Consider the following 144179-nt stretch of genomic DNA (forward strand, 5'->3'; position numbering starts at 1 on the left):
TGTAAGGGGTCCTGTGACTAGACTGGGACCACCTAGATAATCTGAGAAATTTCCCTATCTTAAGGTCTATAATCTTGGTTACATTTGTAAAGTCCCTTTGCCATGTAACATATTTGCAGTTTCCAGCAACTAGGGCATGGACATCTTTGGAGGGTCATTCTCCCTCCCACATATTACTTGTCATCTTAAACAAGAAAGTGTGAGGGCATCTCACAGAAAATTTTGGAATGAAGAAAACATAATTACATGCTATTTATAATGTAGAAGATGCCTTTTTAGACATGGTGCCCTGATACACTTCTCAGCCATAGACAGCAGCTCTTACCTATAGGTAATACAACAATGTCTTGGATACATATTTGAAGCTAGAGGTTTTGGGTGTCTGATCAAGTCCAGGTTTATAAAATTATCATCCACACTGGTGCCATTTCCCAACATTTATTGCCAAATTAGACAACTGAAATGGCAGAGCCAATATTCATACCCAGATAGCTCTCTTTCCACTACATCAAACCGTCTTATTCTTCCTCTGACATTGATACTGTTTCTCCCTTTCTTTTCAATGAAATACTGGTGAATACTGGAGTAATGAGTTTGACTTTCCAAGTGCTCTTTGTACAAAATTTAGTATTTACAGATATAGAATAGATAAAATGATACTTCGTGAAATTTCCATCGGGAAATTAAGGCAGTAAGATCATTTGTCCAGAGCTTATCAGTTGATGATTTTAGTCTTCATAGAATAACATGTTTGGGTTCCACAATGAAGCATTTAATGTAGAATACTAAACCATTAGGTAAGCAACTACAACAAAATGAGATAATCATAAAATTGGAATGCATAGATACATTCAGGATGGCACAAACTCATTAGCACAGATACATTCATGCCAACCCACAAATTTATTTATTTCATGCTTTCACAATATACAAATTATAGGCCCTTTATTCTTCACTACAATCAAGTTGTCCTTACAATCTGTGTAAGTTCTGATTGCTGGGTAAGAGGAATTCTAATTTCCTTTTATGCATATTCAGAACTGCACTTCCAAGGAAGCCATCAATTTTTCCTTTTTATGTAGACAAAGTCTCAACAAATGAAAGAATATGAGAACGGATGTTGTCTATTTCTCCACTTATAACTGGAATATGTCCTTCCCTCGAGGTGAGAAGAAAATGAAATAAAAACATGGTAAACTATAATCACCAGTGAGCAATTAATAATTTTATGTTTCCCTTTTCCACATAGCTACAACAAACTGCTCATTTGTGCCAGGTAGTAACCCCCAATTGAACTCTTTAGAATATTCTACTATTAATTGTACCATATTAATTCAAAATATGAGGGAAATAATTTAACAAACTACTGATCCATCATTGCTTCTTTCATTGGGAAATTATTCTTTTGAGAATGCCTATGGTACATTTACATTTTAGGAGACCTAGATTAATATAATAGATGTGTATTAACCTCTTAAAATCCAGATAAAATGCCACAATCTCCATAGAGTCTTCTTTGAACACCTGCCTTCTCCCACTCCTATATTACCCCACACATAAAATAACTCTTATACTTCTGAATGCCATAATCTTATATATACTGTTCTGAAGACATGTTAAATAAAATAGATGGGGAGAGAATACTTGAGATATAGAAAGAAGGAAGAAAGAAAGAGGGAGAAAAAGAGGAGAAAATCTGTGTATCCCCTCCCATTAGATTGGAAATCATTTTTTCCTGACCCTATTTCACAACTTGACTCCTTAGTACAAAGCCTAACACACAGCAGGAGGTAACTAGGCTCAATAAGGACATGAATGAATATTCGAGTGCTTTCGCCTATTTTTACAGTGAGAAGCAAATGTCTTGACTGTAGTAACTCTTAAGAAAAATGCTTCGAGTGGATCAACATCATCCTCATTCACCCTTTAGACTCATGGCTGACTATAGTGGATAAAGAATCAGCATTCTTCTAAATTATAGATGAACATATTGAGACAAAATTGACTCAAGAGTATTCTTTATGACTTCCTAAATTCACCCAATTAGGAATAGTGTTCAACCAGAATTCAAGTCTTCAGGTATTAATTAGTTTTTCAACAATACCATCCTGCCTTTCAGTAAAACTAGAATATACACATGTCTATATTTATATATAAATATATTTTCAAAAAGAAAATAACTGTAGCCAAAAGACGAGCTAAGACCTTCCAGTAATTTTAATTTACTTATAATATTTTTCTAATTTTTTTCTTAAAATTAGCATCTGTATAGACCCTGGAGACAAGAGAAACTCTAGCGTGATAGCTCCAGGAAACACCATCCTGAAACATCTCAGTTGTAGCTTCATCTGTTAGTGCATATGTTTCTAAAAGTTGATGTGGGGTTTCATCAATTCTACAATGCTCTAAGGGTCTGAGAGCATGAGAAACGGGAAACTCAGAGATGTTTCACATTGTCATATGTTGGTTGTCAACTTTTTCAAATCATAAACACCTTTTAAAACTTTGGAGGAGAAACATAGGCACCTTGGGTGTCATAAAAATCAAGTCGATTTGTATTCTTACTGCAAGGATCTTTCTTTAGGGCCCTGGGGTACTGAAAATCACAGCATAACTATGTGTTCCTGTGGCTCCGTTAAGAATAAATTCTGCCATCGATTAGTTTCATCATCACAAGATATTTCAAATTCAGTTTTTGCTGTTCAAATAGCACTCTTAGAAAAAGTGTCTCTTTATTAACTATCATTTTTAAAAAGTGAATCTGTTTTAAAAAGTATCATTAAAATGTGATATGTTTTTGATGTATTAATTAACAATACCATGGAACATTATTTATTAGTGAATATTTGGGAGAATACTACATTAAACAAACTCTAGAGTCTTGATTATATAATGAGTAAGTCAAGAATTTGCAGGTTGAGAACTCAAAAATTTCATGAAGATTGGTGTTTGAGATATATTTCTGCAGTTTCAAAGTTATTTTGTATTTTATAATTAAAAGTATTCTCACTATTTAATACACTTAACAAATATTTAATGAATTTCTTTTATATCCTTGCCATTTGAAGTGTTAGAAATAGCATGATAAGAAAGACACAATCTTTCAGAAAGTTTATATTGTATGTAGTGGAAAGAGACAGTAAGCAAGCAAATAAATGGAAAAATATTGAAATATTAGGAAGGAAGCAAATAAGGTGAAATTATATAGAACATCTGGGAGAAAAGGTGACTTACGGTACCTCAGATAGGATTACCCAGGTAGACTTTTGTTTGAGAAGGTGACATTTGATATAGGAAATAAAGAATAAGAAAAAACCAGTAATAAAGGGAACTTGAGAAAAAAAAAGTATCTTAATCAGATAAAAAAGGAACAGAGGATAAATTATAAACATAAATTATTTTTCCAGTGAGAATGTTCTATGATGTTTTCTAAAGTCTACATACACACCACCATAATCAGGGATACTATCAAAGAAGCTTAGAAAATACAGTGAAATTCATGTGCTTCAGCATATTAAAAGAAGTCTAAGAAATTTTGAAGGACAAAAATCTGATTATTTTTGCTAATGTTTTCAAAATTTCTTTAACCCTTATCCTCCTTAACAGTTTTTTTTTAAGATTTTATTTATTTATTCATGATAGTCACACACAGAGAGAGAGAGAGGCAGAGACATAGGCAGAGGGAGAAGCAGGCTCCATGCAGGGAGCCCGACGTGGGATTCGATCCCGAGTCTCCAGGATCGTGCCCTGGGCCAAAGGCAGGCGCTAAACCGCTGCGCCACCCAGGGATCCCGTCCTTAACAGTTTTGATAGTTATTATATTGTCAGTATTCATGAAACTAGAAAAGAAATCTGGTATAAGTAAATCATCACCACCATTATCATTGTTCTCTTCATGCCAGGGATTTAGAAGTACATACTTCTGGTGGATTTCAGACAGGGGGGGATTTTAATAAAAGAATGTATATAGTCCATCTCTATAAAGTTATTCAAGTGCCATTAATTCATCAAGACATGCAGATTTTCTCTCCAAACCTTTTAACATGTATTTCTCCACCAGTTAAATCCTAGTTTATTCATTTCTCTTATTTTTCTTAGAGTTCTTCAGCAGTCTCCTAAATGGAATGCTTACTTCCACTATTCTCAAATGTATCATCTATAATTTTCTAGACTTAGCTCTTTAAAGAGGTTATTCTGACTCTCTCTCTCTCCTTTCCCCTCCTCTCTCTCTCCTCTCTCTCTCTCTCTCTCTCTCTCTCTCTCTCTCTATATATATATATATATATATATATATATATATATATTTATATACATAGTAACTAATTTCTTTTCTTTAAAACACCTATGAATCACAGTAAATCTCAACTCCTTAACAATTTATGTAAGAATTTGCATGAACCCATGCGATATACCTTTCCCCCACCATTCTACACTCCAGGGACCCTAGACACATCTCATTTTTATATAAATGCCTCTGCTCCTATCCGCCTCTGCTATTATTCTCCTTTCTGCTAGGAAAGCACTTTACTATCACTGTCCCCATCCTGTTTCTTTGAACTAGCTAATCCCTACTAATCCAACATCATCATCATCATCATCATCATCATCACCACTACCACCAATAATATATACCTTAGTTATGTGACAGGTTCTAAAGATGAAGTGAACGGAATGAATCCAGTAAAATACAGGCTCTAGATAGAGACTCTCTTTTGTTCAAATAGTAAGTCTACCATACATAAGTTGCCTTTCTCTCTTCTTTCTTAGTATGTATTTTAAATTTAATGCCAATTTCTTGTAAATTTACAATTTCGATGTAGCTTTAGTTTCACAGCAAAAATTGTCACGCACTCCAAAGATTTGCCATATACACCCCTGCCTTCACACATGTATGGCCTCCCCCATTGTCAACATCCCTCACTAGAGTGGTATAATTACTACAACTTAGAAACGTACAGTGACACATCATAATCACCCAATGTTTACCATAGGCGAACCTTGAGTTAATAGCCATAGTTTACCTTAGGACTCACTCTTTGTGTTGTACATACTATGAGTTCAGAAAACCAATATAATGACGTATCCATCATTATAATATTATACAAAGTATATTCACTGTGTTAAGAATCCTCTGTAAAAAAAAAAATCCTCTGTGCTTCACCCCATCATCCCCTCCCAAACCCCTGAGAAGCACCTTTTCCTATCCCCATAGTTTTTGTTCTTTGTTTTGCCTTTTGCAGAAGTCATATACTTGTAAACATTCAGTATGTATTCTCTACAAATTACTTCTTTTACTTAGTAACATGCATTTAAGTTTCCTTCATATATTTTCTTGGCTTTGTACCTCATATCTTTTTAGCACTGAATAATATTTCATTGTCTGGATGTGCCACAGTTTATCCATTTACCTACTGAAAGGCATCTTGGTTGCTTCCAAGTTTTGGCAATATGAATTATGCCAATTATGAATAAAGCTGCTATCAATATATTTTTGCAGGTTTTTTATGAAAATAAGTTTTCTACCCCTGTGGGTAAATATCGAGGAGCATAATGGCTCATACAGTAAGAGTATGTTTAGTTTTATAAGACAGTGCAAAAGAATCCTCCAAATTGGCTATATCATTTTGTATTCTCAAAAGTAATGAATAAGATTTCTTGTTGCTTTGAATCCTTGCCAGCATTTGATGTTGTCAGTATTCCAGATTTTGGCTATTTTACTAGGTGAGTAGTGATATTTCATTGTTGTTTTAATTTGCACTCCTCTGATGATTATTTTGTGGAGTATATTTTTATATGCCTATTTGCCATCTGAATATCTTCCTTGGTACTTCTATTTCTTGATTTGTAATATGGGACTAATCATACTTCCTATTTTTAGATGTGTTGAATGAATTATATAAATTAACCATGTAACAAGCTTAGAAATGTGCTAGGCCCATCTTAAATAGCTACTAATTTTGTTAAGTAAGTCCTTCATACGCTTTATCATTTTGATCCTTACTATAGACATGTGATCTATCAACTCTTGCAGAAGAGGAAACCAAGGTTTAGCATTTTGCAGAAGGTATTAGAGGGACTAAATGGTAGAGTTGGATTATGAACTCAGATCTGTCTAACATCAAAACCTGTACCTTATGTTATAAGGTACGGTGACAGATGGTAGCTAGACTCGTGGGAAGCATAGCATAATTGACAGAGTTGTTGAATTACTATGTTTTTTTTTTAATTTTTTAAAGATATATTTATTTTATTCAGAGAGAGAGAGAGACTGAGAGGCAAAGACACAAGTAGAGGGAGAAGCAGGCTCCATGCAGGGAGCCCGACATGGGACTCGATCCCGGGTCCCCAGGATCACACCCCAGGATCACACCCCAGGCTGTGGGCGGCGCCAAACCGTGGCGCCACGGGGCTGCCCTGAATTACTATGTTGTAAGCCAAAAGTAATGTAACACTATGTGTTACACATACATATAATGTAACATTATATTTCAATTAAAACAAAATGCAAACCAAAAAAACCCCCACAAAAACTTGTACTTTTAACCTCTCTACTAGCCCTCTAGCTAATACTCAGCTTTAGGATATTGCTTTTTGAAAACACTTTCTAACATGTCATATTCTTGAATTCTGAAACCTTTATCCATAACCTTATTATTGGACTGCATCATTAGAACTGAACTATAATTATCTGATTATGAACTATATTTTTGAATGATATTTTGGAGTCTTGAGAGTAAGAGAAACATGTATTTCCCCTCTTTGTACTCTTAGCACATAACTGAGCGACTTTCATATAGTAAATAGCCTATTTTTTAAATTAGTCTGTGACTAGCTGGATGAAGCTAATAGAAATACCTTTCTGTGACAAAATGCTATTTTTCAAGTTGTCATGAAATGTTCACTATTATAGAATCCATTATTTGTTTCTCTAGTTTGTATTTAACTTCATTACAACTATAAAGAAATTTCCCCTTCCATTTGCTAGAGGTGCACCTTGGATAACTATTTTCCATTATGGCAAATGATAGTTTCCTGAACACTCACTTGTTTTATGAAAAGAAGACTAATTAAGCATCTTTTTTTCAAAGCTATTTCAGGTGATCCAAATAATAATCTTTTATAAACTTGAAAAAACTGTAAATGTTAATAAGTCTAAGGAAGATACAGGGGAAAGGAAACCTTAATTCAATAATGGGAAGCCTAATGTTTTTTAAATAAGAAATAGTTTTTAGCACGGCTCTTCTAATTAGCTCAGTACTTCCTATGAATTGAGATGCTCCAGAATACCAAGTTACACATCATAAGCTTGGTTGCACTGTATTTTTGCCTGTGGACACTGTTATTAATAGTTCCTTTTCTTTACTATGCCTAGTTGTATACGCACAAAATGCTCATCCCTCCCCACCATGAGTGCACATTGCTTATTAGGAATCTTAACTTCTTAAATTCCATCTGGAGTAAAAACGAAAGTGAAATAATTCAATGTCAGTTCACTTCCTTTATTTCTGACCTTCATAATACAGCAAGGAAGGCATAATTTCCCAGATTGGTCAGTTGTAGATGAATTTGTGCTGCTTAATTAATACCATCATTCAGAAATAGCATAGAGCAATGCAAGTCCACAGAAATATCACATTAATTTACTTACTAAAGAAGTAAAACATCTTTTCTAATCAATATTTCATGTAAGGTGAGGAGTATCTGGCATAGATGTAACATCCTAAGTGAACTGTCAAGGGCTTCAGATAAATCTGAGACTTCCCTAATTAGTGTAAATAAGTTATGGCATGTGCTCTGATTTTCTGCAGATATTGCTTCCCATGCTAATAACACTGTGATATTAATCAGAACAATAATATCGGAGAATTGTTGCCTAACCTAATACAAAAAGTATTTTTAGATTAATGTACAAGAAATGTATTATTTACACTTTTGTAGATAATACAAAGACACATGAGTGAGTTAATTTTACTGAAAAATACATTATGATTTTTCATTGAGCAAATCAATATGCCAGTTATAACACTCCATTTATCTTTGTTTATCATGCAAATTGTTACTAAAAATACATACTAAAATGTTTAAAATGTTTATATAGACAAAAGCTGGAAGTAAGAAAATATCTTTCAACAGTACAGTAATGGAAATTAATGATTTAGCATTAACACAGCAACACAGATCCATCTCAAACAATAAGCAAGAAAATCCAGGCACAATCATTAAAAGCTGCATGATTCTATTTATATAAATTTTACCAACAGACAAACCTAATTTTTAGTGCTAGAAGTAAGCATAGTATCCACCTTTCACTGGGTAGTGACTTTAATGCAGTCGGAGGCATTACAGATCACTTGAATAGTGTTTTCCTTGACCTGAATACTAGTTACATGGGTGTGTTCACTTTGCAAAAGCTTATACAACTGTATATTTCTGACCTCTAAACATCTAAGCACATATGCTATATTTTAGAAATGTATTCCAAAGCATATAGTTAACACTAAGTGGAAGCTTTTAAAATTTCAAAAATAAATAATAAATAAAATAAAAATAAATAAATAAAATTTCAATAACATTGACAGGATACAGAAAAAAGCATTACAAGTTGAGAGAAGTGCATATTTATCTAATCATTAAGCTCCTACATCTTTTGCCTTTTAGAAACTTGGGTTTATTAAAAAACAAATATAAGAAATAACACTAAAAAAAGTAACACTAATTTCACACTATTATTTAACTCAGGAAAAAAGATCACTTATTATTAATATAAGATACAATTATCTGATTATATATATTGAATCAAATCAGTAGAAATTAAGAACTATAAGTATTTTGTTTCATCGATTCTTAATGGGAAAACAAAAATTATTTGTTTTTGTATAAATGTGTGTTGAACTACAGAGTTATGTTTTTTTCATGTTTCAGACAACTGACTGTGGGAGAGTAATTGACCTAATTTTAAATAAAAAACAAAGATTTTCATGGTGTATTGATTTTAATATTTTGTGAATTTGTCTATTATTTATAATTCATTATTAATAACCTCACTGGCCGTCTTTTTCTTTTCTTTTTTTTTTTTTGGCCTTCTTTTTCTTGATGTGATGTATGTTTTATTATTTTAATGAGTAGTATTTTTTATAGAGTATAATTTCTAAAAAGTTGTATTTATTGAGTTTACTGTGCAAGGTTTCTGTAAGCATTCTTGAATTTTATGGAAATAATCCTTTCTTGGGTATCTTATAGGTTTTTTGTTAAATTTATTTTACATTTAAACATTGAGTTCAATAATAAGTAGACATACTAAAACCTCTGCTCCTATAGAATGAAGAAAATATACATAAAATACAAACACATGGGGTGCCTGGCTGGCTTAGTGAATTAAACATCTGCTTTTGGCTCCGGTCATGATCCCAGGTCTTGAGATGGAGCCCCGCATCGAGTCCCCGCTCAGGGGACTGCCTTTGGCTTCTCCCTCTGCCTCTGTCCCTCCTCCCTGCTTGTGTTCTTTCTCTCTCTCCCCACTTCAAAGAAATAAATAAAATATTTTTAAAAATACAAACATGTATATGTATACATTTTATAGACACATATCTTTTGTATTAAGTATACAACATACACAGTGATAAACCATATAATAAAGAAAAGTATCAGGATAGTGTCATCAAAAATGTGATGTCTGTGGGTCAAATTCCAGAATGCTATGGATTTCCAAATATCTATCCTTGCAGGAATTTGTGGGGATAGTGCAGTCTCCAAACATCACTCTCCACTTTAAGTAGTCAGTCGAGTTAATGTTGGTGAAAACGTTTTTTCCAAATTCTGTTGTTTTCATTGTTTTAAAAGGAATTGTTTCATTTAATTAGTCATAATGAGCTGTGCATTCTCCATCCATTCTTTTTATTCTGTATCCACCTTATTGTTTACAGTATGATCTATTATTCAGAATATATGGACTGGTAATAGATCATTCACCAAAACTTGGTTAAAGATGAGAATCATGAAAAATATGGAGAATTCAAATATTTTAACTAAGAACATTTATCTATGCATTTAATCAACAAAATGGCAGCATTTTATGCAATATAAGGGCGTTTTCTTGGTAATATTAATGCTGATGGGGGTTCTGACTCATCTTTCCAACATAAACCACCCATACTTCATCATTTGCAGTTTCCAGTTCAGGGTTCTTTAAAGTGTTGTATGTGCACATTATTATGCTTTCATATTTGTACAGCAAACTAGTTGAACAACTTTATATTCAGTGCCATGACTTATCAAGAATTCCAAAGGGCTCAGTATTTTTTATAGAAACACTCATTCTCTTTCTTTTTATTTGGTTCATGTAAGATTTAATTAAGTTATATAATTGCAATAACAAGAACAGCAGGCATTAACCACTTTGAGAATAAATGTGACTAACTTTCAATAAACACACAGCTCAACTGGTAAGAGCAGAGGCCACCAACACATTAGAGAGTGGTCCATGAGCTGTGAGAACACAGCCTGCCAAGAGCATCATTCCATATGCTTCACAGAAGAAATGGAGTGCATAGGTTGATCAAGGGAATTAGTTAAGTTGAGGTCAGTTAGCACAAGTTTCAGTGTACATGACACTCATTTTCATTAAAACCAGATCATACATATTCTATTCTTTTTGTTCACAAAATGTGACTGTTTCACCTAAAATATATCTCAAAGCCCTAAAAGGATAACTAAGCCGATGTAACATCTGTCAAGCCTTGCATATTGACCATGGAAAGTTTAGAATCACGGTGAGATCCAAAGGGTAAGTCATCTGAAGGTTTGGTTGATTCTATCTTCATACTAAGCAGCAGGAACACCATGGCAATGCCAGGAAAGCTCTAAGTAGGCAACACAATGGGGTGAACATGATCTCAAACATGCACTTCTTGGGAAGGAAACCTCTGTGTCCTCTGTCCTTTATCCTTCTGCAGATAATAATTTAGAAGAAATCTATCCATAAATGCAGAGAGTTCTTATGAGAGAGGAAAAGCATTACAGCAGTCAGTACTGTCTGCTAATTTAAAAAACATCAAAACAAATAAACAACACAACACAAAATACTCTTGCCAATATCTGAATCCTAGAGACCTCATTTGCCTGAGATCAGAGGGATTGAAATAAGTGATGATACAGATGCATAGTGATTGTCTAGAGATACAACCTTATTAGACCTTACATAGTAGAGCCAGTTTAAAGCAGAGAAGCAAAATACCATTATTCTTTTAATTCTGCAGTAAATTCAAAGGCTCTTCTCTTTCACCACCTAGAAAGCAACTACTTGAGACCGGAAATTCTGTCCTTTCCTTTGTGTTTCAAGTATCTAGTTTTATATATAATTATAATAGATGCTGGTTTTTAGAATAAATGAACAAATGCATGCATATTTTTCAAACAATCTCTGTAAACAGAGACTACAGAATACTGCTCAAAAGCTAGAAATTTTGTCTTGAATACCTAAGGATGAACTAAAAACATAACTGTCTGTAGATAATGGATTGGCAGTAAATTGTAATATTCTAGAACTCTCTTAAAATATGAAAACTTGATAGAAACTTCATTGCCAATAAAAAAAAAGAAACTTCATTGCCAAATTGAAAAAAAATTTAATTATAATGTTATTTAAAATATTCATATATAAAAGCAGCATTAGATATTCATGGTTTCAATTCTTATGCCATTATAAAACCAAAGTATTTTAAAAATAAATATAACTAAAACTACAAATCAATTAAATGTATTAATTTAATTCATATAATACTAAAATCATGATTTCAATGAAGTTATTATTTAAATTATTTAATAAAATTAATTGGTTTAATAAATCAATTGGTTTTAATTTAAACATTCACTTAATAAAACCATTCAAGACATTAATTCAATTAAACACTGATTTAATGTAGTCATTGTTTTACTGTAATTAAATCACAAATAGCTAGCTGCATTTTACATATATGCATTTAAATTTTTTAATTTCACTTGCTTTTGACTTTTCAGCATGAGGTTTATATGAACACTATAACACAGCCATTGTATTTTTTACAGTGTCATGTTTAACCACTAAGCCATTTATTAATTTAATAGTGGTTCCCAAAATATAACACCAGAAAATATGTTTTGATTAAAACCCTCATTTCAGATTTATTAATAATTTTAGGGAAGTAAAATGGCATATATAAATGAATCAGGAAACTAGTGAGCATAGATGTCACATTTTGTATTCATACATATCTTGAGAAAGGAGGCATTACCCTGTCCATTTTACAGATGAAAAACTAGATCTCAAGAAAGTAATTTAACTACAATAACAAAACCAAATTCTTTGACTCAAGAGCAGATATCTGGGGACACCTGATTGGTTCAGCGGTTGAGCACCTGCCTTTGGCTCAGGGCGTGGTCCCAGATTCTCGGGTTCGAGTCCCAACATCAGGCTCCTTGCATGGAGCCTGCTTCTCCGTCTGCCTGTATTTCTGCCTTTATCTCTCTCTCCGTGTCTCTCATGAATAAACAAATAAAATCTTTTTTTGAAAAATCAGATATCTAAACTGTGTAAATACCTGAACATGAACTGAACTTTCCAATATCACGTTGCCAATTAAAAGTAAAGTTAAACAAGAAACTTTCTCTAAACTTTGATATCAAAACATTTTATCATATATCATCTTCTGATCTAATTCATTTTATTGTGCTTTTATAGCAGTTGAGTTATGATTATGTCCTTTTTATTTGGTCTACTTGTTCTCATAGAACAGGAATTGTTTGCTAACTTTATCTAAAATGACATTTGCAAACAGAATACTTCAGATAGTGCTAAAAGAATAAAAATCTGCTTTGGGTGGTAATGAAAAATATATTTAAATTACAGAATATCTTTCATTATGAAATGTTAAAGTAAAATATCACAGCACACCAAAAAATCTTGGTGTTTGATTTAGTACTACTGTCATTGGTGGTAGGCATGACTTATTAAAGTACTAAAATAAATGTGTCAAACTCGCTATGAGACATCATGTAGCATTTATTATGCTAAGCCTGTTCCTATAATGGAAACCATTATAGACACACAGTCAAATAGTAGTAGAGATTATAAATATTGGATAATTATTACTGTTTTATTAAAGGAAATTAAAATTCACAAAAGAAAAACACTTTTGAAGAGAAAACCCATTTCTGAATGAGGTCAAAACATTATAGTTAAGTTTATGTAGATGGATGAATCAGGTAAACTTGCAGTGGGAGTTTAAGGATAAATAAATTCTAAGTACCATTTCTATACAATATTCCAAAGAAGAAAAAAATTAAGAGTTATTTTTAGCTCTTATTGCAAAAGAATTCCCAAGAGGAAAATAAGAAAGTGAGACAAGTATGAAGCAGAAAGTGATATTAAAAGGAACAACCAAGTATCCAAAACACGACATAAGATGCTTTGTTTACATTATATTACCTAACGGACATAATTAATCATAGAGATTTGGATTTTTGCTCTGCAAACTTACCTCACTAAAGACATCTGCTAGTGGCTTCTGAGGGAGTTTTTAGTTTATAAAGTATTTTCATGTGCCTTTTTCATTTAATTAGTATAAAAGTCTTAAGAGGTACTGGTACAGCCTATTTTGTGAATAGACACCAGTCATTCATGAGTCCAGTGGAGACCAGGTTTCAGAAGCCAGATTTTATCTCTAAAAGAACCATGTGACAAGGCAAATCCTGCTCACTAGAGCACCTTAGATGCTGGCAGGACAGTAAGACTGAGGATGAGAACTAAATCAGACACAGCTAAAACAAGAAAAAGAAAACCCAGAAAGTAAAGCAGGGACAATAGGTAACCATGGATCTAACAATAAAGCTAACTTCATTTAATAATTTTATTATTTTTATAATAATATTTATTTTGTTTTATGATTTACATAATTTTAAATTTTATTTAATAAATCATGCAACAACTATCCATTGAATATTCACTGTGCCCCAGACCTTTCCTAGGCTCTGGGCATGCAGCCTAGAAAAAAATAGACACAATCACTGCTGTGATGGTGTCTACTTTATTGTGAAGATAAATAACCATAAAAAAAGAAAATATGTAACATAGTGTCAAATAGTGGTAGTGTAATGAAGAAAAATTCAGTTAGTAAGGGGATATAGACTAATAGACATGTGCTATTTTAGATAAGATGGCGAAGGAAGACCCTTCTGAAGTTATAATTCTAATACAATAGAGTAAAAGGTGTATAGTCATGATAATTTCTATGCAAAGGATGTTATCTACAGGTGAAGGAGGCACTGAGTGCTGGGATGGGATAGGAACTCCTCCCACTCAAATAAAGGCAAGGAGAAATAAGATGAAGAAATATACTGGGTGAGGCAGCCAGAGGTCAGGGTTCATAAAGTCTCATAGATCATGGTAAGAACTTGAATTTTATTTTAGATTAAAAGAAAATTTGGAGGGGTGCCTGGGTGGTGCAGTCTGTTGAATTGTCTGACTCATGGTTTCAGCTCAGGTCCTGGTCTTAGGGTCATGAGACAGAGCCCCGTGTTGGTTCTGTGCTCAGCATGGAGTCTGCTTAAGACTCTCTCCTCCTCTGCCCCTCCCCCCAATAAATAAATAAGTCTTTAAAAAAAGAAGAAGAAGAAATTTTGGAGAACGTTGATAACAGTAGTATAAAGAAGTTATTTGTGTTTTTACCGAATCACACTGACTATCCATGGGGAAGAGCCTACTGCGGAATAAGTGTGTAAACAGGGAAATCAGTTAGGAGATTGCCTAGATAAAAGTATTTGTCTATTAAGGATGTATTTGTGGATTCAGCCAGCATTGTAGCAGTGAAAGAAGTGAGAGGTGGTTCTATGCAGAAGATATTTTCAAGGTTGAGCCAATAGAATGTGTAATGCACTGGATATTGGTTACTAGAAAAGAAGAGTCAAGGATGTCATTTAGTTATGTAATCTGAGCAAAGGAGTGCATGATGATGCTATTCATTGAGATCAGAAGCCTAGGTGAGGTTCAATTAAGAAAGGAAATTCACAGATTTGGTTTGGGATGTTACTTTTGTGATTTTGATCTGAATTAAAAAAAAAAGAATTGATAGGGGAGTCAAGACTGTAGTAAAAGAAACTCAGACATTTAAAGCTTAGAAGAAGGAAAGTGGCCAGTAAAGAAAACTTTAAAAGAGCGGGCAGTGTGACAGGTGGAAAAGATGGGGAAGTATGAAAGGGAGCATTGTATAAACCAAGGTGGGGGGGATGTCTTTTCAGGAGAGAATGATAAACTGTAAAATGCTCCTAGAAATTGGGTAAAATGCTGAGGCTTGACCTTTGACTTTGGAAAATAGGAAATACAGAACAAGAGGCAATCTGTGACATGGTGGAGATAGAAGCCACCACGCAGTTTGCATAAGACAGATGCTAAGGGAGCAAAAAGTGTGAGTATGAATGAGTATTAGGAGGAGGTTTTCTGTAAGTGAAACGGGACAGAGGGCAGGGGAAATGTTAAGTGCAGGTATTGTAAGATTGTAGAGCCAGGGAAGTGAAGATGGTTTATTTTGTTGTTGTGTTTTGTTTCATTAAAGATAAACTGTAGGGCTTTTAATGTTTTCCATGATTAGGATCAAGATTCATAATGAATCTGAGTAGATTGAGTTTATTAATTTTGGACTAGACGTAGAACCAGAGAAAGGTAGTGGCATGCAGTCAGGTGTGGGTAAAATATATGGCGTGTGGAAATAATTGCTGGAAAAGAGATGGTTCATAAATTTTAAGGATAAAAAGAAATTTGAACTAGAGAGGTTAAAAAAAAAACATAATGCCTGTTGTGAAAATTAAATTATAAATTACAGACAGTGTTTAGTAGAATACTTGGAACATAATAAATGTTGAAAATTATAGGTATTAATTATGTGATGGTTTTAAGATCTATCCATAGTTCTTTAATGTACCATCCTCTAGAAGGTTTAATTTCCCTTCCTGGAATGAAGGTTGAACTCGCTTCTCATAAGCAGAGTATGGAAAGTAAAAAAACTAACTGGACAGCTGGATGCTACCTTAACCCAGTAGTCATGGTTAACTGGCCTTATGAGAAGCCTAGTTGGTCGCATGACCTGTTAGTATGACATCATGAGAAATGCATTTCAACCTATGTGGCACTTCCCCCCCTAAATCCACAATCTTATTTTAATTATGACCATAACATCAGAAAATCCAAATTAAGGGACATTCTATAAAAGCTAACCATACTCTTCAAAATGTCAAAGTCATGAAAGAAGTAAAAGTGAGAAACTGCCATCAATTGGAAGAGACTAAAGAGGCATAACAATTAAATGGCTAGATTGGATCCTGAAACAGAAAAATGTATATTAGTGGAATAATTGGTAAACGTGAATAAAGTTTATATTGTAGTTTAGTTAATGTTTTTGTGCCAAACTTAATTCATAATTTTGATAAGCGTGTCGTGAAGATACAAGGTATTAACATTATAGAAATCTCTGTCAAGGATCTACAGTAGCTCTCTATACTATCTTTGCAACTTCCATAAAATCTAAAAATATGTTTTAAATAAAATAAATACATAGATGGATAGATAAATAAATAAACTTCCCCATGATTTCAGAAGATGGCCAGGGTTGAGATTCACTGCATTAAGATGAAGTGTAAGCAATTAGATTTAAGCAATACGAGCACCCTTAATATATTTTTCTTATTAAATACATTATTTTATTGTAATTATTATCACCATCATCATCCTCATCACCGTTACTGTCCTGACTATAGCATTGGCTGAACCATCTAATACAGACCATTCTTACTGAATTATCACATACACTCTGTTTAATATTTATAAGCTGCTTGGAAGACTGCTCAGCACGTATTAAGTATCGATCTACATATATTAACTATTGAAAATGCCTGTAAGAAGTTTCCTTAAATGTGTTAGCAGTAACTGTGGGATTTATTTACATATGTGTACCATTCTTGTTACTACATCAAAGTAAATCCTGCCATGAATAACAATGTTTGTAACTACCCGGATCTTCCTAGAGTGAAACTGAAAGCAAATATGCATGAGGACTCTTATTCCCTATTCCTCTTATCACAGTCCATGTTCTTGACTTCCTTAGGGCATTTGCAATGGAGACAGAGGTCCTAAACTGTAGAGGAGACTTCCCATACAAACCAGTCAAGTCAAAGGAGAATGTATCTTCTTGGTCTGTAAAACCACCAATTCTATTCAGCTTTCAACGCCCTTGGAAAGGTTTGAAACTGTTTCTTGTTTTTTGTGTTATACATGCAGCCCTTTATTATGACAGACTATTCTGTTTTCTAAATGTTTTATAGGACTCCTCTTTATTCAGAAACTAGAAAGTAAAGGGGGATCTTACATCATACTAGTTTACGTAATAGTTTGCTTTGAGTGATATGATAAAAGCAGGATTAAGTAGTTTTAACTGAATGTGCCACTTGGTATGCTGGATTAGGCATCATGGTCCAATATGAGAGCTGTCAAATATGACTAATGTTTTCCTTTTAAGGGAAGCAAAACAGAGTTGTAGTAAGGGTGCTAACACTGAAGGCAAGAAACTCAGACTCAAACTCTGACCTAACATCTTGCTTGCCAACACAGTGAATATTTTAAATGAAGAATGGCATTTATAAACATAACAGAATTAATCACAGTGCTGAGACAAGTATATCATAGAACTGAAATATAGGTGTCACAGCAAAAACAATGGGAGAAAGTGAATTTGATATTTTACAGAAACAGATGTGTTTAGTGATGCGTGATAAATTTAGGTTCAATATTTATTTCTATGTGAAAGAACAGCTTCTCCCTTTGACTTCACTCCTTAGTCCCAGTATTTCCATGACTAAACTCAATCAAGAAATCAGAGACCAGAAAGTAAAGCCGCCTCTCTAGGAAAGAGCCCAGATATGGGCTATGTAAAAGGCTTGATTTTTTCTAGTTCCATCATTCAAATATTTGTTTTCCATCTTATTCAAATTCATAATCATAAGTTAATATAGTTTTATATAATAGCATCTGCCACATATCTTTTTGTTTTCTATTTCATGTTTGGAATCCTCCCAAGTAGATATCAGTGATACATAATTTTCAAGATGATGTCATATCCAGTTGATACTGTTATGGAATGGAAGGTCTCACTTAACGTAAAAGAATGTACTTTATTCGTGAAAAATATGGAGAAAGCTGAACTTTGTGTCCTATATAAATGTTATCAATAACTCTGTTAATTTAGGTAGTTATAATTAAGAGTTTATCTTGTCATTGAAGAGATATTTTGGGGATACCAACTAATTACTACACTCTTCTATAAAAGATATAAATTCAGTTAAGACCCAATGTCTTTAAAAGAGGCTACAGATAGGCATCTGGGGCCCCTCAGGTGGTTAAGGGTCTGGCTCTTGATTTCAGCTCAAGTCATGATCTCAGGGTGTTGATATTGAGCCCCCCATCCAGCTCCACACATAGTAGGGAGTCTGCTTGAGATTCTCTCTCTCCCTCTCCATCTGCCTCTTCACACACTTGCTCTCTCTCAATCTCTCTCTAAAATAAATTTTTAGGGATCCCAGGGTGGCGCAGCGGTTTGGCGCCTGCCTTTGGCCCAGGGCGCGATCCTGGAGACCCGGGATCGAATCCCACGTTGGGCTCCCGGTGCATGGAGCCTGCTTCTCCCTCTGCCTATGTCTCTACCTCTCTCTCTCATTCTGTGTGACTATCATAAATAAATAAAAATTAAAAAATTAAATAAAATAAAATAAATTTTTAAAAATAAATAAAAGGGGCTACAGAAATTATTGAAAATGTGTTTTCAAAAATCAAAATGGAATCTCTATGACTTCTATCTCTACTATCTTATTTTTTTTAAATCATTTCATTTTTTTTAATTTTTTTTATTTATTTACGATAGTCACAGAGAGACACAGAGAGAGAGAGAGAGAGAGAGAGAGAGAGAGAGGCAGAGGGAGAAGCAGACTCCATGCACCGGGAGCCCGACGTGGGATTCGATCCTGGGTCTCCAGGATCGCGCCCTGGGCCAAAGGCAGGCGCTAAACCACGGTGCCACCCAGGGATCCCTATCTCTACTATCTTAAAATCATAAATGACTTGATCATCTCCATGTTCTGATAATTCAGTTCATAAAGGATGACAGATTTGCAGACATTACAGATTTGTAGTTATAGACTTTGGAGACTAAGGCAGGTGATTACAGCTGGACTTTGGCTTTGTGGCTCAGAAGTAAAAAGCGAGGGCAAATTAGTCATCTTATAGTTGTTTCTTGCTAAAACCTCGTAGAATAAAAATATTTACATCCTAGCCCCTATAGCCTTTCTATGAAATAAGCAGATGATAATACTTTTCAATGCAGATTTTTGGCAAACTGCTGCCAGGAGAAAGCCAAGAAGCAGAGTTTTTAATTCATTTCATGTCAATTCAACCTTGTTCTTCTTTTGTGGAGAAGTTAATTTTACCCCATTGTTATGTAAATCTGTCTTTAAAAGACTCTCTTGGACTGATATATTGCTCATTTTATGCCTGAAAATAGAAATGAATCTAAGCTTATTATTGATAATTTAGGAAAAGAAATAATGTATTTTGTAATTAGTGGCTTTATGCCACAATAATAAATCAAAAACATTGCTGCTGTTATTGTTTTTGCTATTGTTTTATTATTCAACCCATCTAAAATATACTCCAAGTACAATGAAGGAAAGTACATGTTATCAGAGAAAACAAATTTGATGCTATTGTCTGCAAGGCTTTCCTTGTATATGGGTAGGTAGATAGATAGGTGGATAGACAGAGAAGTAGGTAGGTAAGATCAGTATTATTTAATATTAATAATTAATAATATTAATAATTGTTGTTTGGGTTATCATCTGTATTTACCTGCAATAGGCAAGAAAATACCATCACCGAGGTCTCTTTGCACTGATATAATTTGTACTCAAATATCACAATATATACTAATTGTAATTCCCCTTTAACTTTCCAAACAAATGTGATTCTTTTTCTTTTTTCTTTTTTTGATTCTTTTTCTTTGACTTGTACTTTGCATATACATTGTCACTTCATGAGAAGAACCCCATTGATTCATAACAGTTATTTTTAAATAATACAAGGTCTCAGTCTCAGAGACTTAGACAAAAAAAAAACTAAAAATATAGATAGTAAAACAATTGAAAAAAAAAGAGATGAGAAACATCTAACTAAAATGACAATGTTTTCACTACAATATGCAACTCAACAAATCAGAATTTAACTGATTGAAGATGAAAAAAAGTCAAGAGATATGAATTCTAACTAGAAATTATTTCTAATTTTGCTTCTTTTATCATCTTGTAACTAAGATCTACTTGTTAAGAATACTGTGACAAACATGACTTTGAATTGAGAAACATAATTGATTGTAAAGCATATAGAGTTTTGCTAATTAGTGAAATTCAAAAGGAAATCTTTTGTGATTGGTCCTCCAATTATTTAATTTTCTTCCTATCTAATCTTCAAACAATTTCAGCATTCATCAAATCAGCAAATAGCATAATTAATAAGCAAAATAAACCATGGCAGATTATTGCTATGGAATACAAAGCAAAAATGACAAGAAATATGTTAATATGAGGCTACATCAGGGTTTAATAGTGACATGTAACATAATGTTGTTATTTAATCATTTTTAGCTACATTAAATATTCCAATTATACTCAAGCCATAATGACCTATCTAGGTGTTGGACGGTAGCCAAATGCATCAAATCTGCAAAGCCCAGGAACACCATGTTATCAGGGTTAAGCTGGAGATCAGAACATTTGTACAGGAAGTCATTCTTCTTGGAAGTACAGAAGGGCATTAATCCATTAAATTAGAATGTATATTAATGACCTCCGATGTGCAAATTTAGAAACTCTTGGAGAATAACCACTGGTTTATGTCATTCTTGCATTTAGAAAACAAGGCTATGCACTTCCCAAGCACTGTGATTGTTCTCTATATAGTTTCAACCTATAGTACAGGGTGTATCATAAAGTATTGGTTAGTAAATGTTTGTGAAATCAATCTAGACACTGATAGGAGAAAGAAGGTGATTCAAGACTAGGAAATTGGTATGGGGGGGAGGAATAGGAGAAAAATGATAGGGAACAATGACCTGATTCCTAAACAGAGAGGTAACTGGCACAAGGTACTCAGATTCAGAAGGAAGGGAAACAGAACATCAAACAGACCAGAAGCCATGCATACAAGATTGTAGCCTCTGGCTGGCTGTTTTCTAAATGCCCAACTTCAAGGAAAAAAATTACTATTAAAACTTACCCATCCAATAGAATTTGCATCTATGGACATGACCAGATTAGGTACTTTTAGACAGAATACAGAAACAAAGTTGCTGTCACTTGTTAGGAGTACATGTCATAATAATAGTAATGCGAAGGGTTTGGCATTCAGCCACCATCAGAGCTGTGGGTGCTTTGGGTGTCTTCTCCATGAATGATGCAGAAATGTTATTGTTCTTTTTTCTTTGAACTCTCACTGGATGACCTATATTTATAAGGTAGCTTGTCAGTATTGTTGGACTGACCTGGAGCCATGCAGTGGAGCAGAGCTAACTCTCCAGGTGGGCTCTGCTAGCTGACTTCACAGTTGAGAACAAAACAGATGAGCTCATTTGGTGAGTAGGGTCTTCTGTAAGCATGAAACCCCAAAAGACCCTGTTTTATTCAGCAAAAATACCTCCTTGGTTAACGCTAAGAAAGTTCCATGGGGCCTTTTGTTTAAAATGCTAAAAACCATAAGGAGATCTAGAATTCAAGATTTCAGAAATCCATGAATGTTAAGACCCGTGAACAGAGAGCATCATGTTTTTTTTTACCCATAGGAGAATTCAAAATGTCCATCCTATGCAAAGGAGTGTCTCTCTATAACAGCAGGATAGCTAAAAGTATCCATAAGCCAATTAGTTCCCTTCATTGTAGATTTGCTCTGCATTGCTATTTCAACAGCTCATTACTACATTAATGAGTATGGCTTCAGAAGCAGTCTTGTACAATTGGTGATGGTTCGACCTCTCCAAAAGTGAGCACCTAATTACTTCTTCATGTGGGGTACTAATTTAAAGGCTCTTTCTCTAAGTTGATGTAAAACTTCTATTGATTCACCTGGATTTGGAATAACAATGGGGATTGTCAGTGCTTAATGACTGGAATCTTTTGTTGTCAAAATATATAATATTAAATCCTGACCAGAATGCCTGGGTGGCTCAGTGGTTAAGCAGCTGCCTTCAGCTCAAGGTGTGATCCTGGAGTTCCAGGATCCAGTCCCACATCAGGCTCTCTCTGTGTGTCTCTCATGAATAAACAAATTAAATCTTTAAAAATAAATAAATAAATCCTGACTGATCTCTCAATAGCAATATTTTATAAACACAAAATCTAATATTTGATCATTTGGCTTCAGACGTTAAAATCTAATTTTTAGTGTCTGATGCCTAAAAGTCATGAAATAAATATTTTTTTTTTTTTAGTGAAATGGTGAAACCTAAGTTAAAGGCAGAAAAAAAAAAGCAAGCAATAGAGTTATTAGAAAACGTGCTTTAAAATGTTAGAGGTGTCCATAAATAAAAAAGTGAAAAATTAAATGGATAATTAATTGTTTTGATATTTCCATCACTTAGATTTTTCAAGCTCAAAATGTTTCTTTCATAAATATTTTTTGTTGTTGCTTTATCTTTCGCTCATTTCATTTTGAATTTTGTTGGTTCTTTAATCTTGGCTTAAGTTGTCTCTAAACCCAAGCCCATGACAACATAAACAGGTTTTTTTTTTCTGCCATTGTTCATAGAAACAATAAAGAATTCAGTGAAGGAAACTACTTACTAGGATTGAATACAGTGATGAGCACTGGGTGTTATACACAACTAATAAATTATTGAACACTACATCTGAAACTAATGATGTACTATATGTTGGTTAATTGAATTTAAATTTTTAAAAAAGAAAAAAAGATTGAATACAATGTCCTTCTTAGAAATGCTCTGTAATAAACTCTTCAACAATAATGAATCAGTATCTCTAAGATATATCTGCACTCCTGTATATTCATTGTAGCATTTTTTCACTATAGCCAAGGTATGGAAATAATCCAGCTGTCCTTAGATAGATGAATGGATAAAAAAGAGATATGGTATTCAATCTAACATTATACGCAATAGAATATTATTCAGTCATGAGAAGGAAGGAAGTCTTGTCATTTGTGATAACATGGGCGAACCCAGAGGACATTCTGCTAGGTGACATAAGCCAGATAGAAAAAGATAAATACTGTATAATTTCACTTATCTGCAGAATCTAAAAGAAAAAAAAAAGCCAAACTTATGGAAACAGAAAACAGTAAGTTCACAGAGGAGGAGGGAATAAGAAGATATTGGCCAATGAGTACAAACTGGCAGTTATGTAGGATGAATAAGCCTAGAGATCTAATGTATAGGCATGATGACTACTGCTAATGATACTGTACTGAATATAGGAAATATACTTAAAGAATAGATTTTAAATGTACTCTTCACAAAAAGAAATGGTAACTATGTAAGGAGATGATATATTAATTAGCTTAACTGTAGTCATCATTTCACTCTGTGTAGATCATATAATATTTTATGCCTTAAATATATACCATTTTTATTAAAAGTACATATAAAAGGCTACTAGAGTATCTGAAAGTTTGGGCAATGTTCAAGGAATTTGTTGATTTTATGTAAGTTGCCAAATTTATCAATATAAAGGTATTTGAAAAAAATGAATAAAGCCCAAATGCTTTCATTAAATGAAATTTCATTTTTTCATTATTGGGATTATTGGAATCATTAATAACCTAAAAGTACTTTCTAAATCAATATTCCATCTTCTTAACTTGATTTTTTTGGTGTTTCAAATGATCCGTGCAGAAGAGGACTACTCGCTGACCCTTGGTTTACCCCAAAGCCAGAGACTTTAAAAGGAATCAAGTCAGATTGCAGATTCCGAGTCAGTGGCCTTGAAACAGCCATAGCTACGGCTTCTCGCCTGACACATCCATCAGGCACTACGTGTGATTGATTGCACTGTTTCTGAGGCTTGGAACTGATCACCAGAGTGAAGGATTTTTCCGTCTGCATTAAAGCACAAAGTCATTTTAAAGACCGATTTTAGGAAGGTAAGCAGTAACTGTCATCAACAACGAAAATTTCACAACCACGTGAAAAGTGGCACGGGAGCCTAAAGTATGAAAAGAATAACAGGCCTCAGGCCTGACACCTTTCCCTTACTGGGAGTTCATGGTGCATTTATTAATATGCTTTAAATTAAATTGTCTTTTGATAATGACAGCTTTTCTTTTTTGTTGAGTTTTGCTGTATTTCCTGTTTCCCTGTGGAAGTATTGTATAGTCTCTTTAGTAAGAAAACTTTTAGCAAGCATGAGCTTTGCACCGGCGTGCAGGATTTAATATGTTCTTTCTTCTATCATTGTCCTCAAAAGTCAGAGCTCTCCATCTGTCCCTTTCAAGCAAGACTAGGAGGTTTGCACAGTAGTTTTAACCCGGCGCAGAGCGTTCGGACTTGCAGATCCTTCTCAGGAAAGTAGCAATAAGATTGAAGCAGAATAGTGTTCAGCCCCCTGCTTCTGAATCCTTCTGCAAGAACTTCCTGTAAACAAATACTGCTGCTTTAACTTTTCTCTTTGCCTTGATGTGTTTTCACTATTTTTATTGTCTTGTATTTGTTTTTCTCTATTTCCATTCATAACCATTCATTCTGAACCTCATTTATATCTCTCATCTTTTTGTCCACCAAAGCAAAGAGAATATTCCTAATCTGGAGAATGTTTCAAGTTTTAAGAAATTGTACAGTGTTTACAGAAATAAAGAAGTAACCACTTCACCATAAAAGTGTAAAAAAATAAAGAACAGAAGGCGATAGACTCCCCACACTGAAACTTCAAGTGTCAGCATATAAAATAACTTAAATGTATGGAAGTGATCCATTGGTCAAATAGACATGGGCTTGGATTGTAGGTCACATCACTCATTTTGACACCTCAAAGCAAGTTAGTTTACTTATCTAATTCTCAGACTTGCCTCCTTAGAATGTGGAAGTAAAGCTGACTTAAGATAGCTGTGAAGATTAAATGGCATAATATATGTGAAATATCTGGTTAAGGGGATTGGACCACAGTAGGTGTTAAGTGACTGCTTCAATTTTAATTCCTCCTCTAAGTGTCTGATCAAAAGAAATTTTGTTCCGATTCATTCTCTAACACCAAGCCAATCTGTTTCATAGGACCTATTTATAGTATAATATCATAAAAATATTTTAGATAGGTAAAAATAGTGATAAATTACTATAAATGTATCATACTCATTTTTATATCTCGGACAGGCTATTTCATGCAGGCTAAGGTAGGCGCCTATGAAAATCTCCCACCCATCGTTCTCTCTCTCACACACACATACACACATGCTCCTTAAAAGTAACTGAGATATAGATATCAGAAAAAAAAAGTATACATATTTATTCAGGGGCTGTCATAAGGTAACATTTAAATTTGTGTCCCAATTCAATGCAGCCTCTGGAAAGAAATAGTCAGTGGGGGAAATATATGTTTATACAATGAAAACTGAAACAGAAAGATAATAATATGAACTCTGAAAGTAGGCTTCACAATTCCTCACTTTCAGTAGTTTAAATACAACTTTGGGCAACATACTAGCTATCAATATGGTACATATGCTGAAATGGTCAGAAGCTCCTGATGGACTCAGAACTGGAAAAGCAATGCAATTATCATGTCTCTGATTTTAAACAAATGGGCAGCATGATCTTAACTCTCTACTGAAATACTCACCTAAAGCATTTGATATTCTCTACATGCCACAGACAATATTTGAAGTGAAAATTCTTCCTTGTTCCTATATTTATACAGAAAAGAAACGTAAAAATAAAGCTACCACAGAAATAGTCTGTCTTACATTATTGAATCATTATACAAAATCGTAAATATAGACTAGTCCATTTTAAAAGACTGTCTGACTTTAAATTGACTCTTCCCTCTCATAGGTGTTTATTTGGAAACTTGCACAAACATATAGCTTAAAAAATTGCTATATATATATATATATCTTGCGAAGTCAATATTTTAGGTATAACGTAAGGAGAGTCTGTACTGTTGCACCAGAATCAGACACTTCTGTTAAGATCGGGTTGCATCTCCTGTGGTGTTTTCCATTTGAATTAAAAGTTGCAGACAGGGATAATCTAATTCAAAGAGCCTGAAGGGGACTAAAGTATTCAATTGAGGTTGTTCATTTACTTCTGACAGGATTCAAATGCAGTTCCAGAATTGAAAAGATACTATAATCATGTATGAAAACTATTCAAGAAAAAAATAACCAGTCTTTGCATGTTATCATGCATTTAAAAAGAAATATATTTCAGATATGGGAGTATCAAATTCAGTACAAATAAATAAGTCCACACAAACAGAACATAATGATTCTCCTTTAAATAATAATTTATAATCCCCCCAGAAATTGTAGAAAATAATAATTTAATGTCATACACTAAAGAAAGACAATTACATACATAAAAACCTGAAGTTCACAGCACAGCTGAGCGGACCAGTCAGTTAAGCGTCTGCCTTCAGCTCGGGTCTTGATCTTCACGTACTGGGATCAAGTCCTGAGTCAGGCTTTCTGTTCTGCAGAGTCTGCTTCTCTCTCTCTCTCTCTCTCTCTCTCTCCCTCTCCCTCTGCCCCTGCCCACTGCTTGTTCTTTTTCTCTCTCTCTCCCTCTCTCTCTTTCTCTCAAATAAATAAAATATTTAAAAAACAAAAAAGTAAAGTTCAGCAAAACAGGGTGGGTTGGAGCTCAGGGCACTGAATTGCAAATCAAACTGAACAGAGTACAGGAAACCAGTCCATGTTTTACACCTTCACTTTATATATCTATAAGAGACAGTAACAAACAATACAATAACAAAATGATTAGAGTCCATTTCAATCTTGTAATGATGACATGACTAAGTTATAAAGTTCAGTAATGCAATAATGAGATGAAAGTGATGTTTTCTACTCATTGACCTATCAAATATCAAACCATGCAAAACTCACAATTCTATTCGTAAGTTCTTGAATATAAATTTAGTACTTTCTTACAAGTTTTAAAAGTTATTGATTGATACCTTTCTTAAATAAAGGCATTTTGCTCCATCATTCTCATAGCTACTAGAAAAGTAAAATTTGAGGTGTTCTTACATCAGCTAGATGAAATTTACATCATTCTTCCTTTATTTTGGTCCAGGGAGTCCAACTCTTCCCTGAGAAAGATGAGTTTACTTATCTAATTCTCAATCCTGCCTCCTTAAAATGTGGAAGTAGAGCTGACTTAAGATAGCTGTGAAGATTAAATGGCATACTATATGTGAAGTATATGGTTAAGTGGATTGGACCACAGTAGGTGTTTATTATAAAAACTTACCAAAGCAGTATTCAGATAAATTTGATTTTGAAGCCCGTGTTATTTCCATTTCCTGTAATGTTTCCAATTTCTAAATTCAACGGGACTTCATGGCTATCTAGAAATTCTTAGAACGTCAACTTGATCTCTCATCCTATCTTGCTTTTTTTAAAAAGACTCTTTAAAAATTTACTCATTAGAGAAAGAGAAAGAGCACAAGTAGGAGGAGAGGCAGAGGGAGAGAGAGAGAGAGAGAGAGAGAGAGAGAGAGAGAGAGAGAAGCAGACTCCTCGCTGAGCAGATAGCCTAATGTGGGGCTTGATCCCAGAACCTGGAGATCATAACCTGAGCCTAGGCAGATGCTTAACCATCTGAGCCACCCAGAAGCTCCCATCTTGCTTTCTTGGGAACTGGTTTCATCAAATGTTTTCATGTATGTTCTTTCTTTTAAATTTCTATTTAGCAAATAGCACAGTGCTAAGTGCCTACTAAAAGTACAATAATTAATTGTAGAACCTATTAGGAAAAAAACCCACATTATTATTTCATACTGCCTATTCTGTATTTTAAAGGGCAATAATTATTTTAAACTATATATATAACATTATTTAATATTTTATATTATAATATTTTATTATATGTTACATATATTGATATGTAATACGTATATATTAACCAAAAAAAAAAAAACTTGTCCAAAGAGTAGTCTCTGCTTGATAAAGGTCCTTTCTCCCAAAAATCCTAATTGCTTAATCTCTGACCATCTAGGACTCTGTTGCTACCATTCTAATAAGTCTTTTTTTTTTAGTCTTTTAATATACAATTGACTTTCTAATGCTTAAATGACAGATATTTTCCTTATGTCTAATCTTTGTATATTTTTATCATATTCTTTCTACAGATAATCCCATCTATTTTTCCTCAAACTATATCGATATAGAAGACTCCAAAATATTTATTTCTAACCTCCATCTGGCTCTTGAGTCTTAACTCTCCATTTTCTTCCTGGAAAATCATAATTAGACTTTCCACTACCACTAATCCAGTGCACTCCAAAACAAACTTACTGTATCTTCACTTATCAGAGCGAAGTATACAAAAATCATTTTAAAGGGACAAAAGAAATGAATAACTTTCCAAATCTGCAGGACTCAAATGTTATCTGATCAAATAGATTAACACAGCTACACAAAGGATGAGCCACCGAAAGTCAGGAGAGTAGCTGCCCATAAAAGAGAATGGCTTATGGCTGATAAATTTTGGCAACATAATTAAAACAGTGTCCGAGGGAAAGTATGCTCTGGGCCAAAGGTGTAACTTGTATGGTGTTAATGATGGGTGTATTCTTTTCTTGGAGATGGCGACCTTAGGTTATTTCAATGCAATGGCATTACACATTTGAAGCCTGTTTTTACCTTACTTTGTTTTGTTTTCATGTTCACCAACTAGTTTGCTAATTATAACTTATTTTCCTATGCTGTGCACCTATAGGAAGAGAGAATACCACTCAGAGGATTGTATTTGGTCTCTCTTGTGGTCATATTCCTCATTCTTAATTAAATTGTTGGCATTCTGATTTCATAGATTGGTCTTATGAGATTGGTTAATTCAAATCTATTTTTGAGAGATAGTTCTAGTTTCTACTTAATGACAAAATTCAATCCCTAAGCATCAAGACTGAGTTCTAACATGAACCATGGAAAACTCACTAAGATAGCATTTCTTAAAATGCATTCTCTGGAATTTCAGGTACAGGAAAAAAAATGAGGTTTAAAATACACTATGTCTACTTTTCAAATGTCCAATGTACAGTGGGCTATTCTTTTAGTGTATTGCTAAAGATATCTAATACTATTCATGCCATTGTTTCTCAAACTTATTGTTACTGAAGTGTTTTTTTTGTTTTGTTTTTTGTTTGTTTTTGTTTTTTTTTTTTTTTTTTTTTTTTTGGTCTTACAGTCCCTGGTTTTTAAGGTCCCTGGTTTTTAAATACATCCTGTGAGGCCAGCAGAGATAGTCAGCTGTCAGACCTAAAAGGCACATGTCTTGTCCCTCTGATACATATACAAGAACAATAACAACATGATCTCATACAAACTGGTTCTTACTTAAGTGCTTTGTAAAATTTAACATTTCCAACTGTTCATTAACTATTTCATGATTGTCTCATTTCCTCAATTAGAGAATAAAATCATTAGGAACAAGGATGAAATCCAATATATTTCTTAAAGAATCTAAAGTTTCTGCAAACTAGGCATATATGTTCTCCATAAATAATTCTATTTTTAAATTATTTCTCAATTTGGAATTTTTATTATGCCCTCATGATTACAGAATTCTACTCTTTATTGTAAATTGTAGTCATTAGCATTATACATAGAATGCTAAGGGCGTAGGTCAGGATGAAATATGCAGAACTATTGATGTCAAAGAATGGATTCAACATTGTTGGCAGATATTAATAATCAGGTATTAACTCACAATTTTACCTCCTCTAATTTTTCTTTCTCTCAAATGGCAAAAAAAAAAAATATATATATATATATATATATATATATTTAGAAAACATTGTTTACTCTTGAGTTACTAAAAGAAATAATTGAGTAATTTTATTCACCATATATTTTAAACTGTAGCTCTTAGTTTCATCTCAACCCAGTTTTCAAAGCACAGTTCCTCAATACCCAGAATCGAGGGCAAGTGCTCAAATTACACCATAATATGGGTTAAAAAAGAAGAAGAAGAAGAAGAAGAAGAAGAAGAAGAAGACCATAGTAGATTAACAAATTCATCTTGTTCTTCCAAATTTTAAAGCTTTAGGGAAAAAAATCATTGATTTTGTAATCAGGTGCTCAGTGATTCTCAGTATTTTAGCATGAATTGCATTTTTCGTAAGTTAATTATGGTTTTCTCTAAATTAATGTAAGGGAGTTATGGAACTTTTCATTTCTAGGTCATGGCACTGGAGTGGTAACAAGAAATTGAGAAGAAATGTGTTCCTGACCTGAACATAATTACTTAAAAAATAACAAAACAACAACAACAAAAAACCTACAAACACAGTATCTACCTTTTCTTTAATTCTTTAAAACTTAAATATAATACAGGAAAGTGGCGAGAAAGTCACAACAAAATAACATAATATTGCGTGAACAATTATCCAGTTCTGTTTTACAGACAATACCTGATAAATCTTTTGAAATCTAATTATGTGGGGCACCGGGTGGCTCTGGTGGTCAAGCATCTGCCTTCAGCTCAGGTCATGATCCCAGAGTCCTGGGATGAAGCCCCAGGATGACTCCCTGCTCAGTGGGCAGCTTGCTTCCCTCTCCCTCTACCCTTCTAACCACCACCACCCCTGCAAGCTCGCTCTCTCTCACTCTCAAATAAATAAAATCTATTTTTAGAAAAGAAATCTAAGTTTGTAAAATTTTAATTTGAAGAAGACTGCAAAGATTGGGAATCTCTTTAGATCTGGGATGTTATTAATCTTCAAGACATTCTTACCAAGTGGATTTAAATTCCGTCTAACCCACAGTGGTTCCACCTTAGGAACTTTTCCTAAATACTCGCTATGGGCAAGTATACTTAGAACTTGGTTAAAATAAAATACAAGCTATGCATAAATGCAGTTTGTAGATTATGCAGGTCATTTGCCTTCCATTAAGCTGCTACCAAAATGAACAAAAGCACAAGGGGAAAAAAAAAAGAGGTACTTAAGTCATATATTTGGCAAGGTTTTTAAAACTTCAAAAGAGAATTTTAAAAAAGTAGTTTTAGCTATCAGTTTAAATTGGCTTTCACATTTTCAGCCCCCCTGACACATTTTAAATGTTGGATATAGAATGTATTGAGTACCTCTTATACAGATAGGGATCTCGGGTTAAGATAAATGGTATCAGGAAAATTTTTCATAATAAAACAGAAATCCTAGCTTCAGGAATTTACAATCTGTCTAGGAAAACTGACACAGTAATAAGATACAGAACAGTTATGGAGACAACACACCCACAGGGATAGGTTCACATCTTCAAGTGCCACATTATTGTCTTTATTATACAAGTGAACACAAATGAAGCAAAAAAAAAAAAAAAAAAAGAACATTGGGCTTATGCCCACAACAAAAGCAAAAACAGGAAGCTGAGCATGTTACATAATGAAGAGTTTGTAGCTATAGCTATTTAACAGGGTTTTCTGCTTTCAAAACAATGCAGACAAACTATTAGGGTAAATTTGACTGAATTGATTTATAGAGTATAACATTTATTGCTAAATTTAATTCTACTTTTAAAGCATAAACTCAAAGAGAGAATGAAAAACAATTTAAGGGTAGTTTCTAAATGTGAGTGTGTGAATTTTTTGCTTGTTAAAGGAATCTGTTCTGAAATCTAAAATTTCACTTAGTGTTCTGCGAATGTTCATGTGTTTATTGTGTTTAAACAATTGCTAACTTCGGAGTGCCTGGGTGGCTCAGTCAGTTAAGAGTCTGTGTTCAGGTCAGGTCATGATTTCAGGGTCCTGGATTCCAGCCCCAAGCAGGGAAGATCCCCACTGCTACTACTTCCCTGCTGCTCCTCCCTACTCATCATGCTCTCTCTCTCTCTCAAATATATACTATATAATAATAATAATAATAATAATAATAATATATATATATATTACTTCAAATAATTGTTTATACTCCCCAGAAGCAGGAAGTTGTTTTTTTTTCCTTTCAGTAACCAGGAAATATGTAATAAAGCAGCTTTATATTTCCTCATTCTGACTGCTGCTCAATTGTTTTTTAAAACTTAAATATACATTGCAAATTATTTTAAATTAACCAATATGTATCTATGTGTTGTGTATTTATATCTGTATTTATTGGGCTTTTAACAGAAATTTATGGTCAATAAGGCTAACTGATTCTATTATTTTATTTTAAATAAAATAAATGATTTTAATTTTAATAAATTGGATATTTCCTTTCTGGACTTAGTTTTCTATCCACATTTGAAAACTGAAACTTCCTTTCCTCAGTGGATTATTTCACAGAGAATGCTATTCTACTGAGAGTTATTATGACCCAGACATGTCTAGTTAACATTAACGTTACTAAACTAGTAATTAACGTTCTGTATATAATGTCCCATTTCTGTTAAAGAGTTGGAAGTCTAAGATGAAACCAAAATTACAAGTTGATTGTTATTTACACATTTTAATTACTAGCACTTAATAACTTAAGCAGTTTGGAGTTGGGTTTTCTTTTTTTTCTCTATTTTTTTTTTTTTAAATCTTACTGACATTTCACATCCTAGGGGAACTTCAAAACTCCAATATCTATACCACAGAAACTTATTAGCATAGCACTAAGCAAAATTATGCTAGAAATGGAGTTATGACAAAGACAATGCTCTTTTTTTTTTAAATTTTTATTTTATTTTATTTATTTATGATAGGCACACAGTGAGAGAGAGAGAGAGAGGCAGAGACACAGGCAGAGGGAGAAGCAGGCTCCATGCACCGGGAGCCTGATGTGGGATTCGATCCCGGGTCTCCAGGATCGCGCCCTGGGCCAAAGGCAGGCGCTAAACCGCTGCGCCACCCAGGGATCCCGACAATGCTCTTATAATTAAAAGTAATATCATCCATCTGTCTTGCATTGGGATACATATATTTACTACCAATAGCCTGACTATAAAGTTAGAAGAATGACTAAGTTTATCACAATATTGCTAAGTACTGGGGGACATCTGGGTGGCTCAGTTGGTTAAGCATCTGCCCTTGGCTCAGATCATGATTCCAGGGTCCTGGGATCGAGCCCGGCTTTGGCATTTGGCTCCCTGTTCAACAGGGAGCATGCTTCTCCATCTCTCTGCTGCTTGTGCACCCTTGCTTTCTCTCTCTCTCTCTCTCTCTCTCTCTCTCAAATAAGTGAAATCTTTAGAAAAAAAAATATAACTAAATATGTATTTGCACTGATTTTTATCATCTAGACTTAAATTTTGAGATGCTCTGAACTTCAAAATACACACACACGTTTTGTGAATTTTAAACACAACATGTATTTTTTTGTGACTAATATGTACTTGCATGGTCTTAAGATTCTACACTTCAACTGTAAGATTTCCCTGCCATTTGTCTTCCTTCAAATCTACATAAATTGATTAACATTGACTTTAGCTAATCAACTGCTTGACTGTCTTTTCATCCAGTTTGAATTAACCTCATGAAAAATTACTTTCTCTAATACTTTTAACTAAATAGAGCTGAGGGGAAAATATCATGCACAAATGTATAGTACATTTTGTATTGGTTTGCCCTTTGTGTATTCATGCTATTTTTGTTTCCTTTTGGCTCTCTAGATTATCATGGTATAGCTATTCACTGGCACTGATTCAACATGAATTGTGACATAACAAGACAATAAGTTCATATCCCCCACTGCTGTTAATAATTATGTAATATCTTCCCAAAATGTAGTTCTCAAATGGTAAGGTCAAGTTCCAGTTCAATAAGAAGGACTGTTGTGTCCTTTATAAGATCATGGCACATATGCACTTGATGCAAAATGTAATTCCTTTATTTAGATAACTTATTAGTATTTGATAGGGAAAAGCCTAGAAAATTGAAATATATATTGTAACATCTCTTGATCCCCAACCTATAGAGTTTGAACTTCTAGGCTGCAACATTACATTTTAAAATAATAAAATGTAATGGATTTTTCTAAATGTGACAAATTTAAAATAGGCAAGAAAATTTTTAGTAATACTTTAACTTCTTAAAACATTTCTTAAAAAGTTATATAGTATAATATTTTTTTCATTACAGCATCAAAAATACAGGCATTATTTCTATTTATGAATCTGGAAATTAGGGGGAAAAACCCATTTGACAATTGTTATATAAGGTACACTAGTGATATAGCAGTACCAGTCAATTTCCCAGAAAAATTTGCACTCTGTAAATTGTTTTATACACTGGATGAATTTACTTCATTGTATGTATTTCCTGCTCCTGAGAAAAGAACAGATTTTGCCAAGCCAAATCCTAAAAATTGTGCAGAGCTCTCTGCATCAGTCCATATCATATTTCACTGAAAGCTATTGGCCTTTTTTTTATATAAGCACACTAAAAGAGGGACAGATTAAGGATAGCTTTTATGGGATTTATGAGTTTGGTTCATTCATTTTTGTATGTATAGACTGGTAGGAGAGAGAATGGGAGTGGAAGAAGGATAAGAATGCTAAGGAGATTTACTGGCTCCTATTCTATCTTAGTTCTCCAAACCCCAACTTCAATAGCATTGCTCTGGGTCCTACTTATTAAGTAAGTAAGTAAGTAAATAAATAAATAAACAAACAAACAAATACAGTTTAAACCATGTAGTTTCAAAAACAGTTTTCTCACATAGCCTGTGGCAGCTCTCTTCTTGAAAGGCCATCTTGGTAGTTCCTCATTTCCTTGTGCTGTGATTAGAAGCCTGGCCTTTTTAATTCCAAGATTAGTTTCTAGCCCACATTCTACAGGGTCAACTGTGTGGCCCAAGACCAGTTTCACTCTTCTCTAAACCTCATTTTATCAAATTAGATGCTAATATCGAATAAGAAGAATAGTACTTCACCCAAAGTGGTTATGGCTAGCTAAGATAGTCTACGTAGAATCTACAGCACAATTTGTAACTCTTAAGAAGCTCTTATTACATTCACTCACTATCTTATCATGAAAAAGCATATTTACCTCCTTTTTCAACATCATATTTAGCCTTTCATCTTTGCTATGAATTTCCATTATTAAGGCTTGCATAGAGGCAGAGGGCTTCAGGTCCACTGCCACTCAAAGGCTGAGTGAGAGGCAGTCAATGAGACTGTACTTACTTTTGAAAGTACTTACTGCCTGATTCCTAGCTCAGTGAGGTGGTCTTGCACATGTGGAGCTCTTCAGTAACGCTATACACTTTCATGAGCAACGTTCATCAAACCAAAATCAAAATGAGGTTCTAGCATCCTGCGAGCTAGCTCTCTTCCTGGGATAATGTGGCTGCTAAAACTCCGTTTTTCTCTTTCTTTCAGTAGATCCCAGAATACTGAGTTTAGCCAATAGGCTTTGTCAAACTACACATATTTAGTTTTACTATAGATAAAACATATTTGGCGGGCTTTATTTTTTCATATTCTCTCTAACTTATCAACATACATTGCATTATGTGTCTAATAACACCTGCTCTTAAAGTCATTTCTGTAAGACAAAATAAAATTGTTCAAGCACTACAAGGTTATGAGTATCAAGACAATCTCAGCCTCATCAGTAAAGGGTTTTATTGACAGAAAGTAGTATGCCTCCCAATGTTGGAAAAGCATAACTGAGGAAATGTTCATTTCTCTACGGTTAGGTATCACTTTTTATTATTTAACTCCAGTGTCATCTTATCAGTTTATAGCTCACTTACATAAAACACCATATGCCCATACGTAAAGATGCTTACATTCACGTAAGTTATTATGATATGGCACTCAGGCAATAAATAATCAAAAACATATTATTAAGAATTATGAAAGGCTCACTGTGCCAGGATGATGGCCTAAGCAATTAAGTGCTCTCAGTCAGTATTTACTAGTTCCATATTTCAGTTAACATACAATGAGGCAAATGCATATAATTCTTTAAAATGTGCAGGAAGGTATATGGTCTCATTATACTCTGTGCATATCAACTCACATTGACTAAGGGATATGAAAAATCAAATGATAAGCTCTTCTCATATTTCATGTGGACAAACACCACAGGAAGATAGGAAAAATATATGAAAGTTCTAAAGCCTTAAACATGATCATTAGCATTCATCTTTCTGGAAATACTTTTTTAAACAATTGACCAAGAAATTAGATCGTTTAGCATCCTTACATATGGGAAATAAAAACATAAGATTAGGGTAACTGTCTTTGGGAAAGCAGCATTTCTTTGTTATGAAAACACCTCGTCATTCATCAGCAATTATTGAATTACGATTTACTATGTACTAAAATTCTGTGGAGGATGCTATAAGGTGTGTGAATGTCGCTACACATTGAAATTAGAGGTTCCAAAATATTAAATCAAAGTATGTGTTCATTCAACAAATCTACTACACATGTACTGAGTGCCAGACTCTGTCCTAGGTGATACAAATGATAGAATGAAAATTAACCCATCAACATCTTCCCCCTCCAGGGGCTTACAGGAGGAGAAATATATATACATGAAATTGTGACTCAATTTATAATTATGAGCATGATACATGTCATGGCTTAGAATTGGAAGGCCATTATGAACACGTGAAAGAATAGAACCTCATTTTGTCTCAAGAGGCAGGAGGGACCTAAGAAAGCAATGTTTGAGCTGGCATAAAGAGTGAGATAGAAGGTAACTGAGAGGAAGCGGTGGGGTGGGGCAGCTTGTGGGATGATAATGGGGACAGTTCTGCCAGGGATAAAAAAGGAAAAGAATGTGCAGGACCCTGAGATGAGAGAAAGCGTACCTTGTTAAAGGGATTGAAATGTGGTCATGTTTTCAAGCCAGGGGTCTAGAGGAAAAGCAATGCAAACCCAGACCAGAGATTTCAAAACCGACTTCCATTCAAGGATTATAGGTCACGTGCCATAAATTTGGTTTTCATTCTAAGAGCCAAGGGGAACACAACAGGTTATAAAACAGAGGATTACATACTCAATTTTATGTTTTAGGGATCCCTGGGTGGTGCAGCGGTTTGGTGCCTGCCTTTGGCCCTTTGGCCACGATCCTGGAGACCTGAGATCAAATCCCATGTCGGGCTCCCGGTGCATGGAGCCTGCTTCTCCCTCTGCCTGTGTCTCTGCCTCTGTCTCTCTTTCTCTGTGTGACTATCATAAATAAAAATAAAAATTAAAAAAAATACAATCTTAAAAAAAATTATGTTTTAAAGGATTTCCAATATCCAACTCACATTGATAAATCTCGGGGACAGTAGCTTCTTTGGATCTCCGATGTCTTTAAGGATCTGTTAAAATATTTCAGCAGACACTCAGAAAATAATACAATTTCAGAGTTCACAGGGCTGCTAAAGCTTTTGTCCTTCATGTTAAAAATCCCTACACCACAGTGACGTGGCATTGGTAGTTTTAGGGCTATTGGTCAGAACCCTGGAAATAGAAAGTAAGACCTATGGGAACAATTTTTAAAAGGAGGCTCTCAACACCACATAATTTCTGTTGAGATAAGACAGAGTCTGAGGATGTTAACTCCACTTTTGGGATCCCTGGGTGGCGCAGCGGTTTGGCGCCTGCCTTTGGCCCAGGGCGCGATCCTGGAGACCCGGGATCGAATCCCACGTCGGGCTCCCGGCATGGAGCCTGCTTCTCCCTCTGCCTATGTCTCTGCCTCTCTCTCTTTCTCTCTCTGTGACTATCATAAATAAATAAAAATTAAAAAAAAATAAAAAACATTTAAAAAAAAAAACTCCACTTTCAGGTCAAATGACAGAGTTTTCAGGGCTGGAAGGCTTAAATTGGACCAATTAGTTGTTTTTTTTTTTTTAATTTTTATTTATTTATGATAGTCATACAGAGAGAGAGAGAGAGAGAGGCAGAGACACAGGCAGAGGGAGAAGCAGGCTCCATGCACCGGGAGCCCGACGTGGGACTCGATCCGGGGTCTCCAGAATCGCGCCCTGGGCCAAAGGCAGGCGCCAAACCGCTGCGCCACCCAGGGATCCCTGGACCAATTAGTTCACTGATAATGTTTCAATTTAAGTCTTAGGAAATGCAGTCCTAATCTAACACATTAATTAAAAACAACAAAAAATATGAAAACCGAGGTCCAATTTTTTTCTTGTTATGTTCACCTTTCAGCCAACTTATCTTCTAATCTACACAACCAGCCAAGGATTTTGCTGTCATTGTTGGCTTGACTCTTAAATATTTTCACTTCATACAGAGGTCCACTTATTTTTCAAGCTGGTTCAAATGTCTTCAATTTCTGTCTTCCTCCTTCATCATGGATTTGCACCTTCTCCTTGAATCCAATACCCCAAACTCTCCTTCCAATACTGACTTTGGCTTCTCATTCATACAATGCCTTATCCTCACTCCTTTGTTCAAGCTATTCCACAAGCAGTGTGGCCTGAGCCAAATAGTAGTAACTTGAGGGTGCCATGAGTAAGAATTCATGTCGGTTTTCTCTGTTGCATTGGTGGTAAATTAAGAGGAGTGTGTGAAGGGGCAGAAAAATGTATCCCTGATGCTGAAATAATTTAGAGATAGGACAAAAATTGAATGAACATGTTGAGAGTCATCACAACTAGAGAATACACATCACTCTATACTTCTTGTATGTTTCTTTTATTTTCAACTAAAAACAATAACAAATTTCTATGCTGTGTACCTCAATGGAAACACTGAAACTCATGGCAAATCCAAACCATCATCAGAATAAGAACAGCCAGTGTTATAAGGTAGGAGTGGGAGCCAGATACTATATAGGTTTACAACATGCTTACAAAGAGATGAATCTACCAAAGAGAGCACTCTCTAATAAAATGACAACTCGAATCCCTAAGAAGTACTGAGTGCCCGGCAAAGGGTAGTAGAGGTAGAAATGTGGAGGGCAGCAAAAATGCAGGGAAACCTGAAAGATCTTGAATACAGAAGAACTGTTTGAGGTAAGCTAAAGAGAAGGATTATAACTCTGAAAAGAAGTATTTTACATCACTGACGTTGACAAATACATGGTGGAGGGTCAATTCATAGAATGAAGAAAATATATTTAATTTTGGATAGCTTGAGTTTGTTATCTTTATGTAAGGTGCTGGTAGAAACATATAGCATCTGTGTTCAGTAAGGTGAGATTGCTACTCAGGAACAATATTAAGGACAGGGATCAGTTTCAGAGTCATTATGTATGAATAGTAAAGCAATTAGGAAGGCCAAAGTACATAGTTTGTATAGGCAAGGAAAAGAGTACAGGTAAAGAGTAATAAAAAGGTCAAAGTCAGAACCAATGAAAAGTTGGAAGGAAGAGTAGAAGCAGAGGAAATAAATAGTGCAGTTGAGGTCAGAATAGTTCCAGGAGATTTGAATGCTATAGGAGTCAACGGTGGAGGACTTCCAGGGCTGGGGTTCCATAGTGTCCAACAGCTCAAAGATATCACAGAATTTGGTTACCAGTTAGTAACTGGGGCTTTTAAAGAATACCTTCAGTACAATAATGGTGATAGAAATGTTAGAGGATTGAATAAATTAGTAGTTGCAAAATCAACAGTATACAAAATAAGGAGTATACATGGCTTTTGAGATAATTTTTTAATTTGATGTGGGAAACACAGATAGGGCATTGTGTGTTTTCCAGAATCAGTGAGATCCCAGTACTTTTTAATGGGTGAATGAAAATACTGAAAAGAGAGAAGTTGTTTTTAAAGATGAGAGCAAGGGAAAATATTGAAGGATTAAGACAGCAAAGAGCATGGGAGTAAGTGAATGGATCAAGAACACACAGGAAAGTTTAGACTGAAACACTAGCAAGAGAGGGACAACATGTGTACAACAAACATGCAAATCAAGCCAGCCAAACAGCACTCACCTCAATGATGAAGAATGTATGGAAAACCCGGGGAAAGCCCAGGGAGTGTTTCAAAAGGAATTTTAAGATCAAGTACTACACCCAATAGGCCCTTTTATTTTCTCTAGTCAGTGACCCAATTTACACTTTTTTGATCTGTATTGATATATACTAACTTAAATAATGACTGCCTCATTTTTTTATCATTTCTTATCAAAGACCAGGTAGTAAAATAAAACCCATGTAGGGATAGATAACTTGCAGAGTTCAAAGAATCCATTATAACAGCTGAAGGGGAGAGGGATGAGTACAGTATGTATCTTTTTACATCGTCCTGGGTCTCTTTTATGAAGAGAACCAAAAAGCACACAATGTGGCAGGTCAGGGGCAATTCAAACTTAAGTGAGTCAAAGAAAATTTTAGGAGCACCTTTCAAGGCAATACAAATCCCAATAATAAAAGGTTCTTTAAATACATCAAAAGGGCTGATTCATTCAGCAAGCATTTATCCAGTGCCTATTCCATAAGCATCAATAGGACCAGGGGTAATCACGGATTTAAAGGACTCTAAAGGGATAAAAAATGGAGTGAAGGACAACAGTGAAAATTTGTTCCTATGTTTTTGAAGAAAATGATCAGAAGATCCTCAACTAAATTTTCTTTAGTGTCACATGATGCATTTTTAAGCCTTTCTCTGTTGAAATCATTTTAGATTTTTAGGAAAGTTTCAAAGATAGTATGGCAAGTTTCCATATACCTTCACCACCTTGCCTAATGTTAACAACTTAAAAAACCATGTACATTTGTTAAAATTAATAAATTAGCTTTTGTTTGATACTATTAAATTTTATATGGATTTCATAAATTTTTACACTACTGTTCTTTTCCTTCTTCAATGTAACAAATGGAAACGGTACACTCCACAGAACAGACACTAAAAGAAATCCCAGTATCCTTGAGGATGACAGCAGGTGGCATCACAATGAATGTAAATTCTAAGAAATTACCATTTGTATCACACTCTGGAGCAAGAGACTTGTGTTTCTCACTTTCATGCGTTATGAAGTTATCAAATCTATAATAAAGCATTGCTTTTTTTTTTAAGAAAGGTTTTTTTTTTATTTACTTATGATAGTCACACAGAGAGAGAGAGAGAGAGAGAGAGAGAGAGAGGCAGAGACACAGGCAGAGGGAGAAGCAGGCTCCATGCACCAGGAGCTCGACGTGGGATTCGATCCCGGGTCTCCAGGATCGTGCCCCGGGCTAAAGGCAGGCGCCAAACCGCTGCACCACCCAGGGATCCCAAGCATTGCTATCTTTAAACAAAAAAAGAGGCAACAAAAATCGTATAAAAAATTACATCTGATTAATTTCACCAAAAAACTCTACTCCTGTCTTTCAGTGATTATTCAGAATTTCACAAAAGATAATAATAATAATAATAATAATAATGATATCTAAACTTGTTCTCCTGAATTTGAGCCTCCACATGTAGGCATATTAGATCTATGTCCAGATAGTGAGTACTGCCTCAGGGGACCAGGATGATAATGTCCAAGGGGATATAACAGAAGAAAATGCTCTGTAATCCTCACTATTGCCTACACACAATCAGACCCCATCTATTCTCCTCCTAATAGGCTGACAGGAAGATACAGAGTTTGTGGAACATTTTTCACACCAATATGGCCACATCAGTCCTTGGGGCTTGGCTATCTTTCTTTCCATCTGTGCCACAGCCCAGGCTCTTCTTCTTGTCCTGAGTTTACTTTGAATACATTTATATTGTTTAGTACTATATTGTGTGAGTTTGTTATTTCATTATTATTTGTTTTGGCAAGTGAGTAAAATATTGTTGATTTATCTAGTGAATCTTGTCAGGGCCCTTGATGTCAGGGCCAGTGTGGTCCTTTTGTGTTGTAATCATGCATAACAACACTTAACATAAAGCCAGAGGTGTAGTGTACATGATTTATTGTGTTTGACACTATCTTTTGATCTGCTATTAAGCCATTATGTTGGCATTACATAAGCCAACTGTGGTCAATTCCCCCCTTATAAATAGGTTTTCTTATGTGTAGCTGTTTCCTACAGCTGTTTTCTTATGTGTAGCTGTTTCCTATTTTATTGATATATGAAAAATTTTTAGGAGCTCCCTAAGAAAAGCAGCCATTTGATATTAATCATAATTTTGTGCCTATATTAGAAAGTAATCTATTTTTTAAACTGGTTGTCATCAAATTTTATACATGAGGATAACCTAAGAATTTATAAATTCAAATTCCCAAACTCTACATATATTTGCATTTTTAACTAGCTCTCACAATTAGACTGAATTTTGAGAAATACTGAACTACTCACTGTTGATATTAGACTGTGAAACTGTAGTTGTAAATGATAAAATGACATTTTTCCAACTTCTGCTAACAAAAACTTAAATAAAAACTGGTTTTTACATCAGAGATAAGCATCAGTTTGAAAAAATTATCTCCTTTCAAGGATATGACTAAAATCCTCAATTATATTTTTCATTATAATCATTACACTTTCAAAATGAATTCACCCAACAGTTTATTTCCAAATGCCCTAAATGTTTGTATAACTCCCTCATGACTTTTTATAAGACATGCTTAAGCCATTTTGTGAAAATAAGATTGTGATCAGATAAGGGGAAAATCATTATCTTGTCTTTTCTACATACATCATTCCAAAATTTAGAAAAGACATGATTAAAATAAAATTCTTTGCCCAGTTCTTACACTTCTAAAACAATCCATCAATCAATCAAATGTGAAAACTTTGCTCAACAGGATAATAAACTGCCAGTAATTCAGTGAGGGTTGTACAAGCTTACACATATATCATGTTTCTCCTTCCTTCAAATGTTACATTAAATTCCTACTCTTGGTAATGATTGAATAGTTAGTATCAGACTATTGTCTTGCCAATAACAATTACAAATTCTGTCTAAAAAAAATTTAACTGTCTGAAAGTACTAGTCAGCACAGGGGTAAAAACTGAAGGCTTTGAATTCAGTTCTTCAGTCTAAGAGGAAGCCCAAAGGTCCTACATATAAAATTCACTCAAAATCTTGGCTGACTTATATGAAGGACAGGAATCCAAAATCTAGAGAACTTTCTGTCTAAGAGGAATTCAATGGAATTCAGTGTTTAAGATTCAATTTTTATCTAATTGTTCCCTAGTCTGTGTGAACTAAGTGATACAATTCTTGCAGAAAGAGAGAATACAGGGGCACCTGGGTGGTTCAGGTCATGATGCTAGGGTCTTGGGATTGAGTCCCATGGGCTCCTGCTCTGCAGAGAGCCTGTTTCTTCTCCCTCTGCCCCTTCCCCTTGCTCATGTGTACTCACTATCTCTCTCTCTCTCTAAAATAAATAGATAAAATATTTTTTAAAAATACTTATATACATTTCTGAGCATTTATTCATCTGATCGTTTAAAAAAAGAAAGAGAAAATTTTCTTATATCAAGAAATAATGATTCATGACAAGCAGAGTGGCAGCAAATTTAGGCAAGAAATCCCCAAATAAAAGATGCAACAGAAGGGAAGCCCTACATATAAAGTTCCTACATATAAAATTCACTCAAAATTTTGGCTGACTCTTAAGCTGCACATATGAAGGACAGGAATCTAAAAAGTCTAGAGTAAAGTAATAGATACAAGTCTAAAAGAACAGAACAGAGATTTCAACAGCTTCTCAGTTGCAATAAAGATGCAATTTGAAGTTCAAGCCCAAATAATTTAGGGACTGGATAAAGACCTTGGGATTTCCTTTTTTTTTTTTTTTTGTTTAAGATTTTCTTTATTTATTCACGAGTGACACACAGAGAGAGGCAGAGACATAAGCGGAGGGAGAAGCAGGCTCCCTACAGGGAGCCTGATACTGAACTGAATCCCTGGACCCTGGTATCACACCCTGAGCAGAAGGCAGATGCTCAACCACTGAGACTCCCAGGATCCTAAGACCTTGGAATTTCTATTGAAACCATCGAAGAGTCATGCCTTAGAATTAGCAATTATATGCACTACTAACAAACTAAAAACAAATAAACACACAAAACAACCCTGCTTCCCCACCCCTACAAACAAAATATGCCAAGTGAACAAAAACTGAAACTATGCTTCCACATTATCAGGGTCATCTATCAGTAAGGTAACTCTTCTAGAGCAGAAATCAATATTTTTTTAAGAGTGAGTCAAAAATATCAAGTTCTCTGCAAAGTAACATCTACAGTCTCCATTATACAATTAAAAAAATCAAGCATGAAATAAGTAATAGAAATGCAGAGCCACAGATTATACTTATGTTAGAAGATAAAGATTTTTAATTATCATAAAATTATGCTATAGAAACTATAGAAAATAGATTCAGTGAAAGAAGAGGTGGGACTTTCAGACAAGCTATGGAAAATAGAAGAAAATAAAATGCTTGTAATCAATATCACAATGTGTAAAACAAACAGATAATAGATTAATCAATACAGAATAAAGGTTCAATGAAGTAGAGAGCAATTATTCAACTGAAACCTCAAAGAGAAAAAAGAGAGAGAACAGACCAAATAAACACAACCTCAATAATCTTTTAATTTTTTACAGAGTATAAAAAGCTAGTCTAACTTCCATATAGTAGTATAGTAGAAAAGGTTGGAAAAAAAGCAGAAAAGTACAGACAAATATTTGAAGAAATACTGGCTGAAATTATTGCAAATTTGTTTAACAACATGTAATTCCCAGAAGTTTAACAAACCCATGGTAGGAAAAATAAATAGAGAACTATGCTTAGGGTCATCCTATTAAAAATGCTAAAAATGAAAGTAAAGATAAACATCTAGAATGTATCTGGGAGGCAGGGGCTGTTATGTACAAAGGACTAAAAACAAGAATGTCAGCTCATGATTATCAAAAATTACTGAAACCTGAAAAAGGAAAAAGACTATCTTTAAAGTACCGAAACAAGGTTAAAATAAATATACATTTGGGAAAGCAATACCTGAACAGGTTCATTGCCAATAGATTCTCTCTGAAAGAGTTCTTAGGAAAAAAATAAAGAGCAGTGTAAAGTTAAATACAGTGGTAAATTTAGAAGACTGTTTTCTAATTTTTTTTTTATTTTTTTTATTTATTTATGATAGTCACAGAGAGAGAGAGAGGCAGAGACACAGGAAGAGGGAGAAGCAGGCTCCATGCACCGGGAGCCCGACGTGGGATTCGATCCCGGGTCTCCAGGATCGCGCCCTGGGCCAAAGGCAGGCGCCAAACCGCTGCACCACCCAGGGATCCCTAGAAGACTGTTTTCATTTGGTTGTAACATTTTTTAAGAGACAATAGTAAAAATAATAATAAATATTTTGAGAGGACTATATATGTGTAGAAATAAAAAAATATGAAAATAACATAAAAGACAGTAGGTAGATAAAGAGAATTTCATTATAAGGTTATTTTTATTACATGAAGCACCTCAAAATTAACCAAGACAGAGATGAGTTAACAAGAATAACTTAATCTTCAGCATAACCATTTAAAAAAAAACAAATAGATAAATGTATAACCTAATTGAAAATATAGAATAGAGTACTAAGTGAAATATATATACATATATGTATTAAACATTTAAATATGTAAAAATACATATATTTGATTAATCTAAAAAAAGAGAATGAAAAAACAATGGGACAGTGAAGAAAAATGAAAAAAAATATATATAGCCAAATAGCAGATGTAAACCTACAAGATTAACTAATACATTAAATGTAAATGGACTAAATTAAAGATAAACAGCTTTTTAGACTACATAAAGAAGGAAGAACCAACTAAATTTTGTTTATAAGAGACTCATTTAAATATGACACAGGTTGAAAGTAAAAGAATGGAAAATGCAAAACATCTAAACACAGCATAAGAAAATTGGTATAGTATATTAATATAAGACAAAGCAGACTATGGAGCAAAAAGCATTAAGAAATAAAAAGTATTTTTAATGATAAAAGTGTAAATTAACCAAGAAGATATAAAAACCTTAAATGTGCATGTCCATTATTACAGAACTTCAAAATATATGACATGAAAACTGACAAAACTATAGGAAGAAATAGACAAATCCATAATCCATAATCATATTTGCTGATTTAACAGCCACATATTAGTAATTGAGAAAACACACGGATAAAAATGTCAGTAAGGAAGGAGAAGTATAATATTTTCTTTTTTTAAAGATTTTATTTATTTATTCGAGAGAGAGAGAGAGAGGCAGAGACACAGGCAGAGGGAGAAGCAGGCTTCATGCAGGGAACCGAACGTGGGACTCGATCCCAGGTCTCCAGGATCACACCCAGGGCTGAAGGCAGCGCTAAACTGCTGAGCCACCCGGGCTGCCCGAGGTATAATATTTTCATCTGACTTGATCAAACTAAGCATTCTTTTTTTTATCTTTCAAATTGACATTCTTAAAAAATTACACCTAGAAACTGGAGAACGCACAATAGTTCAAGAGCCCACAGAACATTCACTAAGATAGGCCACATGCTGAGCTATAAAGAAAGTCATAAGGGCACCTGAGTGGCTCAGTGGTCGAGGGTCTGCCTTCAGCTCAGGTTGTAATCCCAGAGTCCTGGGATCAAGTCAGCTTGGTTTTCCCTCTGTCTGTGTCTCTGCCTCTCTCTCTGTGTTTCCTTCATGGATAAATAAAATTAAAAAGAAAGAAGAAAGAAAGAAAAAGGAGAAAGAAGGAGGAAAGAGAAAAAAAGAAAGAAAGAAAGAAAGAAAGAAAGAAAGAAAGAAAGAAAGAGAAAGAAAAGGAAGGAAGGAAGGAAGGAAGGAAGGAAGAAAGGAAGGAAGAAGAAGAAAAAGAAAGAAAGAAGAAAGAGAGAAAGAAAGAAAGAAAGAAGAAAGAAAGAAAGAAGAAGAAAGAAAAAGAAAGAAGAAAGAAAGAAAGGAAAGAAGAAAGAAAGAAAGAAAGAAAGAAGAAAGAAAGAAAGAAAGAAAGAAAGAAAGAAAGAAAGAAAGAAAGTCTCAATACATTTTTAAAAGATTGAATTCACTTAGAGTCTTGCCACAACAAAATTAAAAAACAAATCAACCTATGTTTGGGATGCAACTAAAATAGTCCTTAAAAAGGAAATGTATTCCTTTAAATCCTTCTATTAAGTAAATGAAGAAGTATTTACAACCAGTGATCTAAGCATCTGTCTTAGGAAGCTAGAAAAAAACAAAGCAAACAAACAAACAAACAAACAAAAAAAAAAACAAGTATAGACACATTAGATAAAATGAAATAATGAATAAAAGTATGAAAGAATAAGAGTGTCTAGGTGGCTCAGTCAGTTAAGCGCTTGCCTTTGGTTTAGGTCATGACTCCAGGATCCTGGGATGAGCCCCTTTGGGCTCCCTGCTCAGTGGAGAGTCTGCTTCTCCCTCTCCCTCTGCCCCTGCCCCTCACCTTTTGATCTCTCTCTCTCTCAAATAAATAAATAAAAATCTTAAAGAATGCAAGAGAATAAAGACAAACAATGAAGAAAATCGATAAATCCAATATCTGTACTTTTGAAAAGGCTAATAAATTGATAATATAATAATCTAGCAATATAATTCAAGAGATAAAGAGAAATCCAAGTGTCTGAAATTAAAGGAATCATTACCATGGAATTTATAAATCTAAAATTAAAGTAATAGTCTAAGATAACCAACATTATGCCTCATGGTTTCAGAAGTGTCTCTGGCTTTTAGGGTGAAAGAAGTTATTACTCCTTTTATGCTTCTACTTCTTACTTGTATATGGTCATTAGTTTTGCCAGCAGAAGAAACATGTTGACTTCTGTTGCACCTTTACATTATCAAGAGACTTGACATCCTCTTCTTTTTTCTCTTGCTTCACTTCCAAAACATGAAAGTGCTTGGAGATATAATAATACAGTAAGCCCTTTATTATTAAAATAAGCAGAATGAGAGGCATTTACTGATTTTACTCAAAGTTTATCTAAACGTTTACTTTATAGCTGAAAATATAAGTATGTTCCCCTTTGGTGACAAAGTAAATATAATACATTTTTTAATTGAGAATTTTATAATTTTAAATTATAAATATGAATATCAAATCTAATAAAGTAATAGATGCAGCTAAACAGAGTACAAATTTGTGTTGGGTTTATATTACTCTGAAATTTGATTTTTTTCAAAAAATCATCATATTAAAGTTTTGTACTGAAAGCCACGTGAGTGCACTAGTTTTACTAGAACACAGAGAAGCTTTCTAATTTGTTTTTTATAATGCCCAGAAAGATTAAATATTGTGCCGAGGATACCATAACTCTCTAATAAAAAAGGAGAGGTTAATACCAGGACCACAAGAGCTAATCAGTTTTTTTTTCACCATGGAAATGTCATTCCTTATTAGGTTTCTATTAGTCAGACTTCTTTCCACAGTGAGTGTCAGGTCACAAATGAGAACAGGCTTACATTTTTGGTTATTCAGTACCTTATTTTCTTTTCCAAAGTTTTGTTAATTACAATTATTTCTGTCTAAAATCAGGTGTTATTTTCTTTCTTAGAGACAACTTTCCCATATAGTGTTTTGTTCATGGTGAAAAAGAAATTTTACAGTGTGTATCAATTAAATAGTCATTTAAAAGATACAATTAGAGTCTGTAAGAATTACTAAAAGTTCTCAATAAATTGAGATTTACTAAGACAAAGTTACATAATTACATAATTACATACAGAAAACAGAGGATGGTGGCTATTTGGTGGTACCAGCTAACTGGCTGGTCTTCCCTAATCATGCCTTTTAAGTTCCTTCATACGTCAGTCTAAAGATAAGTCCAAGTTATCTAATGCAATTTTTTTAATTAAAAAATAATAAAACTCTAATTTGAAAATGAATAAGTAGGGGTGCCTGGGTGGTGCAGTCAGTTGAGCATCCCGGTCTTGGTTTCCACTCAGGTCGTGTACTTAGGGTTAAGAAGTCAAGCTCCCCCTTTGGGCTCTGTGTTCAATCCAGACTCTGCTGAAGACTCTCTTTTCCCCTCCCTCTGCCCATCCCCCTCTCACACATACGTGTCTTCCTCTCTCTCAAATAAATCAATAAATCTTAAAAAAAAAAAGAAAATGAAAAAGTAAATTTAGTACTTTATAGTGTAATTAAGCACTAAAAATGGTGAGGAGACATCAAAGTTATTTTGTGCTCTAAAATATTTACAAAGAAAAGCTGAATGAAAAGTAAAACTTCATTTAAAAATGAACACGTTTTATCAAGGTATTTGCCATTGATATAGATTTTCTGTGTCTTTGTTACTTTATATATTTGTCATACAACTTAGAAGAATAGTACCTTCAAAAGAAGTATCTAGCATGGTTCCTATTTTAATTTTACTTTGTTCCCTCATTTATTCAAAAATGTTAATTGAATCTTGATAACCTGTCAGCAGGAACAGTGCAAGATAATATGACCAAAGATAAATTGGAGAGAAGTCTCTACTAATATCCATTCATTTGGCCTAAAATGTATTTAAATGAATCCTTAAAAGACTATGTTTTCAAAAATGAAGTACTCCATACATATCATATCCTATGTTTACTCATACAATACCTACAACCATCACATCATGAAAACTTGGTATTTTTCAAATAGAAAGATCCCAAGATACTTCTCTTTCCTTAGATGTCCTCTTAGAGTTGTTTATCAGAATAGAGAAGAGTAGTGATTACCAGCACAAATGAATCAGAATTAGGCTCTGCTTTCCCAAAGCTGAATTAATGTCACACCCAGAAATTGCTTAAAATGTTGAATGTGAGATTGCTTTGATATCTATTACGGTTATGTTTGGCATTTCTACTGGCTAGAAAGACAAAATATTTTACAGGACGAAATCCAAATCATCTTTTTTTGAATTGTCTTATTGCCAGTAACAAAATAAACAACAAAAATAACAAATAAAAAATTCAATGGTTATGCCCTGAGTTTAAAGATATGAAAGATTGTCAACAGAGACGTGATTTAGTCATTCATCAGTCATCAAGTCCTGTTCCTTATTATGGCTTTCCTGTATACTTTTCCTGCATATTCTTGTAGCTTATTCATTCTCTTACTTAAGGTCTTTTTCCTAAACTTAGGACTAAAGGAGTCCAGTGTGAGTGTTGGCGGGGAGGGGAGCTTCCCCTATAAGTCCAATAATTCTCTGGACACCTGCTGGGTATCTTACAATTCAACTTATTTCTAACACTATCTCCTGGAGCTAGCATCAATTCCACAGGTTAAAAGTTGTCTTACAAGACAGTCGCTACCCTACTTCAGAGGCCAGTCATAAGTTCTGGTTGTTACCTTTGCTTCTGACCGAATGGCTATAGATAGGAGGTTCCTACAACCCCATCCTTAAACTCAATTAATTTGCTAGAATGGCTCACAGAACTTGCCAAAGCGTTTTACTTGGTAGATCATTGGTTTGTTATAAAAAGATATAACTTAGGAATAGCCAAATGGAAGACATCCATAGGGAATGACTTGGGGAACGGGTGTGGAGCTTCCATGCCCTTTTGGCCTTGTCTCATTACATGATTAAGCCACTGGCCACTGGTAACTAAATCTCCAGTCCCTCACTCTTCTCCAGAGGTCATGGGGATAGGACTGAATATTAGAAACCTTTTATTTTTTTAAAGATATTTATTTATTTATTTATTTATTTATTTATTTATTTATTTGAGAGAGAGCGAGCACACACAAGCAGGGGGAGTAGCAGGCAGAAGGGGCAAGTAAGGAGGAGGAGAGGAACAAGTAAGCTCCCCAAAGAGCAGGGAGCCCAATGCGGGGCACCATCTCAGGCCCCTGAGATCAGAGATGAAATCTTCCGCAAGTTTAGAGGCTCTGTACCAGAAACAGTGACAAAGACCATCGATGTATTTCTTATTATAAGTCACAATATGACACCTCCTCAGTGAGACATTCCCTAACACCCGTATTTAAAATTATAACTGCTGAGTGAAGTAAGTCAATCGGAGAAGGACAAACATTATATGTTCTCATTCATTTGGGGAATATAAATAATAGTGAAAGGGAATAAGGGAAGGGAGAAGAAATGTGTGGGAAATATCAGAAAGGGAGACAGAACATAAAGACTCCTAACTCTGGGAAACGAACTAGGGGTGGTAGAAGGGGAGGAGGGCGGGGGGGTGGGGGTGAATGGGTGACGGGCACTGAGGGGGCATTCGATGGGATGAGCACTGGGTGTTATTCTGTATGTTGGTAAATTGAACACCAATAAAAAATAAATTTATTAAAATAAATAAAATAAAATAAAATTATAACTATCTATCCTGAACTCCCTAATACTTCCCTTTGCTTTTCCCACTTTCTAATACTCAGGATCATCTGACATACTGTATAGTTACTAGTTTATTAATCTATAATATGTATGTACACTCAGAATGTAGACTCGAAGGAGCTTTTGTCTCTTATGTTCACTGCTACATCCTAGCCTACAATGATGCCGGGCACATAGTTTACATTACATAAATATTTTTTAAGTACGTGAACATATCATGTAACTTCAACATGTATTCAAAGATAATGTGAGGGATCCCTGGATGGCGCAGCGGTTTGGCGCCTGCCTTTGGCCCAGGGCGCCATCCCGGAGACCCGGGATCGAATCCCACGTCGGGCTCCCGTTGCATGGAGCCTGCTTCTCCCTCTGCCTGTGTCTCTGCCTCTCTCTCTCTGTGACTATCATAAATAAATAAAAATTAAAAAAAAAAAAAAGATAATGTGAGGTCAAGATTTTGACTTAATTAACATAAATACACAAATTTATTGAAATCAGCCTCCATCATGCATAACTATATTTTTGAAGTAACAAAGCATATGAAGATCGGAGGAAATAAACTTTTCACACACTGTAAAAACTGATTTCATTTGAGGATAAAAAGTAATTTACCATATAACTATTTTTTTAAATGTTATACATTGATGACTTCTAGACAATGAAAGCATACACATTCATATTGAGTTTCAACAGAATATAGGCCATATTACTTTAATATGAGAAAATGTAGCTAATCTATACATTGAATTATTAGCTAATTGTTAACATTAAGGGAATTAGCAGAAAGCAGAAGAAATACAATTAACTAGTTTATATAATACAAGAAAATAAAGCATAGGAAAGAATTTTTTCATCTAAATACAAATAAACAAGGTATTATTTACCTAAGTCCTATAGATGTACATCATACTTTAGGGTTCTTTTTTTAATATTTTATTTACTTATTCACGAGACACACAGAAAGAGAGGCAGAGACATAAAGAGAGGGAAAAGCAGGCTCCCCACAAAGCCTGACACAGGACTTGATCCCAGGACCTCAGGATCACGACCTGAGCCAAAGAGAGATGTTCAAGCACTGAGCCACCCAGGGGCTCCATACTTTAGGGTTGTTGATCAGGACTATAACACAGATTTTGTTTTATGCCCAAAAGGCATATTGTTTTCTGAGAAATGAGCTAGACAAAATTTTAGTAGAGTACAACTGTTGGGATTTATGTTGTCTATTCAAAAATTTTTTTTTGCTGTTTATAGCAAATGCTTCAAATTATGAATTCAAGCATTTTATGAGTATTAAAAAGACAAAAAAATCTATTTGTGGAAAAGTTATCAAAAACTTGGAAACAGACAAAAGACATTACTGGATATCCTTTACATGCTGTTTTGGGCTGCACTTCTTGCTAGGTTATTTTATAATTCTGTAAAGAGAGATGTAACAGATTCTGTCTAATTAAAATGCAAACATTTTTTACCCAAAAATAATCCCAAAGTTTACTATTACAACTCTGTGGGATGTTAGCCAGTGCTGCATTTAATAAAGCTAAGTTAACATTATTTTACTAATTACCTGTAAGTATTCAGGTCCTCAAATGCATTTTGAATTTACCTTAGTGGTTCCCTTATTAATTAATGAGTTGGCTAATACTTTGATATACATTCATTATGTCTTCCTAGGAATCTTGTTTTTATACTTTTCTTCCTGTGTAATGTATATTAGTTGATAATGATTGTATACTGACAATGACAAATACATGTACACTTACACACATAGTTGTATAGTTGATATAGCATTAATGATACTTATTTAGCATGTATACTTTGATCTTTTCAACACCTATATAATCATAATACCATTGTCCAACTTAGTGAACACACTCATCACTCCAACTGGTGGGGTTTAAGTCCCAGCTATTTGTCTTTCTAGCTAGATAGCCATGGGTTAACTTTTTAAATCTCCAAATTCAGGATGTTCTCCATAAAGGAGAATAAATCTTGTACTTATCATAAAGTAGCATTGTAAGGAACAAAGAAGAGTGACTGTAAAAGCATGAGGTGCCAAAAATATAAACAGAACATAAAGAATTAGTGGCTATTTGAGTATGTTCTTTAAAAATTGAAAAATTATCTATAATAACAATAAACTAATGATAACAACTAATATACATACATACCTAGTATTGTAGGTACTTCACATATTCAGGTTTTTAACCAATTTGGTTTTTAATAATTAGTCAATTTAAATCAATTTACAGAAGAGACAATCAAGATACAGAGAGAATGGAAATATAGCTCACACTGATGTAGTATATTTGGCTCAGTGGATTATAGACTTTTAATTCTATGATATGTCAGTATTGCATACATAGTAGGGTCTATGTATAAGAAATAAAAATTTTTCTTAAAACTTATGATGTTGGTGATATAATATTTAATAAATACCATAAGTGTTAAAGAAATAAATGCATATTCTCTTTCCTCTGCATGAAATTTATGTTTCATCATAAGATCTGATTCTTAATTCTGAGGGCTGTTGCCACAATCTTGACATGTCCTTTTCAGTTTTTATTTTTGTTAGACTATAACCTCATGGATGATTAAAATTATAATGAGGTATTCACATAAGCTTGATTTTTATTTCAATAGTTGTCATAGTTTATAGGATTTCAGTTATGCAATATGATTAAATTCTAGCAACATGCTGTACATTATGCCTGTAGGTAACAATACTCTATTGTGTACACTTAAACATTTGTCGTTAAGAGGTTAGAACTCATGTTAAGTGTTCTTAAAAATGGCATTAAAAAAATCTATGTGATATGTAACCTTTTGTGGTTACAAAAGGTTAAGCTTCTTTTACTTAGCATGTTTTCAAGAACCATCCACACTGTCGCATAAATCAGTATCCTGGTGCTTGGACATCTCACAGTTGGTTTATATGTTCATTCATTGGTGAACATTTAGGTTGTTCTGATCTCTTAGTAATTGTGAATAATGCTGCTATGAATATATTTATTTTTTTTTTTTGCTATGAATATATTTAAGGAATGGCTTGATACTTGTTTTTTTTTTTTTTTTTTTTGATACTTGTTTTCAATGTATACCCAGGCATGGGGACACCGGGGTGGCTCAGAAGTTGAATGTCTGCCTTTGGCTCAGGGCATGGTCCCAGGGTACTGGGATCCAGTCCCATATGGGCCTCCCTGCAGGGAGCTTGCATCTCTCTCTGCCTATGTCTCTGTGTCTCTCATGAATAAATAAATAAAATCTTTAAAGAAATGAATGCCCAGGAATGGAATGAGTTGGTTATATAATCCTGCTATGTTTGACGTTTTGAGGAACCCCTGAACTGTCCATGAAACACTCATAGTTGGTAAAGCCACACTGAAGGTAGGCTGGTGGTTGCCAAAGGCTAGGGGGAGGGAAAGATGGGTAACAAATACATAATAGATATAGGATTTTCTTTAGGAATGATGATAAGTTTTGAAATCAGATAGAGGTGGTAGCTGCACAGTATTGTGAGTGCAATAAAAGTCATTGAGTTGTTCACATTAGAGTGCTAAATTTTTTTTTGTATTTAACCTCATTAAAGAATGTTAATTGCTGACAGGGTTATAGAAATGAAATTTAATCTCATTTTAATATTCTTGAATTTATGTAAACATTTTTATTTTATCTTTTCTAACAACAGAAAAGTTCCCTATGGATGGTTAAGCATCTGCCTTTGGCTCATTTCATGATCTCAGGGTCCTGGGATAGAGTCCTACGTCGGGCTCCCTGCTCAGTAGGGAGTCTGCTTCTCCTTCTCCCTCTGCTGCTCTCCCAGCTTGTACTGTCTTTCTCTCTCAAATAAATAAAATATTTTAAATATATACATAATATTAAAAGTATTCAAGAAATATTAAACTGATCAAATAAGTTATTAAATTTAAAAGTGCTATACATTTAAAGTTTCCAAATTGAAATAAGCACATTGAATTATCTTAGATTTCTTTAAAACAATTAATTTATTCATATTTTATTAGAGGGATATTCACATATTTAAAAATCAATTGAAAGGGTTAAATAAATATCTTTTAAAGGAGCCTTTATATGGACAAATAAAATTAAAATATTTTTACATGGCATGCCAGGGACCAACAATGTTTTATATATGTGGATTCTGTATACCGAATCTGCAAACTAAAAATACATTACAAATAAGAGTGTAAGTATTTCAATATTATTGGCTTTATTACCTTATTTTTTGTGTTTATGCTATATAATGCTTCTCCACTGAAGTAATTATTTAAGGAAGGCAAAGCTAAAGAGCACTTAAAGCAAAATTTTACTATGTTAAATTATATAGAGAAATGATTAAAATTTTTCACATCGAACAGGGACACTAAATATATTATGTCTAAGTATTACACGCTCTTCTGTCTTGCTTTTTTCTCTCACTACATCCATGGAGACATGTTTGTTATCATATTTTTGTTTCAAATATTTTATTTATTTATTGAAAGAGAGAGCATGAGTAGGGGGGAAGGGCAGAGGGAGAGGGAGAAGCCGACACCCCCACAGAGCAGGAAGCCAGATGTGGGGCTAGATCCCAGGACCCTGAGATCATGACCTGAGCAAAAGGCAGACAGACACTTAACCAAGTGAGTCACCTAGGTGCCCCTTGTTATCACCTTTTAAATCAACATGTTAATATAGAGTTATTTTCTTAAAATGTGTATTGAGTTTCCAGACTTATTTTTCTACTCTTGTATTCACATCACAATAACATTACTTGGATGTAATTACACATCCCATTTCAATGTATTTTTAATCATATCTTATCTCTTTCCAATCATGAGTTTCATGACTTTATTTTTCCACCTAAATTGCAACAACATGCTGATAAGTTATCATGAAGAAAATATATCAGAGCTATTGAAATATTACATTTACTCTAATTTAGGTAATTACCTACAACATCTTCCACAGAGGAAAGCAACTATTTTATACTTTTTGGTTCCTTGGAAGGAAGAGCTCAGATCAAAGTCTGGTCTAATGAAAGGTGCCAACACTTTGCACATTTACATGTTGCACTCAGTGTATTGCTGGTTTTCATGTGATTTTCCCTTTGATCAAACTATAATTATACTAACCTGCATACAGAGAAAAGAAGAAAAAAACACAGAACCTCAACATGCTTACAGGGCTGATTGCAGAGTAAGCTACAATTGAGTATGTATGTATGTATGTATATAATAAATACGGAGGAGTAAATGGCAGCAGGTTAACTCATGGCCACTTGGCAAGAGTCAGGTATTACTCTAGGAAAGAAATATGCAAACATATTTAAGTCTGACTGTGTAGTATTTAAAAGAAACCAGAATATGTAAATTGGCTCCTTAGTGAAATCTTATGACATTAAATTTCATTCCAAATAATATTAATAGTTTCCTATGAATAGTGGTCATCTTTAATTTTTAATAAGAATTTGGTTTTAAAATCAGAAAGAGGTTACTTAAAATAGCACTGAATTCTGAAAAAGGCCAATTGCTCAATTAATTCAATTTTTCAAAAACTAGAAAATAAGTTACTGCATACTAAGTCTAAATTAGTCAAAGGTCTATGGGGACAATAGAAAATTTACCATCTGTGCTTTAGTACCAACAAAAACACTAATTTTATATATGAAGTCAAACATAAGAATTATGACAAAGTTGCATGATGATGCCAAGAGATTACATGAATAATGGAGCTCTAAAATTAACCTCAGAGTCACCAGCAAGCAGATGCTCCTCCATCCTGTCAGTCAATCTTAAATCAATTAAGATATTCTGAATAAATTGTTTCCACAGAGAGAATTCATTCATCTTAACATGTCAATCTTATTGGACATTTTTCATGGCACCCTAAAAATGCCTTTACACTGGCACATGTTTAATTAGGACCAAATAGAGATTGTTTCTTTTCCCTATACTTAAAAATCAAAACCATAGAAAACTTATGAAGTAAAATTAAAGTTTATTCCTTAAATATTTGAAGTTTTCAGCAAAGTAGAAAGTGACAACATTGAAAAGAGAGAAGAAGAAAAAAAAATGAAAAGAGAGAAGATAATTTATGATTAAAATTGGGAATGGTTTGGATTCGATTGTTATCTAATCCTCAATGTGAAAACTGCATACTTATGATCCTTAAATCAGGAACCACCCAAATCAACTCAAAGCAAGACACAGTCAAGATTTTCAGAAACAGAAAAAGGATTATAATTTTAATGCTGTCTTCAATTATTGCATATAATCCAAATATTAATCTTATATTGCAAGTTATCAAAAAAATTATCAGAATTTTGGTCATTTTATGTAATTGGCCTACTTAATCTCTCCAGGAACAATCTTCTAAGGCTACTGGCATAGGACAAATTAATGGTCTAGTGAGGCCAGTTCAGTTCAGCCTGATTGCTTGCACTTGTCATGCAAATACAACAAGATGTTTTTGCATGTTTCTGTGCTTTTTGCTGTTTTTGCTGTTTCTTTGTCTTTAAGATCCCAATAAGCTCAGTCCCCATCTACTGGCCTCATCATCTTGAGCCACCAGAATGTTACACCAAGTAAAAGTTTCAGTGCCTACTCTTAAGATTTCTGTAGATGGACTTAATATTCTCATCACGACTTCTGGAGCTCTTTTTTTTACTGCTACAGAATCAGGTTATCTCCTGGATTGTCTATTTTCTTGCATATAAAGTTCCTCATCTTAGACCCAGATATGAAACTAGTCACATCCTTCTATTTTCAGATACACACACAATCCTTCAGTTTTCTCTCAAGATAATTCTCTGCTATAGTATTTATTGAGGATCACTGGGGCTGCTGAGACAGTGTGACCTAAGTATGGGGACTGGGTACTTACGGGGGCTGAAGATGCTCTGCAGAAGCATAATCAACTCTTTATTAGACACCTTTGTTCTTAAATGTCTTTAAGTTAACCACCAACTAAACTGGCAATTTCTCTTCTCTCCTTCCTACCTGAAATTTCTCTTAATTTCAAATGCAGAAATATTCAGCTGACTTTTATTTTCCTATTCACATTTTAGTATTTTATTTTTTTTATCTCATTCACTAAACTAAATTTTAGTGAATTGTCAAGGGGTCATCTTAAGAGTGAATCTTAAAAAAATTCTGGTTTTGGTTGCAACTATAAGTTGATACCTGAGTCATTGCTTCTCCATAAATTTGAAGATATGCAGGTTTAGGGTAAAACTGCATCTGGTTCAACTGCTAAAGTGGCCCATTTAAACACAAAGAAACCCCTCAACACATATATTTTATTGTAAATACGTCAAATAAACATGTCCTTGTAAATTTCATGTTATGTCATTTATTTATTAATGAAGAGCATTCAATTGTGATTGTGAGAGTTACCAGCAATGTTTTGTATTATTAGGTATTTGGATAACACATTGAATTGGGGAATTTGGGAAGTAGTTACATTTTCTATGTATTGGGCAACTATGAAAATAGACATATTTCATAGAAGGACATCTGATCTCTAAATGTTCACATTAACAAGAAAAATTGCTCATCTCTGTTTCATGTTGTAAAGCAAAAGCACAATCTAGGGTAGACAAAATATATTCACACTTTATTGCATGTCCTACACACACATACATGTGAGTATGTGTAAATGTGTATGTGTGTCACCATGTGTGTGTGACTAGATCACAAAAGAACAATTTGTTCTCTGTGTGAGGGTTAAGTATTGTATATAATTTCAGAATTGAATTATCAAGAAGAGATTTTATCATTTATCCCTTCATCTCTTCATTCTTTTAGCATAAGCTCCTTCACGTTTGACTTTAATAAGTCATCAATTATGTCATTATTATATGAATCATTAGTAAAGAAAAAAACTTGTGAATTCAAATCTGGTATAATTTAACAATAATCCTGTGTAATACATGAATAGTCATATACCTCTTTCATTACACTGAGTTTTCTTTTGTCTATTTCAAAGAATTTTGCAATTTTTAACTGCATTCAGTTTGCACTCCCTGGCATGGGACTGACAATCATTCTACATGTATATTGATAGCTAGACATTATCTTCTGTGTGTTTTCCTTTCTTGGTTGTCATACAACATTTGGACATGGCTTTGCAAGACAATATGGAATAGATGTCATTTTTCCTGTGAAGACAACTTGTGCCATTATTATCGACATGATGCTCCATGCTCTCTTCTTCTCCCTTTATGTGAGCACAATAAATTTTTGTTTCAGTGGTGAAATATTTTGTAATCTTTGGAAGATTTAAATGGCAATAAGACCAACACATAAAGTGACAACAATGCACACAACTTTATTAAAGTGATGAAAATTATCACCAGGTCTGACCACGTTCTCTCATGCATAAGCAAAGACAACTGGCTAGCACCCATCTCTTAGCTACAATGATTGCAGGATACTACTGATTGCAAAGTAATAATCCACATTTCAGAGATGTCACAATGTTAAAAAAAAAATAAGTCTTAAGAAACCATGTACCGTGATAATTATTGAATTTCACTACGTGCTAGAAACTATGCTAAGCATTGGAGGTTATCAAAGGAATGTGCATGAGGTCAAGACTTGTAATCAAATCTTCTGTGAGAATATATGAAGTATGAGGTGGTGGGGAAAATTCACTTAAGAAATTCAAAGAGGACAGCCCTTAAAGCTGGGAAGACCAATGCACACTTCAATGTCAGTTCACCTAAAGTTGAAAGAGAGAATTTGGATAAGTGGAGAGGGGAGAGAAATTTGAAGTCAAAGTCAAATTGGAGCAAAGATTTCAAGGCACAAAAACAGAAAGGACACTCAAGAGATGGTGAGAGTGTTTATCTGGTTGAAACTTAGTATATGAGGAATCATTGTAGATGCTATTGGAACAGATTCTAAATAGAGAAGATTCTCTTGAATGCAGGCTGAAAAAACAAGATAAGTCTTGAAATGTTCTAAGGTCACTAACATGTGCTCAGAGTTGTTTTTCAGGAAGCCAAACCTGTGTTGCTGACTTATCAGAACCAATGTGATAATTTGACAAAAACCAGGTTTTCATTGCATATCAAGTCCCAATTGTTTGTAAGCAAGTAGGGAATGGGGTGACAAGGTGAAGGTCTGTTTTTCTCCATCCCTGTCCTCAATGACAGATGGTGCTTAGTAATGAAAGTAAGTTAGAATGAATCCTTTCCTACTAATGAATATTCCTTAAAACAAAACAAAAACCAAGCCAAAAACAAACAAACAAAAAAAAAAGCCTGAATGAAAGAAATGCTCCCAAATGGAGAAGTCATTTTTTTTTCCTTCTGGCAGGATTGGCAAAACTCAATCAGATTGGCAAAACTCAATCAGATTGAGGAGCTTGTGTGAAGGGAAATTACGCAAAACCAAAGTACTCTAGATTTAATGAGCTACCCTCAATGGGTTTGACTTTAGTGATTTTTCTTATACCTTTTATAAGCATGCCACACAAATTCCAGCATCCCCAAAGTCCTCTAATAAAGCAACCACAAAATGTGCATCAAGGTAGGATTAATTTGTTTGTCCATCAGATTTTCGACACATCTCTCTGACTCAGTGGGTCAAAATAAATTGGCAAAAACACAATATAACCATTCAGAAGCAATGCAGCAAGCACATTAGTAGCTGGAAAACTGGAAATAGGGTTTGAGGTAGTACAGGGTTTTAATAAATCCATATGAAAATTAATGAACTGAAACAGGATAATATCAGGGAAATACTGTGGAGTCCGAGAAAATTAAGGCCATTCCACTTTAAGTTCAGCGTTAGCAAAAGTACAGCCATCCCAGGCCCCTGAATAAGAGCTGAACTTTACTTTACTTCAGTTACAGGAAGAAAACAGTTTACAGCTAAACGTCCTAGAGAGTCCCATATTAGAATAAGAACAGAGCCCAAGCCAAGGGTAGGAAGCCCCTATTAGAATAAGAACAGAGCTCAATGCGCTTGAAAGCCCCATATCAGAATGTAAACAGAACTTGAGAAATTCCTCCACCCCTTCTGGAGGTCCCCTAGACCAGCCCTTAAAACTAAGCTGAAACCCACTTCGGGGTCCAAGTCCCTGCTCCGCTGTGTCAGGTATACTGGACACAAGCTCGAGCTTGTAAAAAAAACCCTCATGTACTTGCATCGGTGTCGGCTCCTTGGTGGTTTCTCGGATTCACAATCTTGGGTACAACAAATACAAACAATGAACAAGGTGTTTTTAAAAAAATACCTGTAAAAGCCTTTGTGTCACCTGCAATTGGGCTCTACTGACCATGAAAGTAGACTAAGTAATCTGAAAACTAAGAAGTAGAAGAAAAAGACGCAATGATGGTTTCCCTTGCTAAGGACTTGGTGTAATGAAAAATTGGTGGATTGTTTGTCCTACAACAAACACTAGAAGCAGAAAAATCCCCAATGAAACAAATACATAACTCTGAAATTAATGGACTCCTCAAACCATTTCTCCAATTCTGAAGCTTTCAAATAACTTCAGATTTTATTTAAATAAATTCTAGTAAATAAAGGTCTGTGTCTGCTTCATTTTCTGCAGAGTCAAACATCATGGAATTTCAAACAGAAAGTAATGGTTATGCTTATGCACTCATGAAAATAAGCAGATCCACTGTCTTTTACTGCCACGTGGTAGTCCTTAATTGCCATTCAAGTGTTAAAAAAATCCACTTAAAAGGCACATTGTACTTTATTATCAATGAATACAGCCTTTTATAATTTTGATTCTGCATTCAATAGATCTTAAGGTCATGCTGTTACTCTATTAAAGAGTGCTAGACATAATGAGTCAAGTAATACTTCACATTGAAATACTCGGTTATTCTTTCTTTATTGAAATAAACTTTTGAAGTGCTGTTTTGTATGTTTCTGTTTTTGTTTTGAGAGAGAGGGAGAGTTCCAGAAAGGGGGGGCAGGGCAGAAGGAGGAGAGAGAGAATTCCAAGCAGGCTTCTTGCCCAGTGCAGAGCCCCATAGTGTGAGGGGCGGGGGGGTAGTGGTGGTGCTATTCTCACAACCCTGAGATCATGACTTGAGCCGAAATGAGTGGTCAAACACTTAACTGACTGAACTACCCAGGTACCCCTGAAGTGTTGTTTTCAATCTGCAATGGTTTTGTTTTTTAAGACCCCCAATATTATTACCATATGTTTTTTAGTTTTCAGATATTATGGGAGACTTTATGTGACCATCCATCACAGAACACCTGTTTACCCAGTCACAGGGTCCACCTAAGCCCACCAGAGGTAACCTATAGGACCTGTGTACCCTGCTTATAACTGATGTGCTCATGTTACCAAAAAGTACTAAAATGCAACAAAGAATTGCTTTAATAGAAGCAATTCTTTCATCTAAAAATATAAAATGTCTGTAGACAAAACCTTGCCAAAATCTTTGGAGATGGATGCAATCAACGTGAATATGTTAGGATTTTAATAGCTTTTGAAGTGAATTAGAATGCTTCAAAACTCTTAGGAAATAAGTTTTTCAAAAGCAAGTAGTCAGAACAAGCCCTCTAAGTTGATTTGGTGGACTGATTTATTCAAACTTTGGAACACACTGACATAAAAATGTGCTCAATCTCATTTGTCATATGAGAAATGCAAATTAAAGCCATGACGCCATACTACCACAAACATTAGAATGGCTAAAATGAAAATGACAGAAAATATCAAGTATGGGTATACATTGAATTAACAAGGATTTTCATATACAACTCATCCTCTTTCTATATACTGTGAAGTCATTTCTGAAAAACAATTAAACAACTAAATAGTATGCAACATAATTCTACTCCGAGGTATGTACCCAAGAGAAATGTATACACTATTTTTTTTTTAAATGTACAATTCTGGCAGCCCCCGTGGCGTAGTGGTTTAGTGCCACCTGCAGCCTGGGTTGTGGTCCTGGAGACCCGGGATCGAGTCCCACCGAGGGCTCCCTGCATGGAGCCTGCTTCTCCCTCTGCCTGTGTCTCTGCCTGTGTGTGTGTGTGTGTCTATGAATAAATAGATAAAATCATTAAAAATAAATAGTTAAAATCTTTTAAAAATAATAAAAAATAAAATAAAATGTACAATTCACAATATTCACCCAGATGTTCATCAGCAATATACTAGATATATAAATGGTGGTTTATTCACATAACGACATACTATTAACAATGAGAATGAAGGATTACAACTACATACAAACATTCAGATGAACCTCATATAGTATGGAGTAAAAGAAGCCACTGACAAAAGTATCTGTGATATGATTTATATAAAGAAGAAAATACTGTAGGAGGCATCTGGGTGGCTCAATTGGTTGAGTGTCTGACTTAGGCTTAGATCATGATCCCAGGGTTCTGGGATTGGGCTCCTTGCTTGGCTCTCTCCCTCTGCCTACTGCTTCCCCTGCTTTTGTGCTCTCTTTCTCTGTGTCAAATAAATAAATAAATAAAAATAATAAATAAATAAAGTCTTTAAAAAAGAAGAAGAAGAAAACACACTGGCAAAAAAATATCTGTACTGTTAGAAGTCAGAATCATGGCTATCCTGAGTCAGTAGTGAATGGAAAATGCTTCTGGGATATTGATAACATTTCAGTCCTTGATTTATATCTGGTTAAACTATTGGGTTCAGTTTGCAAAAATTTAATTTGCACACTTATAGCATGTGTGCTTCTCTGTATATATACTATTTTTCACCTAAAATGTTAAAATTGTAAAAAAAAAAATAGATCTTTTACTACAGTAAAATACTCTAAATAACTTCACCTAACATTAGGGCTAAAATTGCATTCCAAGCCATTAGAGATTCTGTCTCTGGAGTTCCTAGAAAGAGTTAAAATACATATACATTGATAGCCATCCCAAACATCCACTTCTTTGTTAAAAACGAATAAGCATGACGTTAATGAACCAAATACATGGCAAAATAGTTTAAAGAGAAGGAGAAATGATGAACGGCAGCTTGGGGTCAGGCATATTGGAGACCTGGGTACACATTACCTCATCTTAGGCAGACCTGGGGGAATTTTTGGTGGAAGAGAGACAGGCATAAAAGTCAGGCTGACTCTCCAGGTAGATTTAAAATCTAAAATATACTCAAGCACGTATCGGAAAGAGCAGTAATAAGTTCAACCATTTTAAGCAAAGTTGTGGACTACAAAAGACCAGTGATGGAGGACAACACACATACACACACACACACACACACATACACAATGATCTATTAGGAATTAGATTGTACTACCAATTTGTGCTGCTCTCACTCCATGATTTAGGAGTCAGAAAGTTTTATTCATTATTTCTTATTGTATTATATTCAATAATTCTAGATTAGGATATATTTATTTTACTTCAATTGTTGTCAAACTAGTTCTTTATCCAAATTAAAGCATACAAAACTCTAAAATTCTTCATAATATGGAATGGAAAAAAATTATTTGCAACATTGGCTAAATAGACCAGGAGAGAAAGAGAAAACCAATTATTGTATTTCCACTCACTTGGCTTTGTTCATATACATGCCCCTTTCAAGAATGTCGTAGTGCAGGTGTAGACACTACCTGAGCACAAATACTTCTGAAACAGAGATGCTTTCATCAGCCTTTATCAGATTTTATTGTCCAAGGAAGGAATTGAGACTAATTAGTCCTTCAGAAATGCTTATTCTCCCTCCCCCAGGAAATGAAGATGACAATGAAGGTTGAAAAAAGGAGGTAATACATACCCAGGCTTAATTTTTATTTATTTCAGCCTCTGCATATAAACACAGCTAAAACAACAAGGAAACAGTTACAACGTTCCCAAATAATGAAAAAAGAAAGAACATTTTGACTATAACGAGAAAAGAGGGACTATAATTCGGCTCAATTCCACAAAGTCATTTACGGGGAAATTGTTATAAAACACAGAGAATTAAAGCATCCCTTTACACTTAGTCTGTAGTAAAGGAGAATAAGTACTTAATAGTTGATTTATAACCCTATTTCAGATTTTCCCTTGTACTTGCATCAGTTGCTTGAACTCTAAGTTCATTTTGTCATAAAGAAATGGGAATATAATCACATCCTAATTACATAGCTTTGGGTTATTTGTACAATTAAGTTATCTGTTACAAAGTTAATGAATGTTAATAATGCAATTCTCTTTGGTGACCTAATTGGTATACTAACATTTATTGTGTACTGCAGTCCATTAATTGAGACATTATTAAATGAATACTTAATATTCAAATAAATATATTCAGTTATTTATGACAATTTTGTTTTCAGACAGTCTCTCAATTTTTAGAGTTCTAAATAAGAAAGAACAGCAATGCTAATCCATTTATCTTATTTTATATAAGGACACTTGGACATCAACATAAACTAGTCTCTGAAGATTTGGGAGAAGATGTATTCTTTATCCCAAATAGAGCCAACTACGGAAAAAGAAAATAAGCAAAAATATGCTTCAAATATTAATGCCCTTGAAATATGATACTGAGAAAACTGGAAGTAATGAAGGAAAACAGGTAAAACAAACAAACAAAAACACGTATGTAGTATTAACACTAAGCATTCCAACCACCAGGTAAACCTTGTTGGCTTTATTTCTTCTGTTTAGACACTGTCAGCAGTCACAAATCAAGTTAAGGTTTATATCTGTGTGTGTTAAATTCTAGTTATGTCCTTGTAAAGCTGTGCAGCATTGTTGCCTTGCGTAAGAAATCTTTAAACCACATGTTCTGCCAAGTAACAGCTGATGTTTACTTCCAAAATTCGATCTGGTGCATTAGAGACATTAAACGACGACCTTTGAAAGAGTCCATTTTTAAAAGACTATCTTTAATATGTGTATTCATATATGTCACCACTGGTTTATAGCTTCTAACTGAGATTTCCAGACTTAATTTTAGAATTTATGCATCTCCATAAAATGAAGCATATTGTGCTAAGAAGAAAACAAACAAAAAGTCTTTCCCGATGGAACTGGTGTATTAAAGTTGTATCAAGATATAAAGTTGAAGGGTGTAGTAATTATAACATAAAGTTATTATTTTCCTCTGAAGTAGCCACATAATTGATACAAATGTGAATTCTGCTTGTGGGAATTATCTCCATTTTCCACTTCGGTTAGCTAGTGTAAAGATAAATAATGACATTTTATATCCCCAAGCAATTAATACTTAAGTATAATTGTGGTATTGATTTTTCATGGACTTCTTTATAGCATTGCAAGCACATGCTACTTAAATGGTTAAATAATATAATAGAGGTGTAGCTATCTTTCTTTCATTTCTCAAAATTCAAAATGCATCTTAAATTAATTCATTATGAATGTTAAGCACATAACAGCTCACATTGGCTATCTGCCCTCTTATACACTTAGCATAAGGAAAATAGGTAAAACATACATACTTCCTCAGATATTATCTTTCTGAAATTGAATAAGAAATGGTTTTAAAGTAACCCCTATGTCCTCAAACAGAATAGTGGCATTGGGACATTGTATAAGCTTACCGAAAGAATATCCCAAAAGTTCAAGCCTCTTCTGGTTTCAAATTTATATATTTATTTTCTATGGAAATATAACCCAGAGAAAGAGAAGATTCTATCTCTTGGTAACTTTACCCACAAAATTCTAGTTCAAAAGGGAAGTGTTCACAAATGTCAAAAAATATTCATTTTTTTGTCAGGGAAAATCTAAAAAAAAAATTAAATGATTTATACTTGGCCATATTTATATCATTAGATTATTACTACATTAAACATGTGAATGAATAAAAATTTATGAAAATGAGATGAAATGCTTTTCACTAGATCAATGGCATCACTGTCATTTTCTGGCAGAATGCCTATAAGAAATTGTTTAAAATATTCTCTGTAGATATATCAACCCTGTCTTACCATAAATAGACATGCCTAGTTTTCAGTGGAGATTTCTTAGAATGTGGGGGGGAAATTCTGTGTTGGTTCCAATTACTTTCACAGGTTGGTTTATGACATTTATTTTGATTTATGAGGAAATATTACTTAATTACCTAATTTTTTTGGCGTATGCAAAATGTGTGTGCATGTGCATGTGTATGTGCATGTGTGTTTATATATATAAAACTGGTAACTAACTTTCTGACACAAATAGAAAATTATTTGGGGAGGGGGAGGGGCACGATGGCGGAAGAGTAGGGTCCTCGAATCACCTGTCCCCACCAAATTACCTAGATAACCTTCAAACCATCCTGAAAATCTACGAATTCGGCCTGAGATGTAAAGAGAGACCAGCTGGAACGCTACAGTGAGAAGAGTTCGCGCTTCTATCAAGGTAGGAAGACGGGGAAAAAGAAATAAAGGAACAAAAGGCCTCCGAGGGGGAGGGGCCCCGCGAGGAGCCGGGCTGAGGCCGGGGCGAGTGTCCCCAGGACAGGAGAGCCCCGTCCCGGAGGAGCAGGAGCTGCACCAACCTTCCCGGGCGGGCGGAAAGGGGCTCGCAGGGAGTTGGAGCAGGACCCAGGAGGGCGGGGATGCCCTCGGGCTCCCGGGGACACTAACAGACACCTGCGCCCCGGAGAGTGCGCCGAGCTCCCTAAGGGCTGCAGCGCGCACGGCGGGGACCGGAGCAGCTCGGAGGGGCTCGGGCGGCGGCTCCAGCGGAGGGGGCTGCGGGGCGGGAGCGCGAATCCAACAGCGCAGGCCCCGGAGCACAGGGCGCCGGGACACAGCCCAGGATCCGGCCTCCCCCGGGACAGGCAGAGGCCGGGAGGGCCCAGGACAGCGAGGACGCTCCTGCCCCGAGCTGAGCAGATCAGCGGCCCCGCCCCGGAGCCTCCAGGCCCTGCGGACGGAGAACCGAGAGCCCCGAGCCCCGTAGTTCCTGCGGAGGCTGAATCCAGGCTTCCAGAGTTGCCATAGCAACTGCGGCTGTTCCTCCTGGGGCCTCACGGGGTAAACAACCCCCGCTGAGCCCTGCAGCAGGCAGGGGCAGAGCAGCTCCCCCAAGTGCTAACACCTGAAAATCAGCACAGCAGGCCCCTCCCCCAGAAGACCAGCTGGACGGACCAGTGATACTCCCCCGTGTTCCAATACAACTTGTTTTTGGCCACTCTGCACTGAGCAAAATGACTAGAAGGAAAACCTCACCTCAAAAGAAAGAATCAGAAACAGCCCTCTCTCCCACAGAGTTACAAAATCTGGATTACAATTCAATGTCAGAAAGCCAATTCAGAAGCACTATTATACAGCTACTGGTGGCTCTAGAAAAAAGCATTAAGGACTCACGAGACTTCATGACTGCAGAATTTAGATCCAATCAGGCAGAAATTAAAAATCAATTGAATGAGATGCAATCCAAACTAAAGTCCTAACGACGAGGGTTAACGAGGTGGAAGAACGAGTGAGTGACATAGAAGACAAGTTAATGGCAAAGAGGGAAACTGAGGAAAAAAGAGACAAACAATTAAAGGACCATGAAGACAGATTAAGGGAAATAAATGACAGCCTAAGGAAGAAAAACCTACGTTTAATTGGGGTTCCCGAGGGCGCCGAAAGGGACAGAGGGCCAGAATATGTATTTGAACAAATCCTAGCTGAAAACTTTCCCAATCTGGGAAGGGAAACAGGCATTCAGATCCAGGAAATAGAGAGATCCCCCCCTAAAATCAATAAAAACCGTTCAACACCTCGACATCTAATAGTGAAGCTTGCAAATTCCAAAGATAAAGAGAAGATCCTTAAAGCAGCAAGAGACAAGAAGTCCCTGACTTTCATGGGGAGGAATATTAGGGTAACAGCAGACCTCTCCACAGAGACCTGGCAGGCCAGAAAGGGCTGGCAGGATATATTCAGGGTCCTAAATGAGAAGAACATGCAACCAAGAATACTTTATCCAGCAAGGCTCTCATTCAAAATGGAAGGAGAGATAAAGAGCTTCCAAGACAGGCAGGAACTGAAAGAATATGTGACCTCCAAACCAGCTCTGCAAGAAATTTTAAGGGGGACTCTTAAAATTCCCCTTTAAGAAGAAGTTCAGTGGAACAATCCACAAAAACAAGGACTAAATAGATATCATGATGACACTAAACTCATATCTGTCAATAGTAACTCTGAACGTGAACGGGCTTAATGACCCCATCAAAAGGCGCAGGGTTTCAGACTGGATAAAAAAGCAGGACCCATCTATTTGCTGTCTACAAGAGACTCATTTTAGACAGAAGGACACCTACACCTGAAAATAAAAGGTTGGAGAACCATTTACCATTCAAATGGTCCTCAAAAGAAAGCAGGGGTAGCCATCCTTATATCAGATAAACTAAAATTTACCTCGAAGACCATAGTGAGAAATGAAGAGGGACACTATATCATACTTAAAGGATCTATCCAACAAGAGGACTTAACATCATCAATATATATGCCCCAAATGTGGGAGCTGTGAAATATATCAATCAATTAATAACCAAAATTAAGACATACTTAGATAATAATACACTTATACTTGGTGACTTCAATCTAGTGCTTTCTATACTCAATAGGTCTTCTAAACACAACATCTCCAAAGAAACGAGAGCTTTAAATGATACCCTGGAGCAGATGGATTTCACAGATATCTACAGAACTTTGCATCCAAACTCAAGTGAATACACATTCTTCTCAAGTGCACATGGAACTTTCTCCAGAATAGACCACATACTGGGTCACAAATCGGGTCTGAACTGATACCAAAAGATTGGGATCAACCCCTGCATATTCTCAGACCATAATGCCTTGAAATTAGAACTAAATCACAACAAGAAGTTTGGAAGGAATTCAAACACTTGGAGGTTAAGGACCATGCTGCTAAAAGATGAAAGGGTCAACCAGGAAATTAAGGAAGAATTTAAAAGATTCATGGAAACTAATGAGAATGAAGATACAACCATTCAAAATCTTTGGGATGCAGCAAAAGCGGTCCTGAGGGGGAAATACATCGCAATAAAAGCATCCATCCAAAAACTGGAAAGAACTCAAATACAAAAGCTAACCTTACACCTAAAAGAGCTAGGGAAACAACAGCAAATAGATCCTACACCCATCAGAAGAAGAGAGTTAATAAAGATTCAAGCAGAACTCAACGAAATCGAGACCAGAAGAACTGTGGAACAGATCAACAAAACCAGGAGTTGGTTCTTTGAAAGAATTAATAAGATAGATAAACCATTAGCCAGACTTATTAAAAAGAAGAGAGAGAAGACTCAAAATAATAAAATCATGAATGAGAAAGGAGAGATCACTACCAACACCAAGGAAATACAAACGATTTTAAAAACATATTATGAACAGCTCTACGCCAATAAATTAGGCAATCTAGAAGAAATGGATGCATTCCTGGAAAGCCACAAACTACCAAAACTGGAAAAGGAAGAAATAGAAAACCTGAACAGGCCAATAATCAGGGAGGAAATTGAAGCAGTCATCAAAAACCTCCCAAGACACAAAAGTCCAGGGCCAGATGGCTTCCCAGGGGAATTCTATCAAACGTTTAAAGAAGAAACCATACCTATTCTACTAGAGCTGTTTGGAAAGATAGAAAGAGATGGAATACTTCCAACTTAGTTCTATGAGGCCAGGATCACCTTAATTCCAAAACCAGACAAAGACTCCACCAAAAAGGAGAATTATAGACCAATATCCCATGGATGCAAATATTCTCAACAAGATACTAGCCAATAATATCCAAGAGTACATTAAGAAAATCATTCACCGTGACCAAGTAGGATTTATTCTGGGACACAAGGCTGGTTCAACACTCGTAAAACAATGAATGTGATTCATCATATCAGCAGGAGAAAAACCAAGAAACATATGATCCTCTCATTAGATGCAGAGAAAGCATTTGACAAAATACAGGATCCATTCCTGATCAAAACTCTTCAGAGTGTAGGGATAGAGGGAACATTCCTCAACATCTTAAAAGCCATCTACGAAAAGCCCACAGCAAATATCATTCTCAATGGGGAAGCAATGAGAGCCTTTCCCTTAAGATCAGGAACCAGACAGGGATGTCCACTCTCACCACTGCTATTCAACATAGTACTGGAAGTCCTAGCCTCAGCAATAAGACAACAAAAAGACATTAAAGGCATTCCAATTGGCAAAGAAGAAGTCAAACTCTCCCTCTTCGCCAATGACATGATACTCTACATAGAAAACCCAAAAGACTCCACCTCAAGATTGCTAGAACTCATACAGCAGTTTTGCAGTGTGGCAGGATACAAAATCAATGCCCAGAAGTCAGCGGCATTTCTATACACTAACAATGAGACTGAAGAAATAGAAATTAAGGAGTCAATCCCATTTACAATTGCACCCCAAAGCATAAGATACCTAGGAATAAACCTAACCAAAGAGGTAAAGGATCTATACCCTAAAAACTATAGAATACTTCTGAAAGAAATTGAGGAAGACACAAAGAGATGGAAAAATATTCCATGCTCATGGATTGGCAGAATTAATAATGTGAAAATGTCAATGTTACCCAAGGCAATTTACACATTTAATGCAATCCCTATCAAAATACCATGGACTTTCTTCAGCAAGTTAGAACAAATTATTTTAAGATTTGTGTGGAATCACAAAAGACCCTGAATAGCCAGGGGAATTTTAAAAAAGAAAACCATAGCTGGAGGCATCACAATGCCAGATTTCAGGTTGTAGTACAAAGCTGTGGTCATCAAGACAGTGTGGTACTGGCACAAAAACAGACACATAGATCAATGGAATAGAACAGAGAATCCAGGAGTGGACCCTGAACTTTATGGTCAACTAATATTCGATAAAGGAGGAAAGACGATATATCCGCTGGAACAAAGACATGCAGATGAATGAAACTAGACCACTCTCTTTCACCATACACAAAGATGAACTCAAAATGGATGAAAGATCTAAATGAGATTCCATCAAAATCCAAGAGGAGAACACAGACAACACCCTTTTTGAACTTGGCCACAGTAACTTCTTGCAAGATACATCCACGAAGGCAAAGGAAACAAAAGCAAAAATGAACTATTGGCATTTCATCAAGATAAGAAGCTTTTGCACAGCAAAGGATACAGTCAACAAAACTCAAAGACAACCTACAGAATGGGAGAAGATATTTGCAAATGACGTATCAGATAAAGGGCTAGTTTCCAAGATCTATTAAGAACTTATTAAACTCAACAACAAAGAAACAAACAATCCAATCATGAAATGGGCAAAAGACATGAAGAGAAATCTCACAGAGGAAGACATAGACATGGCCAACAAGCACATGAGACAACACTCCACATCACTTGCCACAGGGAAATACAAATCAAAAACACAATGAGATACCACCACACCCAGTGAGAATGAGGAAAATTAACAAGGCAGGAAACCACAAATGTTGGAGAGGATGAGGAGAAAAGGGAACCCTCTTACACTGTTGGTGGGAATGTGAACTGGTGCAGCCACTCTGGAAAACTGTGTGGAGGTTCCTCAAAGAGTTAAAAATAGACCTGCCTTACGACCCAGCAATTGCACTGTTGGGGATTTACCCCAAAGATACAGATGCAATGAAACGCTGGGACACCTGCACCCCGATGTTTCTAGCAGCCATGTCCACAATAGCCAAACTGTGGAAGGAGCCTCGGTGTCCATCGAAAGATGAATGGATAAAGAAGATGTGATTTATGTATACAATGGAATATTACTCAGCCATTAGAAATGACAAATACCCACCATTTGCTTCAACGTGGATGGAACTGGAGGGTATTATGCTGAGTGAAATAAGTCAATCGGAGAAGGACAAACATTATATGTTCTCACTCATTTGGGGAATAGAAGTAATAGTGAAAGGGAATAGAGGGTAAGGGAGAAGAAATGGGTAGGAAATATCAGAAAGGGAGACAGAACATGAAGACTCCTAACTCTGGGAAACAAACTAGGGGTGGTGGAAGGGGAGGAGGGCGGGGGGTGGGGGTGAATGGTGGTGGGCACTGTGGGGGACACTTGATGGGATGAGCACTGGGTGTTATTCTGTATGTTGGCAAATTGAACACCAATAAAAAATAAATTTATTATTTAAAAAAAAGGAAATATTTGGGTAGAAGAAAATTACCTAAAATGTGTGTACAGAAGATCTTGGATTAAGCTTTATCATAACTTCATTACATGAGGAAAATAAATCATTTTTAATATATGTGTACACTTCAGGAAAGAAACAGCTATGATTGCTTTCATTGAGTTCATATATTAGATAGTCTCTTATAGCCAATAGAAATAATGAGAATATCACAATTATGAAACTTGGGGAGTTGTTCTGTCTGAGAAATGTCTGAATGTAATACACAAGATGCAGTGTACTTCTCATCTTGCCTGAATTAGGTTCCACAACTTTCCAGGGATACTGAGGTAAACTCTCCTCATGAAGATACTGCCCCTGAGCTGTTAAGTGGTAAGACAACAACACAAGGTGGAAAACTGGAGATATATCAAGGCAGATTTAATTCACAAAGGTTAAATCATAAATTAAAATGTAAAGGAGATTTTATCGATGTGATGAACCATGAAAGATTAAGAAAACCACTTTTAAAAACTGTTTTTGGTCATTGCTCCTTTCTAATAATATAAATAAATTAAGTTAGGAACTTAAATCTTTGTCAGTATGGCATACTATTGATCCCTCCTCAGACCATATTCATTAGGTAAGGTTTTACTCCCCAACAGTGAAACAAATATAAATATCAAAATAATACTTAAAAATCATAAAGGTCAGATCAGTGATTTTATATATCTAACCATCTATCTCGATTTTAATATGACACTTTCAATTTCCTCACTCACTAATGAAGTTTAGCATCTAATGAATTGAATTCTCTGATACAGATCTACTGCAAGAAATAAGAAAAATCTCAAGTATAAAACTTAACTTTACACTTAAAGGAAATAGAAAGAGAAGAACAAAGTTAGTAGAAGCAATGAAATAAGAAAGATCAAAGCGGAAATAAATGAAATACGCCTAAAATAAAAATAGAAAAGATCAATGAAACTAAGAACCGGTTCTTTGAAAGGATAAACAAAGTTGGCAAAACTTTAGTTAAGCTCACCAAAACAAACAAACAAACAAACAAACAAACAAACAAAAAACACAAAAGAAACAGGGATAAAGGGAAAGGGAGAAGGCTCAAAAACAGAAATGAAAGAAAAATTATAGCTGATACCACAGAAATACAAAAGATTATAGGAAACTAACAGGAGCAATTATACACCAGCAAAATGGACAGCAGGAAAAAATGGATAATTTCCTAGAAACATATAATCTTCCAAGACTAAATTATGAAGAAATAGAAAATCCGATTACTTGTACAGAGATTGAATCAGTAATTACAAGCCTCTCAACAAACAAAAATTCAGGACAAGATGGCTTCACTGATGAACTCTACCAAACATTCAAAGAATTTATACCAATCCTTCTCAAACTCTTCTGAAAAACAGAAAAGGAAGAAAAACTTCCGAACTCATTTTATGAGGCCAACATTACCTTGATATCAAAGCCAGACAAAATTATCAGAAGAAAAGATAATTACAGGTCAATATTCCTGGTAAACATAGATGCAAAAATCCTCAACAACATATTAACAAACCAAAATCAATAGTACATTACAAGTATCACACATCACCATCAAGTGGGATTTATTTCAGGGATGCAAGGATGATTAATGTGTTACACCACATTAACAAAATGAAAGATAAAATTATATGATCATCTCAATAGGTAAAGAAAATGCATTTGAAAAAATACAACATCCCTTATGATAGAAAAAAAAAATAAACTCAACAAGGTGTGGATAGGGAAAATATACCTCAACAGAACACAGGCCATAAATGACAAACCCAGAGCAAACATCACATTCATTGGTGAAAAACTGAAAAATATTTCTCTAAGATCAAAAAGACAAGCATACCACTCTCTTCTACATAATATTGGAAATCCTAGCCAGAATAATTATGCAAAAAAAAAAAAATAAAAGAAAGAAAAGGCATGCAAATTAGAGGAAAAGAAGTAAAACTGTCACTATTTGCAGATGACATAATTCTATATAGCAAAAACTCTAAAGATTCCACCAAAATAAATAAATAAATACATTCTTTGGACTAATAAGTGAATTCAGTAAAGTTGTGGGATACAAAAATCAATAAATACAAACCTGTTCTGGTTTTACACACTAATAACAAAACATCTGAAAGAGAATTTAAAAAAATAATCCCATTTACCATATCACTAAAAAGAATAAAATACTTAAAAATATACTTAACCAAGGAAGTGAGAGATCTGTATACTGAAAACTATAAGGCACTAGTGAAAGAAATTGAAGAAAATACAAATAAATGGAAAGATATACCATGCTCATGGACTGAAGTATTAACATTGTTAAATGTCCATGTTATCCCAAAGCAATCTCCAAATTCAATGCAACCCTGTCAAAGTTCTGAGCATTTTTTACATAACTAGACCAAATAATTCTAAAAGCTATACTGAGCCACAAAAGACTCTGAGTAGCCAAGGCAATTTGGGAAACAAGGACAAAATTGGAGATGTCATGCACCCTAATTTCAAACTATACTACAAAGCCAGGGTGATATGAAACAGTATGAAATTGGCATGAAACAGACATAAAGATCAATAAAACATAAGAGAAAATCCAGAAATAAACCCACAAGTATATAGTCAATTAATTATGACAAAGGAGACAAGACTACACAATGAGGAAAGAACAGTCTCTTCAATAAATGATGCTATGAAAACTGGACAGACACACGCAAATAAAAGAAACTCAACCACTATCTAAACTACACATGAAAGTTAATTCAAATGTATTAACGACTTGAATGTAAGACTAGAAACTATAAAACTTCTAGAAGAAAACATGGATGATAAGCTCCTTAAGATCATACTTGGCAATCCAATATTTTCGATCTGACTCCAAAGGTCATGGTAACAAAAGCAGAAATGAACAAATGGGAATACATCAAATTTAAAAAGCTTCTGCACAGCAATAGGTGATGCATGAAATATTGAATCACTATATTGTACACCTGAAACTAGTATTTAAGTGCATGCTACATAACTGGAATTTTTTTTTAATTTTTATTTATTTACGATAGTCACAGAGAGAGAGAGAGAGAGAGAGAGAGGCGAGGCACAGGCAGAGGGAGAGGGAGAAGCAGGCTCCATGCCGGGAGCCCGACGTGGGATTCGATCCCGGGTCTCCAGGATCGCACCCTGGGCCAAAGGCAGGCGCCAAACCGCTGCACCACCCAGGGATCCCCATAACTGGAATTTAAGCAAAAACTTAAAAAGCTAAAAATAGATAGATGATAGATGATAGATAGATAGATAGATAGATAGATGATAGATGATAGATAGATAGATAGATAGATAGATAGATAGATGGATTTTTTAAAAAGACTTCTGCACAACAAAGGAAACCATTAACAAAATAAAAAGGCAACGAACAGAGTGGGAGAAGATATTTACAAATAATATATCCAGACAGCTCTGGGTGGCTCAGCAGTTAGCGCCTCCTTCAGCCCAGGGCCTGATCCTGGAGACCCGGGATCGAGTCCCATGTCGGGCTCCCTGCATGGAACCTGCTTCTGTCTCTGCCTGTGTCTTTGCCTCTCTCTTTCTGTGTGTCTCTCATGAATAAATAATAAAATCCTTAAAATACATATATATATATATATGTGTGTGTACACTTCAGGAAAGAAAGAGTAAGTACTACTAAGTAGTCAAATGTTAGGTAATAGTTATAGAGTGACGGGCTAATATTCTAAATATATGAAGAATTCGTACAATTCAGTAACTAAAAAATAAACAATCTGATTAAAAAATAGGCAGAGGACCTGAATAGAAAATTTTTCAAAGAAGACATAGAAAGAGCTAACAGACACATGAAAAGATGCTCATCATCACTGATCATCAGAGAAATGCAAATCAAAACCACACTTAGATATCACCTCGCATCTCTTAGGATGGCTATTATACAAAAGACAAGGAACAGCAAGTGTTGAGGAGGTTGGGGAGAAAAGGGAACCCTTGTGCACTGTTGGTGGGAATGTAAATTGCTGCAACCACTATGGAAAACAGTATGGAGGTTTCTCAAAAAATTGAAAATAAAACTACCATAAGATCCAGCTATTCCACTTCTTGGGAATCCATCTGTAGGAAATGAAATGAAAACACTAATTGGAAAAGATACAGGCACAATTTGTTAATTGTAACATTTTCTGCAATAGCCAAGATATGGAAACAACCATTGTCCACTGATGGATGAGTGCATTTGAAAATGGATAAAGATGTGGCATACAGGGACACCTGGGTGGCTCAGCGGTTGAGCATCTGTCTTCACTCAGGGCGTGATCCTGGAATCCGGGATTGAGTCCCACATGGAGCTCCTTACATGTAGCCTGCTTCTCCCTCTGCCTGTGTCTCTGCCTCTTTCTCTTTCTGTGTCTCTCATTAATAAATAAATAAAATCTTTATTTAAAAAAAAGTTGTGGCATACATATACAATAGAATAATACTCAGCCATGAAATGAATGGGATCTTATGACCTGAGACATGGATGGACCTAGAGGGTATTATGCTAAATAAAATAAGTCAGACAGAAAAAAGACAAATACTGTTGACTATAGGTGGGATCTACAAAACAAGATAAATAAAAAACAAAACTCATAGATACAGAGAATAGATTGATGGTTATCAGAGGTGAAAGGTGTTGGGTGTGGCAAAAAAATGAAGTGGGTCAACTGTCTGATGATGGATGATAACCAGACTTGTGGTGATCACTTTGTCATATAGGCAAATATCAAATTACTATGTTGTATAAATGAAACTAATATAATGCTATATACCAATTTAACCTCATTTAAAAAAAAGAAAAAGAAATTGAGATAAACTATTCGAAAAGCAAAACAAAAAATGATTTTTTTTCTCTTTAGCAAAACATAAGTGCTATCTGTAGATATAAATATACATTCAATATAAGAATTGAAGATAAATTAAGAGTAAGTACTACTAAGTAGTCAAATGTTAGGTAATAGTTATAGAGTGTGAGGTAAGTGTGTTACCCTTTTATAGCCATGAATATTGCATCTTTGTTAATTAACTTTTATAGGTTATGTGGGCTTTAATTGATGAAGCAAATGTTCAATCTAGTTATAACTCCAAATTCTATGATCTTTCTACAGAATTGGCTGTTAAACTATATGCCAGATCTTGATTTTCAACATTTAAGATCAAGTTAAAATGAAACACATTTTAATTATCCTTTATTTTGATAGGGCTTTGTTATAACTATAAATATGAAATGGTGGGTAAATTTATTTAAAAGTATGAGAAATTAATATCTGAGAAATAATAAAAACCCATTATTTAAAACGAGTTCAAGTAGCTAATACAAAATCTGTGTTTGTATCTATACCTATATCTAGCTAGGTAGCTATGTACCTGGGTCTCCTGTGAATTTCATAAGTATATCTAATTAAGCAGTAGACTCATGTACTATTCCTGCAATGCAAACTGGAGTGTAGGAAGTGAAAATAGAGTATGGGTACATATATATTTGTTACATATGTATGTGTGTGTGAAAAAGAGAGAATATGTGAGTTTATGTGTGTAAATTTTTCTCAGAAATCTCTCTCTCTTTCATCTATATATCTCTATTTGAATGTGCCATTTTTGGTTTTGTAATATGCTAAATGGCCATCATATTTGATGTCTCAATCAATGGCAAGAGTTACTGACTCTGTTCAAAGAATTAGGCTGGCTATATAGTGCATATAGATGAATTCAAGCCAATATTTTATTTCATCACAGGGCATTGATAGGCTGAAGATGTTCTAAATTCATGATTATAATGTTAAGTCAATTTTACATATAGAAACCATAAAACTAGCTAATTTTGTGACTTATCAGGCAAATGGATCTACATTTCTTTGTTATTCATTGGAATAAGAAAGTACAAATTGCCAAAGCACAAGTCTATCTCACTAAGAAAAGACAATTTACTATGACAGTTGAAGAGATGTGAGAGATGTTTATAATTTTAGCACTGCATTTATTATTGATTTGTATTACTAAAACTTAAGAACAAATAGACACTAGAAAAAAGACCAAACTATAGTATTTGCAAAAAATATGCTCATGTATTTCTTCAGAATTTCATTTGGTTACGTAGCCATCAGGTGGCTCCCCTTTCTTGCTTTGGAAAGTAACACTTTGAGATGTGAATTTTTTTCTGAAATTTTTTTATTGGAGGAGCTCTTGAAAATGACTTGGTTTTGCTCTGAGACTGTTACTGATCAAAAAGTGATAAAATAAGCAAAATTTAACTTGTTATATTTTTTCTCATGGACGATGCAAAATCATTTCACAATCATTTTCACTTTCATAAAACATAAAACAAAGTTACTATGGTTTTTAAAATTAATTTTTATAATTAAGGAACTTGAGTAAGAAACCAAGGCAACATTCCTCTTTGGATCTAATTAAAACAGTATTTTACAGAGTTGTGCCCGGATTTCTTTTCTCAATCAGCTAAACAGGAAAAATTAAATTGCCCCCAACGTGGCTTTGCAAAGGCCTTCAGCTAATTTAATTAATCTATTTTGAGTGTCTCCTTAAATTTAGTACCAGGCAACATAGATCAGCAGGAGAGAGGACAAACCATGAAGTGGTCTCTGAAAGGTCAGGATCCATTTTGATGAACCAAGCTGATAAATGAAAAATAACCTCTCCCTTACTTTGGAGATGTTAACCAATTCTTGCACACTGTTAATCATTTTGATTTCATGGTTCAAAAGTTACATAAGCCCCTAGAAATGTAGAGTAATTTAAATGACTTGTAAAGGTCAATGTATCCTCAAATTATGCATAATCTTTGGACTTAGTTGTATCACTAGAGTATGTCATTTTTCTTGCATAAGCAAGGAAATGACTCCCCCTTTCCTACAACTAACAAATTCCTACCTTTCCTTGAATACCCATCTGAAACAGTACTTCCTTTGTCAAATATTCTTTGACAGCCACAGGTAGTTTTTAGATTTTTCCTCTTTCCTGCACCCCAAAATATTTATTTCTATTATGTACAGTGTGACATTGAAATTGTTTATGGAGGTCTTACTTTTACAAGACATTGATGGAAAATATTATTCCACTCATGTTCTTTAATTATTTTATGTACTTTTCTTGTGTAAAAGAAGAGAAACTCATTGAGGTTATCTCAGCTACGGTGATCTCATTTTAAGATATCATTTGGGTCCCTAAACAATAATATGGTTCTATGTCTGGTACTGTTTTTTTTTTAAATTTCTCTGTCAATAATGAGACTGAGATTATCTGTTTCTATCTCTAGGAAGAGTATATCATAATGTTGAAGAATGGGTGTGGAGCCAAGAAGACCTGTTTTTTTAACTCAGTTCCAGCACTAACTAGCTGCGTAACCTCAAGCAACTTACTTAGGTACCTGGAGCCCTAGGTGTCTCATCCATTAGATGATGATTAGTAACGCCTTCTTCTGCCAGGTGGTTTGCTGGGTTAGGTGTATGTGGAGTTGTGTGTGTATATATTATACCAAACGATTATAAGTAGTGGCCCCTCATCTTCTCCCCAGTGATTCCCAACTGTGGGAATTTCCAGTAATTCAACAGATTTTCATCAAAAATGATTTATTTCAACATAATTATTTTCTGTTGTTGGGGACAGAGTACACTTCATGCCTGACCAAGTATTTAGATATTCTTCTTTTCTTTCTTCAAGCAACTAACTGTCCTTTGCCTCCCAACAACATTCCCCACTCTGAACCTCCTCCTTCTTGCTCAGATAGAGAGTTAGAGAGAGATGGACAGACAAGATGCAAACAAATTCTAAACACAGATGATCAAATCAACACACTTACAAAGGAGAAAGACAAAACCAAGAGTAGGTACTCAACTGACTGCACCACCCAGGAACCCCCATAAAAGCCACCTTGTGATAATTAAGGAATCCTGATACACCTCCTAGAAAATAGTAATGTACCTGGACATCATCTCATGTGTTTTTCTTTTTCTTTTTCCCCCAAAATCCTTAAGTTATTCCACTTAAAAAGAGTAAACTAGAAAATTAAGAAAGAAATTTCATGCATTTTGAGTCTTTATCAGAATCACAGAAAGGGTTTGTTAGGAAAGCACTTCATTGTCCTCACACATATTCCACTGAGTAATAATCTACCAAATAAGGTAGGATGTGGCCACATAACTGAAAACATACTTCTGCTGATTGTGAGGACCATTGGAGTTTGAACGTCACTACTTTTTCCAAAGGCATTGATGACAAAACACATTGAATACGACTCTTTTTTAGTTGACTCCAAATCATAGATGTGTTCCAGAGCATGGGCATACATGTATATGATTTTGCATGCATGTTTGGAGGAAAGGGAGAGTAAGGAGTAGCCAAAATGGAGTCATGGTATGAACAGAATTTTCAACAAGATATCTTCTTTCAACAGGAAGATATCAGGTGATTATTTTGATACATAGGGGGAAATTATCCTCCTGAAATACCAATTCTGGCTTATTAGATGATCTGGATCCAGGGTTACAATCACATTGATAAGGTACAACAGGCTACACGGAGCAACAAATATATTTGCTTATAAGACAGAATGGAGGATAGAAAATACCATGGCACATCTTGAAATATCACAACAGGAAGCACCTAAATCCTAGCCCCATCTTCTGATGCTCAAGTCATTTGGAATTTGGAATGTGCTTGGTCATGAGAAATGTGACAGTTTCATTGTCACTGAACCTGTGTCAACAATTCCAGCTCAGGGCTCGAGTCCTGTTAGTGTTTAAATCTATTTAGTCATATATACTCACAGGTGTGCATAGTAGGTCCTTAACACAGTCCCTAGAATATAGAAGACTTGCCCGATCTTCCAGGCAGCTCTCCCATTCCTACTTGTTCTCAATATTTAATAAACAATACTGATCAGCAGGTGCAATGCTTGGTCAGGTGTGTATTCCTAAACCAGAGTTTCATTTATCTTGAATTTGATATAGGTATTCTCTGAATAATTTCCTAAATTCATGTTACAAGGTGAATGGACCAAAGCTAAAAGCCTTAGGACTCCCTGAGGCTACAGAACGCCTTTAGAACCAGCTTTAGAACCTTTCACTCTACCTCAAAGCTAAACGTGTGTCTACATCTTCCCTACTGGTAACATAGATACAAAATAAAGATGACAAATCTTCAAAAATATTTGCATAATTGCATTTTCTAAAATAAAGAAAGAGATAAGTCCTGCTTATGCATGTGTTCTGTAACAAAGAACCTAGCATCTTACATGGTAGTACTTTTTCACAAGTGTTCTTATTTAGACATGAATGAACCAAACTTATTGATAATGAATTAAACCTACACTTCGTGAAATTAACAGCATCCTGAATAGTCAAGTTTTAATTAATATGATTTTAGATATGTTTAAAGTGGTGATTTAGCTATCAAGATAATTAACATGTTTGTGACACATGTAACTTTATTCAACTCACAAACAAACAAGCAAACACATAAGTCAAACACATTTATCAAAGGCAGTTTATTCAGGGGTAGGTACAGTATTACAAAAAATATAATTCCTTTTTACATGTTTTTGTAAATAATCATTTTCCAGGTTTTCAATGTGAAGTGTACCACTTAAGATAGTGTCCTTAAAACTAACCTTATCAAATATGGTTTGAATAGTTTGTACATTATCAATGAAGAAAAAGAACATTTATTTGAGTTGAACAGTGAATATATGTATATATTCATATATATATATATGAATATATGTATATATTCATATATATATATATATATATATATATTATATTCAGGATTCTTAGGGAAGTTGTAAGATTTGGGACTGGGCAACAATTTTTTTAGCATTCTGGCTTAGTGAAATTCAGTTATTTAAAGAGTCGTTTATTTCAACTTAATTATTATTATATTATTACATTTATTTCAGGCCCAGAAATGTAATATCAATCTCCACTTCTTTTTATTGGAAGGCAAGAGATTTGTCCCTGCCATTTCCAGTAGCTCAAATTAACTTCTCAGGACTGGGAGAGGGAAATATCTAGTGAGAATTGTATTAATTCTGGAGACAGCCACACCCATACAACTTGAGGAAGAAGGGTGGAAGAGTAGAAGCAGATAAGATCTTTGGTCCCAAGGTCCAAATTTGAACTCTGACTTGACTAGGAATGACTGTGGTTTTAAGCAAGTTGTTTAACCGCTGATATCCTATTTTCAAAAACCACTATTACAAGATGAACCAATAATTTCATCTTGAAAAAGATGAAATAGATGAATAGATAATATTCCATTCAGTCGCATAACTTCAGTAGATTCTGAATTATGAAATCCACGTTTGCTATATGATGCACTGAAATAGCATATTAATACCATTTTATTGATATGTGAGCTTTGAATGTTGCAGCAAACATTTAATGCCAATCTTCTTTGGAGATAATGTGATATCATTTGAAAAGGGGAATTCTCTTTGAAAAATTACAATTTCTCAAGCAGAATAATTACTAAGAGTAATGATTACTCGAAGTAATGATTACTCAGTGTTTCATCAGGAAATTTTAGTAAGAATGTATGTTATTAACTCATTGTTTCTATAGTCTTTTTAAAAGTATTTATTTGGATACATTTGAAACTCAATGTTACATTAGTTTCAGATATACAGCATAATGATTCAACATCTCTATATGTTATGCTGTGCTCACAAAAGTATAATTACTATCTGTCACCATATAACACTATACAATATCATTAACTATGTTCTCTCTGCTGTACCTTCCATCCCTGTATTCATTCCGTAACTGGAAGCGTGGACCTCCCACTCCCCTTGACCCATCATCACCCATCATCACAACCCCAATGCCTTCTGGCAACTATCAGTTTGTTCTTTGTATCTGTAGGTACGATTCTGCTTTTTGTTTGTTTATTCATTTGTTTTGCTTTTTAGACTCCACATACGAGTGAAGTCATATGGTATTTATCTTTCTCAGTCCATGCTTTCTTATAGGAAAAGCAAATAGCCACTTTAAAATCATTAACCCTTAAGTTTATTAGGGTCAATCTATATATTTTTCAGTTTGATGACCAAAAGGCATAATTTTCTAAATAATATAGTGATGAGTCAGAAGCTATGAAATAAAATATTTATATGTTCAAATTGGTAGAAGTTTTCTCTTCAGTTATATTCATGCTGCTGTGAAATCATTAAATATTTCTCAGAAGATGGAAAATATTTTATGCCTTATGGTATTGTTCCCTAGTTTCTCATCAACTACTTGCACAGGGTCAACTTTGCCATTAGACACACACACACACACACACACACACACACACACACACACGGGGTGTTTTCATGTTTTCAGCTTTCTTTGTAGTTGCAAAGAACTAGTTCAATGTCTCCTATGGGGATGTCTTCTCAAGCTCCCATCACATTAATTCATATATAAGTTTTGCCATATGTAATTTTGGTATTGTTCAAGTCAACACATTACTGCACATGCTTTTGTACTTGTCAATTTATTACTACTCATCCTGCCATATACTTGTGTACTATATATACCAACTGTCAAGTCTTTAAAGCCTTTTGTGTTGATACTGTACTTTTGATAGTACTAGATTTGAAAAAGGCAATAAATAAGTCTTATTCAACTTCATTAAAAGGAAGAAAATAAAAAAAAATAAATAAATAAAAGGAAGAAAATATTTATTTTCTGTACCCTTCTATCTTACACCTCTTAGTTCTGAAGAAGTTGCTTTACAACCTCTAATCAAAAGATTCTGAGATGGAGCAGGAGAGGATGGGATGGGTGTTCTGTGATTGGATATCAAAACATATTCTGGAAAGAAAACAAACATAAAACCAGCAACTTAATTAAACTGATCTGAATGTAAAGCAGTAGTTTATATAAACAATGACTGAGATCTGGATGTGGGCAGATGTTATAGTTCTCTTCTGTTAATGGGAAGGGGAATCCAAATATTCTAGAAATTTTTTAAAATGTAGGTTAAAGAGAATATTTGCTTTTTAAAAAATCTCTTGTGTTTTTGCAGCACATAGCAGATTCTGTATAGGAGATTTTCGATATATGCATGTTCAAACCATATTAACAATGTCTAATAGTGTTAAAACTCCATTCTTGGTCTTTGTATTTGGACCACTGAGCTCTGACTCCCCCATCTCTGCACTTCTGTCTAGAAACCATCTCCATACAGTAGGCTATGCATATGTAGTGATCACTTTATTGGTTTTCCTTCTCTCTGGAATCACAGTTCTCTAGTGCCTGTTTTCAATGAGTGAAATACCCAGTTTCATATGTTTTGTCCATTTTTTTTGGTTATTTACTGTGGAATACATACCTTGGTTGGAAGCATAATACATTCCAAAATTGTTGCAGGTGCTGTTCATAACAGCTTCCACCTGTAAATTTCTCTTGAGAAGTACCACTGGGCAAAGAGAACTGTTAGACTGGATTATTATGCTCCTCCCCAATCCTGGAAGCCCACAGCCAATAACTGGTGAGACGGGTATAAATGCACTGTTCCCCTGCTTCAAGGTGGTGATGAGTGTTGCAATTTATGCTTCAGAGTGCTTGGCAATATCAGGTCGGGAACAGAATTCACCTGAAATCAAATCCTTCCTTACTGTTTTTTTTTTTCATATTCCTATCTTGCTTCCATTGTTCTCTCATATATTTTTCATGAGGTCACTTCCTAAATAGATCACTTGCTCAAAAATCCCTGTCTTGGATTTTGCTACTAAAGAGTCCAGTTTAAAGCATCTCTTTTTTTTTTCCTTTGTATTTGCTTTACAAATTTGAAAGTTTTCAAGCATGCTGAAAATTGGAGAGAATTATACCATAATCCAAGTCCCAGGACTAGATTCAACAAATGTATGTCTGTTTCTATATTTCTCTCTCTACATCTATCCATCCATTCATCCCCACACCCATCTATCCATGTATCAAATCATCTTGCTAAACCATCTGAAAGCAATGCAGATATCACATTATTTCATACCCAAATACTAGGAAAAAAGTCATCCTCCTCCTGAACCATAAAGCATTGTAGCACCTAAAATCCTTAAAGTAATAATTCTTTAATACAATACATTTTCCAGTTCATATTCACATTCTGCTATTTGTCTCCAAAATATATTTTTAGATTATTTTTTGAACCAGGTAACAATAAAAATTCACAGGTAGCAATTTGATTATTGTGTCTCTAGTTCTTTCACCTAGAACTTTACAATACTTGCCATCAGATTTTATCCCAATGGCAATGACTATTTGAACAAATCCGACCAGTTGCCTATAAGAATGTTCTGTATTCTTGATTTTTCTCTTTGTTTCATTGTGAGGTACTTTAACTTATTCCTCTGTCCCCTACATTTTCTGTAAACTATAGTAAATCAATCCTAAAAGTTAGTTTAAGTTCAGATTAAACAAATTTACCAAGAGAACCTCATAAGTGATAATGTGCACTTCCTATTATATGTCTTGAGCTATAAAATGATGATATAATTTCATTCTTATCATTTTAATAGCTTCATTGAACTATAATTTCAATACTGTAAGATTGACATTTTAAAGTGTAAAATTCAGTGATTTTATTATTTATTTATTTATTTATTTATTTATTTATTTATTTATTTATTCATGAGAAGAGAGAGAGAGGCAGAGACACAGGCAGAGGGAGAAGCAGGCCCCATGCAGGGAGCCCAATGTGGGACTCAATCCTGGGACTCCAGGATCATGCCCTGAGTCGAAGGCAGGTGCTAAACTGCTGTGCCACCCAGGGATCCCCAATTCAGTGATTTTTAGTATATTCACAGAATTGCATATTCATAACTATCATCTAAATTCGGAACAGATTTTTACTCAAAAAGGTATCCCATACACATTAGCAGTCACTTTATATTCCCCTTCCCTCAAACCCTGGCAACAACTCCTAATATTCTGTCTCTATGGATTAGCCTAATTGAAATATAGAAAATAAACGGAATCAAACAATATGTAGCCTTTGTACCTGGTTTCTTTCAAGAAGAATAAAAATTTCCAAGTTTTATCCTTGTTGTAGCATGTGTCATAACTATTCCTTTTTAAGATGGACAAAATTCCATTGTATGCATATGCTCCTCCTTGAAGAGTTTTCAGTTTTGTTTTGGTTTTCATAATTAAAAATAATGCTGCTGTAAACATGCACAAATGAATGAGTCCAAGACTGTCTGGACCTATGTTTCAACTCTCTGTATCCATGTTTAAGGGTAGAATCACTGAATCATAAGTTAACTCAGTATTTCACCTTCTGAGGAACTGTCACTATTTCCAATGTGACCACACTATTATTCATCTCCACCAGCAATTTATGGGAGTTCAAATTGCTCCACATTGGAAACAAAATTTGTTATTTGTTATTGTTATTTGAGGATTGTTTGCTTAAATGTATAAAAATATTATTGATTTTATATTTTATAATCTTATCTTTTTTTTAATCTTATCTTTTTACTTGGGTAATTGTCTTGGCAAAACCTCCAGTATGTTAAATAAAAATGGCGATAATGAAGATCCTTATCTTGTTCATGATACCTATCGGGGGAAATTTTCAGTCTTTCATTATTAAGTTTAATGCTAGCTTGCCTAAAATGTTCTCGACACATAGACAATGAAAACTATGTTTAACACTCCATTCTATCCTATATTATTATCCCTTCACAAAGGAAAGCAATAGAAAGATAAAATGAAAGCAAAAATAAACTATTGGGAGTACATCAAAATAAAGAACCTTCTGCCAACATAGGAAGCAATCAACAAAACTAAAAGAGAACCTACTGAATGGGAGAAGATATTTGCAAATGACATATCCAATAAAGGTTTAGTATTCAAATATATAAAGAAAACATACAACCAGACCAGAAAAACAAATAATGCAATTTAAAATGGGCAGAAGACATGAACAGACATTCCTCCAAAGAAGACATGCAGATGGCCAACAGACTTGAAAAGATGCTCAACACTGCTCATCATCAGGGAAATATAAATCCAAACTACAATGGATATCCTCTTGCACCTTTCAGAATGGCTAAAATAAAAAAACACAAGAAACAAGTGTTGGTGAGAATGTAGAGAAAAAGGAACCCTTGTATACTGTTACTGTAAATGCAAACTAGTGCACTGTGGAAAACGGTTCTTCAAAAAATTAAAAACAGAATTGTCATATGATCCAGTAATTGCACTACTGGGTATTTACTCAAAGAATATGAAAACACGAATTAGAAAGGATATATGTACCCCTACGTGTATTGCAGCATTATTTACAATAGCCAAATTATGGATGCAGCCCAATGTCCATTGATAGATGAATGAATAAAGAAGATGTGGTACACACACACACACACACACACGCACGCTGGAATTTTACTCAGCCATAAAAAATTAAATCTTGCCATTTTCAACATGGATGGATCTAGAGAATTTAATGCTAAGTGAAATATGTCAGTCAAAAAAGACAAATACCATATGATTTCACTCATATGTGGAATTTAAGAAACAAAGCAAATGGACAAAGGAAAAAAGAGACAAACCAAAAACAGACTCTTAACAATAGAGAGCAAACTGATGACTACCAGAAGGGAGGTGGGTGGGAGGATGGGTGAAACAGGCGAAGGGGATTAAGATGCACTTATTTTGATGAGCACTGAGAAATGTACAGAATTGCTGAATCAGTATATTGTACATCTGAAGCTAATAAACTGTATGTTAACTTTACTGGAATTAAAATATAATATATGATACTAAAAATATGAATTCTGATTCTGCCTTTTAAATTCAGAAGTAACACCAAGTGTACAAAGGAAAGTTTTTCTCCAGAAGAACAGTATATTACTAATGACTTTCTGTTTTAGATCATTTATTAACTGAAGGTTCAACACCAAACCCCAAATTGATGTTATGCTCTCCTACAAAATGATCACTGACCTGACTCCAAATTAGGAGTAGATTCTAAAGAATCTACAAATCCAGCAGACACTTGGGATCATCTTCTCCTCCTCCTCCTCCTCCTCCTCCTCCTCCTCCTCCTCCTCCTTCTTCTTCTTCTTCTTCTTCTTCTTTCTTCTTCTTCTTTTCTTCTTCTTCTTTCTTCTTCTTCTTTTTGTCTTTGAATTAAGGGCACTGAATTCAGTGTTTAAAAACAAGATGGAGAAGCTTAGTTTTTGGAGTTTCCCAAGCCAGAATATGAAATAAAGAAAGAAGGCATGGCTTCAAACCAAGCCCTGGCATTAATTCAACTTTCATTTTTATGTCAAAAACCCTACATTCTCAAACAAAACAAAACAAAACAAAACAAAGCCCTACATCTTCACAGCTCTATTATAATAAGCTACAGCAGTCATGAAAATGATTACAGCCCTTGCTTTCATTTTATTCAACATGAACATGCAGTCCATTGACAATTGGTCTCTGTATAAGGTTCTTAAAAAAGAGAGTCAAGGGAAAGCATAGAAAAGCTTCAAATCAAAGACAAGAAGGTAACATCAACAGAAATATGCTTATAGAAATGGTGTAAGAATTTCATAATTTGGACTTGTTTACATAGATTTGTATATATACAAGTAACAAAATTTATGAAATCATAGGAATTACATAATTACAAATAAAATTAAGGAATTTTGGGGATCCCTGGGTGGCGGAGTGGTTTAGCGCCTGCCTTTGGCCCAGGGTGCAATCCTGGAGACCCGGGATTGAATCCCACATCGGGCTCCCAGTGCATGGAGCCTGCTTCTCTCTCTGCCTATGTCTCTGCCTCTCTCTCTCTCTCTCTCTGTGTGACTATCATAAATAAATAAAAATTAAAAAAAATTAAAAAAATAAAATTAAATTAAGGAATTTTGTGTTTAGTGATTGTATCATATAGAATGTAGGTCAGCATCTTCATCTCACTTTCCTCTTAGACTCTTGCCTATGCCTTACTCCTTACTGGATAGGAAAAGTATAAGCTCTTGGACTGATGCAAATCACAATCCTAAGAATTTTCTGCAATCTTTTCTCCAAGACTTCTATGTTTAAAATGACACGTTTAGGGCCATAGGAAATGAAGTCTATCCCTTAGACTTGGTTATGCAATAATTTAGAAAGTAGAGAATGTCATTATCAAATATTAACACTCAATAATAAAATTGAGAGCAAGTCTTGGCTTGAGTAAATCACACAACAGGTCTGTGGACACCTGAAGGTGTCTTGAGGTTGTTAGACAATCATTTGGGGCTAAAATGGAAGACACTGATTAAAGTCACGCTGAATAAATTTCTAAAACATCAACAAATAAACGAATCTATCCTTCAGAAAACAAGATAATCCTATTAGAGTCCAGCAGAAGTCAACAATTTCAATAGATCAGTTCCATTTACTACTGTGGGTAATGCAAGGGACAATATGTGTACATATTTTTTCCCTACGAATTCAGCATTCAATGTCCTAGATACCAACCTATTTTCATGCTTCCCTTGCAGTACATGATTTATTCATGATCTGTACTATCAACCAGAATAGTTATATCATTTTTCAGGATTTTTTTCTGACATTGCTCATCTTTCCTTTAAAGACAGATTCCTTTCACAATACCTGGACTTTTTTTTTTTTTTTTTGGTTGACATGGTAGTGTTGAACTGCTGCAATCTCAGCAGTGTCTCAGTTAATGATAGCCTTCAGCTCAAAAATACTTTATTTCTCTCCTTATCCTTTACTTGGAATTGCATGCTTTTAATCCCCCAGCCTATTAGGCAAGATGAGAAAAAAAATGCTGTTTTCAACAATGCATTTGAAACATAAGGGTTAGAGAGAGTGGAAGAGCTGTACATTTAGAACAAGATACAATCACATAACAGAATATGTGTAAACTTTTATATCAATTCTTTCCTCCAGAAAACAAATCATAATATAAGTAGGTAAAATAGGAAACCAAACTAAACTAAATGACCCTAACAAATCTCAGCTAGAAAAGGAAAGCACTGTCTTTGTCATGAATATTTGAGTGCAGATATTTACTCACAGACACATGGAATTAGTGCTGTAAGGATGTCCTCACACACACACACACATACAGTATCTTGCATTTATGCAAGCCAGCATAACTGTGAGTCCCCTTATATTGAAATAATATTCTTCTAAAAAAGAAATAATATTTCTTGATATTTGTAGATAGTTCCAGGAATGTCATTAATTTGTTACAGTCTTTCATTAGTAATATTAATTGAAAATACAAGTATCTCTTAGAAACTACCAACTAAAATAATGAGTGCTATGGGATCTCAAACTAAAATTATGAGGGAAGGGGATCCCTGGGTGGCTCAGTGGCCTGGCGCCTGCCTTTGGCCCAGGGTGCGATCCTGGAGTCCCAGAATCGAGTCCCGATTCGGGCTTCTGGCATGGAGCCTGCTTCTCCCTCCTCCTGTGTCTCTGCCTCTCTCTCTCTCTATGTCTATCATAAATAAATAAATAAATAAATAAATAAATTAATTAATCTTAAAAAAAAATTATGAGGGAAAAAAAGCAACATATCTTGGTCAGTACCCATACAAATGCAAGATACTTTAAGTTGGGAAGACTATAAGACTAATCTTCTCTATGCTAAAATTACGTTTACTGGTCAATCTAAAATTTAAAATAAATTTTAGAAAATAACCTCTGTCTTAAAAAGAAGGAAAAGAAAATGAATATATTGGCCATGTTCTGTGGGTTAACAGTATGCAGAAGGTGTTACTCAGAATACCAGAAAACTCTTTCCAGCAGGTCAAAAGGCAGGTCTGGTAATGTTTTTGTAAAGACAGGTTGAAAGTTGATCTGTGTTCCAATGCATTGTCTCTAATTTTTAAGTCCTATGAATGGAATGATTAAGAAGTCAAATTTTCCAAAAAAAAAAAAAAAAAGAGAGAGAGAGAGAATTTTAATTTTCAAGGAAGGATAGGTCTACTTAAAACTAACAATGATAATGTTCTCAGACATATATTGCACATTTGCCTTGCATTAGCGTAGGACTAAGCATTTTATATCTATTATTACATGTCACTGCATACTCTGATAAGTGTCTAGGAATGTGTGAGCATCAGAATAATCTTTTACATTACTTACTTAAATCTAATAAAACAATTTCCCTTTTGATTCAGTTATTTCTCTCAAAAGGCTTGAAATGAAAGAGAAGTGATGGTTTAAGTTAATGTCATCCGTGAGTGCAGGTGAGACTGAGACATAATTAAATGGCTGATATGTCTTCTTCTAAATGAAAACTCCAAAGTGTATTTTGTCTGCTATATTTGAATTTAGAGTCTATAGGTACTAAGTTATCTAAATATTGTCAGGATTCGATTTCATATTTTGCCTAACAATAAGATATATTTGATAATAATACTGGCCATCATGTGTATAAAACATGATAGGATGTTTTCTGTGGTGAGTATTGAGAGATGTAATTAAGATAAATTATGTTAGATTAATACCCAAATCCTTGAAAAATTTAACATTCCAATTTTGTATTTCCACATTTCATGATAATGCACTAAGCATACTTTCTTTCAAATGTTTTCTGTTTCCTTTTATATAAATATCTTGTGGAACACTATGATTCATTCCATTTCTTTGAAGTCTTCTGGTATTTGGAGAAAATTCTATGTATATTTATTTATTCAGCAGTTATTATATGGAATAGGACTAGGTAGGCAACACTATGCTATGCGTTTCAAGGACTAAGAAGAATATTAGGACAAGTCACTTGTCCATACGAGATTAGAGAACTCAACTCTGCTTAGAGCAAAATAATGACGTGCATATTGTGAGGATTAGTGTTGCTAGTAAGCATCACAAACACATTCTTATTAGCTCTATGTTTGTCTTTCAAGTGTGTGTGACTGTGTTGTATAGTCATACAATCGTGCATTTTTACAATATAGCCCTTTATACACTATAAGCTTTCAATCTAGTAAAGTAGACCATTAACTGAAGTATCAGCACTGCTTGAAAAACAGTTGTAAAACTCCGATATAAGGTTTTTATTATCCTGGTAGAGTAAAAATAGAAGGGGGGGGACTAAAATCCTTTACCCCAATTTCTAAGAAGTGTTATACAGAATACTTCAGAAGTTCCACGAAGTCTTTCAAAGCCAAGTATAACCAAAAATGTAGAAACCTGGGTCGCTTAGTTGGTTAAGCATCTGACTCTTGATTTTGGCTCTGGTCATGATCTCAGGATGGAGAGATGCAACCCCACATTGGGCTCCAAGCTCCATGTGGAGTTGGCTTAAGACTCTCTTTCCCGGGGGGAGGGGCAAGATGGCGGAAGAGCAGGGTCCCCAAATCACCTGTCCCCACCAAATTACCTAGATAACCTTCAAACCATCCTGAAAATTTACGAATTCGGCCTGAGATGTAAAGAGAGACCAGCTGGAACGCTACAGTGAGAAGAGTCCGCGCTTCTATCAGGTAGGAAGACGGGGAAAAAGAAATAAAGGAACAAAAGGCCTCCGAGGGGGAGGGGCCCCGCGAGGAGCCGGGCTGAGGCCGGGGCGAGTGTCCCCAGGACAGGAGAGCCCCGTCCCGGAGGAGCAGGAGCTGCACCAACCTTCCCGGGCGGGCGGAAAGGGGCTCGCAGGGAGGTGGAGCAGGACCCAGGAGGGCGGGGATGCCCTCGGGCTCCCGGGACACTAACAGACACCTGCGCCGCAGGGGAGTGCGCCGAGCTCCCTAAGGGCTGCAGCGCGCACGGAGGGACCGACCGGAGCAGCTCGGAGGGGCTCGGGCGGCGGCTCCGCGGAGGGGGCTGCGGGGCGGGAGCGCGAATCCAACAGCGCAGGCCCCGGAGCACAGGGCGCCGGGACACAGCCCAGGATCCGGCCTCCCCCGGGACAGGCAGAGGCCGGGAGGGCCCAGGACAGCGAGGACGCTCCTGCCCCGAGCTGAGCAGATCAGCGGCCCCGCCCCGGAGCCTCCAGGCCCTGTGGACAGAGAACCGAGAGCCCGAGCCCCGTAGTTCCTGCGGAGGCTAAATCCAGGCTTCCAGAGTTGCCATAGCAACTGCTGCTGTTCCTCCTGGGGCCCCACGGGGTAAACAACCCCCGCTGAGCCCGCAGCAGGCAGGGGCAGAGCAGCTCCCCCAAGTGCTAACACCTGAGAATCAGCACAGCAGGCCCCTCCCCCAGAAGACCAGCTGGACGGACCAGTGATACTCCCCCGTGTTCCAACACAACTTGTTTTTGGCCACTCTGCACTGAGCAAAATGACTAGAAGGAAAACCTCACCTCAAAAGAAAGAATCAGAAACAGCCCTCTCTCCCACAGAGTTACAAAATCTGGATTACACTTCAATGTCAGAAAGCCAATTCAGAAGCACCATTATACAGCTACTGGTGGCTCTAGAAAAAAGCATTAAGGCCTCACGAGACTTCATGACTGCAGAATTTAGATCCAATCAGGCAGAAATTAAAAATCAATTGAATGAGATGCAATCCAAACTAGAAGTCCTAACGACGAGGGTTAACGAGGTGGAAGAACGAGTGAGTGACATAGAAGACAAGTTAATGGCAAAGAGGGAAACTGAGGAAAAAAGAGACAAACAATTAAGGGACCATGAAGACAGATTAAGGCAAATAAATGACACTCTAAGGAAGAAAAAACCTACGTTTAATTGGGGTTCCCGAGGGCGCCGAAAGGGACAGAGGGCCAGAATATGTATTTGAACAAATCCTAGCTGAAAACTTTCCCTATCTGGGAAGGGAAACAGGCATTCAGATCCAGGAAATAGAGAGATCCCCCCCTAAAATCAATAAAAACCGTTCAACACCTCGACATCTAATAGTGAAGCTTGCAAATTCCAAAGATAAAGAGAAGATCCTTAAAGCAGCAAGAGACAAGAAGTCCCTGACTTTCATGGGGAGGAATATTAGGGTAACAGCAGACCTCTCCACAGAGACCTGGCAGGCCAGAAAGGGCTGGCAGGATATATTCAGGGTCCTAAATGAGAAGAACATGCAACCAAGAATACTTTATCCAGCAAGGCTCTCATTCAAAATGGAAGGAGAGATAAAGAGCTTCCAAGACAGGCAGGAACTGAAAGAATATGTGACCTCCAAACCAGCTCTGCAAGAAATTTTAAGGGGGACTCTTAAAACTCCCCTTTAAGAAGAAGTTCAAGTAACTCTGAACGTGAATGGGCTTAATGACCCCATCAAAAGGCGCAGAGTTTCAGACTGGATAAAAAAACAGGACCCATCTATTTGCTGTCTACAAGAGACTCATTCTAGACAGAAGGACACCTACAACCTGAAAATAAAAGGTTGGAGAACCATTTACCATTCAAATGGTTCTCAAAATATACCCTAAAAACTACAGAACACTTCTGAAAGAAATTGAGGAAGACACAAAGAGATGGAAAAATATTCCATGCTCATGGATTGGCAGAATTAATATTGTGAAAATGTCAATGTTACCCAGGGCAATTTACACGTATAATGCAATCCCTATCAAAATACCATGGACTTTCTTCAGAGACTTAGAACAAATTATTTTAAGATTTGTGTGGAATCAGAAAAGACCCCAAACAGCCAGGGGAATTTTAAAAAAAAGAAAACCATATCTGGGGGCATCACAATGCCAGATTTCAGGTTGTACTACAAAGCTGTGTTCATCAAGACAGTGTGGTACTGGCACAAAAACAGACATATAGATCAATGGAACAGAACAGAGAACCCAGAAGTGGACCCTGAACTTTATGCTCAACTAATATACGATAAAGGAGGAAAGACGATCCACTAGAAGAAAGACAGTCTCTTCAATAAATGGTGCTGGGAAAATTGGACATCCACATGCAGAAGAATGAAACTGGACCACTCTCATGCACCATACACAAAGATAAACTCAAAATAGATGAAAGATCTAAATGTGAGACAAGATTCCATCAAAATCCCAGAGAAGAACTCAGGCAACACCCTTTTTGAACTTGGCCACAGTAACCGGAGAAGGACAAACAGTGTATGTTCTCATTCATTTGGGGAATATGAATAATAGCGAAAGGGAATATAAGGGAAGGGAGAAGAAATGTGTGAGAAATATCAGAAAGGGAGACAGAACATAAAGACTTCTAACTCTGGGAAATGAACTAGGGGTGGTGGAGGGGGAGGAGGGTGGGGGGTGGGGGTGAATGGGTGACGGGCACTGAGGGGTACACTTGACGGGATGTGCACTGGGTGTTATTCTGTATGTTGGTAAATTGAACACCAATAAAAATTAATTTATAAAAAAAAAAAAGACTCTCTTTCCCCTTCTCCCTCCCCCTCCCCCTCCTGTTAGCATGCATTCTCTCCCTCTCTCTCAAATAAATAAATGAATCTTAAAAAAAAAAAAGAATGGGAAAACTTGCATTATCTTATTAAAATTGTGAAGTTTATCTCTAACTTGTATCCTTCAGGTGATGAGACTATTGTGAATTTCACAACCTCCATTTTTCTTCCTAATAACTTTTCAAGTTTTTAGATGCCAAGCCAGATGATTTATCTCACTGATTAATAGGACATTCTGGTATGACTCCGTAAAGGCCCAGGAGCAAGAGCTCAAGCCATACCTAGCATGAAACTGTTATTCCCAAGTATAGTCGTGTTCAATATACTAAATCAAATGATTTAGACCACAACTGGAGGATTGTAATAACTGTAATAAGTGTATGAATTAAAGTATTTTCTCATAAAAACATTGTACTTAATGCAGGAAAAGTAATAGATGAAAATACATTAGCTTTCATGTCATTGTGGTGCTTTGTTAAAACATAGTTGGCTCAATGTTGATTGAGATCTGAAGTTAACCTATTTTCAGTGTTGCAAATGTATAAAGTAACTACATTTATAAGAAATTAATGGAAGTCAGGGCCACCTTTACAATTGGGTAATTTACAGAATATAGTTATGCCATAATATCCATATGAGCAGAAAGCTTATACTTGAAGAGAGGGGAAAATTAAAAAAAAAGAAAAACAAAAAACCTTCCTTATGTCTCTAGTTCCAACTTCTACCATAACTATAGAGGCCTCTTGTATTTATGTTCAATAAGTATAAGCTGGTAGCTAATGGAGTACATTGTAGGTTGATGTTTGTTTGTTTGTTTTGACAGTACAGTAATATAAGAAAATAATCATTCATTTACACCAGGCAAAACATTTTACCATTTCCCCACTATTCTCAACTTTCCTTATTGTCTTATATCTGACACAGTTATCTATTTACATTTCTTACATCTATATTCACATAAGTTTGCTTGCTTATGTCTCTTGCTTCTTCTTCATTTTTAATTTCAGATTCTTAATTGTAGAGTTACTGAAGTAAGCCTACTTACTTTCATTTTTTTTATAACTGCATTTTTTTTATTTTATTCTTTTTATTTTATTCTTTCTACTATTAGAAAAGTCTTTAATCCATTCTCAAAATATCTCCCCCACACTAGCCTGGATAATTATAATTACTTTTTCATGTCTCAGTTCAGACATCACTACACCAATGTGCCTCTGTGGTTCAGTCACCCTCCTATTTGCTGGAGTCTGACAGTTGTGTCCCCCTCAAATTCATATGTTGAAATCCTAACCCCTAAAGATGATGGTATTAGGAAGTAGAGCCTTTGGGAGGTGTTTAGACCATGAAGGTGGAACCCTCACCTCATGAATAGGATTAATATTCTTATAAAAAAAGACCCTGCAGATGTCCCTGCCCTTTACACCATGTGAGGACACAGAAGAAGCCACTACCGAAGAACCAGAATGAGGGCTCCACTAGACACAGAATCTGCTGGCTCTTTGATCTTGGACTTCCCAGCCTCCAGAACTGTAAGAAATAAGATAACCAGTCTCTAGTATTTTGTTATAATAGCCTAAATGGGATAAGATACAATTTGCATCCATAAGTCCTTACACTTAATTCAGAAAATTCTTTGCAGTGTAATTTTTAATTTTTTAAAAGATTTTATTTATTTATTCATGAGAGACACAGAGAGAGAGAGACAGAGAGGCAGAGACACAGGCAGAGGGAGAAGCAGACTCCATGCAGGGAGCCCGACGTGAGACTCCATCCTGGGTCCCCAGGATCAGGCCCTGAGCTGAAGGCGGCGCTAAACCGCTGAGCCACCCAGGCTGCCCAATTTTTAAATTTCTTGCATATGAATCTGAAATATGACATACTTGTTCATCTTGTTCACCTTTGTATACTCAAGATCAAATATAGTATCTGGCACATAGTAGATGCTCTGTAAATATTGCTCGACAAAATAACAAATACCCATTCATTCCACTGCTGATTTTACTCATCAAAGTATTAATGGCAATAAAAATATTAGGAATTCTCATGAAGAATCAAGGTGGAAGACAAAACCAAAGAAAACCAAACAAAACTTCCTGGACTAATAAGCATAATTTTAGCAATGTTGTAATGTATAAGGTTAATAAACAAAGGTCAATTTCCTTCCTATATTAGCAATCAACATTTGGGATTAGAAGTTTGAAAACATAATGCCATCTATATGAGGAAAAAAACAAAAAAACGTTTAGACATAATTCTAACAAAATATGTGAAGATCTATAGGAGAAACACTATAAAAACACAATGAAAAAAATAAATGAAAATATAAATAAGGAGAGATATTCTATATTCATTGATAGACCTATAAGAGATAACAAAACTGAACCGAAGTAAATTAGAAGACTAATAGCAGCCAACTCCAAAACTTACTACAAATTTAGAGTAATCAAGACAGTCTGAAATTGATGAAATTATAGAAAAGTAGACCAGTGGAACAGAGTAGAGAGCCCCCAAATAAGCAAACACACATAATGTCACCTTATCTTTGAGAAAAAAAAATGAAGGCTACTTAATGGAGAAAGAACTCTTTTTAAAAATTTATTTATTTATTTATTTATTTATTTATTTATTTATTTATTTATTTATTTATTTGACAGAGAAAGAGAAACAGGAGCAGGGGTAGGGGAAGAGAGAGAAGCAGACTCTTCACTGAGCAGAGAACCCAATGTGGGGCTTCATCCCAGGACCTGGGATCATGACCTGAGCCAAAGGCAGATGCTTAAACGACTGAGCCCCCCAGGTGCCTCAGAAAAAACTGTCTTTTTAACAAATGGTGCTGGAATAACTGGACATCCATATGCAAAGCAGAAACAAAACAAAAACAAAAAGCCTTGACACACTGTTTATTTCACAAAAACTAACTTAATTCGGATCACAGATCTAAATGTATGCCCAAATCTATAAATTGCCTAAAAGATAACATAGGAGAAAATGTAGCTGACTTTGGGTTTGGTAATGACTTATTAGATACAACATGAAAAATATGATACATGAAAAAGAATTGGTAAGTTAGACAGCATTAAAATCAAAAAGTTCTCCTCTGCAAAAGATACCGTTAAGAGAATAAAAAGACAAGCCAAGACTATGAGAAAATTTTTGCAAAACACGTATATGACAAAAAAAAACCCCGATATTCAAAATAGACAAAGAACTTTTAAAATTCACCAATAGGAAAACAATCCAATTTAAAAATAAGCAAGCAGAACAGACACTTCACCAAAGAACATACGTAGATGACAAGCACAAGAAAAGGTGTTCAACATCGTATGTCATTAGGGAATTGCAAATTAAAACAGTAACGTGATATCACTACATATCTATTAAAAATGACTAAAATCCAAAAGATTGAAACATCAAATGCTGGTAAGGAAGTAGAGCAACAGGAGATTCTCATTCAGTACTGCTGAGAATGCAGAAATGGTACAGCTACCTTGGAAAAAAGTTTGCCGTTTTTTCTTTTCTTTTTTTTTTCTTTTCTTTTAAAGATAAGCATACTCTGTGAAAAACGTCATTGGAATTTTGATAAGGGCTATATTGAATCTGTAGATTACTTTGATTAGCATGGACATTTTAGCATATTAATTCTTTCAATCTACAGACATAAAGTATGTTTCTATTTATATCTGAAATTTCTTTCATCAATGTTTTATAGTTTTTAGGGTACAGATCTTTCATTTCCTTAGTTAAATTAGTTTCTAAGTATTTTATTCTTTTTGATGCTATTATAAATTGGGATTTTTTTCTTGGTTTCTTTTTCTAATAGTTCCTTGTAGTATAATATAAACAAGCAACTTTTGTATATTGATTTTGTATCCTTCAACTTAAGTTAATTATTAGTTTGAATTGTGTGTGTGTGTGCGTGTGTGTGTATTGTCTTTAGGGTTTTCTATATATAGAATCATGCCATCTGCAGAGAAACTTTATTTTTCCTTTCCAATTTGGATTTTATTTATTTTTCTTGCCTAATTGCTCTGGTTATACTTCCAGTACTCTGTTGAATAAAAGCAGTCACCATTGGGGCACCCAGGTTGGCTCAATGGCTGAGCGTCTGCCTTTGGCTTAATTCATGATTCCAGGATCCTGGTATTGAGTTCAGCATCAGGCTCCCCATGGGGAACATGCTGCTCCCTCTATGTCTCTTCCTCTCTCTGTCTCTCATGAATAAATAAATAAAAATTGTTTAAAAGTGAGTACCTTTGTCTTGCTCCTGATCATATAGGAAAAGTCTTTTAACTTTTTACTATTAAGTTCAATATTAGCTGTGAGCTTGTCACATATTGTCTTTATTATGTTGGGGTACATTCCTTTTATATTCAATTTGTTGAGAGTTTTTGTCATAAAAGAATGTTGAATTTTGTCAGATGTTTTTTCTGCCTCTGTTGAGGTCAGATGATTTTTACCTTTCATTCTGCTAATGTGGTATTTCTCATTGACTGATTTGCTATGTTGAAACATTCTTACATCCCAGGTAAATGCCATTTGACCATGGTGTATTATCCTTTTGTGCTGTTGAATTTAGTTTGCTAGAATTTTGTTAAGGATTTTTGAATCCATGTTCATCAGGAATATTGGGACTGTAATTTTGTTTTCTTGTACTATTCTTGTCTGGCTTTGATATAAAGGTAATGCTGGTCTCATAAAATGAGTTGGAAGTGTTGCTGCTTCTTCAAATTTTCCACAGATAAAGAATAACTCTAAAATTGATATGGAAACACAATAATCTGAATAGCTAAAGAAATCTTGAGCAAGAAGAATGCAGCTGGAGATATCATACATCCTGATTCAAATTATATTATAAATCTAGAATAATCAAAACAGTACAATATTAGCACAAAAATAATCATATAGACCAATGGAATGGAATAGAGAGCACAGAAATAAACCTATACATATATAGTCTACTAATCTTGAACAGAGATACCAGAATAATATAATAAGGAACGGATAATCTTTTCAATAAATGGTGTTCAGAAAACTGGATATCCACATGCAAAAGAATGAAATTAAATCATTATCTTACATCATATACAAAAATAAACTCAAAATGGATTAAAGACATAAACCTAAGATCTGAAACTGTAAACAAAAAATGTTGAGGGAAAAGCTCCTGGACACTGCTCTTGACAATCATATTTTAGAATGACAACTAAAGAAAGCACCAGTAACAAAAGCAAAAATAACGAAGTGGGACTACATCAAACTAAAAAGTTTCTTCACAGCAAAGGTAACAACAAAATAAGAAGGAAACCAAAAGAATGGGAAAATTTATTTGCAAATCATAAATAAAGGGTTAATACTCAAAGTATAAAAGGAACTCATAAAATTCAATAGCAAAAGAACAAATATGCCAATTGAGAAAATGAACAAAGGATCTTGAGTAGACATTTTTTTTCAAAGAATGCGTATAAATGGTCAAAAAGTATGTGAAAAGATGCTTATTATCATTAATCACCAGGGAAATGCAAATTATAGCCACAATGAGATATTACCTCACTGGTCTTAGGATGGCTATTATAAAAATATCAAAAGATTAGGAGAAAAGGGAATCCTTATACACTGTCAGTGGAATTTGGTACATCCATTATGAAAAACAGCATGAAATTTCCTCCAAAAAGTTAAAGACATAACTACCATATTATCCAGAAATCCTACTTTGAGTATATATTCAAAGGAAATAAAATCACTATCGCAAAGAGATGTATGCATTCATATATTCACTGCAGCATTATTCACAGTAGCCAAGATATTGAAACAACTGAAGTGCTCAAAGTGTTCACTGATGGATGAATGAATAAAGGAAAACACACATACTACACAAATAGAATATTATTCAACCTAAAAAAAGAAAGAAATTCTTCCATTTTCAGACACATGGATGGAGCTGGAGTACAATATGCTAAGTGAAATACGCCAGACACAGAAAACACAGAAAGACAAATACTGCATGATCCCACTTATATGTGGGATATAAAAAAGCCAAATTCATAGAAACAGAGAATATAGTGGTGGTTACCAGGGAGAAGGAGGAGAAGGGAGACTGTGGAGCAGGGAGTATTTTTAGGGCAGTGAAACTATTCCATATAATACTATAACAGCAGACATAAAACGTGATATATATATATATCAAATCATAATGCCTACACCATAGAACTGTAAAGCACAATATATATTGCCTATACCATAGAACTGTAAAGCAACAGAATAAACCATGAAGTTTAGTTAATAATAGTGATTGATACTGGCTCATCAACTGAGACAAATATATTACTTTAATGTAGGACATTAATAATAGGGGGAAATATGTGGGAGGGAGGAAGAAGTATTTGTAAATTCTCTATACTTTCAATTTCTGTAAACCTAAAATTTCTCTAAAAATATCAATGAAGTTTTTTAAAAAAGAAGAATATGAGGCTTAAAGGAATTAATATTCATGAGTGGAAATGAAAGACTCATGCTGAGGCCATTTTATTTTAAAGAAAGCAAGACCATTATTAGGAGATTGTGGCGTTCATGTAAGCAATGGGACAAAAGTTGGTTCATGAGAATAAACAGGATTTTAAAATCCATAGAAGCAAGAGAAGGAAGTCCCAGACATAAAGAAGAACATAAAATGTATTATTAAAATCATGAAATTCTAAAAAAATCATTTAATTCAGTTGATTTACTTTATTTTTTAACTTTTATTTGAATATAGTTGACACACAACGTTATATTAGTTTCAAGTGTACAACAGTGACTTGACAAGTTTATACATTATGCTATACTCACCACAAATGTAGTTAGCATCTGTCACCGTACAATGCAATTATACACCATGGACTATATTCTTTATGTTGTGCCTTCTATGCCCATGACATCCATTCCATAACTGGAAGACTGTTTCTCCCACCTCCCTTCACCCATTTTGCTTATATCCCTACCTCACATCCCACTGGGAACCATCATTTTGTTTTCTATGTATAGATCCAATTTTGCTTTTTGTTTGTTTATTGATTTGTTCTTTTAGAATCCACATAGGACTGAATCCGTATAGTATTTGTCTTTCATAGTCTCATTTATTTCATTTAGCATGATACTCTACCCTCTAAGTCCATCTATGTTGTTGTGAATGGCATGATTTAACTATTTTTATGACTGCATAATATTCCTCTGTGTGTATATGTGTGTATGTTTGTGTATGTACCACATCCTCCTTATCCATCTGTCCATTAATGGATACTTTGGTTGCTTCCATATCTTAGTTACTATAAATAATGCTGCAGTTAACTTGGGGATGCATCTAACCTTTCTAATTAGTGTTTTCATTTTCTCTGGGTAAATACCCAGTGGAATTATTGTATCCTATGGTATTCCTATTTTTACTTTTGTAAGGAAACTCCATACAGTTTTCCCTAGTGACTGTACCAATTCACATGCCCACCAACAGTATAAAAGGGTTCCTTTTTCACCACACCCTTGCCAACACTTGTTATTTGTTGTCTTTTTTTATTTTAGCCATTCTGAATTTCCCAGATGATGAGTGAGGTTGAGAACACACACACACACACACACACACACACACACACACACAACTAAAAATGGATTAAAGACCTGTGAGAACTGAATCCATAAAAATCCTAGAAAACACAGAGTGATTTCTCTGACACCAACCAAAGTAACATTTTTCTAGGTAGGTCTCCTGAGGCAAGGAAAATAAAAACAAAAAACAACTATTGGGACTATATAAAAAAAATAAGTTTTACAAAGCAAAGGAAACCACCCAGGAAACAAAAGGGCAATCTACTGAATGGGAGAATATATTTGCAAATGAATTACTTTATTTTTACCCTTAGTTATAAAGCAATAGACTTAGCCCAAAAATAAACCTGAATTTCAAAAGAATGCTGTGGTATGTTTAGTCCCAATCTATTGGAATAGAATGGATCAAAAAATTTTGCTCATTGTCCTTCTCTGGAGTATATGTAGTACAAACATCTCAAAGAATATATTTTTTGGAATACTAGAACAACCTTTTGTTTGTTTGTTTTTCCTGTTTATTTTATCTTGAATGCATGGGACAGAATTTGAAGGGAGCATCCTTATAGAGACAGCAGCTGCTTATTGTAAAATTTGTTTAAACACATGTAATTCTTTGCCCTAAAACTTACCACAATAGCTGAATTTCAAAATTGTTTTTTTGGCTATCAGTGGCTATTACATGCACTTTGCACAGGCAGCCATTTAAACATCATCCTAGGGATCCCTGGGTGGCGCAGCGGTTTGGTGCCTGCCTTTGGCCCAGGGCGTGATCCTGGAGATCCGGGATCGAATCCCACATCGGGCTCCCGGTGCATGGAGCCTGCTTCTCCCTCTGCCTGTGTCTCTGCCTATCTCTCTCTCTGTGACTATCATAAATAAATAAAAATTAAAAAATTAAAAAAAAATAAACATCATCTTAATTCACATCAGAATGAGTAGGCCATGTGGCCAAGAAATATTTTCATAATAGTATTATCTTAATATCACTATCCTCTCTGGGCATGACTGGAAAGTGATGAACCAGGAACTGGCGAGCTAGAGAGACAATAACAGTGCTCGCACTCGCAGGCACACATACGTGCCCATGTCCATACATACAAGATAACTTTCTTTACAGAAAGCAGAGAGAAAGCAGGATAAATACTATTGTCAATTCCAAGATCATTCTGCCTTGAACTTCCAAAATGTTTTACAATCCAAGTATATTTTGGCACAGGATAAGATGCTAAAAGCTCTTTTACTGGTTTCACTTTGAGCTCCTGCATGTAACAGTGGTTACTTACATGAAAATGTTTTCTTCCAAATTCAATTTTCATCCCTTGATCAAAAAAAAAAAAAAAATCACTTTTAAAGCAAGTAGGATGTGGGGATAAAGGTCAGAAGATGGGAGGTGAAGGGAGTCTAGTTTACATTGTACTCTGCTGCCATTCTCTCCTTCAAAGGGAAATAGCACTGTAAACCACATAGTCAGCCTCTGCGTGAATATTCTTCAGGATCCACTCCCAGATAAGTTTTCCTCTTTGTCCTACTATCTCCAACACACATGCATATGCAGGGGAACAAAATACATACTGAGGAAGGGAATAACAATGATTTTTCAAGCATTAATTAAATGTGTAGCTTCTAAATGGGGAAAAGTTTGATATTGACATACGTACCATAGAGTCTTCATATGTTTGATTTAAATTAAATACTGAAGTAAATAAGTATATGTGGAAATATAGTTTTTTATGTATATATTAGTATTCCTGTTAGCCCTAACAATAGTACACTTAAAAATATTCACAAAACAAACAATACTAATGTGAATATATTTTGCCATTTAAATCAGATTAGCACTGGCTACACTAAAGAACATTTCTTGATCTAATATAGAAATCAAAAGTGAAGCAAACTGCAGTCATCAATACTTTGATATAATTACATTCTTTTAAAATATTAATAATATAAAATAACATAATACTATAAAATCAGGAATAACACTGGGATAACAACTAACACCATTTTAATTCAGTACCATATTAGACATCCTAACAATTGAAAATGACCTATAAAGTATAGACAAGTTGCACAATTTGGAAAGGAAGGAAAAGACTGTCACTATTCATAGCTGATATGATTGCTTACATTAAAAATAATCCATAAGATAAATTATTTAATTACAAAGAAAGTTTTAGCTTTGTTGCTAAGTAAAAGATCAATATGAAAATTTAATTACATTTTGTATACCACCCACAGTTAGAAAATGTTATTAAAAATACATACCAATAACAATATTAGTACATAATATAAAGTATCAGGAATGAGTCTCCCAAAGTTCTCAAGACCTTTATGTAAGTACTATAAAATTACTTTAAAATATGTTAAAGGAGGCCTCCATAAATATATGTTTATTATTTATTATTATTTATTATTATTTTATAGTATTATATAATATATATATTATGAATAGGAAGATTCAATATATTAAAAACATTACCTCTCTTCAGATTGATTTTAAAAAATCAGTGCAATCCCAATTAAAAAGGATCTTTTTGTGAACTTGTCAAGCTGATAATGAAACAAATATCCGGAGGTTAAGGTCTGAGAATAACGGAAACACATCCATTAAAGAAGAACCAGGAAGACAACCTCTTCTTGATTTCCAGAATTATTATAAAGCTGAATTGCTTAAAAAAAAAATCTGTCTGACATTGAAAGAGATAGAGAGAAAGGACCAAAGACCAGCGTAGAAAGCCAAAAAAAAAAAATAAATAAATAAAAATAAAAAGACCTAAATAAACTTGGAAGTACAATATATAAAGAACTGATATTGAAGAGCATGGAGTAAATTATGCACCATTTATTAATGCTGGGATGATCCTTTATCTATACAGAAACAAGCTTTAAAAATTCCCTACTCTGTATCATAAAAAATTCTAGATGGAACAGGATGGAATTGATCTCATCTCAATTAGATAAATGTAAATGAAAAGAAAAAAAACTTCGAAGAAAGTATACAGGAAATCGTTAGCAATGTGAGGTTGGGATGATTTTTTTAAAGCATTATACAAAGGATAGAAACCATTAAAAAGGGGATCCCCGGGTGGCGCAGTGGTTTGGCGCCTGCCTTTGGCCCAGGGCGCGATCCTGGAGACCCGGGATCGAATCCCACGTCAGGCTCCCGGTGCATGGAGCCTGCTTCTCCCTCTGCCTCTCTCTCTCTCTCTCTCTCTCTCTCTCTCTCTGTGTGACTATCATAAATAAAGAAAAAAAAATTAAAAAAAAAGAAACCATTAAAAAGATGTTTGATACACTGAAGAACTTCTGCTTATTCAAAGTAAAGATAAATAGCATGGTAAGTGTTTGAAGACAAGCCCCAAACAGAGATGATATTTGCAATACACTGAGTGAGAGCACTGAGATTGGAATATAAAAAGAACCCCACAAATCAATGTGAATAAAGTCAATCTGCACCCAAAATGAGCAAGTGTTTTACAAATATGAGAAAAGAAATGATCAAACACAAGAGAAAAAAAATGCTCTATTTTATTAGTAATCAGGAATATGCAAATCAAAAGCACTTTTAGTTTCATTTCACGCAAAAAACTGGTAACATTCAAAAAGTCTAAAAATATTGGTTTATTGGTTGTGAGAAATGTACCACACTCATGTAAGATTTTAACAAAGAGAAAATAGGGGTTCGGGTATTTAAGTATTTTCTGTACTATCTTTGCAACTGTCCTATTAATATAAAACTATTCTTACATAAGTAGTTTTAAAAAGAACAAAAACCAAAAACACTAATATACAGGACATGATGTTTTCTTTGTTTTATTCTATTTTCATTGAACATGAAACAGTTCAAACCCTCACTTTCCTGGCCTTGGATGATTTCCATTTTTCTTTCATATCCTCTCATAGCACTATGTTTTCATAGTACACTTTCAGCTTTCTATTTATTTCAGTAATCAATTGATTAATATTTGCTCTATCCACTAGCTGGTGAGCTCCAAGAAATGAAACACAGTATCTCCTTTGATCACTATGAGAGTTTCAGGATCTGGCACAAATTCTACTTATGAAAAACCTGTGAATGAATGTAGGAACCCAGAAAAAAGGAATGGAGTGATTCTAAGAGCATAGGTTTTCGTCTTGTTAATTCAGACATCAGCAGCCCATGTTACTAGGGAAAAGCATTCATGCCTATGCCAAATGAAGCGGGGCAAACCCTAAAATGATTTTCACAATTCTTTTTTACTTCTGTAGGTTAATAGATTTTTGGTATCATCCCATTTATTGTCCTCACACTAAAAAGTTGGAGCAAGAAATTCCAGGTTTCAGTTTGCTGCATGGGACATGGTCCCTGAGGGGGGAATGACTGCACACGTTAAGATACGGGTTTCCATTACATTCTTGGATAGATGTAATTAATGGACAGGAACCTATAACCGTATAGACTATTGTCATCTTAGAACTAAAGGCTGTAAAACATAAGCAGCAAAGTCATCACAGTACCTATCACCTCAATAATCTTCAAGGAACCATCCTCAGGAAGCACAGTATCTATTTATAGGATGCTTTATACAAACCTTCTAAAATTTCAGAGGCTAACATTGAACTTAATTTTTTTTAATAAGCACTATGTATAAAATTAAATGTTAAAAACTCCTTTGTAGTGGATTTGAGGATTCAAACAGCTGGAAACGTAAATATGTGGTCCTAAAAAATATTATGTCTTAGTGGTAGAAATTCTGTTTAATCTATAAGCATGTTCCACAATTAAGTTGTATTTGAAGTCATTCTGGTGACATCTAGTGCCATTTATGGCTTTTAGTGACATCCTGACACATAAATACATCTCCTCAATAGTACTTGAACAATCCTAAGAATTATTATGCATTTTTACTCTCTTACTCATAAAAAATGGAACATAAACAGCTACATTTTTATAACTCATAGTAATTACACGACGCTAGTATGCCTTTAAATTTAATCAGGATTCACTTTCTCCAGGACTCCCTTGTTGGAAGCCAAGGAATTTGCATGTTTAGAAATGATACATTGTACCAGAAGGAGGAAGTGATGCTGTATGCCAGAAAATTCTTACAGAAGTGAAATGTTAAAGGCATTAGGATCTGTAATACGAGCCATTGACTGATGGACTTTTAATTTTCAAAACCCTGTTTCAAAGTTGGGAAGGCAGTTTTGGTTTTTCTTTCTTCTAACATTTTTGGACCTCAAAATGAATTCAGCTTCGTTGGGGGCTATCAATTTTGGAATTGTATCATGTCCACTGGGCACACTTCAACTCCTGAAGTGTCTGTTCATGCACATATGTGTGCATAACTCTATGTGTTTCCAGTAAAGATGTTGAGGATTTCTACTATTTGTGATAGCAGAAATCCAGGTCAACTATGCTTTCAAATATGCACTTGTAATCTTTTGAACAGGCATTGTTATTTGAGCATCACTGAATCAGAAAACATCAATTGAATGTTGCTGCAAAGCAAATCTTATTGCTTTCTGTGTCCCATCAACCAGGAATGATTAGTTCTCAAGGTTTGCAGACTCTTAGAAATATAATACAAATTCAAGGAGTAGGAATCTTCCTTTGAAATATAAGCCTGATCAAAAATCCATCTCTCCAGACAATATTTAGTTCAGTAGGGGTCTGTTAAACTTAAATCTAGCTATGTCTGAAGGCTGCTCCAGGTTGAATTTCAGCTGCTTCGAAAAGAATTCCGATTAGCATTGATTCCCAATAACTTGAAAATCTATGACACCTCCCTACAGGCTCAAGTTGAGGGTGGCAAACCTTGGTTAGCTTTTCTGCACCTGGTTTCTTTTTAGAAGTCTAGAAAAGCACATTTCCATGGAGTGGGAAGAAAGCCAAATGCATTCTAAGCAAGTCATAAGGGTAAGACTTACTATTTCCAAAGGATTGGAATTTTCTATGACCTGAAAATGAAAATCAAAATAACATCCAAGCATCCTCACTCGTTTGATAGTAACACTCAGGTAGTCTTTGATGGAACTGGGTCACTGCCCTTAAGGATTATGTTCTCTAAACTGGAGACAATATATATTCAAAGAAGTTGTAAATCTTTTTGTTTGTTTGTTTGTTTGTTTGTTTTGGGGTTTTTTTGGGGAGGGACATTTCAGTGAAATTGAATCTGTGGTAAATATAATTTTATTTTTTCTGAGGCTTTGAAATCTAAATCCATACATTATAAACTGAGTTCTTCAAAGCTTTAAAAATTGACAAGATTCTAAGAAAGTGAATGCAGTTGGAACAAAACATCTCTCTTAATGCAGGTTTGGCCAAGGTAGTAGCAATGAATCGATAACACCCAAATATAAAAGCTTTCTAGACAATGTGTAAGACCTGCATTTTATCTCTCTTATAAACTTGAGGGGTGCTATTTAATAATCTCTGTGCCAGCTTAAAAAGGATCCATCTAGATAGGATCAAAAGAATTTCCTGCCCTTATATATTTTTTATTTCCTTTCAACTATTTATTTTGCTTAAGAAATGTCTTGTTTTTCATCAGTGAATGTATTCTTGTCTACCTTGCTCTAACAACACATTAACAATAAATTTATGACATATGGATAAATTCTAATGCCTTCTTTGTTGTTGAAGACTTTGACTTAAGTCCTTTTATTTCAAAGACCATAATATTCTGATACCAAACTAGGAAAATAATATTAGAACTATAAAAAGAAAGACTTATGAATATATATTCAGAAGACATCTCAATCCTGATCTAAACTGTAATATTATGTCCTGTGCACTGAAATCTAGACTCATTTTTCCAACTTCCAACATAAAATCTACACATGAATGCAACAGAATTAATGATTTCTAAACCCATATCTATTCTTCCAACAGCCATTTACAGTTCACCAAATGTTCTCTCAGTTTGCAAATTTGGTGTGCTGTTCTTGATTTCTCTTTGTCCTTTATTCTTTCTCAAACCCAAGTCATCACAGAGCTCTGTCAAGTCTATTTCCAAAATGCATCATGTACCCTCTTCCTGCCCTGCCAAAAGCCAGGTTCAAAGCACTCCCATCCCTCTAGAACTGGTGCCTCTCTCTTCCAGTTAGCATTTCTGCTTCTATCTCTATCAGATCCCTCCCTTATAATCTATTAAATCTATAGAAGACAGAGTGGTCATTTCAAAATAAAACTCAGATCATTTCTCTCCCCTAATTGAAATTTTCAACTGTCTTCTCATTGTATTTGGAATAAGGTCTACAGTCTTTAATCTGGACCATTACAGTCTCTCAGAGTCCACATCCTACCACAGTCTTCTGCTCAATAACCACTCTGCTGATCCTCAAAGAGTACAGCTTTGCTCTTACCTGAGGGTTTGTGCTGCTATCGCTGAGTCTGCCTAGAGCTCTCTTATCCCAAAATCATCCTTGGTGGTTACACTCTGCAACTCATCCCACATAAAAAAGCCCAGACTCCTTCCCTGTTACCTCTCAATCACATCACTGTTATATATTCCTCAGCACATTAATCACTTTCTAAAATTACCATTGTTTTGTTTATGTGTTTATTTGCTATTTCCTTTCAGCACCTGGAAATGTAAGCACCATTAGAAGAGAATTTGTTTTTCTGGTCCACTGTAAATACTATGTCCCTATGCCTACCACAGGGTCTGACATATTAAGTATAAAAATATATTTCTTAAATAAATGAGAACTAATAAAATACATTGCCTTTAGTACCAAAAGTAGTGCTACATAAAGGCCCTTAATTAATTCCAGAATTCACAAATCTGATTTGAGTAAATTCACAGTAACTTATGACTTAATTTTCAATCAGCTTAAGGGTGAACATTTTCTTAAACACCCTTTCTCCTGCTTAAAAACACAATAAGTTTGAATTCTCAAAGTAACTCCCTAACAAAAATGAATATTTAAATAACAAGATATAATTATGCTTACATAGGTTTTTTTGTGTTTTTTTTTTGTTTTGTTTGCGTTTTGTTTTTACAAAACAAAGATAGCATTAGATACTGAACTCTCTTTATAAACCAAGAACTTCAGGTATTTGATTTAATATCCATTTGACTTAATGTCCACATTTCTCTATTGTTGGTATTTTTTATTTTTTGGAATATCTTTGTTGCCCTACATGTCTTGTTTATGCCTGGAAGAGTGTATAAAGCCTCCAGTGGTGGTGAGAGGTGATAAGCCAGTGCATAGCCAGGTGACTAGACATCTAACTATGGACTCCATAGGCCAGAAATAAAATAGAGCTACACTAACAGAGTTTGTATTTTCACCACACCAAAGAAATCAAAACACATTTTACTGTCTGAAAATAAAACTCATATGGAAAACAGTTTACAACAGAGAAAACTGGTTTTTTATTTGGTTTAAATATTACCAATCAGGCTCTTTCAAACTGATGTTATCAATGAATAACACAAAGTGGTAGTGTCACTGTTCTAGAAGTTAAATCTTATTCTTTGTTACAACCAAACAGCCTATTGATTTAGGATGCACAGATGAAGGTTCATAAGTTCTTAAATGTGTATTGGAATAGGCCATTCCTGCTTCAGTGGATAAGATAATTAGAGTGAGGGAGACTGCATGGGAACAGGGGGTACATGGGAACTCTGTACTTCCCACTCTGTTTTGCTGTGATTCCAAAACTGCTCCAGAAAATGAAGTTTATTAAAAAAAAAATCTTGCAGATCAGTTATGATTTGAAGGAATACCTTAAAGCTTGTTGGAAAAGACCACTGCCTTGTGCATTCACATATACACAGACAAGCAGATACCTCTAATCATTATCTCTAATTTTCACATCAAACTGTGCCTTCACAAGAACACTAAATTCTTATTAAATAAACAGGAGTCAGTTTCCAAATTTCAATTGATTTGTACATACATACTCCATTCTCTGTACCATTTATTCTTGGGAACTATGTCTCAATGTCATTTATACTTGTATTTTACTTTGATGATTATACCTAATTCTGTTTACTCTTCCTAGACTGAACTGGTAAGATATGATTGCTTCTTACTTCAACTATTAAAAGAATAGCATTCTAAACTTTTTTCTAATTTTTTAAAAAATATTGATAGAATATAGCAAAATTTTCATTTACATAAGATTTTTTTCAAGGCAGCCTCTTCTAACATTGACTGGGCCAAGACTCTAAGCACTACTGTCCATTGTAATTTATTTTTTCCTTATAAAAGAAGAGAGTTATTTTATAATAATCCATAGCAAGTATTAGAATTTAAACTGTTAAACAAAAAGTAATTTTTCAGAGAAGATCAACTGTAATATTATTCATGTTTGAATCCTAAGGTATTAGGATTTTCATACATGTATAAAGATGCTAAAATAAAGTTTTCCCAAAGAAAAAGTTAATGGGCAAAATATTTCATAAGAAAATGCTTTTATAAAATCGACTTGTATCATGAGAACAAAAGAATAAATCTTTACATAAAGAAAATATGTTTAATGTTTTAAACTCATTAAATTCATATCATACCTATTATAATCAGGCCAAGAAGGAAATTCACATGTTCCCTTGAGTCAATTGATTTTCCTATGATATTTAAATGAATGGGTGGTGTTTTTTAGGCATAAATAACATCAAAGTGTACTATTCATGTGCTGGGATTAAAGTTCTGCTGTTAGTGTGAAGTTAATCATCTTCACAATTATATAATCAAATGAAGAACTTTGAGTATTTTTATATAGGGAGAAGAAAAACCCCTAGGGTTCTTTTTCTTCACACTTGTGAAACAAATGTGAAGAAAAGAAAAGGAACTTTTTAACTACACATCCTTGGGGAACCCTTTGGACACCATGGGCATTTAAGAATCACAGTGAAAATGAAGAAATTAAAATATCCTGGACCGCAGACACGGGTTTTTCTTGAGGGTAAAAGTGCTAGAGGAAGATAAAACCAAAGACAAGTAAAAATTAGTTAGGATAAGAAGGAATCCTTACATTGCACAATATATCAGTCACCCATAGAATATATATTTCTATTTTTTTTATTTCTATTTTTTTTATTTAAAAAAATGGTAACCAAAAAGGAAAAGAAAATCCTTTGTCATTTCCTCACCTTCTGGATGATAAAGGGAAAAATAAAGCATAAAGTTAACTTAAGGGCTCATTTCCCATTCATAGTTAATTCATTCTTCAGATAAGAAGAAACCACTTTCATATTCAATCCATATAGTAAATGTCCTGGTGATACCGAATTAAAAAAAGGTATATTGGATACTATGAATTATTCACAGGACATTCTAGAGAGCTGAAGAACACACTATTAAGTCAGGTTTAATACTGCAATCCAACTGCAGTAAACAAGCACCTTTTGTCTAAATATCTATGTGATCAATGACTTATCTTTAACAGAAGAATTTTCTCTAATTTAAAACTATTACAAAAATTGAGGATTAGGTTGATGTTCTCTCTAAACATTAAAAAAAAGCATGTTAGCAATCTACTTGAAGCATATATTAAATTTCTTCTTCAATTTAATGCATACTATGTTTAACACAGGATGTAACAAACATGACCCCTTATCAAACCTAGTTAAAGGTGAAAAATCTGAAGCCCTGAGCAATTGAGCATGTCTACATGAAAACAGTATCTTTTGGATTCTTTCATTTCCATGTGCTCACCTTTCTAAGAGTATTTGCCTAATTAAAATTTTAAGAACTGAGTAGAAAGAACAATTACATAAGTACTATGAACATTGACTTTGCTGTTGTTAATTCTTTTGGGTCAGGTTCATTTCCAAGCAGGCTGAGACCCAGGATGCCTGATGGGGGCAGGATGCCTATTTGCATGCACCACCATAAGACTTCCAGTTTTTCTTCACTCCTTGTATTGTTCTTGATCTCTACACTCAGAAGTACCTTGCTACCTGATTTGCAACCCAAAGAAAAGGTAGAAGAGAACTGTGAAGAGATACATCACTGACAATAGGGTAAAGTAACCAGGAAGCAACTAGACATACTTGCAAAGGTGACCCTCTGCTGGGCAGTGGAGACATTTCACCTCATAGCCCAGTGTTGCAGCACCTCCCTTAACATCAGATGGAAGCATATGGTAGGGGAAATTGCCCAGGATTTCATGAGATCTGTGCTTCCAGAGCACAGCTAGCGATGCTTTCTCTGTAAGAGCCAAGTGAGACCTAGGTGAGCCTCTTTAAAGACATCAACCTGTGTGCTGCCCATGCCAATCACGTAAGGATCATCCCAAAGACCTTCAGCTAGGGAATGTGCTTAAGATCCATCATGATAGGGAGCATTTCATTATTAAAATGAAATAAATAAACCAGAAACTAAAACAATGGCTTTTCCTCTCATATCTGTAAGATTTTTGTTGTTCTTGTTCATGGTGTCAAAACATAGCTATTTGATACCAAATAGGAAAATAGGAGACAGAATCATACATTATGGCTTTTTCATTTAATTTATGTGTGGATTTTTATTTTTATTTTTTTTAATTTTTATTTTATTTACTAATGATAGGCACACAGTGAGAGAGAAAGAGAGAGGCAGAGACACAGGCAGAGGGAGAAGCAGGCCCCATGCACCGGGAGCCCGACGTGGGACTCCATCCCGGGTCTCCAGGATTGCGCCCTGGGCCAAATGCAGGCACCAAACCGCTGCGCCACCCAGGGATCCCTATGTGTGGATTTTTAATATAAATGTGAAGCCAGAAAGACTAATGCAAGTCAAAATATTTTAATAAATAAGACTGAGCAGTTTAACTTCATGAAAATTAGAAATAGGTCGGCTAAATTTGGGGGGAACTATGCCAGCAGGTGGATTTTTAAAAGCAACTTAAATTTCTTATTAATAACAATTAAATGGTGTTTGTAGTATGTTTATCAATAGTAAATTCCATCCATTTGTTCATTATTCTGAGTTGTCCTACAAAGAAGGACATATTTTTGAGGTGGTTTATCATCTGCCCCCCATGATTAAAATATATCGGACTACCAAAATACTATTCCATACAAATACCCCATCAAGACACTATACAATTAAGACACTTCAATAGTTTGCTCACCCTTTCTGACCCCTCTGAATTCTCTGATTCCCAGATTTAATTCACAGTATATCCACATAGTTCAAAACAGCGTAGAGATAGCAAAGCTAGTGCCTGATTCACCTAATATGAATTAAAATCATAAGCGCAGTATGCCAAATCTGTAGTTGTAACAAAGAAAAATATATATAGACACACACACACACAGTTCTCAAACTGGACACTATGCTTAGCACAAGGGTTGTGCTCTCAGAAAAACAGTTTTGTTCTCAAAAGGTTCCGTAATTTTTTACCAATATATTAAGTATATGACTCAACAGTTATGCAAAAATAAAGTAATGTGTTGTTAAGTGCCAAATGATTACATATATAGGGCATTCAGAAGTAAGAGCTATTTTCCTGGAAGGACTAGAAAAGAAACTTTTTTTTTTTTTTTTTTTTTGCAAAGAGATAAAGCACAAAGAGTTAAAACTAAAGATAGATGAAAGAATTTTAATGTATTTAAGATGAAGAATTTTTGTAACTCTTAACAGAAAGGCCAGCTCATCTTAAGGAATAATCAAACATTGGTTGGTGGGATGTTTATGCTGTTAACATGATGGAAGACTGGTTAAAAGGGAAACTTGTAAGATGATACTTTGGTATGATTTAAAATCAGTTAAAAGGAATTTAGTTTTATTTGTATAGTTATTTATATCCCTCTTTACTTATTCCATAAAAGTGAGGTTTCTCATCTGGGATGTTGTACACAATAGGTTGTAGAGACAGACAGAAACTGTGGAGCCAAGAAAAAAAAATGCTATAAGATAAAATTTACTTTACCCATGCCAGACAGAGTTCTGGGTAAGATTCTCAAGAACAATAGTTATCACAGGAAGAGTAAAGTGTAAATGAAGCAAAGGTTTACCAGGGGACAATGGACTGGACTGGAAGACTGGTCAGATATGAGAAACAAAAGAGAGAAATGAGCCAGGGATGGTGCTGAAGTTTCAAGCGTGTGTGATGATCTGTGGGAAGATAGTTCTATTGGCAGATGGGAAGTCATCCGGAAAGCCAGCTTAAAAAGGAACATGATGAATTATGTCTGAGATATGCTTGGCTTGAAAGAACAATGGAAAATCCAAGGGGATCATAGCACAATATTATCTCTGAGTTGCAATGGCCTTTAAACACTATAAGGCTCTATCCTCATCTGATGCATCAACCCCTTTAAACATCACCTCTAACAAATTGTCATTCAACGTGTGTTTGACATTCCTTTAATGACAGGAAAATTCCCCATTTCCCTATCAATTCAATGTTTTTTGCCAAGTCATTTTTTATGAATGTCCTTCCTGTACCAATCCAAAAAATGTTCCTTCTTAAAATGCTGGGCTTTGGTGCAAGCTGTTCCCTGTGGAAACACAAAATAAATTTAATCCTTCTTTCACAAAATGGTCCTTCAAATAATTGAAGGCACTTTTCATGTCCCATTGAACTCTCTTTTCTAGGTTAAACATCATTTGATGTGCTTTCAATCCTTTCACCGTGTCCTTCTTTAAAGTGTAGTATGTAGAACTAAACCTAGATTGCAGAGAAAGAATAGGGTTAAGTAAAAAAAAAAAAAAAATAAAAAAATAGAACTGCTCCTTATGATGAAGCTATGACACAGAAAGACTTCTTGAGGGGAAAACCAAACAAACAGACACCAGAAAGCAGAGCAGAGGGCAGGAGGTTAAACCTTAGTAAATGACACACAGAAGTAAAGAGAGCAGAATAAACAATATGGGCAAAAGATGGGTTAGGTAGGCACAAAGAAAGCCAAGGCCGGGCAGAGCCAGCAAACTAAAGAAGAAAGTTTCATGATGATTGGAGTGTTTAGAAAGTACAAAATGTTACAGAGGAATTGATGTTAAAAAAAAAAAATAGCTAAGCAAAGGTCACTGAGTCTTTTATTAATTAACTGAAGAGCGGTGGGTTTTAGGACAATTGTGCTTGAGGAAGCCAGATTGCAGAACTTGAAATCATGAGTCTTAGAAAAACTTTGGCCATAAAGGAATGAGAAAGAAAATGCAACTACTAGAAAAATCCTGTTCATACTTCATGTTCCAGATCAAGGGACACTTCTTCAGAGCAATCAGCCCTAATACCCTTCCCCATAGTTAACCAGCATCCTTTATTTGTGTTACTAGAACTCTTGTATGATACCCTATTTATAGCATGCTGGTCGTTCCATTCTCCACATTTCTTTTTCCTCCTCTGTCCTCAATAGATTATAAATTGTTCACTGACAGAAACTTATTCTTCACCATCTCTGTCCTCAGCATTCAGTGTATTGCCCAGACACATAGCAGATAGTTAATAAATATGTGTTGAATTACAAAATGAATGATATCTGATGCAAGAAGCTCAAGGGAAGTTTTAGTGGACACTCTAGGCACTCTGGCCAGTTTTGCTCAGATCTCATGTCCTGTTCCTTTGTGAACTTTCCCCTCTTTTCTGTGTCATTTTGCTTCTAACTTCCAGAGCCAGAAATAACTGTACAAGATTGTTTTAGGGTTAATGCATCCACACTTCTCATGCTTGGAGAGCAGGAATACTTAGGATTTACAACCCCCATGGGTAATTCTTAACCTGTGAGAGCAGATGCAGAAGCAAGAAAGATCTGAGTCATGGATTCTGAAAGAAGTGACTCTGAGGCATTGGTTACACTCCCATTCCCTTGAGGAATTAGACCAGAACTACCAGCTATGGGATTTTGCCTGAAGTCATATACATGCTTGGCCTCTATGCCTCCCTTGTCTTGCTTCCTCAACTCTTCATTAGTTTTTACTATGAATACCTTCTCAGTAACTCACTTGCACATCATTCCTTGCTCCAAATCTGCAAGGAGTAAACTTGATCTAAGACAGAATTCCTTCTAAGATAAGTGAAAACTAGTTATATTTAAAAGTAGTGAGGGTGGGTCCATCCAGAACAAATGTCCAATTAAATATGCCATTGCGTAATCTTTGCATCATAGAGGGTTGAAATTAAAGCCAATTACAAGATTAAAGCTTGAGGGAAAAAAAGCTTTCCACTGAATATCCCAAGAGTTGATTTTAAAACAGAAAAAAAAAAGAAATTGCTGATTAGAAGTAATATATATTGTCATTGTTTGATAATTCTGAAGAATGTGAAAAAGTTAGAATGAAAAATAAATTTCAGTTATATAATCATAGACATAAGTAAGATACAGAGCCTGATGTGGCTGTGTATTTGAGTATCTGAATAAGATATAGGTAGATACACATATACATTACAAAACATTCCAAAAATCTTCCTCTAAGTTTCAATTTTGGAGAGTTTGAAGTCCCGCAAGAAGGAGCAATGTGCTATATATTCTGTGCCAAAGAGCAAGGACAGAAATAACATTAAAGAACCACTCCCCCCCACCAGTACTCATTCTAACAAGTACTTTAGAGTCATTTGAACATCATCAGTTCCATGTTACATGCTGTGCCCCCACAAATAAGTAAGATCTAGGCATGTACCACATTGTGAGCATCCAGAGCAATGGTGAGGAGTCATTTAAATACATTATATCACAAGTACAAAATTGTCTCATGACAGTAAATTTACTTATCAATAGTAAAGCTAACATAATGAACTAAAAGTCATAATTTTCAATTTCATAGTAAAATAAGAGAATGATTTCATAGCCTACAGAGTTGACTGTACTGTTTGAATACATCAAACATCTAAAGATGTTTCGATCACAGTGGGAGTGGTCAGCTATAAAATTATCAAAAATAATATTCAAAAGATCAATATGGGCAGGACCATGTCAACTCTGCACAGAGAAGAAAGACTTTTATCCAGAGTTTGACAATCCAGTCTTTGGCATGGTCATTTATCCTTTTTCTGGGGATTGATGCTTACTTACTCTGGTGCCGTGAACTTACTCTGGTGCCATGAAATTCACCTGTCTTTGTTCTAATCCTTGGCTAACCAGGCATACATTTGTCTCAAAATGTGGAGCTGGCTGATGTGAGTATTCCATTCATGCGACAGTTCTAGACTTCATTCTATATTAAAAACCGAAGTGATCATTTTACCTTAGGGAACTGAATGAAAATGATCACTTTCTAGGTGCTATTAGCACCTAATAAAACTGCCAAATTCACCCAGTAATGCCAGCCTGTGATGCTCTTTGAGTGACAGCCAACCAATGCCCCTCACCTAGTGACAACAGTGTCCTCTGCTTATAGAAAGTAGCCCTTTGGCATTCCATTCTCCCCTCCTCCAGCATTCTACCTCTCAGCAGCCTCAACACTACATATCACGTCAGATACAAATCTGGAAAAGAAAATTGTAATCAGAACTGACTACTCACTCATGAGACACATTTAGTATCAATTAAATAATCCCTTATATATTGGTTTGCTGCAGGCCACAGAGGTTCAACGACCCTGGGCCAACCATCATCAAACAAATTACTATCTCTCTATGGATTCGCACACCTCCAAATTTGGTCACATCTCCCAAACTTCCATGAGCTCCCTAAAGGCTTCCAGAGAGTCCTCTGGAATCTATGGTCATCAGCTCATTCCCTAAATTCCTTAAACTCTGCTCTGAACATTCTCTTCATTTTCTTGTTCATCCTTGAAATGTAGGTACTTCTGGAGGGTGCTGCTACGTCTACAGCCCACTAAAATGAGGAAGGTTTTTTTCTTTCATACTCCTCTAGAAAAGTCCTCTCTGATTCACTTTACTGCTTCTGGAATCATTTACACCCTCTCCTTTAAAAAACATAAGCTCCTTGAAAGCTTGTGGCTCCAGACTAGACTCTTCTGACCCATTCTTGTACAGACTCTATTTCTCTGTTCCTTTATTTTTATACAAGAATATGATCCCTCAACACTTCATATAAACCCTAGATCTACTCCAGTTTCTATTAGTACAATTGTTAATAGTACTATTTCTATTGCAATAAAGCACTTAACTATATATATATCCTTCTACTTGAACTTCCAGTAACACTATTCCCCTATCCATACTAATACATTAGGTCCAGCCGATAATCTTGCTTCTCAATTCACTGAGAATAGTGAAACCACCCACTGAAATATCACTGCTTTCCACTCCCAAACACCTCTCATGGTTCTGTATAATCCAATGACTTCCATCATGCCAAGTCTAGTTGGCAATGCTCTGCTCCAACTTCAACTTGCAGGAGCATCTGACCTAGTATGTCACACTTCCTTTTTAAAACACCTTTCTCACCTGTCATACCATTTACTCAGAGATTATTCTAACCTCATTGGCTGATGCTACTCATTTTGTCATCTCTTTGCTCTTTCATCTTAATGTGTTAGAATACCATTTGGGCGGCTCTTTAGACAATTATCTCCTACCTTACTTATTCAGTTCCACGGCTTTAAATAATATCTTTATATTAATAACTCATGAATACATACCTCCAGTCATGAGCTTTCTCCTATATATTCTTAGTCTACTTGATATCCCCAATTGGATATCTAATGACCGTTTCAATTCCAATACATTATGTCTTAGTTGAACTAAAAAAATATTTGATATTTACATTTATAATAGTTTAATATTATTCATAATTGAATATTATAACACATTAATTCTTTCTATAGAAAACTTTTCTATTCTCTGAAGATTTTCTTTAGCTTTTTAATTGCAAAATACAACATGTACTCAGTAAGTTACACAAAACCATGAATATTGCAAACATCCAGTTATGCAACCAACACCAAAGACACAAATTTTCTTGTGAGCACTGCTTCTATCATATTGTATACATTTTGGCATGGTGTGCCTTTATTTTTATTTATTTCCAAATGGTTTCTAATTTCCTTTAGGATTTATTTTCTAACCCACTGGTTAGTCATGTCTTCTTCAATTTCCACATATTTGTGAATATCAAATTTTCTTTCTAATTTCACTCCATTATAATCAGACACACAATTTGTATGATTTCAATTTTTTGAAAATTAACTGAGCATTTTTTTAGTAGGCCAGTACACTGTCTGTACTGGAAAATGTTCTATATTGGCCTGAGAAGAATGTATATTCCACTGATGTTGGCTAGAATGTTCTAGAGATGTTTGTGAGGTCTCTTTGCTGTATAGCATTGCATAAGTCTTCTATTCATTTGTTAAACTTCTTATTTGTTCTGCCCACTTTTGAAAGTGGGGTATGTAAGTCTCCAACAGCTATAGTTGAATTGCACATTTCTCCCTTTAATTATGTCATGTTTTGATTCATGTATTTTGGGACTCTGCTGTAAGGTGCACATGTTTTAAAGCCTTATAACTTCTTAACGTATAATCCATTTTATTTACCCATTTAATTTCAAAGTATTTGTATCTTTGACTCTACATTGTATTCCCTGTGAGATCATAAAGAATTTTAGTTTTTATTCACTCTGATAAAATTTGCCTTTTGTTTGAGTATTTAACCCATTCACTTTTAATGTTATTATTGATACAGTTGGGAGTAGGTCTGATATTTCATATCTTGTTTACTCTTCTCCTATGACTTCTTGTGCCTCTAGTATTCCTTTGCCAATTTTTTTTGTAAGAATTGAACTATTTCTAGTGTAACGTCTTAGTTCTCTTGATTTTTTCACCCTATTTTTTGAATTATTTTCTTAGTGCATACTTGATAACTTATCATATTAATCTTAATTTATGGTGTTTATATAAAATAGATACTAACTGAATTCCAGTAAGATATAGAAATTTTATAGCTATATAGTTTTATTCTCACTTATACATTTTTGTGTTTATTTTGTTCCATATATTACATATTAAAATCACATAGCTTGCTAATAACATGGCAAGAAGAAACATTTGTTTCTTTATATAGAATTATATCCAAATCATTGAAAGCCATATTTTTCAGATTATGTATCTTTTCTTTTACATCTTCAAATTATCATTACCTTTACAACATATCTCCTCCTACTTATTTCTTAGTCCTATTCTCAATATGATATAATTCATTGTGGAGTGGCCAATTGTGTCAGAAATCGGAAGACATTTCTTTCTAAGTGCATGCTATATTGTCAATTTTCTAAATTGTCATCACAGTAAGCCATTCCAAATATACTAAAAACACTGGGGCAGTGACAGATATTTATTTTCTCATGCCAAATCTGTTTTATTTTCACAAGTGGTAAATAATGCCAATGAAAATTAGCCATGAGTTGTTATTTCTTTATTTCTTATGCAAGCATCAATATTATTCTAATCCTACCTAATTAGTTTCAATTTGTCACTCAGGATAAAAGCATTATAAACATTCATTTAGAGGTTATTATGTTTCCTACTGAAAGTGAGGCAATAATATGCTTAATTTTACAAAATAAGGGCTGAATTTATACACAGCTCATTTTTATGAAATATTTACTACAACTATTACCACCAGCAGCAGCACTACTACTACTACTGCTTTAAGAAGTACATGTGAAAAGTCATGTTTGCAATCATCTAGACGATTTTGCTAAATCAGTATATTAACACATCCCTAGACCATTCCCATAAGATATGTATTAAATGTACTAGGTGACCAAAACTAAGACAATTTTAGATGTTCAATAGAATATTAGTTTCTAAAATAACATAAATTATTTCATGGAAAACAAACATATTTATCAGGAATAATATTAGAAATAAATAAATATGGTGATATCCTATATTATATAAAGTCCCCATACAAAATCCATGGAATATTGTAAATATTATTCTTCAAGATCTTCAAGACCCCAAAAGCTGAAATAGTCTAGAAGAAATGCTTAGACTATTTTCCTAAAAAAGTCGGTGGAGGTATGGAAAAATTCTCTTGAAAAAAATTCCAAATTTTTTCATTGCTAATTGAAATATTTAGAGGAATAGATCACCTCTTTTTTTAATTCCTTCAATGGCTCCTCAGTAAAAATGCAAGGTGAATATCAAGCTTTTTAAAGTAGCAAAGCCTTTCACTACTTGGCTTTATTCTCCTTCTTCAGTGAATCCACAGTCAATGTTCCAGTCATAAAAAAATTAATCATCTGGCTAAAAAGCATCTTTTATCATACTACTGTCATAATCTCCATGTGGGAAAAAACCTCTTCCAAACTTCTTCTTGTCTACTTAGTTCAAAAATAGTCTTCAAGATCCTTCCAAGCATTTTATCAGCTTATTTAAAAATATTTATTGAATGCCTACACTATCTCAGACACTATGCTGTGGTACACAGCTAAAGGGTGAGTCTATGCTCTTAAAAAACAATGATCTATTGACCGTGGTACATAAAGGCAAATAACTTCAGTGTAATCCATGTGTTCTCAGGTTTGGGTGCACTGACAATAAAGTGGGAGCTTTGATGAGGGGCCTATTCACCACCCCTGAAGCTTAGGGAAGCTTCCAGGAAGAGATGGTGTCAATATTTTAAAGGAGTGAAATCCTGAGCTAAGAGAGGAAAGAAGTGGCAGATTTGAAAATTTCTGTCTGGGATCCCCGGGTGGTGCAGAGGTTTGGCGCCTGCTTTTGGCCTGGGGCATGATCCTGGAGACCCGGGATCGAATCCCATGTCGGGCTCCCAGTGCATGGAGCCTGCTTCTCTCTCTGCCCCCCTCTCTCTCTCTGTGTGTGTGACTATTATAAATAGACAAATAAATAAAAAAAAAGAATCTTTCTCCTATAAATCCTACCAAGGCACTGTTGACTGTTTTGTTTACTTAGCCATTGATGCATCATGAATGAATGAAGTATCTTTATTATAGCATGCCTAGGACATACTTTTTTAAAGTAATTATCACCCTACTACCCACAGTTGTGTCCTTTTGAAGTTATCTTTAAAAAAAATCCCAGTGGTTAATATAGGCACGATCACATGGAATACATAGTAAATATTTATGAATGTATATGATTGAGACCCATGGGAAACTCACTCCAACAGTAAAGTGGCATCCAATGTCAAAATATGAAATTTTCATTTTGAAATGTGAGGTAGATAGACTACCACCAGGTATCACATCAATTTTTGTACTATTTCATTGTTAAGGTTTCTTTTTCATAAATATAAAAGGCTGACCAGTGATAAAGCTAGAAAACCTCTTAGAGCAACAACAGTGTGAAAACAGTGTTGCTCTCTGTCACTGGAGTTCCCTGATCATAGGAAATAGCACAAGTAACAAGAGAAATCAATAAGGGTGAGTACGAAGAAATGCTCTAAGGACACAGACATGAAGTCATAAAAACTGTTGTCTTTTAGGAAAAATCCACGTTGTAATAGGTAAAGCAATTGCTTGTCATCAGACATAGACTTTCTTTTCTAAGCAGAAGATTGAGGATATAGTAGGTTAAAATAGTTAGAAATATAGTTAGGAAAATTAGAAACTCATCAGATTCCATTCCATAAATAATAGCTAGATTCGCTCTAGAATCCAAATAAACAGAAACAAATTTTTTTGAAGTGCTGTTTGCCCTTCAGCTCATAAAAGAGATAAAAAAGCCTGATATTATATGTGAACTAAAGATAGCAGAATTAAATTTTTGAATGAAATATCATTCTATTTCTAAAACTATTTAGGAAAGCCTCCTTTTCTATAGGGTTCAATTTTAAATGAAAAGAACAGCTTCTCATTTCAAAATACACATTCTTTAAAAAATATCAATTTACATATTTGATAAGTTTCAACTGCATTTTAAATTAGTTTCTTCGTGATGTAGAAATATGACTAAGAAATTGACTTCCAATCTTAAGCCCCAGGCAAAGTTCACTCACTACCCAGAAAATTCAAGTCCTCAACAACTATTTTGATAAATTTATATTATTTTTTGCTATAAAAGGAATATATTCTATGTAGAAAATTTGAACCATTCATCAAAATGATAAAATGTATAAAAACATTCATTCCTAATCATGCCATCTAGAGATAACCACTATAGTAATTTTGGTATAATTTTTTCTTCTTTCACTATTTTTACTTTACTCTTTTGCAACTTGTAATCTCTATTTTGATTGTTTCAAAGGTTATCTTTAAATTTTAGGCTGCATAATCAACACATTATTCATAAATATACTCTCCTAAACAACACAAGTCTTACAATAATAAAATGTGATCCATCTCTTCCAAATTACATATTATGATTATGCAAGTTTATAGTTTTAAAATGTTTTTGCCCTCTGAATTACATATTCATATATGTATATATATGAATATATATGAGAATATATATATGTGTGTGTGTGTGTGTATTATGCAGTCAATGTTGGCCTAGACTTATCCACACATTTGTCAATCTGATTGCTTAGCATTCCATCTCAGACCTGCAACAATTTTCCTTCTTCCTGAAGGACATACTTTCAAAGTCTATTTATTAAAGGTTAGTTGGCAGTGAGATATCTCCCTGCTTATATCTTAAGATACCTTCATACTATTTTTGTTCTTTTAAAATATGTGGGTATTCTTTTAACTTACCATTAAAATAACATTTTTAGCTTCTGCATAGTGAAGGAAACCATAAATGAAATGAAAAGGGAACCTACTGAACAGGAGAAGACATTTGTAAATCATATAACTGGTAAGAGATTAATATCCAAAATATATAAAGAACTCATATAACCCAAAAGCACCAAAAAAAACAAACAAATTTTAAAATGAGCGGGAAATCTGAATAGACGTTTTTCCAAAGAAGACATACTGGTATGTGAAAAAATGCTCAGTATCACTAATCATCGGGGAAATACAAATCAAAACTACAACAAGATATCACCTCACTCCTGCTAGAAGGCTATTATCAAAAAGACAAGAAATAACAAGTCCATTGGCAAGGCCATGCACTGCTGGTGGGAATGTAAACTGGTGCGGCCACTATGAGAAACAGTAGTGGGAGGTGAGTGAAATGGGTGAAAAGAGTCAAAATGTACAGATTCCAGTTATAATATAAATAAGTCATGGAATCTAACAGTGTGGTGACCATAGTTAATAATACTGTACAGCCTATTTGAAAGTTACTAGAAGAGTAGATCTTAAAAGTTCTCATCACAAGAAAAAAAAATTAGTAACTACATAAGGTGGCATGTTAACTAGATTTATTGTGGTGATCATTTTGCAATATATATAAATACCAAATCACCATGTGTACACCTGAGACTAATATAATGTGTGTTAATTATACTTTAACAAAAAAATAGTTCTTTTCAGGTTTTGAAGGTATTATTTCATTGATATCTAGGTTCTGTTGTTCTTTAGATATCACCTGGATTCTAATTGCTGCCATTTTTTAGGTATTACATTCATTCAGGTGGTCAGCTTCTTGTAAATTGGATCATTAGCAAATGCTATGCCACTTTTCCAAAGTATCCAAATGAAGTATTTATTTGGAGCCTATAAAGTGTTCTCCAACGGCTCTTGAGGTTTCTTCAAACATTATCAGTTCTCAGAACCAGATTGCAGCAAGGGGATCATTCTCTTGCCTTCAGATGCTCTCATGAGAACAGTATGATTTCCAATCCAAGTCCACTGATGAAGATACTTTCAATTGACTATATATATCCTCAATGCTAGTTTTATTTTTGTTTACTACCTGTTTTGACCCACACCCTTCCCCCCACCATAGTTGAGGTTAGAGCTCAGGTATATTGCTTAGCTTAAGGATAATAATAAGAGCAGTTTTGCTAATGTTTCTTCTTAGCCCACACTCCAGACAGATACCATAGAATCTGACAGGTAAAGACTAGCAAGACTCACAGGAGGACCCATGGGCATAGCACTGATTTAGCTAATAGAGGTGGCTCTCCCATAATCAATCTACAGACATATGTTATATAAAATAACTAGGCCAATCCCTAAAATCTCTTTTACTAGAGGTTTGGACTAATGAGTATTTTGATGGCCCACTTTGCCTGAAGGGGGAATAAAGAAGGAGGCAAGGCCATGCAGTGTTCCTTGCCCAGTGTGCATGTGAGTAGCAGTAAATGCCCAGCTTGAACAGAAGTATCATTTCCAAACTGGTTGAATAACTGAATCCACTGTTCCAAACTTGTCTTTCTCAAAGTTGCTTTTGTTATAGGATAAGTGAATCTAAGAGCATAATCCTAGTTAATACTCATTTGTGGCTTCCAAGGGTCTTTGATAAAGGTTCAGTATAATCCATTTGCAGATTTTGTTCAGGCTCTTGTCCTTGAGTAATTTTACTTCTAGCCATTTCTAAGTGATTTCTTTCCTTGCTGCTGATTGCAGTTTCTTATCACTTTAGTCATTTTGTCGGGTACAACAAAAATGTGCTATGACTCTGCTCATTAGTGCATGGCTGAGCACCCACAAGCCTGCTCATTTCAAGAAATCAAGGAACTGGCTCTGGGGATCTGATGAAGGCATATGCCCTAGCATACCTGGTTCCCCTGAGCCCTTCCTCAGCTATGCATAATTGGTGGTCATCTATATGACCCACTTTATTCATCCTCTAAATTCACACAGGGGTTTCCATAAATAAGGGCTCATTCAAGGGTGTTCTTTATTGTCTAGTTATTTAGAGCTCATTTGTCTGACAACATAGCAAGATGATTGGGTAAAAGGTACGGGTTTTTTAGATGAGGAAAACAAACTTCTAATCTCTGAGCACTTTGTTTTTTGGCAGGGTCTGTGATGTAGCTACTTATTTTTCATCTTTGGAGGAATGCCTTGAATTGCAGCAGCCCACAGAATTCTCAGATATTACGAAGACTGGACTCAGTTTTGGTTTTAGTGGGATTTACCAGTCAGACTTTCTTTGTCATATGGGTGACGATGTTTTGAACTCATTTGACCTCCCTCCTCTCTGAGAAGGCAATTCTCATGATATCATCATATATTTCACTAAGTTGGCTTATAAGGGTTCTTAAATTCCAGTCTTATTTTACTAGATTATGGGAATAGCCTGGTGGCAAAACAGTAAGCGTACATTGGATCCCATTACGTGAGAATGAATGTAAATTGTCCCAGTACGATTTGGAAATTCAAACTGAAAATGACTGTGCTGGTCAGCCTATAATAGCATACAATACCTCTTTGGCCTATCGCATTTCCTATATAGTCTCATTCATATCAGTACAGCTGAAGCAATCAATGAAACTATTTAGTTTAATCCTGGAGTAGTATCAACTGTTAACCTCCAGGAACCACCTGCTTTGAGAATTGGCCAGTTAAGAGATAATGAATTACAGGCCTGCTGCTTAATCATTTCCTTCTGAACAGTCAAATCACATCCTCATATTCACAGAGTTGGAGAATACATGCTCCAATATTCAAATTGCTGATACCAAACCAAGTATTACACTGACAACATCAGGCTTTTCACTTATAAGGATTCTAAAGATATTGACTGTATTAGTAAGATAGAGCACATAATTTTTTTTAAGAAAAGCATCTCTCTCTCTTTTTTTCATATTTTACATGCTTTCTATATATAATGAGGCATTATCTCTGCAGCCAGCAATAGAAAGTGTTGTTAGTTCATGTCTTAAACAATAATTCTTAACCTATACTCTCACCAAAGTATTATCTCTGCCTAGGCTAAATATAAGTTTCAGTCCTCTTCATTTCCTTCTAACTTGTATTGACAAATTTATTACTAAAGAGTAAAGCGTTTTATTTTATTATATTTTTAAATCCTACTTAAAATATAGTTTGAGAAACAGAACCCATTTCTTGGCTCTAGACTTAGCTAAAAGAAAAATGCTTTGTTTTCCAACAGAAAAAAGAAATGCTTCCCTATCCAAACATACTTATTGTTTAACGTTGGTGGCAATTTCATGAGACTAATGTGATCCAATATTCTAGGCCCCTTGCAGCTTAATGAATTGACTGAAGACCAAAACCCGACACCAGGTCTTTACTACTCCAGGTGCCCGGGAAGTATTTGAGGGCCAGATGTTTGTAAGTAATGTGATTTTGTAGTTATTATCTCTGGGGCTGGGAAAGAGGTAAATTCAGTTTGGTTCATTTTTGTTTCAATGTTCTTTTACTTTTCACTCTTCTGCATGCTGTCAATATAGTTCACATTTCTTAAGGAGTGGTAAAATAATATCTCATTAACTTAGTGTCTTTGGTTTCTGCAGATTTTCTTTTTATAGATCTTGCTTTTGCTGTTTTGATTCAAAAGGCATTAAATTTAAAGACGTATACTCTATTGCATCATAAATAAAACAGTCAAGAGGGAGAGCCTACTTTAAACATCTATGCTGTCAGGTCATTTTTCCCATGAAGAAATCATCACAGAAGAAAGACATTTGTTTGGCATAACTAATTTTATCTTCAAGTGGGAGGCTGACAAGGACTCCAAGCATCTTTGCACTCTATTCTTCAAAAGCAATGGACTGTTATGACCTTTCATTCAGCACTTTTGCTTCCATATGATTGGTTCCTAATTGTTCTTTTATAGAAAAAGTAGCATTTTGATCATCAAATGAAGTTGATTTTCACTGAAATTTTTATGCCTTTCACTCTTTTAGTTCTAGCTAAGATTTAAAATGAATCCTTTATTGAATTTTAGGATATCCCAATAAAGTATATTTACATATATATATATATATATGTAAAATGAATGTGTATATACCCAAAGAAAGCATTTTACTTTGTTCCAAAAATATTCTGAGGGTTTTTCCAAAGTACCTAAGAAACCCTGAGCATAAAGATTTTATTTTTTTCAAAATACTGAATGTTTTTAGAACCATGGATATACTAGAAGAAAAGATGTAGGTGATGTTTGGTGCAGCTGCTTTTCTCTGTTGTCTGCATTTGAAAGTGGACATATGTGTGTACAGATATAGGAGTATTTTGGTCTGTCATATGATCTCAAGGGTTTAGAGTCAAGGTCCACACTTGCATTAAATGGAAGATCTGAGGCATTTGTGATCTACATAATGAATTTGGAGCCTTGACTAATACTACCACAATGCTTCAATGATTTGATCTCCTTGGTGTAGCTAACAAGGTGAATTTTGCTAGTTTCTGTAGTGAGCAATATGAAAAGAAGATAACCATCCTTACTTGGGTCTCTCAACAGAGGAAACTAGCAGCTGGGGACACAAAGTAAAGATAATCATCATAAACTACTCATACTGTTAAGATAATATGCATCCCTGCATTTTCCATATAATCTTTACCATCATTATCTTCTCTTTTTTGCAATTGTTTTCTAGGCCTGAGTAATGAAACAGGCAGAGACAATTTAGGTTTCTGTACACAGTTTTATTTATACTGGCAAGGCCAGTATGTCAAATATAGCTGCTGGGCTAGACCTGTAAATGTCATGTTCTATAAGAACAGTTTTAGTTTCTAAGGTATAGATATTCTTCTGATAATACAGCTATGCTCTTCAGTCAAAATCAAAATAGCCTTATTAAACCTGCATGATACTGAATTGGGGGGGGGGATTTCATGATCTTATTTTAAACCACATCAACTATGCACATGAGAGGAATTTTTAAAAAAATAATGGACAAATTCATGATATAGGAGAACATATTAAGATAATTAAATGCATAAATAATTATCTGATCATTCGGCCTGCCTCACAGAAAAAAATACACTGTTTGATTCACTCCCAAATGTTAGTTTTTTAAAAAAAAATTCATATAGCGTTTTGCTTGAGAAGCGAAATTGATTCTTCATACTCCATGATGCCCAAATGCTGTTTGCCTCAACAGTAAGATGCTTTGCTTTGCTCTAATGACCAGGAAATAATATCATTAAGGTGTCTCGGGTTTTCACTGAGGTACTGAAATAATAATCCCTGTAAGTAAGAATGGGACAAAAGCATTCAAAGCTTAGAACCGACCATGGTATGATTTGGGAAAACAGGTGGAGCAATGATCCATGTTTCCTAAAAATCTGTTTCTTCACATCACCCATCCTCCTTTCACCTGGGTCACAAGCCGAGGTGAATGTGAAACTGCACAGCCTTCCAAACCCTTGAGCTTCTGTTCTCCAATCTTCTCGGGATAATCCGAAATCATAATGCAATAGCAAACGCAGGAAAACCCTGCCTTACTACTTTCTTCCAAACCAAAATTGAAAAATTTCAAATATGTGGGTAAAAAATGTCATTCTCTTAGATGCTGCCTAGGATTTAGAACTCTGAATCTTATGTAGTTTGGCCCCCTGTCTGATCTTCTGGTGCTTTGAGAGGTGGTTTTCTTTTCTTTTCTTTCTTTCTTACTTTTTTTTTTTTAATCTATACTAGTCTAGGACTTTCATGTACTTACCTCTAAACAGGGAGAAAAGCTCTTTTCCATTAAAAGACCAATTTCTCTTTGAAGTACAGCTCCAGTCAAATCATGTATATTTCAAAAAAAAAAAAAAAACACATCAAAGCATCAGCCAGGATTGATATGGAAAGACTAGCTTGATATTGAAGAGCTACCATGGATTAAAAATCCCAGATAACAGAAGGTGTGGGTTTAACTCCATGCATATTTTAAGTAATGCACATACATATAAATAACATTTTTCTATATTTTCCACTGTATAACCTTTCCATTCACCAAGAAATGTGAAAAAAAATAGTGTGATAACCTATGATTAACATCTTCCTATGATTTCCTTTTGATTTGTGAATTTTCACTTATATTTCACATATGTTTTAGCAGATTATTATTTAAACAGCAATCCATATTTCCTTTTTATTCCCCAGTCCAGCTGTATATTTTCATTTTTATACTTCTAATATATTACCAGTAAGATGAATAAATATTATTTAAAAAGCTACAAAACAATTTGATCATCCAAGACAGAGTGCGATGCTTTGTTTGTAGGGCTAGACATAACACCACAGTTTTGTGTTACTCAAATATATTATGTTTAATCACTCACTCCTTGCAACTGGCTTCAGAGATAATGTACTTTGGCTATCCTCCTAATTCCCTTCCTCCTTTTCATCCTATGTTTGACCTCTAAATATTAGAATTCTTGAAGGCTCCATTCTGAGCTGTCAATATTCTTCCAGAAACTTTCTTCCCGGTGGTCTTATCCACTCCCATGGCTAGAGTGAAAGCAATATGTCAAAAACTCCAAACTTAAAACTGTAGTTCATTTGCCTCATTTCAGTTTGACTTATATACTTGATATCCAAAAGGCAAAAAAAAAAAAAAAAAAAGAAAGAAAAGAAAGAAAAGAAAAGAAAAGAAAAGAAAAGAAAAGAAAGGAAGAAAGAGAATGACAACAGGTAAATGGAAATGATAAAACCCACTGAAAACTGACCATTTCATCTTCTTGGGTAGATTTCTCTTGAGTCTTTACTATATCAGTAAGTGGTACCACTATCCAACCAGTCACTTCACATGGATATTTGAAGTTACTGCTCATATTTTTCTTTCCTTTGCTACTACAATAATTCATTGCCAAGTTCTGTGAAACCAATTCCACAATTTGGCTCTTGTCACTATCTCTGTGCCACTACCTGGTGCAAACCCCCATGGTCTCTCACCAAACTGCAGCAATGGCATCCTGGCTCCCTACTTTCACTTCTGCTTTTGTTCAACCCACCCATTCATAGACTGATCTTTTGAAAGTATCATGCATTGCTTTATATAATGCCCTGAGACTACTCAGGATAAAAACCCTATAAGATGCCTGTCTGACCTGGCCCTTGCTAACCTCCTTTCCTCTCCTTACAGTTTCCTGGGGAATTTCCCTACCAAGTTCCAGTCACAAAAATCGTTCTTTAGTTTCACCAGGCACATTCTCACCTCAAGGTTTCCACTTCATACCCTAGCATACAGATGCCTGACATGCAAGTCCTGGCATCCTGCAGTAGAAGATCTACAGCACCTACTCAACTCTGTTCTTAAACTAAAAATCGCTTTGCAAAGAGCACTTTCCAGATAACCATTCTAAACATGGACCTCCTTATTCTGTGTTCTCGCCGAACCAGCGTCTTAAAATATGAATCTTTCCTTATCTCTCTATTATCTTTTTGCCTAAAACCTATTTATGCTTTAGCTCATTATAGTTTCAACACAGAATGTCCTCCTCTCCTTTTAGAGGAGCACAGAGGGGAAGGCATTGCCATGAAGATTTACGCTGCCTCGCTCAGAAAGAGGACTTCCTGTGAGACAAAAAGAAGTGAAACTGGAAGTCATTGTTAATAATTGATGTTCTTTACAAGGGAAGAAGGCAAAAGTAATTCTTTTGGAGATTAAACATTGGAGAAAATACACTTAACTGGAAGATCACCATCAGGGAACCCTGCACTAGAGAAATTGTTTTCTAGTATAGTAAATGACACAACGAGAAAGGCCTTATGCAATTTGTGCCACCAAAGATTTTGTTCTCAATTTCAGGAGCCCAAATACTTTATATTCCTCCATTACAAATTTATTTTCTTGTTAAATGATGTATAAAGTACACCATGAAGTAAATATATATCTTGAGAGTTAAGGAACAAAATTAGCACAGAAAAGAAATAATAAAAGTGGAATTAAAGAAAATGAAAAGTGAAAACCACAGTTAAACCAAGTAATACAAGTTAGCACAGTGAAAAATACTAATAAAATGTAGATAACTGACAAAGGCATTAAAGGGAAAATTACAAAAGAGAAAGAAGGCATGGCAACTTAGAAGTTATTTTAAAAATACCATTATAGAGACTGAATCTCAATGCAGGGTCTCTCAACCTCAGCACTACTAACATTCTGAGTTGGATAATTATTTATAGTTGGGGGTTGGAGGAGGGAGATTTGGCCTGTACAGTGGAGATCATTCAGCAGCATCCCTGGCTTTTGCCCATTAGATACCAGTATCAATCCTCCCCCAGGTGGCAACAACTGAAATTATTTTCAAATATTGCCAAATGTCTCAAGGAGAGCAAGATCACTCCTCTCTTACCCATTCCCACTGAGAACCCTTCGTTTCATGCGATTTCATGTGAAGAGAACATGATTCTGTATGAAAATAACTATCTTTAAGTCTTAACAGTGAAATCTTGGATAAGTCACTGAACCAACATATATCTAATGCCTTCCTCAGGAAAATAGAGATGTGTACATTGCTTACTTCATGGATCACATTGCTCCAATGCTTTCAAGAAAATGATGACAAGGGAGAAAAAGAAAAATCAAACCATGGGATAGAAGACTTTATCAACACAGATACAAAGGTCAAACATAATTGTTATATTGCAGTTCAAAAATTTCACTCTGATCTTCTGGCAGCCAAAGTGAAAAAGAAGATGATTATCTGCACAATTCTTTAACAGACAGGAGACAGAAAACCAGTTCCTCTTAGAACCAGAGTTCTCTGAGCACTTTCCTCTGAGATTTTCCTGACTTTATACAGACAAGGGAGGACATGGACGACAGAGCCCACACACTTTTATGGTAAGTATATTTGTGATGTTGATACTGTTGTCTAGATGTGGTGCTCTCCCATAAAAACTCTGGGAATAACGTTAAAGCATAGTCTAGTGAGGGCAACTCTGATCAACTCAGGACCTAACGTGCAGCTTGATCCATGGCTATGATTTGTAGGATCAAGATCAATGATTTGGGTGTTCAGCCTTCAAGATTTTAATAAGTATTATTTCCTTCTTCTGTTTTCTTCTTCTTCTTCTTCTTCTTCTTCTTCTTCTTCTTCTTCTTCTTCTTCCTTTTTTTAAGAGCTTGATGTCAATCATTCTGAGATTATATTTGTGAATGGAGGCTTATTATCTAAATAAACTGTAAAACTGGGCAAAAAGAATTATCTTTTACCTTTCCCACTCAAGTATATGAGCCTTTGCCGTCTGAAACATAAGACTTTTCCTGCAGTTGGGGCAGGGTATCAATGTGCTTGGGCTAAGCAATGGGAGTTGAGCCTATAGTATGTAGGAAAAGTGGTGAGCACAAACAGACAAAAATTTAATCCAGGGATCCAGACTATTACCTTGAAAAGTTACTTGATAAATTCCTTTAATTCTACATTACCATTACACTGTTTACGAATTTTGCCAATTTTTTCTTTCTTCAGTACTCTCCTGGAATATAATCATGTTTTTAATTACTATATTTCTCCAATACTTAATCTTCCTAAGCTAATCTTTTTTATATCAGTGAAACCATACAAAGCAGAGGAGAGATTTCTGTGTGTCGAGTCTGAAAACAATGAGCCTGTTGTTCAATGACCTCCTCTCCACAGCATACACTAAAGCGACGTCAGTCCACTGAAAGGCAGGAAATATTTCTTTTGTTTTGTTGTTTTACTTGGTAATGAATTCCTTATTAACACGGTTTATGAAACCATTAAAATAATATTGTCTGCTTGGCCATTAGTGCTAAGGTTTAGTAAACACCTGAGGCATGACAGCTGAGCTCCTTTTCTCCTAATACAAGATGGCCTTTTTTTCCTCTCCAAACTATCAATTAATAAACAAAAAAAATAGGATTTCTTTAATATAGCAAATCCCAAAGCCCCTGTGTAGGCCATTTAATTTAAAGACCATGTATCTGTGCAGATCTGCAAACAAAGCAAAGGGATTGGCCCAAAAAGGGGCAACCCTAGAGAATTTCATAGAAATATATTGCTTTATACATAACTGAGGCTCACTAAATATTAAATAAAGAAGAAGGATATCATGTGGTGAGTTGGCTATTAGCCAGGGAGAAATATGTTCATAATTAGGAAGTCGGTAACCACGTGCCTAAGGGGATCGGCAGAAGTTATTTAATCATTTCAGAATAAAAAGCACATTGCCATGTATTCCTTGCAGAGTAATAAAATTATTCTTTTTGTTCCTCTTAATACTTGAGGAACACTGATATGGCATAACTGTTAAATTCCAAGATTAATTATTCCTTCCTGGTACACATGTAATTCCTAGTTGTTATCTGGATATCTGGGTACTTACATAATTTCACATGCAGTTTAAGATGCTGGTCAGAAATCCCTGTGGCAAATTTTGGCAAAAGAAACTGAAAGAGTTGAAAAATAAAGATCTTCCAGCATTTGGGTTTCTCTTTTTATAAAGGCTGATGTGGCTGGCTTGGCACCTTGTTAAGTATATCAGTGCTAATTGCTAACATTTTAGCAAATTAAAGAGGCGTAAGAGGGCAGTGGATGGTCTGGCAGAAAGGCAATAGTTCTGGAAGAGCCGACTAAAACCTCATGGGTCCAACTCAGTCTGGTCATAATGAGGGGCATCTCCCGGGTAAGCCAGTAAAGAAGGCAATTTTGTGAGCACTTTTCTTCGAGTAAGGAAATAAACAAAACACTTCTAAGAACTCTTGGCATGTATGACTTTCTGTATGAGGTTCAACCAATTATGTTGCCACAAAAGGAAGTTCGAGGAGCAGCTAAACTAACAGGAGGATTGCCCTGAACCCACTTGTTTATAAAGACAAACGAGAGATGCCTACATAGGGTAGAAAATATAAGAATGAATTCAAAGAAGGAAAATAATCGCCAGTTCTCTAAAATCACATTAGTAGGTTCAAGATGACAATTATCCATTTTACGAATCAACCCGTTTTCACATAAGATACATGAAATGGAGAGGGGTTAGAACCATGCCATCACATACTGCTGGCAACGGAGATGGGGCTAGAATCGTGATTTTTTCCCATTACTCTCCTCTCCATTGCATTTTGATACATCCACATGCTGGCAAATGGAACCTGCACACATGACAACAGAGAGGGTTAGTCAATGCAAATGACATGCTTCATGCTCAACTCAGTAAATGAGTCTCAGACACATGTGGCTCACAGAGGACTGAAAAGGCTCTGTACCTGTTGGTTTCAGAAAGTTGATGGAAATGCAGGCATGAAGCTTTGGAGGTAATTGGGGTTAAAGGAAGTATTAGGTCTTCTACGTAGCAATTTTCTGTATCCAACTAGGTGGATAAAAGCTTTCATGAAAGAGGGGTATGCTGATGACCATGATGTGTCCAGAACAAGAGAAAGAGAAGAGAAGAGCCAGGAAAGAGCAGTCTGGGCCACACCAAGGACAGAGATGGTGACGCTGTTGAGTCTGGCAGAGAAGTAAGAAATACCCGAGTGTGACAGGCCATGGCTCAGCCCATGAAGAGTTCCTGTGACCCCTGAGGGGAGGTGTTTCAGAGTTGAGCTCTCAGAATCCAGTGAGACACTGTGGGAGGTGAACTGGACGCAACCAGAATGAGTTTCTTGGACCTCTTAATCAGTCCTGGAGGACTGCCTGTATGAGTGCATATGTATGTGCATGTGCGTGTTTGTTAAATTGAGCAGGAGAAGGAGACCTACAAAAGTGTGCATCAACATTTTTTTTTTCAAGAAAGATCTTAATCCCTAACAAAACACAAACAAAATCAAAATAGTTATTACTTATCCTCACATTATTTAGAGAGCCTCCCTTTCACATAACTCTAAAAGTTACTACCATTCACCGACACAGTGATGTAAACATTATTACCTAAGAGCTTTGCAAAGTGGATCCCTGATTATTTTATAAAAATCATATCAAAAGCACAGAAAACACATCAGAGCAATAAAGAACTGGAATATATGTATATAAGCATGCATACATGAACCATTCTATCATTTCACTAAATTGTCATGAAAATGCAGCACAAATTTGCATTAGGGTAGTACAGAGTGTCACTATTATGGCTTTTTTCAGAATTATAAAGAACAAATATGCCAGAGACATAAAAGAGAATAGGTCCCTTACTTTACTATGGCCCTATTCAGATTTGTTTTCCAAAACCAAATTTGCAAATGAATTTAATAAATAATAAATAAATAGCAAAACAAACAAAAACATGAGGATGAGAAATTCTGACTAAAGCTCTCTTTTTATTATGTTTATTTCACATTTCAACCTCTCTATAAGAGTCAATAATATATAATGAAGGTTAATTTGAAATTTTTACTATATAAGAAGGGAAAACTATTACTAATAACCATTCAACTTAAGACATATTACCATCCATTCGAGGTCAGTATTGCTCACACTTGGCCAAATACTGGAATTCCTGAGGTGTTTTGAAAACACTGGGTTCTATCCCTAGAGATTGCATTGAATTGGAATGAGATGTAACCTGGGTATCAATATTGTTAAAAGCTCCCTGGAATTACTTTAATGTATAACCAAGTTTGAGAATCACTGTTCTAGATCAAAATATCATCTGATCTGGACCAAAATATCGCCAGCTTCTCTGTTGGAAAAGATTAAGCTTTTTCAAGAGAGTCGGCAAAGGGCATTCCAATAGGAGGCTTAAATTGAAATTTGAGGTAGAAAGCAGGCTTAGGGATACACTGGATGATCCCCAGAGCCCCACTCAACACTGGAACAAGTATCTAAACCAAAATCATACATTCCAAGTGCTCATTTTTTGTTGTTGTTAATTTTTTAAGCAAGAGTAGAAACACGTTTTATTGTACATACCGAGAGCCTGCAGGAACATCAAAAGCCAGTGGATAGGGTCCCTTATGGGATCAAGGTTTCACAAATGGGAAGGATTGTAACTGAGTCACCAGGCATCAGAGCCTAAACACCTCTGCCCAGATCCAGAAATTTGGTTTCATACGTTCCATTGGGGTGGTCGGCACCATAAAGAATAATAGGATCATCTATGAGCCATGGTGTCAATTTACTTTCATACAAAAGCAGGGATCTGCATACTCACTCTCTATTTTGAGGCATATCCAGTTTGGAAATGAATTTGAATATGAAACATGGCTTGGTAAACAGGCAATCAGAAAGAAAATATTCTCTGCAAAAGGGCCATGAATATCTGGTAACCTGAAGAAAGGTCACTTTCCACTTTAGACACATTTAGTCCAAAGATTTTACTTCCTCCAGTCACGTAGAATCAGAGAATCACCTCCTTAAAATGTTGCTTAGATACTTCTAGAGTCTTTGCTATTCCTGGACTCTACGCTATCTGCTACAGTGCTTATTACAAAAGTGTTCAATCTTATTAAAGTTAGGTACCTTAGCCTCATTCTAATTCTTGTGGTCACAGCTTCCACACAGGATGCCCTTGGCCATCTTCAGTATACATTTCAGGCTCTTTGTCACAGTGGCTAAGAGCATGTGCTCAGCAATCTCATTGCCTGGGTTTAAATTCTGATCCCACCACTCACCAGCTTGATTAATTACCTTCCTTAACCTTCAGTTGTCTCATCTATAAAATGCAAACAATAATGATACCAATCTCATATATCACTCATGAGGACTAAATAATGCATTCATTGCAAAAAAAAACCATAGTGTTTGGCACTAGCAGTAAAACTATTCATTAAAATTATTAATTATTTTTGCCAAATCATCATCAGCAACATATTTTATTCCACTCCTACCACATGTTACTTAATTAAAAGAGTGAGAATAGCACATTTTAGAATGGGCAATGGGCAAGGGGCAGAAGCATTTGTGAAAGGCAACTCCTAATCCACAGAAATATAAAACTCAGCCAAAAGAACCTCTTCCTTACAAGTCCAGATACTTCAGACTAAGATCAAAACATACCTATTTGTGGCTCACAACATCTTTCTTTGAATGGTTAGCTCTACTTTTGTTTCAGTGTCAAATAACTAGTCGTGTTATTATTTCTAGTAATTGTTAAAAGAATTTCAAAGCATGCAAGCCAAAAGGAACATTTTTTTTGAAAAATAGAAATATCTAAAATAATCACCAACTGGAACACACATAAAAATAATATGATGACAAAAATTAGTATAAATAATCACAGATCACAAATGATCAGTGTGATGTACCTATTAATAAATAATATTAGATATATGAACCTGTAAAACAATTTTAATTTTGTGATGCAGTAACCAACTGAAAGTGATTGTCAAATGTCTGATAACAAATATGTCTGATAAGAAGAGGAAAAAAAATAAGCTTCCCTGCAAAGGGGAAAGTTCGTCATGGTTTTAATCAGAGTTATTATTAATGAGAGATTAATAACTCTAAAGATTACTAACACCTAAAAGTGAAGAATTTTCTTTTATCTCCTTTTGCCTTCCTATTCTTTAGTGTAGGTGTTAATGAGTATTGAAATGGACAAAAGGCAAGAAAAAGTGTAAGCCATGGGGGCAAATTGAATCTTCAGTCTTGAATAATCCAACCTGGTCTTCGCAACCTGCCCCATTTGAGCATCTCAGAAAATAAATATTCTGAGCCAAGAATCTTCCATAGTTATTTCTGCACAGAAGTAAACATGATTCACAGAGTAAGAAAAATGTCGCTTAGGCATTTTATAAAATCATCTCTAGGAAAGTCAACATTCTTATCTGTCATATCTTGTGAGAGAAGAAAAAAACTGTTCTCAGTAAAATAAGCACCACTTTGTAGAAAATCCGTATTTGTCCTTCACTTCCTAACTACCCTCCCACCTTCAATTTTCAGAAGAGGAAGCTTCTCATCAACAACAAAAGAGGGGTTTTATTTTTCTCTCATCACAGTTTCACCCAAATATCTCAATGTAAATGTCTGATCAAGGTCTTCAAATTTTCTGTATTTGCTAGGAGGGAATGGTCCACCCCCACCACGACTGAGTGAGCAGACCCCCGATGCTCGCCTGGTGTGAGGCAACGATGCTATAAACCAATAGGGCACAAATGCAGGCCAGTGACAGTTACTGCAACATTGCTTAACAGCAAATCATTTTCTGGCTGTTCATTAAACAGATTTACATAAGACCAAATACTGTGGTATGGTCTGTTGAACCACACGTCTTATTTCTGTGGGGCTGGTACTTTGGTAGGCATGTATGGCCAATCGAGATCTCAGTGTTGCTTCTGGTCCTTCTGACACCTGCGTCTGCCCTTCCAGGTGGGTAAGGGAGGTTCCCTCAGTGTTGCCTGGGGCTCCCTGTTTGTGAGTCTTGGTTCTGAGCCCCATCCTGCCACTTCTGTCCCTGCACTGACTTCCTGTTCCCTGGACATTTGTTATAGTATCACTGCTGCTGATAACCTATGTGTCATCTCCACAAATGTGCGAGACTTTATGTTTTCTTTGGCCACCTTACTGTCTGAAAACAAATTTTGTATCTTCTAGGCCTCTACGATACTTGGGTTGCATTCTGTGGTGATGAGAGTCACTGGGAGGAGGTCATATCCTTGGTCTTCAAAACAGCCCATTTTGTGCCAGGAACACAACATCCACATCTCAGCAGCAGCATCCTTCCTTCGGGGAGTGCTGACCACTGTGATTGCACTAGTCATCTAGCTAGTGACCAGCTTGAACAATGTACACTCAAGGCCCCAGGGTCCCTGATGACACTGGTCTTGCAATTATCCCACCAGAATCTGCTCCTAGAGCACTTTGTAGAGCTTATTATTTCACTCTGTAGTTTCAGGCAGGGAGGAAATAGATTTCTCAGTTAAACATCACTGGAAATGCTGAGAGTGGAAATAACAGGACAGAAAAAACAGAACTCAGGGGTCTGGTACATCTGGGTCTGCGTCTACTCTTGTAATCTTTGACCATGGATAACCGTATGCCTCACTGGCCTCTACTTCCTCACTCGTGAAGTGGATATCATAGATGTCTACTTCACAGAGCTGCGGTGAAGGTTAACTGAGGTAAGGTATGTAGGGTGCTTCATTAGTTTCTAAACCTATAATGGATGCGGGGCAATATCAGTAGCAGATGTGAGCATTTTTTTATCAACATTCCCTACCCCTTCATTATGACCTTTGTATTCCTCACCTTCCTACAAAAAAGGGTGAAGTGATAAGTGTTTCTTCGTTCACTTTTTATTTTATCAAAAACATCTTTTGACTACCATGCTTAGCTACGATAATGCTAGCAAATGCTATCGAGGAAATAATACTCACTAAAACAAAACAAAACCAAAAGGCAAACAACAACAAAACTCTATTTTGTTCACACCTGGGTCTCACTAGCAGAAATAAATTAATACCTGAATATAAATAAACCAAAAAATGAATTATGTTATTATCAACCCCAAGCTGCAAACATTAAAGCTACACCATATTAGCTGCAATAAACTAAAAATCTTTGCAAATCATAACGTTTAAATTAAGACATCTGAAGATATACTGCAAATACTCAGATGGAATTTCACTGCCCTCAGTAGAGCCAGAAGTACGTTTTGCTACAATTTTCAATTATGTAACATAAAAAATGAAATATTTATAAGCAACATTAAACTAAAGACCAATCATAATTTAAAAACCCATGTTTATGGCTAATGCCATTCATTCCCTCCTCCCAAAAAAGGAGATAAAATGAACAAAACAACATGCCTCAAATATCTTCCACTTCTTAAATTTCACAGTCCTGGTTAACCTCCAGCCAACACAAATTTCGCAGACAACTGAAGCACCCTAACTTTGGAGACTATGAAGAGCAGTGAAGATACCACATGTTTGTACCTAGTCAAGGATGGGGCTCCCTGGAGACTAAGACATCCTGAAAGGAAAAACTGTTAGGTACTTATTAGTTTGTTTATATCTGCTATAGTTATTACTGCTGTTTTCAAAATATTCTTTCCATCTTCCTAGCCCCTCATGGGTGGGCAAGCCATGTGGTTGCTTCTGTGCTATATATGAGAGCACCTTTATTTTTTTTTATTTTTTTATTTTTTATTTTTTTGAGAGCACCTTTAAAGGATGACACATTTAACTGTCAGTGCAAGAGCCTTCAGGGATTTCCATTAGGAACTATGACTGACAGTATTACTGCTTTCTGAGCCTAGGTCCATGAATGTCAGCATGGAGCAGATCTATCTTGCTGACCAGCAGTGGGCATGTGTGAGTAAAAGGAAAGCCTTTATTGTTTAAAGCACAGAGAGCTGGAGAGAAAAGGGAGATTGTG

This window comes from Nyctereutes procyonoides, unplaced genomic scaffold, assembly GCF_905146905.1.
Source record: "Nyctereutes procyonoides isolate TBG_1078 unplaced genomic scaffold, NYPRO_anot_genome, whole genome shotgun sequence".
Lineage (NCBI taxonomy): Eukaryota > Metazoa > Chordata > Mammalia > Carnivora > Canidae > Nyctereutes > Nyctereutes procyonoides.